This window comes from Accipiter gentilis, chromosome 2 (assembly GCF_929443795.1).
Source record: "Accipiter gentilis chromosome 2, bAccGen1.1, whole genome shotgun sequence".
In the NCBI taxonomy this organism is placed as follows: Eukaryota; Metazoa; Chordata; class Aves; order Accipitriformes; family Accipitridae; genus Astur; species Astur gentilis.
The window spans coordinates 31,988,809-32,097,538 of NC_064881.1; the positions used below are offsets into that span (position 1 = coordinate 31,988,809).

General features: G+C 43.6%; 1 protein-coding gene across 3 annotated transcripts; it reads left to right on the top strand.

Annotated features, from left to right (window-relative positions):
* The first annotated feature begins 33,279 nt into the window (after positions 1–33,279).
* On the top strand, positions 33,280–101,314 carry GRHL2 (grainyhead like transcription factor 2). 3 transcript variants are annotated; one of them, XM_049822327.1, is made up of 16 exons: positions 33,280–33,634; positions 46,700–46,889; positions 49,900–49,967; positions 51,530–51,914; positions 55,068–55,120; positions 58,678–58,834; positions 61,316–61,427; positions 66,845–66,939; positions 75,982–76,140; positions 81,728–81,815; positions 81,903–82,042; positions 84,234–84,265; positions 85,749–85,843; positions 92,083–92,168; positions 98,278–98,342; positions 99,580–101,314. In XM_049822327.1, the coding sequence occupies exons 1-16, from the start codon at positions 33,615–33,617 to the stop codon at positions 99,692–99,694; spliced, it is 1,860 nt and encodes a 619-aa protein (XP_049678284.1). In that variant the 5' UTR covers positions 33,280–33,614; the 3' UTR covers positions 99,695–101,314. The 3 variants fall into 3 exon arrangements, with proteins under 3 accessions (XP_049678284.1, XP_049678302.1, XP_049678293.1); XM_049822345.1 differs by having other exon boundaries at positions 81,906–82,042; XM_049822336.1 differs by having other exon boundaries at positions 58,681–58,834.
* Positions 101,315–108,730: the final 7,416 nt, after the last annotated feature.

A 108,730-nucleotide genomic window follows, 5' to 3' on the forward strand; every position in this document is an offset into this window, starting at 1 on the left:
CCCATAAGGGCCTCCAGAGCCACAGCTCCGGCATTCCCCTGGTCACTGTGGTCATGGATCTGTCCTCAGTGAGCTCCAAAGCTTACCCAGTTTCCATACGTACAGAAAGGAATATAAGAGGATGCCAGTGCAGAAGTGTTTGCTTGCTGCGTTTCATCTTAGCGTGTGTTGTGCAAACTAACAAAACTGTCAAGAGATTTTCCAGTACTGTCCCTGAAGGCTTTGGAAAGGTTTGCTTTTTATACGTTTCTGGATTCTCTTGAAAAATTAATCTGTCTTCCTGCATATTCAAAGCTCTTATAGATGATACAGATGTAGACATAAGTGTGGATGGTCATCCCGTTTTCCATTCACTTGCCAACTTACTTGCATGCAAGTCTCACGGTAGTTACTAGTACTGGAAGTCATTCGACCCCACTCCCTAAACATTGCACTTACATGATCGAAGCTGCCTGTCATTTTTCTCTCTGACTTCAGAGTCTGAGCTGGAGTGTTTTATGGGTTCTCTCATTACCTGCCCCATGTCCTGGCATCCCTGTGCTACAATTACAACCATACTGGCTGCACTTCTCCAAGCCTCGTGAAACGTTCCGCTTTCCAGGCTCCCTGTCAGCCCGATGGCTTTCGGTGTACACATCCCTCACTTTACAGCCACAGTTCAGCACCAGTCCCCACCAGTGCTGATTCACTGGCTGGACGTTTCTAGGATTCAGACATTCATTGCTGTTGTCTCCTTTTCTCCATGGAATTTCAAAACACTTTTCCGGTTACATTTGAGTTTTATCAGTTTCTAGGTCATTATACTTTTTTTTTTTTAGGTAAGCTCTTTGCTAGCGCTGATCTCTGGGCACCCACTGAAAGTGAAATCCCTCGCAGACTCCTCTGGCCACCCTGGCAGCGTCTGGGGCTCAGCCCCTGCTGCAGCTCCTCTCTTGCATTTCTACAGCTCTGATGCCTACAGATTTACTGGGCTTGTGTCCTGGCTGCGCCGGCCGATGTGCTTAGTGGTCGCATGGCTGCGTAGCTGCCCTTCCAACCCGAGGACGCTCTTGCTAAGGAGAAAGGTGACTTTGGGCAATGCCATTGCCACACACCCCTACAAGGTGCGCAGCACTGCTAACCCCCCCCCCCCGCCCCGGTCTTTTAAATGCAAACACAGATGTGGCACCTGCTGATACCTCCTCTTCATAGTCTTTTTCTCATCTGTCCTGGTGACATGGCTTTTGTGCCAGCTTTTATTTGAGTTAATGTTTAAAGCAGGGGACTGCCTGAGCAAACTGCAGGGATGCCTGGCCAGCCACAGGCACAGCAACTCTTTGGCTGGTGCAGCGGGACGGCATTGTTAGGAGGACACACAGACGAAGTCGCCACGCTGTTTTATAAGAAGCTGCTGCCTAATGAGAATTAATTATGACATTGATATTCGATTTTTTCCTCTAATTAGCTACTTTTGAAATGTTAGCACAGACAGAAGTAGTTACAAAGCATTATAGCAACACTGAGAATATAAGCGGCAGCACTTTGTTTTAAAGGAATTACAACTCAATAGAAAAAACGCTACACGGAGCATAGGAAATAAACCAGTAGAAAGTGGAGATACATTAACTTTGTGCCAGTTCCTGCAAATTGATCCTGGTGGGGCAGCTTGGGATAGAAATGGGATAGAAATGACAAAATAATATCATCTAGTTAAATATTTTACCAATATTAAAACTCCTCTGAAAAATTTTATCATCTAGGTTTTCATGTTTATGTTACCTTTATCTTTGTATATTTGTATGATCAGAATTTTCTAGCTTTATTTTTATTAGTTAATAAACCACATCTACCTTAATCAAAGCAATGCAAGCCTCTTGCTTCAGTATTGTTTGTGATACTGCAGTTGTATGACTCTTGCTGTCTTCTTTGCACCATCCCTGCTGTCATCCAAGCAAAGACCGTGGAGGTTTGTTTCCACATTTAGCTAAATCCAACAGGGAGTGCCAGCTTAATATTTCTGCATGTGACACAGGGCTGGACAGGTATGGTTGTCTTTGTAATATCGTATGCAGTGTTATAGTTTTTAACATAACTTAAAACTGCTTTACAAAACTCTCATGATAACACTTGGATTTGCCATATAATTTGTCCAGGGCTTGAAGCTGAAAGGACAATTGTGACAAATACGTCTTAGCGAGTTTTTCTTTTCTTGTGTAGGTCATCTGTTTTCTCCTCAGGTACCTGTCTCATTTTCTCTTTTTAAAAATAATTTTCAAGCCAGACATTGTTTCAGAAATTCTCACTGTGTACCACTACTTTGTTCTGCTTGCAAATAACAATGTCAGTGAATTCAAGCAACTTAGTGAGGTGCTCTTAGGCTCTTCTAAGTATTTCTCCAAAAGGATCTTTTAAAGAGCTTTAAGACTTTCCAGCAATGGATTGCAAACTGACTAGATGTAGCCTTGGTTTGCCCTCAGGCTGCTTTCCCCAGCATTTGCTTTTTGTTACATTTTCCAGTCCCAAGGGATTTCTCTTGAACTTCTGAAAAGGTTTGCTAAAGCGTCTCTAATTTCTTTCCCCATTTCCTTCAGCATGCCTGCGTATGGCCTTTCCCTTTTACTGGTTTTATGGATCCCAAGCTTTTTATTAACTATTCCTGATCTTATCTCCTGGTTTCTTAATTCCTCATCATCTGCTCTCAGAATCTTGCTTAAGAAAATATCTGTTCTCTAACAGCCAGAGATGCAAAGTAAGTGTTAATTTTCTTTGCCCTTTTCATTTCTCTCTGACTACTCTTTAACAGCCTTATGAAAGAAAATGCCTTCTCCTCTTCCTTTTTTTGCTTATGCTCTTTCAGATGATCCAGGCTGATCTAAATATAGTGAAATACATCAGTGTCTCCCCCATCAAGTGTGTTCAGCTGTGACTCAAGTGTGTTTTTGCTCCACTGCCTTCTAAATGTGCAAGTGCATTAGCAGGGACTGCTTGCACAAGTTTCTGTGCTCATACCCCTGAATGAAGTCAGCAACAGCTAAACACAAACCAGGCGCAAAGGCCTGGCTCTGTAGGTAATCTTGGCTCAGACTAAAAGTGGTTCCTTTGTGCCTTGCTACGTAGGAGCAATGCCTTCTGTGGAGTATGAGCACCTCCAACTCTACTTCTGAAAATAACTAGCACTGTCGCACAGTACCGGCAGAGTAAGGAGCTTTGATTTATTATTGTGAAAAATAACGTCCATGTGTGGATTCCGCATTTTTGTTGCAATGCTCACTTGCTTAAGCTGTTGCTTGATCCACATTTCAGATCTCGGCGGCCGATGATTGCTAGACTCTGCAATTAGAGGTCGACTGAGAGTAAAACCTAAAGTGTTTTGACTTGTTTCTCAACAGGCCGTGTTGAGATCAGCTCCTGGTTTAGCCCAGTGCAGACAGCTTTGGACACTTGTAGTTGCTCTGGCAGATGGTACCAGAGCTTTTTGATTCTCACGGAAAGAGGATGGACGCATTTTAATGAGATTTGCATAAACATTTCTTGGTGTATCTTGGTTGTGGGTCTTGGAGACCTATCAGCTGCTGACAATGACTGGTCCTCTCCCCTTTTGTACTTAAATCATTATTTCAAGCAGGAAAACAGCTGACAGAGATGCCTGCTCTGGCCCTGGCAGCCTGATGGGCTCAGTGAGAGAGGCACAAGGATGTGGCAAGGCTCTTCCAGGTCTCCAGCCAGCACGTGTGAAGCTAGCTGAGGTTCTTCTGCACAGTGCTTGTGAGACCAAACCAATCAAGAGCTCCTCAAAAACTCTTTGCCAGCCTTTAGTTTCCACCTTGCTCTTGCCAGCCATTTCATTTCTCTGGACTAAGAAACCTAGAAGTCTGCAGGGCTTTGGACACAGCCACGATCTCCGAATAGGCAGGCAGGCAGCCGCTGAGGACCAAGTCACCTCCTCTTGTACCTACAAACTGCAGGTTGTGCCACTATCTGTGCTCTCCCTTGGGTGCCAGACCATGGTTATTCCCTGCAATCAGTCCTATGGGAGCAAAAAGATCAAAATAAATCTGAATTGTATAACTGCTGTGTAGTGTCTTTGTGCTTCAAAGACTGCTGTGGTTAACCCCTGTGCCTTTGCTTTTCCTGAAGAGATTAAAGCTGTCATCTTTTGCACCAGGACTGGATGCCATAGCAGCAGATGGCCTGTTTGGAAGTACAACCTCTGCAGGCAGCGGACTCTTTTCTGCTATGCATGAGATTATCAGCATGGTAGAAAAATCAATTTTTCTTATTTATATGTCACCTCCTCCCAAAATGTAGGTGGCTGTAGAAGTCAGTTCCCCTGCTTCTCTCACTTGCATGCATTTGGGGTCCCTTTTTATTGACTCCTCCATATCCACTTTGCACAGAAACCCAGCCGAAGCCAGCAGAAAAGCAGAGGATGCCCACATATTGCCATTGATAACCCATCTATTGCTGGTGTGTAGCCCTGTGCTCGATTTATAACTCCCTAATTAAACCCTGCTCTGAACTCAGGATAACCCTTCCTCTGGGCTCTCCTGTGGTGCTCCAGCCCCGAGCACAGACATGCCCCAAAGAGATCAGATAAATTATTCTCCTAACCACTTGTGTCAAAAAACGAGTATTGCTATGGCTTGAGAAACAGAGGCGCAAAAAAGTGCATGTAAGCGAGGCAGTGGCTGGGGCCCAAGCATGGACATGCAGCAAGTGTTCACACAGTCTCGGCTCAAGCCAAAAGCACCCTCCCACGCAGTGCCTGGGCAGAGCCTGGGGGTGGGATGAGCTGGGGTCCCCGTGGCATGGGTGCCTCCTCCATTGAGCCAAATCGCTTCCCCACTTTCTTACTTCTGAGTAACGTTGCACTTTGTGTTGTCCCCCGAGTAGTCTTAGAGTAACAATTTCCAAGTTGTTGGGTTTTCTCTAAGGGCAAAAGGAAGAACTATCCCGATTTCCCTAGGGTGGCATCTTGCCAGCCTGACCAAGGGTCACTGCAGGATTCATCGCCTTGGACAAATGTCCACCGCTGGCCAAAACCATGGGTTATTATTGCTGTAGATCCAGATTTCTAAGACAAAAGGCTTATGCAGTCATGTGTTAGTGTGTGTGTGTGCACCCACATGTGCAAGGGCATGTGTGTCTGGTTGTTTATCTGCCTGTCATCCCCTGCTAAGCTGTGAAGCCACTGGCTGACTCAATCAGATGTCACACATATAATTAACTCCCTATTAGTTTCACAAAAATAAGGGAGCAGAGAGAGGAAAGAGACAACAAAAAATCCCGAACTGTGGAAAAAGTGGCCACAGGAGCTTGCAATTTATCACTCACCAGAGTATACATGGGATAGTGGTTTTCAAAATGTTGCTGCTGCAAAATAAGCCTCCAGTCGGCACTTACTTGTTCTTGGAAGCAAGAGCGGTCATTAACAACACAAAACCCCATAGGAAATCAGGGACGCTGTGTAGATGGGGACTGCTTTTAGATGGCTTATAACCTGGCCGGGTTTCGGTGGAATTTCAGAGGCATGGGCAGGGCCACGTCTCATGCCAAGCTGCAGCAGCAACGTGAGGACATCTCAAGGGAAAGGTCCTAAAACCATGTGCTCTTCCCAGGGTGAGCACTCCAGCGCCTGGCCCGAGACTCCTCTTGGAAACGGCTAACCCTTTCCACTAGTACTGGCTAAGTCTCAAATGCATACTAGAGGTAGATACCCAGAGGACAATTTCAGCTTAAAACGGTTGAAGTTTGGCAACGGTTATCAGCAGCAGTGGGTGACACTGGGGAGTATCAGATAACCTGAACATTAGCTGGTGCTGCGATGGGCTCCGGAGTGGTGGCTTGGAGGGAGCTTGGCACTGGGAAGGGGCAGACCTGCATGAGGCCCTGCATCTGCACTGGACGCGCAAGCAGGCATCAGATGGGAAGCTGGGGACACCTCTGTCACTACTAGTAAATAATATAAGCCCAGGTCTGCTTTCTGGCTTGGGGACGGGCGGTTCAGCACAGCTCCTCTCCATATGGTGAGGTTCCCTCCCATCTCCAAAAAGGGTGGCCTCATCGATCCCACTGTCCCCTGTGCGGCTCTGGGCCCTGGCAGGGAGAGCGCTGCTTGGCGCAGGACAGGTCCACGCCAGGGAGTACGCAGTATGAAATAATACCCCGTTGAAACTACGTGGCCAGCAGCTGAGTCCTTGCCCTGGCTCTCTTCAGCTTGCCAGCAGCTGTATGGTCCAGAGGGACACCCATGCCATGCTTCCTCCACATCGCAAACCCCAGCCGTGGCCATCTGAGGTCTTGTGCCAAAATTAATCCCTTTGGTGCAAAAGATCGGGAGGAAAAACGAGGAGAGCGAGTGCTGCAGAGGTGAGCAGGAAAGAAAGAGAGGGGGCTGCCATGCGTGCGTGCCTCTCTGCCCGGCTGTGGGGTCAGCTGCTCCATCAGGGGCATGGCAGCCCAAATGCCACCGCCACCGCTTGTGGGGGGAGCTGGGGAAAGGGAGAGGTCTCCTGGGGGTGGGAGGGAGCGAGTGCCATGCTGCATCACGTGAAATCCCGCTCTGCCTAACGAGGCCTGAGGAAAATTGGCAAGCAGGATGGGGCAGGAGTAAAAATGCGTGTAAGCGGTGGAGGGAGGGGGGCTTAAGCAATTATTTGGGGCATGAAGCAACCAAAAATATTTCCAGAGAAGCCCTGACACACTATGTGCTGCTGAGGTGCTTCCCAGGAAAGCACAGGCCGTGTCTCCGAGCAAGGGCTGCCTGCTGTGTTGTGCAGGGCAAAGCGGCCGGTGTGCCTGGAAAGAGGGGCAGGCAGCCGCTGCCCGCCACCAGCTTCCACCTGGAGATTGCCCTGCTGCCCGTGACGTTACGGGAACCCGCGGAGGTCTCACGCCTTGCTCACTAGAATCGGTTTCAGTAGTGGGATGCAAGATCTCGCCTTGCTTCCCGATGCTGAAAGTATGTCTGAAGACTTGAAATCCTGGCAGGCTTTGTGCTGGGCATGGTGGTGGTGGTGTGGGGTTGACGGTTGGACTCGATGATCTTAAAGGTCTTTTCCAACCTAAACGATTCTGTGATTCTATGATTCTATCTCTATATGCAAGTACCAGTGATTAATCTGAACAAAACGTGCCACGGTCCTGTGGTCTATCAGACTGCGCTCGCAGAAGAAGGGGTGGGGATATACCCAACAGCAGTTGGTTAGCTGACGCTCATCCAATTCACGTAACATGCTGCAGCCAAAGTCATCCTCCTCACCTCCGTCAGAGTCCAGAGGTGAAAAAAGTAACATATTTTTATTGTTGGGAGGCCCGTGTTATTTGGCAGCAACCGCAGGCTCCCTGTCCACTTGCCAAGAGGAGCTTTGCAAACAAACGCCAGCCCTCCCAGGATACTGCTAACAACTAACACCTCTGAAAATCAGACATGGATGTGGAACAGGCTGGTGTGTGAAGGAGCCTCCAGTGCCCCGGACAAATGGCTGGGGACCAAAGTCAGGAACTATGTTAGTGTATTTCAAACCAAATTAACCCAGGAACTCAGCATGTTCTGGACCATCAAGACCAGGTAGGAGTGTGTGAAAGCAAGGAAAAAAGGACATTTGAAAGACATGTTAGGACTGAAAAATCTGAGATAAATGGCAGTGGCATTTCTCAGCCTTGTACAGAAGCACTGGGGAAAGCAGTGACACTTGCAGCATGCACCTAAAATACAGGCAAAGCTAAGTGACAGAGCTCACGCTGGGAACAAGGGGAAATGAAGCTTCTGGAGCAAAGGCAGAGGCAGATCTGGGTGAGCCAGCTGGAAAAAACATCTAGTTGTTCTAGATGATTATTCACATGAGCATCATTCATGAGTTCACATATTCGGCATGACTGAAGAATACTGCAGCTAAAAAGGAGGCATGTGTACACAGTCCTCTTTAATCAGATGCAGCTACTTGACATATCATGTCTGATAACTGGCTGCAGAATGATGACCGCAAGTTTAGACATGTAACTGCTCATCCCTCAACTGCTGGGAAGGAGTGACCTGAGAGGGAAAATTCATGAAGCAAGATGCAGAGTAAAACTCTGATTTGAATTTATGACTAGATGGCACTGGCACAGCAAGAGCTGTCACCTGTGATGCTGCTGTTCACGAGAAAACTGAGAACAAGTCTGCTCAGCTTGCTGCAGGCTGAAGTTGCAGTCACTGGGGATTTACAGATTTGCAGAGGCAGACCCTCCGGGTCTTCCCTCTTGACTGCATGAAGTGGCCTCCCCATTACCATGCTAGTGGGAGACTCCCACTTCAACACCAAAAGCTCCCTGTGGCATCTCTAGGAGAGCTCAGCTGGGCTGGGAGCTGCTGAGATACAACTCGCGGTACTGTGACACTGCTGGGAAAAAGCCCTTCAAGGGTGAGGATGATATGGGCAGATATCCATAGAGAGAGAATAAAACCTTGGAAGTTGCGGGAAGGAACTGAGAGGTGCTTTTTATAATGTCTCATAAGGTGGTTTTTATGACTTGCATTGCTCCATGGGAGATAAGAACCCAACTGCAGACTGCATCCAGCCGTCTCTGGCTTGAGCTGAACCAGGGGAGAGGGCGGCTGGAGCGTCACATCCTCGTCACTCCCATCTCATGGAGGTCGAGAGCTGGATGGAGCGGGAGCTGTACTGGGTGCTGCTGGTGGCTCGGATGCGGGATCTTTCCACGACTGTGGGAGAAGTCTGTGATAAGTGCATTTTCGCAGTTGACAGCAACTCAAATCAAATTTCACCACCCTTTTACCTTGAGCGATTTAGTCATCCTGAAGCATTGTGCTAACAGAACCTGTTGCCAGCCGCCAGCTGCTCCTCCCCTTCTTAGTGGGGAGAAACATGTTCCAGCCATTGGTGTCTACCCTTACGTTCTCCTAAAAATGATAATTTCTCCACCATTGGCTAAATCTATTCAGAGATGCCCTTTTCATGATCATGAATGTAGCACTACAGCAGCGCAGGGATGGGAACGGATGAGGTTGGACCGAGGGGCTCCAGCAGAGACTTCAGGAGAGCAAGATGGGGCTGGGGACCAGCTCCAGGCAGGGCTGAAATGCCAGCCTGGCTGGCTGACAGAGCTCATGACAGCTCGGCCCCTTCTTCCAGCACCTCCGCTGGGGACGCAGGGCGGGGATTTGCCATATCAGGGGCAGGAGACTGGCGTGTCTGCAGCTCACGGAGGTTGCACCTGAGGTAAGAGCTCCCTGGGGCGGCACTGGTTGTGCAAGGACTCCAGAGAGCCCTCTGTGACCACAGATATGTTGGAGTAACTACAGAAGTTTGATTTACACCATCTGTGGATCTGACCCAACTTATTTAACAAGCTCTAAAATACTTGGTCTCTGCACTGCCAGTAATAAAAGTGACTAGTATCCATGACTTTCACAGGGTGAGCTTAAACGAGGCTGGTGAGGGATTTTACAGCTTTCAAATTGCTTCTGTGAACTTGTAAATAAGTATCAGGTACAACATTAATTGTTTGGCTTTTTTTTTTTTTATTTTTACACCATCATAAAGTTGTAACCTAGTGCACAACAGTCCTTTCTTCCAGGGTATCCCAGCATTCTGGCTATGCTCCTTGGGGAAGAGAAAGAAGGCTTGAAAAGATTTAGTTCCAGATTATTTACAAAACCTGTCTGAAAAGATATGACATGTACTAAAGATTTTTGAATCACTAGAACATGAAGTGAAATCTAATGGGAAATTTCTCACACTGGAATAACAACATTCCTTAAAAAAAAAAAATCCAGTCTGTGAATTTGGGAAAAAAAAATTTAAAATATTCTGGAAGTGACCTTCTTAGTTTATTTCAGTTCTTATCAGGACATTTCTCAGGGGTAGAAAGGTGAATTTCCTTTTGACTCCCTGCTTCATTCAGCCTTTCACAGAGAGCATTTGTAAAGACCACAAGAGTTTTCACAAGGTATTAGGGATAATTGGAATTGAAATCTTCTCTAGTTCATAGGTCCTAAGGCTAGATTTACAGAGCAACATCTGAGAAAGGGGAGGAGCGGACTACAGCGATGTTCAACAGCATCGCATTACCATTGGCTCTGGAGTGGAGATTGAACCTGATAATCCTGTATTGCATGTTTTGTGGGGTGTCTGGTGACATCAGATGCTCCTGGTTTATTTCCTAATAACTCTCATCACATAACTGTCCTTTGCAACCCCTGCCTTGGCATAGACATTGGGGCTTCGTGGGTGACAGAGAAGGAGCCTTAGAAGGGCTTGGAGGACAAGGCTCTGTAAATAAACATACTCGGATCTTCCTCCTCAAAGCGTTTGCCATCTCCTGCATGGGCTAACCTGTGCAAAACCCCTTGTCCTCAAAAGTTAGATGTCCTGGGCAAGTGTTCTCCTTCAAGTGAGTGTAATGAGATATTCCAAGACCAGATTAAACTACTTCCCAAACCCAAAGTGCTGCATAGGACCTCAAATATCAGTCCTACCTGTGAAGGCTGCCTATAGAGGCAATCAGCTCCCGCTGTAGTTTCAGAGATAATTGCACGTACGGAGGGAGATTTTATTTAAATGTCTGCCATGACTTCTTTTAGTCATTGAAGGAAACGGGCTGGGACATGTCAGTTGTCTGCTCAGGCTTCATAGGAAGCTTTCATCCTGCGCTGCTCAAATAAGAAAAACTATGAGATCACTGGTTGCTAAACACTTGACGTGATTTCCCAAGGTTTGCCTCTATGGTAAGTACTCTGGTAATTTGGGTAGTGTTGACAGAAGCCCTGAATATTACCCAAAGCACTTGGTGATTATTTTTTTCTGCTGGCTCCAAAAGCAAAGCACTAAGAAGTTCACCCCTCCTTCCGGATAGAGACACTGTTATGCTGCTAATGGTTCACAAAAAAATCCACCTTAACGTCCCAAGAGCCTTCCTGCAGGCCATGCTGCTCTATTGCTCCTCTCCCAACATTAAGGATGGGATGGGATGGGACAGAGACAGCCAGATTTCTGGACAGGGTCAGGTAGCTCTCTTGCTGCCAGCCCAAGCTTCATTGTGCTCAGTTTCTTTAGCAATCACAACTTCAGTAACCTAAGAATAGGACAAACTCACACTCCTAGTTCTTGGGTCAGGTCCACCTTTACATCTTTTTAGGTCAATATTCTTAGCTTAATATTTGAAACATAATTTCAGGTTGCATTTTAATGTCATATTCCAAGAGTAGAGTGGTGAGATCTTTTAAAATTGCACACGTAATTTATTTTTCCTTTGTGACAAGGACAAAGGGAGTCTTGTCTATAAAAAAACTATATGGCTGAGACTCTGCAGCATCTGGTATTTGCATTCAAAGACAGCACTGTATTAAACTTTCCTGTATGTCTTTTTATTTAGTAAATGATTGTAATTGTCTTCTCTTTATAAAGTCAAAAGCTGAAGGGAGGAAAATGATGTTACCTGTTGTTTTATGAGAATCACCTAGTCTCCTAACAGGGGGAAGCATTTCTACCATGGCTTCCATCCAGCACCATTTGCCAGCGAGCTCACACTGGCATGGGCCTGAAACAAGAGCAGTCTCCCCACTGTTCTTGGGGGCAGGGCTCCAAATCTTGCTGATAAATGCTGAAAGACTCCCATGGACTTCTGCACTTGTTGAGTAGAAAGCGTCACGGAAACTACTAGAGAGGCCACAGCAAAGAAGGCTTGGAAGACCCTGGAGAGGTGATAGGACGGAAAAGCAAAGCATAGGGTGCAAGTTATCAGAACTGTAAATACTTGTGAACTTGCCTTTCCATTTTGATGACCTGGAAGGTACAGGTATTAATCTGTGACATTTGTGATCCGAGTTTAAACTCTTATACAGTGTCACATACACTGCTCATAGAAGGAAAGCATTATTACTATGTTTAGCAATGACGTAATAAAAATTTGCAGTTACCTATCCACTTACAAAATATTGGATTGAATATTACTTTTGTGCAATGCAAAGTTGTGTTTGTCTGTGCTCTTTGTGTAAGGCTTGCAGTGGGGAGAGGAGGGCAGAAGTGCGTATGGTGACACTGCTAATCCCCAATACTTTCCCTTTATTCTTACAAAGAAAGAAACATCAACAGCAGTCCCAAGCAGCACAGCTATTATCATGACCTACACAAATCTCAAAATAAGATGCATCTCATTAGCTTCCCTTAGACAACATGGGATGCTAGTAAGCACGAATGCCTTTGAAGGAAAACCCAAGGACCTGCCACTTTAAAAGGAAGCTCAGGCTGAGGTTATGCTGAAGTGTTCTGGAGTGCATCTGTCCTGCGATTTTGTTTAAATTAAGTCATTGCGGAAATTGGCAAAAAGCAGCCACAGGGGGTGGAGTTGCGTAAGAACCTATCTGTGTATTTGCTTGGGTGTGAGGAGTCGTGTTTGCTCTTTATTTCACAGAATTGAAAAGATTTAATAAACTGTGTGTGTCACTCGAAGTAACAAATCCTTTACAATCTAAATTCTTCCATCATAAAATATTCCTTGGGAAGGTGTAACTCCTTCATGTTGATCTTTCCCCAGTCTGAAGGAGAGACTATATACTGCAGTGACTATCCAAGGGATGCTTCTTCTCATCCCTCTTAACTTTTGTTATCTCTGGCAGAGAAAGAATCCCCTGAGCTGTGATAGCTGCAGTTTATTTTCCACAAAGGCTTGCCATCACTAGCTGGGCTGCAGTGAAACAGCGCACTGTTTGCTTTGCCCCAGCCAGTCTTGGGTAAGTTAAGTTCTTTGTGTCAGGACTTAATCCCTGGTGGCATCAGATCAGCTTCGTTAAATACAGATAGTTTTTCTGTTTCTCTTTTTCTACCACTTGTACATAATTATGTCTATATGAGAGCTACCTTATTCAGTGAAATAAAACAGCTAAAGCTGCAGAAGACCCAGTATGATGCTCCCCGAGTGCCCTGGAAGAGCAGTGACAACTCAGAAGTTAGGAGGTGCCAAAATGAAGTTGCTCAAGCAAGTGGTCTGGAACAGCTCACGTGCCCCACTGAGCCCGGGCTTTGGGTGGTCCTGGCAGGGTCTCCCAACCAAACTGCATCCCCGAGCCCCCAGGGCCCTCGTTCTCACTGCTCCTCCTGGGGCATCTCTTCTAGTAACTCAATTCTCACCTGCTTAGATGCCACCCTTTCTTTACCACCTGAAATACGTCAAAGTCCGTCAAAGTCTGCCAAAGTCCGTTTGTACCCTATTGTCCTTGTGCCAACACTGCCCTTTAATTTAAATCATGTTTGTTTCCTGGTAGCTACTTCCTTGAGGTATTAGTACCTCCTTGCAGTCTTTGCCTTCTGTGCCGAACAAGTGTGGGACACCCCTCCTAGGGCAGAACGAGGCAGGTCATGCCTGTGGGGTCTCACCACTCCCTTCCACAATGGCCTCAGCACTGCTTTCGCTGGCTGGAGATGCCTTCCTGCAGCAGTACAGCAGCAGTTTGCTCATTGCTGTGCTGTCGGCAAGGAAAGCTAGCTGGCCTCTCTGCTCGTCTGCCTGCTCCAGCTGATGACCTCCCACATCTTGTATGAATAGAGCACTCAGACATCCACATACTGTTATTCCAATTCTCTGGTTTCTTGTCTTACCCAAAGCGTCTAGTTCTACAGCCTCCCCAGGGATGTGGTAGAGTCCCCATCACTAGAGGTTTTCAATATGTGACTGGACAGGGTGCTCGATAATCTCATCTAGGCTTGGTGTGGATGGAAACCCAGATACATTCAGCTGCTGACATTAGCAACGCTACTGCTGAGCAAACGTGAATTTCAAAGGGATTTTCAAAGCAGACTTCTGAAGCAGTTTTTTTTTTAGTTCTGCCTCTCCTGATGCCATGCTAACTTTCAGCAACTTTTTCTGAAGCATAGGAATGGCAGAACTGTTCATAAACGTGAAAAAACCAAAACTGGACAAAATAGCATATTTTTCTCTTACTGGCACACGCTGCAGAACCATTTTGACTAAAAATTTCTTAATATTAGGTTATCAGCCTCAAGCTGATAACTATTTCAGAAAACTTCCTCCCAAATAGATCAAGTCTGGTGATGGAGAGCTGAACCCAAGATCTCACAATGCAGTGTTTTGTGAATCCTTACCCTGGTAATAGCAGGTAATAGTCAGACCTGTGGTTGTATGCAATGATCCCCAGAGCTATCTGCTCTTTTCATCTGCCCAAAAAAAGCTCATAAAAAGCTGCTGGGTGTAGTAATCTGTTTGCAATGTGCTGGAAGGATGGAGAAGCCTGTAAATGTCCAGCATAGCTCCATTCAGCTATTACACACCAGGTAGCGCGAGAAGGTCTGCTAGAAACAGCAATGGCCACTGTGTTAAGAATCACGGGACGGACCTTCCTGTATTTGGTGACTCGGTACTATGGTGACAAAACCTCCACAAACACTTCACAGAGAGAGAGAATAAGGCTGCGTGTTTTCTCTTCCTCCTTACACAGTGTGGTGCTGCCTGGGAATAACCTTTGGTGGTGAATTCCTTTTCCTATGTTGCCCTCTTGCAATATCCCTTGCTGGGGTGAAAGACTACTTCAGATGCCATTTATGATCCACTTTATCTAGTGGACTCTTTATTGGTAGTTACAGAGCCCTTGTCGTACTCTCCAGAGTCCCCATGTTCAGCCTGAAGTACTGCCTGCCTTTTGTACAGAAACCAAATAGCAGGTGCAGTCATCCTGCTCTTAACACGCAATGGGTCATTCACTGTAAGCTTCATTCAGTGCTGGCTGGAAGCCTCTTCAAAAGTGTGTGCTTCGAAAAGGTATGTTTAATCACCATGACTGCACAGCTGAAGTGGGAAGGCTCCCTCCCAAACCATCCTCTCCATAGCTTCATCCCTCCAGCTGTCCATTTAGAAAAACATTTGGTAGAACAGCTATTCCTCCAGTCTTTCCAAGTTCTTCATGTCACATTTGTTCCCAAGTCACCTTTAATTGATGCCACTCTTTAAATGTTTACAACCGTTTTGGCTGAAGTGCTGATATAGTGGAAAGCAGCACCAAACTGAAAGGCTGAATTCCCTGCGTTCACAGAAAGCATTTAAGAAAGTGAAACTCTCTCGCAAGGCTGCCACTGGTACTGCACTTCATTCCTCTTCTACCTCAATGAGTCTGGTCTCCCCGTGAGCATGAAATTTCCCATTCCCTAGAACCAGAAGAGCACCTCACTCAGCACTAACCATGGCTCAGCTTCTCCATGCAGCTCCCCTTGACATAAACAAGAGATGCTCCCAGGACTTCCAGTCTTGCTGAAATCAGGGGAACTCTTTCCACTCACTTCAAGTGATGGGGCAATCAAGCCCCCACAGGGACACAAAACCTAGAGGTGGGAAGAAAGCTGCAGGAGGAAGGAGTGTTCTTCACTTGACTCTGAGGCATTTGTGCTTATGCAGCACAACCATGACGGTGCAGTCTGATGAAAGTGTTGCTTGGCATGCTCAGGTTGCTCCCATGCTCAGCAGGGCTGAAGCAACGTCAGGAACGTAAGGAACAGAAACCATTGTTACACCACTGGGCAAACTGAGAGTGCCCCGGATCTTGAACACTGCATGCAGTTCCTGTCCTCCGTGCCCAAAGGGGAGGCGATCGGAAATGTTACAAGGTCAAAATGGCCATGGTAGGAAGAAGACACACCAAAATGTGCAGGACTCTGCAAGTTGTAGAGGTCAGCAATAAATGGGAGACAGAAGGATCAGTTTGTCTGCTGTTTCACACAGTACCATAGATGTCAAATGCCACGACCAGAAATGTGGTTTATAACAAACAAAATTATTATTTGAAGTACCTCATAACTTGTGGGGCTCACGGCTGCATAACCTTATGGAGGTCAGAAGTATACAGGGATTCAAACAGTGGTCAGACAGATTCACAAACTGAAGCATTGACTCAGAGGTGCAAAACACAGAGATGTAGATCCAAGCTCCAGCTGAGGAAGTCAGAAGCAGAATGGAGGATTCTCGGAAGGGGAAGAGTGCTGCTCATTTCTTTCCAAAGTGCCCGGGACAGGGGTTCTCGAAGGTGCGCAGTGCAGCATATGAGCCTCTGATCCAACACAGGACAGGTAATTGCATCTTCTTACGCAGTGGCTGTGGGCTGGGGGAAGGCGCTTGTCATGTATTTCTCAGCACTTTCTGAGAAAGGGTTGTATTTTCGCTTCGCTTCAGTCCACAGTGCAGAGACGTCTCCGTGCTTCTGTAGTGCTTGCTTGTAGCTCGCGAGGCGTTTGTGAGAATAAATACAAACCTTGCTATTGTGTCAGCTAGTAGTCAGGCTTAATGACCATTTAGTGGCCCATACACTGTTGAGCAAAGAGACTCCCTCTTAATGAAGGTCATACTAAATAACAGTGTACAAATAATGCTTAATGACTCAGAGTGATGCTGGGTCCTTTAAGATCAAGGAAAATGGTCTCTAATTACACTTGGATTTCTTCTTCCTCAAATGACATCAACTAGTACACCAAGGATAAAGTCCTTTCAGCCAGGGAAGCTATTTATAGGTAAAAAAGACATGATTTTTATTAAGAATACAAAATACTTTGTCATCTTAGTGAAATAAGTTTAAAAAGAATTACTGTGTGATATAAGTAAATATATATCTACAATAGCATGTGTTTATACCTAGCAGTACTTATCATCCGTGTCTCTCATGGTTAATAACACAGGACTCGCTGCTCCAACTCCACAGGTGAGAATACAGAGACCAGGAAAGAGGATGTGGCTTCTCCAAAATAACACAATAGCTCAATTGTCAAGTGTGAAACACGTAAGTGGAAATACACAAACACAGAAACCTGTTCACAAATGGGAATAAAATGTGAAAAGAGGGAGCAAACCTTTCTGTTCCTAAAAGAGAAGGGTCACCTGCTGTGGTATAAAAAAAAAAAAAAAAAAAATCAAACATCTTAAAAACACCTGCATAGTCCCTGACTGTCTACATAATTTATACCAGATTCCCTCTAGGGACTTGAGGTTGGGAGGGGCTGATTGCAGGAATCTTCCCCAACTGCTGCAGGAGCTGGAAATGGGGCCATTTGCCACAGATAAAGTGGTTTTATTCGATAAACTCATGAGGCTTGGATTCTTGCTAATGGCAGAGTTGTGGGTAACTGTGCATAACCTGTTTAACTGTTTCTAAACCAATCGATACCGGGTTTCCCCATTTCACATTTACACCGTGTCAAGTGAGCTTCTCGGCTCTGCTGTATGCTGCTGTGCCTGTGCTGGGCTGCCACCGGGCAGCAGTGCACACGAAATCCTTACAGACCGTTCCTGAGCCACACCGGCCACCCGTCCAAATAACTTTCTGACAGACGCGCACTTCTCCTTGAATTGGCTCTACCCTGTCTCAGCTTTTCCCTTCTTTTTTATCTCCCGTGACACCGTAATCGCACTGAATTCTCAGTTATTGAGATTCTCAGGGAAGAATCAAACCTCTCCTCTCTCCGGGCAAGGAAAAAAAGGGGCAGCCACTTCTCACAGCCCTTTCTTCAGCTCCTCTTCCACTATTTACTTTACTTCTTTACCTTGCAAACAGCTCCAACGTCTTGGAGCCCGGGCTAAGCCCAGCCCTTTTGTGCCCTGCAGTCATCGCTGCATCTTTAAGGGAAAACTGATTCCCAGGAATGCTGTGCATGCACATACCTATCTGGGCGCTGCACCCACACCTGCCCACCAGGTAACCCAGCGCCCGCTGGCCCTCGCAGCCGCATTCCAGCCGGCAGAGCTATTACTCGCTAATTGTTACCTGTCAAACAGGTAAACGAAGCTCTTGGGCCAAGTCCAAACAAGCGTATATTCCCACGAAATCCTAAACCGGCAAACCTTTGACCTTTCTGCAGCCCCACTGACGATTTTCGCTGGGACCGATTTAAAAGTATGATGGTATCTTTGACAGACGGAAAAAAAGTGGCATGTTTGGCTATTGTTTATATTGTGACGAAGCTTTCTTGTACGTGTTAATACCTGCAGGAGAGCAGAGGATTATCAAAACAGGAGAGCAGAGCAGGCAGCCCAATAAACACAGCATAGCTCGCATCTCCTGAATCACAAGAGTGGGGTGGCTTTCCAAGATCTCGGCAGCGCAGCGCTGATCCAAAAGCAGTTCGTGGATGGTGAGGAATTAATATGCAAAACCTCCTGAGGCTGAAGAAGTTAGTGTACGAAGTAGCCCGGAGCCATCTGGGAGGGCTGGAACTGGCATTTCCTCTTCATTTCACCCCGTTCAGACTTGCTCTGCTGAGCGTAACAGGATCAGCTCCTGTGGAACAGGAGGGTCCATGCACACAGCCATAGGCAGCAGCCTGTTACTGTCGCCCGGTGAGGCTGTAAAGACAGCTGGCTTCGCCCCCCTTTGCGCTTTCTGAACAGGCCAGCGAGGGAAAGCAGCTCAGATGAAACTGCTCCATCATAAAGCTCAATCCTCCTGGCTAATAGCACAGAAAAGGCATTCCCCCGCAGAAGCATACACGGAAAGGCAGCCTGCTCTTCCTGTAACATCTGTAAGATTTCATACGCTTGTACATCAAAATGCAATAAAATAAAAAATGGGCTTTATTGAAAAAATACAGCTATAAATCACAACATTCAAAATAGCACCGATGTCCCTACTTTACTGTGATCCTCCCCCTTACAATCTCTCTGGCTTGGACTGTAAGTGCTTTGGGACAAGGACCGTGGTACCTACACATTCTCACAGTGCGTGATATGATCTGATGACACTTCTGATTCAGTAACATGATTCAGTCTCATCATAGCATCACCCTAGGTGTCGTGTTGAGTCTCCCAGCTGTCAGAGATGATAGCCTAAGAAAGAGGGGAGAGTAAATGGTATAAACCAGATTGTTATTGATAATAACAGAAACATGATCTCCTCAGCAAGATGATTATCTTTCCCCACAAAGGTTGCAGATAGCCTCCATGGTAAGCTTGATTTTGACCTGTCTCTCACCTTAGCTTTACCCCAGTTAAGCCAGACTTCTGCAGATCTCCCAGATGTCATCTCAGACACTGAATTTTACTTAGGAATAGATGATTTTTAAAAGGTGATTTTGGTTTTTTATTTTGGAATAGCTGAGTTTTATTTTGGAAGTTACCTGGAGAAAGCGGCTGTTAGACCATTTGCAAAGCAAACTAGCTTTTATACTTCATTTGAGGAAACATTTAAATTTTATACTTTATTTGAAGAAGCATTTCTGTTTTTAACTTAATGGAAGCTCCAGACTGAGGTTTGGTGCTTTTCTTTGGAACAGACTAGAGCTTTAAGCTGATTTTTAGGGTTTTTTAGCTGACATGAGATCATACATGCTTGCAGAACTTCAGCTCAGTCCGGTACCTTCTCTAAATGCTGAGGGACTGGCTCAGAAACCAGAAGAAATCCTGGGATTTACAGCTGAGCTACCAGGTTTCATGGAGCCGGGCACAGCTTTGGGCTCCTGCAGTCCCAACGCGCCATGCATAGATTCCTACAGGAATTGGAAACTCCTCTGCAGCTCCTTCTCTTTAGCTCCTTCACCCTTTTTCTTCTCTTTACTGTGCAGAAAACGTTAAAAGAGAAAGGATGTCCTACAAGGGGATGAAAGAAATAACTTTCTCCAGTGGGTTTCCAGGCCCTTCCAGATCCGCCTGTCTCCCAGCCTGTTGAGAAGCCTAAGTGGTAGGTGGTGGGACGATTGGCTGAGTTTCTTTATAGGAGGAACAAATACAGAAGAAGAGTCCTTTTCCTGTCGTCTTCTCTCGCACACAGCCTACCAGAACCCCACAAAACCCCTCAGCAGTACAGGAGCTGATCAGACACAGCATCTGGAGATCATTACATCGATGACTCCCTCTCCCAGAGCCTCCTCTGAACTCCAGGGAGATGGCTAGCCTGTTTGCGGTCTGCTAACACCCACCTGCATTATCCGAGATGCCCCTGTGACAGGGCCATTCCCCCAAGAGAAGAGGAGCCCATGGACCAACAACCATTATCAAGCCTTGACTTTACATGGATGCTGTGAAGAAGCAGTTGGTGTTAGCCCTGCTGCTCCCCGCCTGGCAGCAGGAGATACCCCAAGCTTGGCAGAAAGCGGGAGGGAAGGAGAAGGAGCTGTTTTGATTTGGCCAGGAGGAGGGCAAATGTTTTCTCTCATGGCTCCCAAGAGGAGGCAGCATCTTGGCAGAGGCAACCTGTCCACCAGGCCAGAGAGTCCTCTTAAGATTCCTCTCAAAAGCTGTTCAAGCAAACAGTGGTCCCTTCATAAGCTCCATTCAGATGAATATACTTTATTTGGTATTTATTTTGGGATTCTTCCCCCTTTTCTCCTCACAGTGAGATGAAACAGATGTCTTATCAGCTCCTAGCTCCTTGCCAGGCTGCAGCATGGAGTGTCTTTCAGCTTGTAGTACTGTCACCAAATTCCTACGCTGCATCAGTCGCCGCACTGACCAGCTTCCACTCGGTATCTTAATGTTACTGTCCAGTAACAGTACAGATACAGTAGTATCTGAAACCACCAGTAACAGTACCCACAGGTATTTTGCTTAAGATAAAAGGGAAGATATCTTAAAAGATGACTAATAAAAGGGTGTCTGTTTAAAAACCATCATGTGAAAACTGACAGCTGCACTACTAACACCACCTAGAACCAGCTGGAAATAATTTAGCCAGAAAATGCTGATTTTTCCTGTATCTCTCATTCCTGTTTTGACAAACATTTACTGAACGAAGAGCAAGGTTTCAGGAATTTGTTGCTCCACATAGGCTATTAAGATTCCTGGAGCACCTGGGCTCTCCGGGCTACCCTGCAAGCTGGCTTTGTCCATGGCAGAGCTGACTGTCTGGGGCTGTCGTGTCTGTCCTCTCCACAGGATTTTTGAGAATGGGCCAGAACAGCTCAAAGTTTGAGTTTTCTCTTTCAGACCTGTAGAAGAACTTCTGTGTCTGAAAGTCTGTTAACTTTTCCCAAATAGGTATGCGATCAAACAAGATATTAGCTCTGCCGGCAAACCTTACCTCTCCCCATAGCATCACTTTTACAACAACATGGCTGCTATATGAAGGATGTCCTCTTTGTAATTAGCTCTTACTGGGGAGATCATGGATGATTTAGCTTCTTCTCAACAGCTGGAGAAGAGGGTTGATTGACTGGAGGGTTAAGGAAACTGGCCTAGAAGTGCCCATGCACTGATCGCCAGAAAAGCTGATTACAGCCACCAGCTCACACAATCCCAGGCCACTGCCTGTGACCACAGGCTTCTTACGTTATCCCACTTCTGACTCCAGCCTGAGCAAAAGTGTGTTACTCAGAGAGCTAGTGACATGGAAGGAAAGTTTTCTTGTAATGTTCAGAAGTGAACCATCCCAGTATTGCTATTTGATGCCTGCGTGAAGTTTAATACCAGTCAGTTTAATTGAGAGGGTGTGGAATAGTTTAAAGCTGTGTTTACACTTGTTTCAGATTTGGAAAAGCAAATGTAGGGAAAAGAAGAAAACATGTAACTCTTCAGTTACAAAACAACCTTCTTAAATGAAGAAATAAATAAGGGATCCTCACAAATGAATGCAAAACAACTGAGAAAAATAGATGTGTGCCTAATCAAAGTCCTGATTAGTTCAGTGGTGTCAGTGATGCATCAGCAACACCAATTCCTACAATTCTGCATGTCTCTTTCTAAAGGCCAAACTCTTAGAATCATTTGATAGAAGTATATTATTTAAATCTCTGATTCTTATATTTCATTTGTACACCAGGGAAAAGCTTGAGAGAGAAATACTGGGACACTGACAGACAGATGAAACCTCTCCTTTTTAAATGTCATGATTCTAAAACACGATGCAAGGAAGGGGGTGCCACCACCTGTACGCATTCACTTCAGAGTATAAAGCAGGGTTTGAAGCTCAGGGCCTCCAGAGTGTGTTCTGTCATCTGCTGCAAACATGGCATGAAAGAGGCAGAAAGTAAGATAACGAGACTTGTGCATTTGTTAAAAAGAAAAAAGAAAAGAGCTCAGTTCTCAAATGCCTGTATCTTTGCTGTGGCTCAGGACACAGCAAGCCACCTAGACAGCAGTATCTCTGACAGTGCTTCTGTGCATGTTAGGAGAGGCTGCTACAGTCCTGACACTATTTGTATCTTCCCATCATCACATTGTCTGTTGTCAACAATAGCTGCTTCATTGCCGGTATCAGGGGCAAGAATTGATTGCATGGGCCAAGCTGCCTGTTCTCAGTGTGAGATAGCTGGGAGGAGTGCACACCAACTCCCAGCCACTAATTAGCCACTAATCTCATGCACTAAGATTCCCACACACCATTCAGGCTTCCTTTGGTGACTTTTCAATTAGCATCATAACACCCCAAGCTTTGAATGCTTTGTGTATATTTATCTTTTCTTCCAATTGTCAGGGCCAGCAGACATAAATTAAACCAATTTAAAGAGTATCTGCATGTCTATTATTTGGCAGCTATTACCCTAAACTGACATAATCCTCTCCCAGCTGAGAGTCAGACACATTTATGTTAACCTGGGTATGACTTGTATTCTTTCACGGAAAATGTTAGAAGTAGGTGCTGCTACAAAACTGGAATTTACTTCTGCACATGCAGAAGTGGTGTCTGCCTTTATTGCATAGATATGTCATGTCTAGAGGTAGATGACACAGGGCTGCTGAACACAGGAGGGCAAAACCAGCATGTTGATCCCAGCCTGAACAGGGGCTGTATGTGGTGAATGTTAAGGGAACTTTGGAGAGGAGCAGGCATGTGGCATGGGGAGAAGAGCCTGCAAAGAACCCACTGTGTTTGATTCCTCTTCTAGAACCAGAGACCAGGGCTGAGGAACCTGCTGCAGCCCTCAGCATTACATAGGTAGCAGCATTCACCTGCAAACAGACTGAATTCAACCCTATAGGGCCTGATCAGCAGTTCATAAAATTAGAAAAATCATCACTGGACTCCATAAAATTAGAAAAATCATCAGTGGACTCCATCCACCACTGGATCAGGCCTTCTGAACAAGCAGTATAGTGCTTCAAAGGAGAAAATAACACTTGGGGCTTAGACAGACCTAAAGCCAGAGGAGGCTGCAGACTTACTGGGAAAGTGACCAGTCAGTAAAGTGCAGGTCAAGCAGTTTCCTGGACACAAAGGCAATGACTACACCTACATGTAACAAAAAATTCCAATTCCTTCACACTGCCATCAGTGATATGTTGGCTGATACAGGAAAGCCTACAGCCAAGTTGCCACTGGCTACTGCCTCATTGCTGTTAGAATTTTAACTACTGTATTGTCGTATCAGGGCATCCAACTCCCAACATACCCGGCTCCATTCTCATTGCCACCAAACTGTACTCACCTGAGCCAGGAGCCGGTGCAATTCTCTGCATTAACAGGCAATCTGTGAGCAGAGGCACTTCAAAGTGCCCTCAGGCTCAAAAGGTTCTCCCCATTATAGTGTGATTGGTTGTTTACACTGAGGTAATTGGTGTGTGTATAATTGGCCTTGTTTACACTGAAGATTTGCAGATATCCTTGGTCTCCCTTCCTTTTCCCTGCCCTGATGGAAGATGTGGAACCCAAAGGGAACAGCACAGATCAAGGCAAAATCCCCACCCCCCATCTTGCAAGGCAGAGTTTGGAAGGCCAAAGCATCGAATTTAACTCCAGGCACCTACTGTCTAAAGCTAACAGAATCTGAGCACTAGCCAGCTGTGAAGTCACTTCTAAAGCAAAGAATGGAGATGCAGTGCAAATGACAACTTGAATGATTGACATTCTTCGTAATACTGTCTACAAAAACCAGGCACACCACCTTTTAGACAAACATCTTTTGAAGAAAAGATGGCCATTTCACCTGCGACTTATCAAGTGCCTTCTTGATCAGATAGCTGTACTCATCCATACACTTCTATGAATTCAGAAGCTTCACTGGGTCTACAGTGATGCTGATGCTGGCAGAAATTCACCACCGCTCCAGCCACAGGAGGTGGCTGAAAGGTTCAAGAAACAGATACTGTCAGAGCTGCCGGTGATGCCGTGTCCCTCTAATGCTGAGAGACATCATGTGCACCAGCCATGTGTGAGACTCCAGCAGAACTGGGCTGTGCAAATGTTGTAATTAACTCCCCATGCTTACACCTGGAAGGCTTTCATTCACCCCAAAAAGACTGCTTTGCATGCACTTTCACAATCACTTTTAAGTTAAAGCTAAAATCAGGCTGCTGCCAAAAGAGGTGGGCCTGCCCTACAACTACCATCCCTTTCCTTTTATTGGCTCCAGCACTCCTGCAGTTTGGGAATGGAGTTTTAGGGGGTCAACCAGCCTACTTACCTGCCTGAAAACTAACCCTATTAAAAAAACCAAACCAAACCAGTTTTCAGGAAGATGAAAGAGCAAGGCTGCTGCTGTGACACAAGAGCGCAGAAATGCATGACCTAGGGTAAGAAAGAGACAAAGCCCCTTTGGGCAGCCACAGGCTCTTCTACTGGGCTAAGCCAACCAGTGGTGACTCTAATGTATTTATCTGTTAGGAATCTCAACAAAATATGCTTTATTCAACTTCACTGTAAGAAGGAGGGTTGAAGCATGCAGTTATCCCCCCTTGCCTTACAAACAAGATTCCAAGAGAGCCAGGGTGACAGGACCTTCTGATATTCTCTTGTCCTGCTTTTTACTCAAGTTGCTGCCTGCTCATTGCTGTGACCTTGGGGATACCATGGGAATCCCTGTTACAGATTACTTCCTGCTCCACTGTGTTGTGGTACCAAGCTCAGTGTCCACCACCTGCACTTCATAAGACTGAGAAAGATTTTATCAAGAGTTATAAAACTCTGGTGAGAATGAACTCCATTCCACCCAAGATAAGACATGCCCCTCAAGCCAACTATGATACCACATCATCCGTTGTCTTGTGTAGATACTGATGTAAGCTTAGAGTTATCAGTGCAACATTTGCAATTCAACCTATGCTGCACATAGGCTGAACCAATTACCTCTGATAAAACGAGATAGACATTTGCGTTTAAAATCCTACATCTCAAATGCAGTTTGTCTATTTTGTGAGTGCAATTCACCCTGAATTGTCTTCCTCTTTCACCTTTGCTAGTAATTTAAACAAAAAAGGGGCAAAGCTAGACTGAGAAAGGCATCTTGCACTCTCTCAGGCACTGCCTGGGAGCCCAGGGATTCTGCTAGGCAGCAGGTTTAACAAGCACTTAGGCATGATGATGTTTCAGGGGCTAAGAATCCACAAGGCAGTCAACACTCCAGCATGAGTTTGCCAAAACATGCAATCCCTGCCTGTGCAGTTTAAAAATAAATGTATTCTAAACTGGGGAACTCACTGGTTTCACTGGGAATGCAAGAGTACTTTCAAGGAGTCAGGCTGGAGCATTCAGCAAACTACCTGTCTGCATCTGGCACCAGCCTGAGATTTGGGCAAGGGGTAATAAATTCCTGGCTCTGCACATATTCCCCACATAACCTTTGGCAAGTCTGTTGCTCAAAAACCTCACGTATAAAATGGAGAGGTGCTGCACCTACCTCCACGTCTGCCTCGTGCACCTCCTTTGAAAGCTTCACAGGTCAGGAACTGTCTCTGGCAGTTGGTGCCCACGCTGTAAGAGCTTGAGCAACTCCTCCGTGATACCAAATGTCTTTGCCTTGGGGCTAGGAGACTCCAGCGTGTCAGTTTGGCGTCCCTCTCACACAGGTTTTCTGAACCTTTGAATGTGTCCTCCTGCACCTAGTTTACTCTGGAATGACACAGCCCAAGCACATGATTTTGCCTCTCTCCCCAAGCATCTTAACTGTGGTATTGATTATGCAGAGGAGTGATTTATACCCCCAGTGATGGCAAAGCAGCGTTTGCTTTCCCCTGAGAAGTCCTAGTACTCACAGCAAAGTTTGTGGTGGAATAAGAAGCAACATACACATCTCGCCCCCACCCTTCCCCGCAGGGCTATTGCTCATGTGTGGGAGCTAGAGAAAAAAGCAGTACAGAAATGTAAATGTAAATCTGCCTGCTTTGCCCCTCACACCCAAACACTCCATATAAACAAACAGCCATCTCCAGGTACTGTTTTCAACTCAGAGACAAGCAAATACTCAGTATCTCTGTCCTAGAGCCACATAAAACTTCTTCACTGCAGAATGCTTTCACCTTGCTTCTTCCTGAAGCCAAGATTTGCACTTACTTGGGAAAAGGCAAAAGAAACAAAAATGTAAGGGAAAAGCACAGACATAAATCTGTTTATTTTAACAGATTTGCTTTCTGTACTGAAACAAACAAAGCAAAATCTGCAGTGCAGCTCCTATTTACACACAGTGTCCAGGGCATGAGACAGTAAGAAGTTTCTGCATCCTGAATGAATTGAGAAAACACGGATGTTTTGTCTGATCCTTCTCTTAAACAAAGGACTCGGAGAACCAAAGGTAAGGTTATAAAGAAGCATATGTCACAGCCATGGAACCCAGCTAAAGGATTAGGAATTACATAGCAACTCCAATCTGCATTAAAAAACAATTTTAAAAAATTAATACTGGATTAGGCAGTATAATAATGCACACGGGTAACAGAGATACTGCAAAAGAAAAATGAGGTGTAAAGGAACTTGGAACCAGCACATTAAAGTGACACACTGAGAGCCCAATTCCCGTGTCTGGCTATCCCACAACACATGGGCAGAATGAGAGAGAGTAGTTACCACATCTCCCTGGGTGTCAGGGAAGTCCTTCCAACAGCAGAGGAATAGCAAAACCTACTCTCACAGCAGTCTGAGTAGAGATAAAGCAGGCTTGTAGGTGCATGCAGGGCATGTGCATTGTATAAACATGGTATCACTGAGATGGTGAACCTGATAGGACAGGGTGATGAAGCAGCTGCAGGGGATCTAGAACTGGGGTCTTCCCCAAGCCATGGACTAAATTATCTTGAAGGTCCTGAGCACTGAAGAACCAAACCCTGGCAGTAAGAAAGGCCAAAGATTATGTCAACAAGCTCTGATCCTCCACTGCCCAAAAAGCCTGATGGAGTAATATTATATACTGCCTTTATGTTTATGAACGAAACGAGTTGGAGTCTTCTGAAATACTCCTCTATTTCAAAAGAGAATAACAACAAATAGTAGAAAGTGACACTGCTACACCTGTCTGTAAAGGTACTAAAAGCAGAGCTGACAAAGCTTAAACAGAAACACAGAGACACAGGGTCTAGTGACCTTTCCATAGAACAAGGCACTGCAGAGATCTCCTGGCTCCAACACTGGTTCCTTTTGTGCCACCAGACAATCCTCTTTATCCTCTGCCCTTCAAATAAAATAACATTTCCCTGCTCCTGAGGGCAGCCACATGGATAAATGAGCAACAGCCCAGGGGCTATCAACCCCACCTCTTATTCAGCAGATTCTGAAAGCAGCTTTTTCCATTTGCTGTGATTTCTTAAGTACCTTGCTATTTGATTATAGTATTGACCTATTTTGAGGGAAAACCGCATTGTTTTTAAGCAAACAGGATGATACGTCCACAGCTTTGTTTCCCAACTCCTGCTGCTCCCATTGGAAAGTATTTCTGTGGATTCTTTGGGCTGCATTTACTCTAGTTCTGAGTGTGGGAAAAGTAAACAAGTAATTGTTTATATGCCATCTTTCACCTTCTGCATGCTGGAACACTTACACCTATTTTAGGACAGACTGTTAGAGCAAAAAGAGACACATTCGTCATGGTTTTAGAATCCTTATTATTGCAGTATAATATTTTAGACCTGTGGAGCTTCTACATTTTTTTAAATTCTCTACATGGTTATAACCAACACAAAGACATTTGAAGCTCTTAGGTTTTCCCCATGTTGATCACATCCCTATCTCAGATTCCTTTAAAATGATGCTCTGGTTCAAGAACTGACTGACGAGAGCTGGGAGCAGCAGCCTCAGTGGCAAACACAGACTTGGCCATTTCTACTCCCCACTGAGAACCCTTCAGTCCAGGCTTCCATGGAACTTAAAGAAGGTCAGTCCACCTCCCCTCAGGCACCCACTGCAGTGCCAGGAACAACTGTGGGCTCATTTTGTACAACTGAAGGAATTCTGTGTTAGAAAGATGGAAGAGCAAAAGAAAGAAGGAAGAGCAAAAGAAAGAAGAGCAAAACCTTTGATTTTGAGAAAAAGTTTTAAACTACTACTGGCAAGTAAAAAAAAATGTTCTAGTAATTAAAGAAAAAAGGATATATAGGTATTAGGACAATTTTCTTCTCGCATTCCCCAGGAACTGTTCACAACCTAAACAAACTAATAGCATTTTACCTTCATCCCAAAATAGTTCAAGTTAGGATTACTCAAAATGTATCTATGAATTTGCACTTTTGTTCTGTGCTGATGCAAAGATCCCATTGATTAACACAGGAAGCTGGGAAAAGCTTCAGGAAGATGCACTCTTAACATTTTTTCACAGGTCAGGTTATTTAGGTTCTCTAGCTCTGCCCCATAATGACATCACCCAATGTTAATGTCATCTTAAAATTAACGTATTTCCAGAGTCCCAGATCCCACATCACATTAAATTGTCTTTCAGAGATGCCTTCTTATTCTTTTTCACGCTACGGTTTTACACTAAAAGCAAAATTACTGTCATTAGGTGACCTAACTGTATTTTCCAAATGTTTCAAAATGCTTGAGTGAATCACTAAAAAACGCTATCAGGTAGATCAAAGCATCTGCAGAAAAGCTATCATTCTATATTAAATTCTGTTGAATTGGTTCCAAAACTGTGAGTAATCTTTATGAAATGGATTGGTACTTTTAATGTCTGCTAATCAAGTACGAACCTAATATTCCAATCTATTGTCAGACTTTGCCACCTTCTTGGCTGTCTCAACGTCTCGATCTTGAAAGGATTTCCATGCTGTGAGCTATTTTCATCACTAAAAATGAATTCTCTTGTTTTAAGCCGAAACAAGACTGTGTGCTGTACTACCTAAGCTCAGCGTTGCAGATATACAGGATAGTCATGTTATAACTTTTAGACATCTTTCAGAACCATGAATTCTACACTCATAATGAGCAAAACAAAAATAAATAAAGCCCCTCCTTTTTTTCTTACATGTTTCCATACTGCTTTGATGAATCTAAAAGAAATGCAAATCAGCATTTCAAATAGAAAGTGCCATGCTCAGCTCCACACCTTACCCTGTGGCCAGGAAATGCTTGATATTCCATGGTCCTCCACACTGCTGAACTGCTGCCGTTATACATGATGTGGAGGCACCCGACAGCTCGAGGTTGCTGAAGGGCTCCCCACAGACCTGTTTGGGGAGCACAAATTGCAGTTTCCAGGCAGCATGACAGAAATCCACGAGTACTTGCCATTAATCACAAAATCTTCTATTCTGATAGGACTTTTATAGTTTCATTGTGAAGCTTTAGAAGTAAACTGTTATCAGGATCTTGATTACTTAGAATTACTTTCTTTAACAGTGCAGCATAATTCATTCTTAGAGCGTAAGAATGATCTGTTTGGGGTATAAGAGGGGTGCAGCGAAATCTTTTAAGCTCATTTTGATGTACATGATGGTTTCATTGAAGTCACTTGAGGATCAAGGTCTGCACAAATTCCAATAAATATAGTTTCATGCAGAAGATGACTACAAAGGAAAGGCTATAAGGAGGATTACCAGTAAATGTTGCATATCACAAAATTAGTAGGTAGGTGGTTGTCTTTGAACTTACTGTGAGAGTACATTTTATATCAACAGCCATCAATGACATAGACAGACACAAATAAAAATATGTGGTAATTGTTGCCTACTGAAAACAGTTGTTTTCAAACATCGGCTCTCTCACTGAACTGCTTTACAACATTGTTTTGACATAAATATCTCCCTAATATCTTTTATCTCATAGGCTTCTTTTAATAGTTTTCTGAAAGATATTTTAAGCACTTAGTGCAATTAGTAAGCCTAGTTAAGCCTTATTTGTACACTCTATTTCCTTTACCCAGTGTTGGCAAGTCCAAACAACATTGACGCTAGCTGCTATGGAGTAAATAGCGTAAATGTGAGGTAAAGCTTTAGACATTTGAATTCGACACTGAATCCTTACAATGCCAAAAAACTATCAGCTCCTGCGCAAAATAAAGAAGCAAGCACAGTACAAAACCCAGCAGTTTACTATTTTAAATTCTTCCTGTACATACCAAACACAAGTCCTAGATTTTCAATAATGTACTGCACGATTATTTCACTTTTGCTCTACACAGCCTTTATTCCACAGGAAGCGAGACTGGTCTAGCCAGAAATAACATTAGCTGATTTTTCAATGACTAACAGATTAGTTTATAATAATCTTGTAGATCATGAAGAATGAGCATCAGGCTGGATTAGGTAGGACTTGTTTGACCTGCTCTGCCAGAAGTGGACTCCAACACTTTCAATTTGATTGTAGTCTGCAGTCTGAAGCAAAAGGTTCATCCAGAAAACGATGAGCCCTATGCCTACCTACCTATTTAAAATAATTTTCAGGGTATATTCTTCCATCTAAGCAAGTCCCAGCTAAACAACAGCTGTCATCTCCAACAACCTCAAATCAAAGAGTTCATTTCTGCATTTCCACTTATATTCCTAACTTTGACCTTGGAACACCACGTAAGACGGCGAGCAGTAATTCAGTCTCCCGGCTACCTCATTATAAGAGAATCTCTCCTGAGAGCAGGCTGCTAAAGGCAGTTTTGTATTTGACCCAGTACTAGAACAACAAACTCCATTTCAGTCTGAGTTACAGTTTGGGTTTGGTCCAGGACTGCAGATGGCATCAAATGCAGTTTTCTTTCTTGTAAAATCACACATCAGCAGCGTTTCTACCTTGGGGAAGGTGGCATTTTCAAAAGTGCTCTTCACTGATCTTCCTCTCCTTCTTCCTATACATTTCATGCAGGAAAAAACAGGGTGGAAAAAACAACATCCAAATGTTTCTCATAATTGAAAAATTAAAAAAGAGAAAGAGGATACCCGAATTGGCGTTAATCCTATTGATGGTGCTCAAACAGGTAACCTTTTCAGGTCTCAAAGTTTCTTTCACCATAACAAATATTTGGAGAAGAAACCTTATCATTTCTGCAGTTAACAGAGGGGCTTCACTAACTTAAACTGTTACAGCATTCTACCACTATTTCTCCACAACAACTCACAGTATCTCACAGTAATGTGTCTGAGAGGCTCAACTTGTTTTAAGATTACATAGTAATTCTGTATGCAAAATGACTGCATTTTTTGTTATGAATAAATTACTCTGTTTCTCTTCTGTGTTTTATGAAGCCTTATGGCTTCCTCAAAATGTATTATACAAAATAATTCATACAAGTGTTGTTATGAATAACAGCCCACAAGTTCAATACCAGTATTTGTTATTCAAAATTCAGGCCACATTAACAACTTCTGATTGGATTTACAGATTGTATAATAATGTTTCTTTCCTGTGACTGGTGAATGGAGAAAGTCTAACTAATATCTTGTGCTCAACCAAAGTATTATTAATCTAGCTAAAGTATTTTTCTAATTCCATTTAGTTAAAGTGACGGAAATCTTCATGGGGCTATGTTTAAATTGACTTGGAACTCATTTATACTAAATTAGCTTGATTTGGTTAGTTACTTTGAATACAGATAAGGCCTGAGACCCAGTCTTAGATATTTGTGCCTGATGGCGATCCCATAATACCAAAGACTTCACAAGATCAAGTTTGATTTCAACTGCAGGAGTAGGTGAAAGACGATCAGGCCCCAGATCGCAATACTACATGTTTTATATATGTATGTATAAGTATATATTTGGTTATACAAATACATATTTCTGTGAATATCCTTTCTACTACATTCCCCTGTCAGGTAAAAACAAAGGTAAAAAATAGAAAATGCCTTCATCTAAGACAGTATAAATTTGATGGTTTTGGCATCATTCAGCTAATTGTCTTCAAAGATCAGCAAGTAATATAATGGCCTACCCCACATAATGGTGCATTCTTTAAAAATACAGCACTAATTGTACAGCAGAGGTTATCAGCAGTCAAGTCGGGTGCCTAGTACAGGAAGGCATCTCCAGGAGGACAGGTGGTAGCAGGAAGAATTAGCAGGGTCCTGACCTGTCTCTGGTGGAGGAATGGGGACTGAGAACAGGTGGGAGCAGATGGAAGTCTCTCTGCTACCCTTCCACTCCCTCTTCTCAAACTGACTCAAGGGGGGGAGAGGCCCTCTTCCTCACCTTCCCCATCCGGGGCAAAGCTGCTGCCCACGACAGCCCGATCCTGTCCCTTGTAAGCCCACTTAGGTCTTCAGGCAAAGTACGCAGCAGAGTATACTGGACTGAAGGCTGACCAACAGACAGACGGCACGGTCCGCTCTATCCACTTCACCCCTGCATAACAGAGCCTTCTTCAATAAACACCCCGTTCCAGCTTTCCCATTGTCTCTCCAGCTTTCCCCTGACGACAAGACAGACCCTTCAACCCCCCCAGCTCAACTGTTAGCTCTCAGACCCACGCAGTGGGTGTCACCTCCCGGCACCACTTCATCCCTCTGCCGTGAGATGCCTTCTGCACCAAGACATTCACCAACGTCAAACCCAGCTAGTCCCGACCATAGGTAAGGTCAAAAACACCCAACAAAAAAAAAAAAAAAAAACCCAAACTGAAAGTAAAAAAACCCCAACCCCGAAACCCAACAAAAAACACCTATCTACGCAACTGCCTTGCGAAGGCCGACGCCTCCCTGGGCGCCATGCAACGACAGCCACGGGCCAGCGGCGGCCGGGACATTTTGGGCACGGCTACCCCTTTCCGCCGCCGGCCCGGCGCACGAAGCAGGCAGACCGCGGCGCGGCCGGCTCGCCGGGGGGCAGGCTCGCCGGCCCGCCCGGGTGTCCCGCTCCATCGCGCCCCGCCACACGCGAGGGGCCTCTCCTCAGCGACCGGCCGGCCACCCGCCGCCACGCGAGGCGCCGACGGCCCTGCGCCTCGCCTCACCGCCTCAGCGCGGCCGGCCCGCTCCGTCCGCGGCGGGGGAAGGGAGGGGTCGTTTGACGGCGGAGCTGCCCGCCGCCTCAGCGCCAGCTCCCCCTTCCTTCCTTCCTTCCCTCCCTCCCTCCCTCCCTTCCTTCCCCTCGGCGGCGGCGGCGGCCCCCGCGGCTGCCTCCCGGCGCGGCGCGGGCGCGAGGTGCGTTACCTGGAGCTCGGCGGCAGCCTTACCTGTGCGCGCCTCTTCCAATGGCAGCGCACCTGCCGGCCCGCGCCGCCCAATCAGCTGGCGGCTCGTCCCTCTGCCCCGCTCCTTTAGTGAAAGAATCCAGCGCCGCTCGGGAAAGTTACCTGTGCGCGCCCGGCCCGGCCGCTCTCCGCGCCGAGCCGAGCTTTGCCGAGCCTCGCCGGCGCCCCAGCCCCGCCGCTCCCCACATGCGAGGGGGAGGGGGCTCTACCTGTCCTACCTCAGCGGCTGGCTGCGGAGCCGGGAGAGGGGGGGAAGGAAAGCAGAATTACCAGTAGCTCTGGTTCTGCCGTCCCGGGCGTTCACACACACCTTCACCTGCACAGACCTGAAAGTCCAGTTCCGCCAGGGAGACGGAGGCACCGGGAAAAGGGGAGAGAGTTCATTGGATCAAACATGTCACAAGAGACGGACAAGTAAGTGATCGCAGGCACGCCGCTGCTCCCGCTGCGCGGGGCTGGCCGGCCCGTCTGGCTGGTTGTGTTTCCCCCTCTCCGGTGGCGGACGCGGACCTGCCGGGACGGCGTCTCTCCCTCCCTACAGCGACGCCGGACCGGGCGGCACAGCAACTCCCGGAGCGCCCGAGGACAAGGCTGCGGCTCGCCGCCCCCCGCCTCGCTTTCCAGCGGGCTGTGGGGGCTTCGCGACTTTTTTTATATTCCCCTTTTAGCTTATCGTTTTTTCTTCTTTTTTTTTTTTTTTCTTTTTTTTTTTGCCCTCACCTCGAGGGTCGCTTTTCGGGAAGGAGCTCTCCTTGCCCTAGAAGAGCGGAGCGGCCTCCGCCCGCCGAAGGCCCCGGACGAAAAGTGCTTCTTGGCTTTTGTGTTAGCGCAACAAAGGGCTTTTATCCCGGGCAGGACACGGCCATCTTCCTCCCCTCGGCCGGTGCCGGGCGGGCAGGGCGAGGGCCCCGCGGCGCTCTGTGCCCGTCCCGCGGGAGGAAGGGCCCCGGCCCGGCCGTGCCCTGCCCGGGTGCTGCCCAGCCTCGGCCGGCCCAGCCGCTGCGTGCGCCGCTTTCAGCCTCGGCGCCCTGACCTTGTTTTCCCGGCGGGACGCCCCGGCGGGCCCGCGGCTGCCCGGAGAGACCGGCGCCTCCGCCCGGGGTTAAAAAGTAACTTTCCCAGTACTGGCGCCGGAGGAGGAGGAGGAGGTGGAAGCCGCCCGCTCCCGCCGGCCCCGGGCCCGCCGCAGCCCTTCTCCCGCCCGGGCGGGCGCACGGCGGCGGGGGCCGCGGGCCGTGGCGGCCGGACCCGGGCCTGGCGGCGGCGAGGCGTGCGGAGCAGCCCGCCCAGAGGCGGGCGAGGCCGGGGGAAGTGGGAAGACACCCCCCTCCGCCGCCGTCTTGCCTCCCGGGGTCGCCGGCCGTGGTGCCGGACCACCCCGGGGCAGGCAGCAGGACCGAGACGGAGCCAGCGAAGGGCTCGGCGGGAGAGGGGCCTGTGCCGGGGTGGGGAGAGGCGGCGGGAGCTGTCGTTGGGCGCGCAGGCCGCGGCTTGCTCTTCTCCTGCCACCCCAGCGCGTGTCCGGTTCCATCATGGCTTCGTGCCGATCGGCCTAAAACCAGGGGCTGTTTTTATTTACCCCCTTCCCCGCCCGCCCCGGTACGCTGCGGGGTAGAGCCGGTGTCCGTGTTGCCGCGATGGCGGCGAGGTGGCTTGGTGCGAGGGCCGGGGCCTGGCTGGGAGCGTGGCGGCGGCCTGCTGCTGTGCGGCGCCGAGGAGCCGCCGTGAGGCAGCCAGGCGGGAAGGCCATTTTACCTGCTCGGGTTATTAAGTGTTTCTGCAGGAGGCGGCCGGGGAGAGTAACGGGGCAAGGAAGATGGAGGGCGGGAGACTGCAGAGGCCAAGGAGGAGGTGGCAGTTTTGTTTTACTGCTGTCCCGGTGGAGGTAGGAGCGCCCCAGTCATGGCTGTAACCTCGGCTACGCTTGGTGCTGCGGAGGTGCAAGCCCTCGTTGGGCGCCCCAGGGCCTTTGTGGCAAAGGGGGCAGAGAGGAGGGGCCTGGTGTTGGAGAGGTGGGACTGAGAGAGGCCCGGTGACAGCCTGCCTGTCAAGGAGTGAAAGAAAGGGATTATCCGACAAAGGAAGACAGCAGGGTTGGCTGCCCTGGTAGGGAAGAGACGGGACGGTTCAGGGGAGGAAGATTAAAAAAATAATTTTAGTCCCGGCCTTTTCAAACATCAGCTGACAGTGGAGTAGTGCAAAGGTAGTTTCTGACATGACCTTAAACTGATGGTGGTTGAAGTTGGTAACAAAGAGGAATTTGGGAGTTCATCGCAGAGGGGATGGGAGCTAATGCCTTAGGTGGCCAGATAAGAACAGTCAACGATTGAAGTGCCAGGAAGGGAATAAGGACAGAGCCCTGAGGGATGCTGGTGAGGCAGGGAGGAGCAGCTGAAAGAGCAGTCATCAAGTTGGGAGGGGAACCAGATTAACTGCCCAGGGCATCCCAAAGCAATGGGCAGTTCCAGAACTGCTCAAAGGTGAAAAGGGCCTGCAAGTTACTCCCTGGCTGAGCCTAGTTGCCAGTAGTTTCAGCAAAGGGTCAGAAACTAGGCTGCAGCCGATCAAGGGCAGTTAACGGTAGTGGGAGGGGAATATGGGGGTAGTGGGAAGAGCAACTTCATACCACAGTCAGCTTTGAAACAGAAAAACGGTGCAGTGGAAATGTAACTCATGTAAGAAAGTAGAGCAAAAGTCGTTCCTCTCTGGGTGTAGGATGCTCCTAAGCTACAGGACTATCCTTCCTTCCCAACAGGGAACAGTATGGCATAGGTGTAAGCTACTGAGACTGGAGCATTAATGCCCTTCATCCCCTGCTCTCTGTAGCACTGCTGCTGTTACCACTGTGAGGAATGTAAGAGCACTTGCAGAGCACATACCCTCAAGTAACAGCAGTTGCCCTGTTGCAGGTATGCCTGTGATCTGTTTCTGGTTAAGGTGTTTGGAAAATTCATAGGTGGCAGGTAAGAGTTTGAAAAGGAAATAGAAAGTAAAGAAATCCCTTGGGCTCCATACATGAGTGTAACATGAAAAGACAAATATGTTTGTTTTCAGGAAAGATGACCAGGTGGAATGAGATACTAGACTGGTGGGGGGAGTTTGCATGGGAAGGTTTGTTTTGTTGGTTGTATTTTTTTTTTTGGGGGGGGGTGTGGGGGGGGGGTTAGGCTCTAATTATATCCAATTAAAACCTAATCCAGAGAGTACAACGTTATTCTCCTCCACATGGCCTTTCTTTTACTTAAAAACAGATCTTCCCTACAGGCAAGACTGGAGAGGGAAGCTCATTATTTTGAGGTCAGTTAATTTGTCAGTGTCATTGGACCTGTTTTTGTGGGGTTTGTGCTAGTGAAATGCTGATGTAGAGGACTAAGTGGCTGAGGGGATGTGGAAGGCCTGGAAAAATATGTTCCTGTGTCGTCCTTCAGAGGGATTTGCCAGGTTTTCTGGAGAGGTGGTACACCCCCTGCAGCACAATGGTTCTGCAGGGCTGCCTGCAGTGTCCCTCTTTGGAGGGAGGAGCAGGGACAGGGGTGCTGTAGTGCTACCTGCACCGTCAGCTTTAAGGGAGGAAGGTGGACAGTCAGGTGAAAATGCTAAAGAACAAGTCCTTTGATTCTAATGCTAACTGAGGAGCTTGGAAAGGGAGATTATCCTTAAGATAGTGTGCATATCTCCCTGTCTTTCCCCTTAAGTCTTTCTGCCTAAGCTGGGTCTTGCCTGCTTGCTTGCACAAACTCCTACTGGTCAGAAGAGATAAGGCATGATTTCATATGCATTTTTCAGAGGTAGTACCGACTTAAGCAGGCTGTGGCCACTTGTTCCTGCCTCCATTCCACCCTCTCAGCTGTGTCAGTAGAGCTGTTTGTGCAGCTAGAGAACTGGCTCAGGGGAGTGTTGGATTGAGAGTAGCCTGATCTCCTCTTGGAGGTTATTTTTAATATCCATTTTTCATCGGTCTGGTTTCTTCATATGCAGAGGGGGTGCAAGGAAACGTCAGGTGTTAAAGACGGAACTGTTCAAACTAGAATGTCTGCAGAAGGAAATGCGTGTCCCTGCCTCTCTATGAACATTTTGGAGGTCCATGCAGCTGCTTCCGTTACTGAGTTCCCAGAGCCATCACGAGGGGACCCTGGGGATTGAATGGAGGCCAGGGCACATAGGGCTGGGAGGAGGGAGCATCCCCTTTGCAGCATGTAAAGATGATTCCAGGGTTCACTTCTGCATTTATAGGCTGAAAAGTTGTTCTTGCTGTACTATACAGAAAAACAATTATCACCACAGAACTCCAGATTAATGGCTCTGCTGCATTATACTGCAGCATAAATGCATAATTACTGCATTAGTGAAGCTAATTGGTGACCTCAATACTTGTGAAACTTAACAGGGTTTTGGAGATTGCCAGTACCCCTGTGAATGAGGAGCAGCAATTGTACAACCACTTGGGATCTGCCTGGTAAATGCCACAGTTGTGTCCCTGCTGTTCCTGGAGTTGTGTAAAGTCGTGAGTCCTGTGTAGGCTGGGACTGCAGTTGCACAAAGAGCAGGCTTGGTAGCAGGCCTGAGCGTGCTGGTCGCTGTGGCTCTCTTGCTAGCTGGCCAGCTGCATGGCTGCCTGTCAGTCAGGCTTGTCAGGCTCCCAACACCCCCAGTATGTGCAAGAGCTACTTGGGACACCAGGTAGACGGGGCTGGGGCATGCTCAGACTGACCACATTAAGGAGGACTTGGGGCAGCCTGGGTCTGCAGCTGAGCATGTGCTTGTGGGTAAATAACTGAGGGGAGAGCGAGCCTGGAGGTGGGAATGGGTTCAGACCTGCTCCCATGTGTCAGTGGAGGCATGTTCACGTATAGCTTGCTGCTTCATAGTGTCTGTGGCAGAAGTTGATCTTGGACTCTTCACGGAGTGATTTTGCCCTGGTTTCCTATGTCTTCCTCAGTGGGTAAATGTAGATGCTGCCTTCATAATATTTAACGTAAACATCTAGTACTATAACAACAAAGGGCGTTTATGGTTTACAATGTGATTCTGTGAATTGTTCTTAATTTTTTCTTTGGGGGCCAAAGTTTCCTATCAGCAGATGTTGAGTGGCAATTAGGTCACAGACTACTCAATTATTTTTTTTTCCCCCTCCGCTGCTGAGTGTCTAGATAGGCCATCCATTGAGATGAATTTTCCAAAGTGTCACTCATCTGGAAGTGAATGGAGAAACAGGAATTAGAGGTGTTTAGTGCTTGCACTTTTCAAATGTCAGACAGGCTGTCACGGATGTTCCCCAGAAAACCATCTCTGTGCAAGGAAGGTGGTGTGCAGAACTTTGTAGAACTTGCAATCATAAGCTTAACTGAGAGGAGTAAGGATAGCTGTTAACACTGCTGTGTCTCTGGTGCTGAAGTCTGAGACCAGACTGAAGATCAAAGCAGAACAGGAGGGAGGGGATTTTCCCAGGTCACTTACTTGATTGTAATGATGGAATAACCCCTTTCCTGTGGAAGGGCCAGCAGGGACATCATCATTCTCGTTCTGGCAGGGACATCTGAAGGGGAAATGATATTGCACTGGTTGACATTTGTTGTCAGATATTTTCGCAAATATTAATCCAGTGCAGACCATTGATGGTTACCTTAAATTTTTTTTCCCCATGATTATGGAGGAGCCAATTAAGCTGCCCTTTTTTGTAGATGCATACACACAAAATTGCACTTTCAAAATGCTGATCTAGGAATTCATCCTGGGATGAATCTTCATGAGCTTTTTAATCAGTGATTGGGACAGTAGTAGCAAATTAAAAGATAAGTAATTGTTTCAGACATCCTAGTATACCACGACACTGTCCTATTCTTTGATAGTACTAACTTCATAAAGAGGAGAACTGTTGCTTGTGAAATATTTTACCAAGGAAACCTTATTTAGTGCATGTGAACTGTGGAGAAGTCAAATATTGCAACATGCCTGTAGCTTGAGAATATGTCTCCAACCTCGAAGATTACGTGTATGTGTAGATTTGTTAATTTTACTAATAGTGGGAGATAATGGCGTCTTCCATAATTCTGTATTTTAGTTGTTCTGTAAAGTATATTTTTGGTTTTGTGTTCTTATTTTAAATATTTGTGGGAAATCTTGACTCCCAGGATTTCTCAGTTGTTGAATTCATGTTTTCCTTCTGACCATGTAAAAAATTCCATATTCTAAAAAAAAAAAGCAATCAGTGCTATCAGTTCAGTAACTATTGCATTTCCATTAACTCGGTGGAAGCAGTGAATGAACAAGGGCCAAGGGTCAGATTAAACTGCAGCAGGTCTGGGAAGCCTTGTCATGACCTGTTTTAATTTTAAAGCCTACTGCTGGCTGCTTCCAGTCAGCTAAAACAACCTTGGGTGCTCTGCACGCTGGAAGTACGCTTCTTGGCAAAAGAGAGCATGGCCTGATATGAAGCTGCTAAGTAATTGATGATTCTGATCAACTCTGTTAGCTACTGCAGTAATGCTGTGAGCTCCGGATTTTTTGACATGTCAGTGGTTTTTTTACAAATATGCTGAAACCTGCCCTTTTCTGAGACTGTTTTCTGATTGGTTTAAAAAAAAAAAAAAAAAGGCAACAGGCTACTTAGTGCACTAATAACAAACTACTGTCTGGTAGAAATAATATTTAATTAAAAGTGAAACAAAAAAAGTCTCTGAAATCATAGGTATAAAAGTCTCTCAGGGTAATTGCCTACTTGAACTAGTCCTCAGTACACATTTGTATGTATTTAATCCTTGTGTCAGATTTCTTTTTCGTACTTCCACTTTGACATACTTAATAATAGTTTTTTTTGTCGATGTTAATGAATCACCTATTTGTTTTAATCTTTTTAATCACTATTACATGCTCAAGTTATTTTGGTTCTGAGTAAAAACAAATAAAACTTCTAGTAGGCATCTAATTGTTGAACTAGTCTGTTTTGCCATTCGCTGTTTCTGCTCTCAGTGTATTACTTTACTTCCTCTCGGAGTGTTTTGTAAAGGTAAAATAATTTCTTTTAATAATTTAACATGTGCAATCTTGTTCAGATTTGTCTTGTGCTCAAAAAGAATAATTGTCCCAAATTGCAAGAGTCCCAAACCTGTGTTCAGTAGTAGGCAAAATTACTCAGCCTCTTTAATGGGAGTTTTTTCCTCGGTATGGACTGCTGGCTGGGCCAGAGGGCATCTTATCTTCTGGTTTCCTGGTGGTCTACATGTTTTGATTTTCCTTCACTCAAGTTATTTGTCTATTTATATGCTTACTGGATTGGGCTAAGTGCAGTTTGGAGACCTGTTTGTGCTTCTGGGAATGATGTGATTGTCGGCTATGAAAGACAAAATACCAAGACACATGGGCCATAATTTTCCTGTTCGTTAAACATTTATGCTCCTTTGTAGTTTTAACGGGACACTATTATCTAATTGAAACAACAATGTTGCTGACTTTTTAATTATACTTTTGGCAATAAATACTGAGGAGTCTAAACTTTTTTTTAACTAAATAAATCAAAACTTGCAGTGAGTCGCCCATGTCGGTGGTGTGTTTTGGGGTTTTTTTTTGGTTTTTTTTTTTTTTTAATTGTGATGTCTAGGCAAAGGAGTATGCTGAGAGTAGTAGATTTGGGCTAATGTTAGAATCTTTAAAGGAATAGTTTCAAGCACTAGGAATAGCTTTGATTTATACTTCTTTGTATAATGAGCACAGAAAGAAATTTATGATCTGGAATCTAAAGTTGGTTAACTTATCTGGCTTCTGTGGCATCTGTCCTTAGCAGCCTTTTAAATGGTCATAGTAGTGCAGCGTGAGCCTGTGAATTCATATTAGTTGTAAGACAAATTGTATGAACATCTGTTCTAAATCTGTTTTATAGTAGCCTTGTAGCTGAACTGAGATTTATGTGAGTGTAAAGTAAACTTAGAGGGCTTTAGAGCTACTGAAATGCTTGTAAATGATCACACTCTGCCCTCCTTAGCTATGTCAAAACTGAAGTGGGAGCTTCAGCTCTTTTTCCAGCTCTTGGATGTGGCTGGAGCATGCTCCTGTACCTTTTGTCATACCAAATGAAACGCAGGCATTCTTGAAGTTCCCCATGTCTTACTTTGCACTGGAGGAAAGACTAAGCAGGCAGGTGTTTTTCCTGTAGCACACTGAGTCATAGCATACTTCAGCCAGGTCTCTGATCTGGACAATCGAGGGATCGGAAACCCAGCATGCAACATGGTGTGTGGTGCATGCCTGCATGCAACATAGAAGTGGTCCCTTTGGCTAGCATCTCGTTTTAGAATTTGTGTTTCTCCCAGGGTTTCCCGATTGGCGGCAATATCCCTGTGCACCTTCTTAACATCCAGCTAAAAAGGAGCTTATGATAAATATCCTATGGCCTTGACATGCTGGGCTGGGAGCTATGATGACATGAGTCTGTCTTCCCTTTTCCAGTTATTTGACCAGTGCTAAAATTTCTGTGTGCTTTATAACAGCTGTATGGGCCAAAGCCTCCTATCTTGTCTCCTGAAGGGACAGTTTGCAGAGCATGTGCGCAGATGTGCTCGGTGCTTTTGTCTCGTAGGCTTAAGAACAGGCAGGCTCAGACCTGGGCTGAAACCTGGGAATGAGAATTCCTCCCATTCTGCTGCCTCACACACACTGCTTGCTGTGTTCCCATCTGGCACCTAGCCTTTGCAGGGAGGGGGAAGTCCTAAGGCATTATTGGAAGCAAAGGAGGCTGCAGGGATATGCATGGAGTAGCTCGATTCTTACTTTTTTAAAGTTTGTTGAAAGAACAAATGCAATATCCAAAAAAGCAATACGCCCCCCCCCCGGAAACGCCTCAACTGGATGCCCACCTTTGTGCTTTTAACAGTCTGCTTTGGATTTCAGGGGTGAATTTCCTGGGCAAGGCAAAAGTTGGCGGGCAGGCAGGATGAGACTTTATTCCCCACTAGCACCACCTGGATCAGGATGTAATGCTGAGCATACGATGGAGGAAGGTAGGATACAGCTGTACTTAGTGGCAAATTTAGCAGAGAGGTTGAGGGCTGCATGAACTTTGCAAATTCAACAAAAAGCTCTTGAGCATCAAAATTGGCTGAGAGAGACTGGCAGGTAGGGCATCTTGTTTCTGAATGGAAAGCAAGCTCTGATCACAAAGCTGCAGCCTTTCACCATGGTTCATGAATGTGTTAATGGGCATTTCTGATTCTGTGTAAGCTAATTCACTAATTGTGTCAAGCTGGGTGAGAATTTGCCCTTAGTAGGAATTTGGAGCCCCAAGTGCTAGCTGTTGAAAGTTTATTATCTCTAATCTGAAGAAGAGCTTGAAAGGCCAGCCCTTTCCATTCAGCTAATTTATTGACATTAAGTACAATGTACCTCTCCAATTTATGTTGTCGTACTGCAGTAACTGAAATGAAACAAAGTGAGCACAGACTTGGGCATGTCTATTTATACATTACACTTGTATAGTGTTTTATAAAATTCCATAATCTTAATTTTAAATAAGTTCAAAAATATCAGTTTACCAGATGCAGAAATCACCATAACTGGTATAAATCTGGAAAACTTACGTACATCTTTTCTTAAGAGGAAAGCACACAAATCATGTAAGATGGTACAAAGAAGAAAATCTCTACTAAACAGTTGGGGGAAAAAGAAAAGATTTTGCAAAATAAAGGCCATCTGAAGTTTAGTCTTGACGTACACACTCAAGTGTCAGGGCAATCTAGCTCCTAAGCTAGACCATTCCTCAGAAAATACCTTTCATCCTCACACACCTATAAATTAAGATATGTAAGCACCTACTACTGTTTAACATAAAACAACTGAAACGTTTTGCATTCATTAGGGAGTCAACTGATAGCCTGAAAGGAAACGTGCTTTTTAGGCACAAAGTATCCTCAATTGTTCAGGTCTATCTCCATGGTAAGATAATGGTATGCTTTCTGCTTGTACAGGCACGGTCCTCCTGGCTGTGTTCTGGTTAGCATGCATCCTGACCACCAGCTAGAGGGGCAGTGGGCTAGCCCGGGTAAGGAACGGGCGCAGTCAGAGTTGGGCTTGTTTTCTGCTCTTTGGCAGGCTATGCAGGCTATTTTAGAAGATGTGCCTGGGGCTACAGTGGATATTTGTCGATATGGCTGATGAGGTCTTCCACTTGCAATCTTGGCCCATCTTCCTTCCTTAAGTGAGTGGTTCTCTGTGAATGTGGTCACTGATGGATTTGCAGCTTTTGATAAGATTTGTAGATGTGTTGCTAATTGCAGGCTCCAACTGATGCTTTTCTCACGGGTGGGACATTCAGAGCAGGGCTTTCCTGTGGGAATACTCTTAACGTTTCTTGTAGGTGTCACCCTTTGTCTTCCCCATGGTCCAGGTGCCACCAGAGTCAGTCTCCAAGCAGCTGCCTGCTGTCATCAGTTACACATCTGGGTGTGCCTTGGCATGGAAGGGTTCCTGATGGGACCAGGGGAGCTTACTTGTGCAGAGCCTTGCTCAGGAGGTTGGGTTTTCTTAGCATATATTAATATATAAAGTATTTATCTCCTCTGGTTACGGGAGACTTTGCTACTTCTCTGTCGCATTTGGCTGAAATTGTCCGGGAGGTTCAGCAGTGGTGGAAAAGGAAAAGGAATGTGTGTGCACACATAAGTCTCATTTCTTAAAGAGAAACCCTCCCTCCCATCCAGAGGACCTTAATAGAGAAGTTTTCTTAAAGTGAGCACAGTTGTTTTTGGCTGACTGCTTTGGATACAATCTTTGAAATGATTGACTATGTTAAATCATGATAATTAGGTCTGACCATTAACCTCCCACAGAGCTGATTACAGGGATGGGGGTGATGAGGAAGTTTTTTATTTTTCTTAGTGCTATTGTTTCAGTCTGTTTGCAGAGTAAACACAATGAGTGTGTCGGTTGATTATGGTGCAGACCATCTCTCAAAGCAGAGGACATGGCTGTTTAGTTTTTTAGAGGTGAAAACCTGGGTTTTAGAGAAAATGTGCTCTGGGAAGGTGTTGGGGAGGCTCTAGGTCTATGCACCTGTGCCTTTCCAGCCATCCCAACTGTTTACTCACTGAGTGGCTGTTCCTAGAGCATTTATCCTGTTTACTTTAGCTTCTCCCCTATACAATCGTATGTAACACCTCTGAGGGACAGCACTCTCTTCATTGCTTTAAGATTGTCTTGACTAAGTTAGAGCAGCACAGATTGACTCCTCCCCTCCAGCATTTGTGCAGACAAGCACAGCCCAACTCTTACAAAGTGTGTTTTTAAAGGGCAGCTCACCGTCTGCCTGTAGTGCTCATAAATCAATTATGACTATCGCACGGCTGTGAGCACTCCGAGTAACAAAAGGCAGTTATTGATTGTAAGGGAAGATTGCTACAGGAAGGAGAGCGAGCGGTATTTTGTGTGTTGCAATGGGCAGCTGCCCATGCGGTGAAACAGCCTGGGTTTAGCTGAAGGGGAGCTTTGTTGAGGAAAGGAGAATCCTTGCCTGGAATAATTGCCTCTGAGCCAGGGAGAATTGGCTACTCCAGAGTGGGAACAGGCCCTCAGCTACCTCTGGCACAAACAGCGGGGCTGTTGCAAATCTGATTTGAGTCATTAACAATAAGGCATTGAAAAGGCAAGCAGACCTAGCAGTTCTCTCTCTCTCTTTCTTTGGGCTCCTAATTTATGCTTCAGCTTCACTTGCTGAAGCAAACCTGTAACAACACAAATGTATCTGTGGAAACAAGAAGGACAAAAATCTTTAGAAGAGACAGCAAAAGGCCAGGCAGAAAGGCCCTTGGAAAAGAAAGGAAGCTTCTAAAAATCCAGATATTTTAGATGAAAGGAAAATATAATCTAAACTGTAATTGTTGGCTGTATTCTGTGATATGAAGCTATGAAATGCTCTCTTCCCCCATAGAGCTCATAAAACTGTGCTTTGTGTACCAGATGGATTATTTTGTTTTTCATTAAATAAAGAAACTTGTAAACAGTGCTCTGTACCACAGCGATGATAATCTCCACCATCCCCCTCTTCTTCCTTAAACACCTGAGCATGCACTTTGCAGGTAACCTGCACTCAGGCAGCAGCGGAGCGCTGGGCGAAGCCCCAGCTTGCCGGTCACTGCGGCTTGGGGGCCAAGCAAGACATGCTCCCGGCACCCGGGAGCATTTACTGTGTGGGTTCAGTTGTGCTTTTATCAAATCGTATTTCTGAAATCAAATAGAAGGCTCAGTTGCACAGTGTTTGAATGCCGCTCTCTGTGCAGTAGCGGCAGTTGGTTGGATTAGGTCTGTGGAGCTGGCACCGCCACAGGTATGGGAGAGCAAAAAGAGGAGGCTGAATAATGAACAGTTTTTATGTAGAAGATGGCAAGAAATGTTTTATGAAGGTCACTAGGAATAACTGCTGGTTTCGCTAGTTAAGTCAGTATATTTGGTTATTCTGCCATCTTTGCAGCTTTCAAATATGTAAGATGTAACGTGTTAAAAGTTTAATCGTGATCCTTGTAATTTGAGCCACAATTCTTGACAGTGCTCTTGCAACATGGGCTAAGCAGTACACCCCTCACTCCACTATTTCCCTGCCTAATCTGTTTGCCTACTGTCTTGTGTAATAGGAATGCAACTTTAAAAAAAAAATTTTTTTTGCATAGCTCTTTTATCCATAAGTTTATTGAACATTTTACAAAGGCAGGTACTATTATCTTCATTTATGTTTCCGTTGTACTGTAAATTTCAGCCATAGCTGCAGTGCAACAGCTTCTCTCGCGATGCACACAGGCAGTGGTCAGTTTGTACCACTTTCAGGCTGCTGGAAACTGCTCTGCTGCAAACCCCACTTACTAATGGTCTTGTGTGTATTGCCATGGGTCTGTAACTAGATGTGGTGGGTGATAAACTGTGAATTGAGACCGAATATGTTGACTACTCCATCCACTGGACCCATTGCTCATGTCCTGTTACAGAAAACCTCTCTGAAATCACAGACAAATTGCATTCCAAAAGCAGAGAATAGCTCAATTATAAGGTGTACCCAGTTATTAAATACCGAACTATACTCTGTTTAGGTAAACACTAGATTACTATTGGATACTTTTTTTTCCATTCATACCTTATTATAACTGATTTCAGTTAAATGTATTTTTTCCTAATCACGTGTACATCTAGCAAAAGTACTGGGGCAAAATGTTCTTATGTTGTTACTTCCTTTTTTTCCAAATAGTTTTAAAATATTTTGATAACACTATCTGTATATTAGTAAAAATACATTTGAATTATTATCACAAGGTCTGCACACATTTAATTTTTTTTTAAATACTGAAGATACCTAATACTGATGAATATTTGTCACCAAGTTTAATGCAGAGATGCTTGCTTGATGTAGTCATATCACTTTCATTGAGCTATGTGATGTTCTTTAACATGCCTTGTGAATAAAATAATCCTTTCTGGATCACCATTTTATTCTTCCTGTCTATGCAGTAACAAGCGACTTGTGGCCTTAGTGCCAAATGACACTTCATTCAACACCAGACGAGCCTACACCAGCGAAGATGAAGCCTGGAAGTCGTATTTGGAGAATCCCCTAACAGCAGCTACCAAGGCTATGATGAGCATAAATGGTGATGAGGACAGTGCTGCTGCTCTTGGCCTATTGTATGACTATTATAAAGTAGGTAACTCCATTGTTATTCATCCCTGCTGCACTTGCAGGGGACCGCTCTAAGAGGCATCAAAAGAGCCAGTTTTCAAAGACAGAAGTCCCAGCATCTTGTTTTTTCTCCGATACTTGCATCAAGCACCCTTTCCGTTTTACAAAGCCTGTCTGAGGCTGTTGTGATGTGTTTAGTTCTGGAGATAAAAAACAAAATCAGAATTCCTGTATTAAATCTGCCACTATGATTTTTTTTTTTGAGCATAGCATTCTTCCTCTTCCCTTGCAAGAGCATTGGATGAATTGGCCCCCTTTTTATTTGTGCTCGGATACTTGCATTATTCTTTAAAAAGCGGAAAAGGGGAGGCCTTGTCCATCTGTAGGTTTGTCTGCTTTTCTGGTTCATTCCATACATGTTTTAGTTCGCTCTTTAACTGAAGTATCTCTCATCTGACAGTTTCCCATGTTATTTTTATTTGTATAATGATTGCAGTAGGCTGTATACAAACATACAGTGAGGTCTAGCCCTTGCACTGGCAGTTTGCAGTCTAAATAGAAAGGTGGAGGACAGAAATGGAGCTGGACACAGAGACAGAGATCTAAGTCAATTTGCAGGGGAAGCACTCACACACAGTTTAAGTTTATGTCAGGTTCTAAGCCCAGAGCTTTACCTACCATTTTGATACCACCTTTCTTTTTTGTATATTTCATAGTGTTTAAGTAGAGGTATGTTTGAGATTTCTGCTGGAATCAGAGGAGAGTCCTACAGGGTGCATCACTGTGTAATGCAGAAATTTCACCCTGAAATCCGGGCTGACCCCTTTGTACTCTGCAAATGGAAGCAGTGTTGCCTATGAAGCACTTAAGTATGAAATTGTTCATTTAAAACTGTCTCAGTACTCCTGAAGCCACCTGTGCCTGCATTGGACATGATCTTCTGTGAAAGCCAGCAGAACAATGCCAGCTCCCCTTGTAATTCATGATGAAGTAGCAGGAATGTAAATTTAAAATTAAAACCCTTTGCTTTTAGTATTTATTAGTATAAATGCTTTTAGAGAATGGGCTGCTCTTTAGTCTCTGCTACGGTCATTAAATGAGTGTTCGGGAGAAGGGGTTGTAGGCAAGATGCCATATACCAACCTTACGGTTAAATATTGTTTTAATTTCTTTACTGATTATATTTCAAGAGATGTTCCTTGCTTTTGTGTGTTATTGTTAGTAGAGAAAAGCGTTTCCCACTGAGAAAGAAGAAAGGTCCTTTTCTCTACTTGTCAGAGCTACCACAGTGCCAGACTCTGTGAAGTTAATGTAGATTTGTAAAATTCAGGATGTGTATGAACATCTGCAGTGTTGGCTTCTGTCTTAGTAATACCTTTGTATGTAGCAGGTCATTAATCTGCTGGATTTTTTAAATAAAACTAGAGAACAACCCTTTTCCTTCTCAAAACGATGTTCTGAGAGACATGTCTGTTCCTTGTTCCAGGCAGTTGCAAAAGACTTGGGGATCAGGTGGAATAAGCCATGTTGCTCTCAAAGCCATTTCCAGCATTCAGTCATAACTATTTCTGTCTTAAACTAGGAGAAGAGGATAACTCTTGTTGATGCTCTCAAACAGGAACTTAAAACCAAACTTCAACCTCTATGCTGTAATGTGGAAATTTAGAGGAGGACTTCAGTCCACTATACTCTCTTGAATTGCCCTTATTTACCATCTGGCTTATTTATTCTGACATGCTGGGTTATATTCTTGAAATACTTTTTCCAGTCAATAGGAATTATTTGAACTTAACTGTTTGGGTTTTTTCTTTTTCTTCTCCTTTTTCTTCTAGTGATATTTACCTAAACATAGACCCTCCTTCAGGGATAAAGATATGATCTTAACAGGGGAATCAACATGTGCAAACTGTGGCTTAGATTCCACTTCTAAAATATATGAAAGAGTATTTTTAACCAGCAGGATGCTTAATAGGGAGGGAGGATGTCCGTAAGAGAAGGAAAGGCTCTGGCTAGCACTCTCTGACTGTGCTGCTGTCTTGCAGATACAGCAGATATTAACCTTGGCTACTGTAGTGCACCGTAGTATTTTTCCTCTAAATTTAGATATTTTCCTGATATTTCTTTAAAGTATTTAAAGATAAAATGCATAGCTTTAGCCCATTCTTAGGTCTATTCTTGCTCTTTAAGCCTGAGTTAACTGCTGTGATGGAGTGGATATACCTTCTTTTGGAAAAGATAGAAGTTTTAGCTCCCAAATTGCTGGTTCAGCAAGAAAAGAAAAAAAACCGGTCATGGCAGCAACTTTGCCCTTGGTGATACCGTATCTATGCTGGTGTCAGGAAACTGGTATGTGGGAAGACAGATCTTTTAAGTCACTTGCTGTCAATTCTAAGTCTGTCAAGGGGCCAGATTTGACTGGATTTTTACTTCTCATGGCTGTTGATGCACTCAGCAAAGCACAAGTCAGTGTTCTCTGATGACATGCCAGTGTGCCCTGACCTGTCCCCATGCTAGGAAAGGGAAGGATCCATAAACTTGCCCTAGGTAGGAGTCCTGCACCCTCCAGACTGCTCTATAACAGGAGGACTTAGCTGGTGCTTGTGGTTTAATTGAAAACCCTTTTTCATCTGAGCTGAAAGGGTCTCCATGCAGAGCTCATCAAAGCATTGTGTCTTCCTTCTCATCTTTTATTATTCAGTGAAAAGTGTGTGTGTCTGTGTGTTTGGGAATATAGCTTTGATTTTGAGATAGCTTGGCCTAGCGTGATATTCCAAAGATAAGGACACATAGAAGAGTGCTTTGCTCCAGACTGGTGTGCCCAAGAACTAGAAAAGAAAACAATCCCTACATTTTTTTCTCTTTGGAAATTATCTTTCGGTTCACAATCGGTCTCCCAAAGAAAAACAGCTCCTGGCATCTGTGAACTAGACAACACTGGTTACGTTTTTCTAGTTGTTGCAGTAGAGCAGTCTGAAGCTGCAAATACCTGACAGTTGCATTTACCTGACCCCATGCCTGGTGTTGTTCTCAGGTTCCCAGAGATAAAAGGCTGTTGTCTGTTAACAAAGTGAGCGATAATCAAGAAGACCAAGATAAAAGGTACAGTATTATTCAAAATCATACACCCAGCTACTAAGTGTTGATCAGTTGTGAACTGAAGGAACTGTGATAGCCTGAAGGTTTATGGTTTTCTTCAAAAAGATAAAAGAATGAAGACTGTTTGGGGAAGCAAACTTTACTCCTTTTTACTTTTAATTTATTAGAAAAAATTGAACAGTATTATTAAACATGCAATTTGCAAAGTAGCAGAAAGTTTCATGATTTGTGTTTTGTTTGGTTGGTTTTGCTGCTGCTGAGATTAGTAAAATCAGATTATATTGACAGTTGGCTATTGGCTGCTTTTCTTTCAATTTTCTTCTAGAGCAAAAAGTGAGTAGTTTGGCCTCAGTAGCCTGATTTATACAGTTTTATTTAACATTACTTAGGGTCTGCCCAGAAGCAAATAAAGTAACTCTTAAAAGCATTCGCTCAAAATGTTTTTCTCACTCCTCAGATTTCAGCCTTCCTCTGTAGGCTAAAAGTGACTTGAAGAGTCAGAGGAAGCTGACTCCTGCCTTTATTAAGACTTGTGGACAAAAGAGTGTATATTTATGTAGAAAGAACTAAGTTTTTTACATATAGGAAGCTATATTCATGTGAAATGACAGTAGAGAGAAGCTACGCAAGGTATATTTCAATGTAGCTAATTCGGAACAGCCTTAGATGGCCTCCACTAGCTATGTAAGGTGAAAGTTTAAATAGGTAGTAGTATAAATTCACTGTTTCAAAACAGAGTATGAAACTTTTTTTGAGGGAGAGTTTTTTTCTTTTGCAAATGCGACAGAAATTCTTAATTTGAGTGTGATTGACAAAACTGGCCTTCGGTAGAAAGCCAAGAGAGAAACTGTAGTGTCACAACATATCTCCTGGGTTGAAAACAAAGCAGTGTATTACACCTACTAAAAGTTTTATGAGTTAACAATTCTATGTCAGTGCAACTACTATCAGCAATCAGATTGCTTTCAAGAGCAGCCGTGAGTAGACATGAGAATGCTGCTGGAGGTTACTTTGCAGCCACTATAGTTACTGATCTACTCTGATACAATGGGATTCCTGGGCTTGCTCTTTCAGAAGAGCATTGGTACCAGTTATACAAACAGTAGTGGCCTGTCAACAGCCTGAAAGAGCCTGCATCAGTGTATGAATTTTGCTGTTGATATTCTGCCTATTTCATATGCAAATTATCTACTGTGAGTAATCCATACCTTGCCTTACTCTTTATGCTTATTTTGTGCCTAAAGGTGGTTGTACCGGTGGATTGATTTTGCATCCAAATTATAAGCCAAGGCAAAAGAAACCCTGGATTCCTAGAATTTATTGTAACAAGTCATACCGGTTATAGGTCAAATCAAATGTATTATGCTTCCCTAGGTGTCAAAGAGCTCTGGACCTCTCTGCTTGCCTCAGAATGTCTTGCCTAGTATTTGTTAATGTACTACTTCTTACGGCAATGGCCTGTCAGAGTTGAAAGATCTCCTTCCCTGGCATCTTAGAATATTAAGCTATTTAAGGAGATTTACTCTGTCAAGACAGTTCATAACATATTTGGTTTTGTCTCACAGAAATTGTCTTAATACCACGGAAGCTCAGAGTAATTTAAGTGGGGGAGAGAACCGTGTGCAAGTCCTGAAGACAGTGCCGGTTAACCTTTCCTTGAACCAAGATCCTCTGGAGTCGTCCAAAAGGGAATACAACACAAATGTTTCTGGGAGCTCGACACCCATCACAGGGACTGGAGTGACTGTGGTTAAAGCAGAGGAGTTCACCCCTGTTTTTATGACCCCACAAGCACACTATGCAAGAGGAGAGAATGAGGAGCACCGAGGGGTTATCTTTGAACCGTACGAAGTGTCCAGCATTGCTCCCCACACAAATTATCTGAAAGATGACCAGCGCAGTACTCCTGACAGTACTTACAGCGACACCTTCAAAGATGGAGGAACAGAAGTAAGTTTTTCACCTCAAATTAGAATCCAAGAACTCAATAAAAAGCTATAAACAAGATAAAGAGATTTTAGCTGGTAAACAAGATAAGGAGATTTGAGCTGTCCACAAGAGCCATTAGAACAGTGATGCTTGTTTCAACAAATTAATTTCTGCTCCTTGCAGTGTTCCTGTCAGCCTGTGCTCTGATTACAGAGGAGCATCATGAGGCATTTCAGAAGACAGTTTTGAAGCTGTTTATTGGAAACTCTGAGAGTAATAGATACTTATCTTTGTCTTCTGGGATATTGTGTCCAAGTAGAGGATAGCTGCCATTTTGAAGGATTTGTTTTCTGTGAGCAAGATCTACCTTCAGACCTATTCATAACAGTAAGAAATATCAGCCACTTTGTAACTGGGAAATTCTTAATGTCTTCTGAAAGTGCGAATGAGCAGTGGCAGCCTCTGCTGCTAGGTGAACCCAGTATTTTATTCAGAAGCTGTGTGTTGGACTAAGCTTTACTCTGCAATATGGGCAAGTGAGAAAAAGTAGTGGAATTAGGTGACTAGAGGGGAATGGAAAAGTTAACAGGCAGGGAAAGACGCGGGTGCATGTATATGTAGGGGAATGAGGAGGAGAAGAGAGACAAGAGAGGCAAAGTAATTATACAGTCAGCTTTAATATGGTGAGTACCCTCTGGCTGCTTTTGCCTGCTGCAGAATAATACAAACAAGCCAGAAATGTAGAAAGGTAAAAATTATTTAAAGCTGACAGTACCTCTGCAAATAATTAGAGATATTAGGTGGTAAAACTCTCCTTGGATTTTTCTCCTCCAGCTCTACGAAATTGTAAATGTAACAAAAGTACAAGGCAAGCTATGTTAAGGCTGAATTACTCTGACTGAATATATAAGAAATTTACTGTGTGTTTGTGTATGAGTAATATAAAAAAGTAAATTGTCTCCATGCAAGCATCGTATATCAGGATGGCTGGAGGTGAAATCCCATTTTCAGCTATAGAACGGATGTAGATCAACTAAATGAATAATTAATGAAGAAATCTAGCTTGCCATTGAAAAAATCAGTAAGATCAAACCTTGGATTAGAAACACTGCTCTGCATTATCAAATCACATTTCAGCTATTTTTCGTTGTTACTGGTAAATGGCTTTTTATGGGAGTCCAGTGGTACCATAGCTGTGGCTTTCCCTGGGGTGCTGTAGCTGAGTGATTCCATTACGCTGGTTTGTTCTGGGACGCGCTGTTGAGAGCTCCCCAGTCAGTTAGTCTGCGCTGTGCAAAGTGCTGTTGAATGTGCAAAGTTGTTTAACTTGGAGGTAGAAAGGGATTTTACCTGGATAGGGTGGCCTTGCATCCCAAACTCCATGTTACAGTAATTTTGTTACAATGGTAATACTTTGTTACATGTTTTTAAAATGATTGGTTAATAACAGCATATGATACTTGTCATTTAGACTTTCTCTGCAGTCTATGGAGAAAGAGGCAGGTCAAATCCGGTTTCCAGAAGTGAGTGGAATGGTTTGCCAGGTGCGCTCATTCCTCTCCATCTTCACCTCCCCTAGTAACTGTATAGGGAGGCTGAACAACAGTAACTAGGTCCCTGTCTGTGACCTGGGTGAAGTGTGTGTGTGCCACCGCTAGTGGCCTTCCAGTCCCCAAACGCTCACGTGCGTGTGGCACGGGAGCAGGGGGACCTTCCCGACCCTGCTGCATGCAGCCTCGCTCAACACTTAGCCTGTCCCTTTGTTTTTTCTCCACTACCCAAATCCCAGGGTGTGCTTCGCCCCTGTGGCACTCTGCCTGCTTCTCCAGCCATGTGCTGTTGCGTAGGGACAGCTGTGTGAAGCAGGTGTGAGGAGAGCGTAAGGTAAAATGTCAAAAAATACCAAAAGAGGAGCTGGTGCTAAATTAGTGTTTGAAGTAGGGATACAGTTGTTCTTACTAGTTTTCCTATTCTGTTGGTGAGAATGGCTGGGTTTGGCTGCAGTAGATTTGCTCTGATACCTGCTCAGTTTTTAAACACATTATGAATATGTATTTAGAAATTGTTTCAGGATGTTTCTTGAGTGATGTAGCTCTGTTATACTGAAGGAGTGCTGAGTTCTTATAGATCCTTGTGGTAATAGACACTTCAGTCAATCACTTGCTATGTTCTTTGGATACAATCTTAACAATTATATAAATATACCTTTCTCATCTTTCATATTCTCATTTAGCTGTGATTAATTTATTAGTCCTTTATAGTATTGACAAAATTTTCGAGGATAGGTAAGTAAATTGAATGTTTTTGACAATGTCAACCTCTAGCCTTTATATAAAATGTGCCTTGCATGTCAATATGAGACCATCTTTATTGTAATACCCCTCAGATGTTAGATTTCTTAGGTATTTAGCTTATCTATTCTACTGCTTGTGGATCCTTGACTTTTGATCTTCAGGAAATATTCCTAACCAGTAGGTAATACCTTTGCACTTAACTGGATATTTGTTGTGCCACAATTGTGCATAAAGTAAAATTAAAAACTGTTTTCAAAATTGCCCGAATTGACACTTCTGGAAACAAAACATCTTTTAATTGCTAACTGGTGATCACAAAAGAAATCCTGGAGATTAAATGTAATGATACATCAGTGAATCAGAGACATCAGCAAAAACATGTTTCAGGCAAAAGGCAAGCCAAGAAGAAGCAGCAAGGCTTACATAGTACAGTATGAATGGGCTTGTTTGCTCAGGGAGACAGAGTACAAATCCTTGCTTAGTCTGTGCAAAAAGATTTCATTTTTTCAGAATTCTACCTCTTGATGTAATTTTTTTTTTTTTTTTTTTTTTAATAGATGAGCGTTCATTTTTTAAAGAGTCATTGTAGGTCTCCTTTCATCTGGTAAAGTGTGTGTTTTGCTTACACAGAATCTTGCTTTGAAGGTAAAATACTTTCTTAGTCTGTGTCACCACTCCTGTTCAAAATAAGCAGTACAGCAATCTAATTTTTTGTCAGCATTTCATTGTAGGCCTTAAGGACAGCCGACCACACATATTTTTAAGTAAAGCAAAACAAAACAAAAAGTGAGGGGTCCTTAAATAAACATAATTCTACTTCTGTTGGCATTTGCATTTTGATTGTATCAAACTATATTTAATTGTTGTTTTTATTTTTCAGAAGTATCGCAGTGTGTCAGTGGGGGCTGAAGAATATATTTATGAACAAACAAGGTATGGCATAAGCTTTGAAATGTGTTGACTGGCATCACGTAGGAATGTATGGAGGAGAGGCTGCCTGTTTCCACTTCCCACCCTCTCTTTCATCACCCTGGGACACCTACAGGGCTCCCTTGATGCTTCCCAGCATCACTTTCCCCTTTGTCTCCTGCATATGTTAGCTTTCTATCTGACCAGTTTATATCTTCATCTGTTATCTTCCTTCAGCATTGTTTTAAGTTAGTAACTCCTCTGAAGCCCCCCCGGAGATATGTGAGATTAAAACTGTTAAGAGAGGTCCCCCAGGTAGCAGGGCACAGCTTTGACTGCCAGGTCATGGAAAAATCTTCTCCACCTTTCAGGATGGCAGGGTGCACAAGTCAGATGTCGGGGATGGTTGAACTGGCTCCACCAGCCTTATGGAATTCCCATCTTCATTTTTGCCTTCTGTTTTCTAGTTGCTCCTGGCACGTTTTCTGGGATACCCTCTGTCTTTTTACACTGCTTGTTGTGGTACTTCATGTTTACCTATAAAATAATACAAACGAAGTATCTATTACAAACCATGTAAAAAACCCCTAAGAATCCCAAAAAGCTTTTTAGAATGTTTCAAAAATTGAAGTTTGAAATTAATAGTGTCCTCCCTAAGCACAGAAAAATGCATGCGTAGAATGGGCAAACACTGCAGAGTCACTTCAACTAATAAGGACTATGATCAGTTAAGTTTATAAGCTGACACTTCATTTCATGCTTGTGAATAGCTCTGTTTGTATCTGAGAGATTGCTCTCACTTTGGAAATAGGAACATGCCTACATATCATATTTTTCCTGGAGTAGGCATATGACTGCTTCTGTAGTGGAGGTTCCTTACAGCTTGATCTTTTTTCTGAGGAATATTAAAACAATCATTAACTGCAGTGAGCTCCGAAGTGAGTCATCATATAGGCAGTATATATGAAACAGATATTTAGCAAAGACTGCTCACTTGCTACTCCGGTTATTTATAAAATTGAATCCTGAAGCATCAGTATTGTTAAGAATTCTCAAACATTCTTTCATACTATGGCCCAGGTCCATGTTAGAACAAAACGTTCAAATGCACACTAAGAAAAATGAAATACATCTTTCCTGGGAGTTACCTGGAAGTGATAGGTGTTCAGAAATAAGAACTTCAGATTGAAAAAAAAGAAGCGGTGAATATGAAAGTAATTTGAAGCCTGATAGAAGATCCCTTAATGACTACACAGGGCTTTAGTTAAGACTCCTGGTGAGATTCAGAATAGTATAATCATTTGAGTGACTGCAATAAGTTTTAAGGGTAATAGTAATCCTCCTGCTATAGGGCACACTTTGATTGCCAGCTGGGATCAAGAAGAAAATTCCCAGGTGGTACCACACAGAGACTGCAAAATTGGCCAGGTGCAGTGTGTCTGGGATTTACATTTTTTGATGTCTTTCTGAAACATACAAAATGCCAGGAAACAGAAGACCAGACCGTGGCAGAGTGTAGGCAGCTCTGTTAAGACACTGTGTGCCTGACTTTGGTTCATCCTAAGCCCTTCTCAGCACACATCCTCATTAGAGTTTCTGTCTGGTGGGAGGTTTTGAGGTGCATCTCCCAGGGCACTCAGTGTGCTTTGGTGTGTGTCACACAGCTGTCTTGCAGCATGCAACCTGCAGTCCCTTTGTGTGACACTAAGCCACAGGATGTGCCCCCACCACTAATGATTGGCACTCAATCCATAGGACAAGCATATACAACAGGATGAGTGCTGGGTCTGCAGCACCGGTGGTTTTTGCTCTTCCAGTCTGCTTGAACAGGGATGTACAGCTTGCCAGTGTCAACAGAGCCTCTGTTCCCCTTGCACAGAGGACAGAGGGACTGCAGCAGTGCACACCATGGTGGGCATCAGCGGAGGGGATCACAGTCCCCTTCATGCCGCCTTCCCACTGTGCTCAAGAGCCTTCGTGTGTCAGCAGCTGTGTTGTTGGGAGGTGCTGGTACTGCCATCTGTGGTTTGGATAGGTATAGGTTAGTGTTTTCTTTTTACCTTAGTTTGCTTTGATTTGTAACTTTTAAGCAACTAGAAAAATGACTGGATTTCCATTTATAAGCTAAGAAACACTTAGAAATTGTCTTCATTTGACTGAATGATTGATACTAAGCTAAATAATTGGTACTCAACTGTCTGAAACTTCTTCCTTTGGATGGAAAGACAGTGGGTCAGGTTATTTTTTTTCTTCTACCTTCTTTTCAAGTGGGGATTTAAATGTTATTATTATTAATGCATTTTAGTGATTCCCCCCCCCCCCCCGCCCCCATTGGATAGTTAAAATGTTTTTGTATTCCCCTTATTTCCATATTGCTGTGACAGTGTTATGATGATCCAGAGTATTTGCTTGAACTAGAAATTTTAGGGTACACTGGTGTTTTGGACCAACATATTCATCCTTTTGGTTCTAATTCAGCACTGCTTGAATACTTAGCTGAATTAGGACCTTTGTGAAAATGCTTCCCCTGTATCTCCAATGTGAGGACATCCTGCAAGTGACTCCTTGCATTAAGCTTCCTGTCGTGACCAAATGCAGTTTGACGAGAAGGTTTATTCTGCAAGGTTAACATTATTTTTCATTTAAGAGAATGTGAGGAGCTGCAGGCATATTTTTATTGGATTATTGTTCAAGCCCGTTGTTGGAAGAGGCAGCTGGAAGAGGCTCTGTGAGAACTGTGTTCAGCTAACAGTTCACTAGTTAATGGAGCTTTAACTTTTCATGGTTTGAGAACTGCTATACTACTAGTAGTAGTAGTAGTAGTATACTACTTAGGTGGAAAGTTCTCCTGTGAAGGGGAGGGTCTTTTCTAAAATCTAACTTCCAACACAAGAGCAAACTATCTTTTTGTCTAATTTTTGTCTTTTTCTAAAGGGAGGTTACTCAATTGCAGATACAACTAAATGTAGGTACTTTGTTCTGTCTGATTAATTTTGAAAAGAAGGCTTGTAAAAACCTTGGCTGCATATTGTCTTTAAACAAAAGAACCTACTGTCCCTTCTAGTTGTATTGCTTTTTTCCAGTGTGCTGAAAGTAGCAGTTGGACTTTCTGGTCTGTGTCCATCTTTTGCAACCAGTTTTATTCTGGGTTTCGGCTTTTGTTGTGTTTTTTTTTTTTTTTTTTTTTTTAATTTCTCTTTCTGTTACACTTCTAAGTTTAAATGTCTGTGGAGGTAGCTGATTTTCTGCAAATCATACTGAAGTCCCCCTTGGTGTTTGACACTCTCACTGTGGGGTACATAGTCTTGTACTTCATGATGGTTCTTTTCAGAGAAAGTAGAGATGTAGCCTTTGATGGAAGAGACTTACAGTCCAGATAGTTTTATGCTTGATTGTCAGATCTGATGAACTTGAAAGAAGAAAATGCATTTTTAAATACCTGTGTGATGTTTTCCTGGAATTTTACTATTAGTGTCTTATGCCTTGCTTATACAATGCATGAAATACATAATAAATGGGGACAAAGAGAAAAGGAGAAAGTTATATGGATTTTGTTGGTGTTTTTCTCCCTGTCTTTTCAGCAGCACTTTTCAGTATACGCTAGAAGCTACCAAATCTCTGCGTCAAAAGCAAGGAGAGGGGCCCATGACCTACTTGAACAAAGGACAGTTCTACGCCATCACCCTGAGTGAGACGGGTGACAACAAATGTTTCCGGCATCCCATCAGCAAAGTCAGGGTATAGTCCAATTTCTTTCCTAGACGGGAAAGGAGTTCTGCAGATAAATGTAGCTGTGGTTCGTTGGTTTTTGATAATTTTTTTTCTTGTGAGAGAAGACAGAGCAAGCTTACCCTTATGCCCAATGTAAAGGTGGGAGATCTCAAATATTTATGGGTCCATTTTTTTTCAAAGTGTGACCTTACAAGTTAATTATATACGTATCTGCTGCAGTTTATGGTTTGGCAGAATGGTAATTGCCCAGATATTGCACTTGACATTGGTGAACTTATCATTGCCATAATTAAAGAAAAAAATAAGAGAACTGCTACATCTACTATATAAGTCCATCTTCACTCACTCTTGCACTTCAGGGGCTGCTTTCTAGTGGATTTCAGATAAAATGTGAAGAGTTGAAGCCATCCTTTGTGGCATAAATTTTAAACCACTCACATCATATAAGTGTGAGCTTTCACTTGATATTCACCCAGAAGTATGACTAAATGGATGATTTCCATCTTAGATTCCATGGGTAGAAATGGAGCTTGGGTATTCAGCAACATCTGCCTGGTGAACAGGCCTCCTGATTTTCCTGGTAACATTTTTGAGTAAGCAAATCCTAACCTAATAACCTTGGAATGAACAACAAGCTTCAAAGTTGCTGCCCTGGAAATTTCACCCTGAAGCTGGAAGGGCTGCATATGTATGAGGTTGCAAAAGTGTTTCCATCCAAATAAATGTACTCTAAAAATGTAGTGACTTTAGTCGTAGGAACCAATGAAAGTCAACATGAGCAGTGAAGCAGACAACTACTATATGTTTCTATCATACGTGAAGTTTAGGGAGACTCTTCGGAAAGAGAGGCAATGATTTGTAAACCTGAATAGCGGTTAATTTTTAGCCTGGTTTCCTAAGGACATGAGGCTGATGATGGCGTTTTGTTGTTGGCTGAAGCTGATGTAAGACTTCTATGCTGCTGAAAAGTCTCTCCCTGCCACCCACCCATTCCTTCCCCCTTTGTGCTACCAGCTCTAGCACTTATACTGCTGAAACAGGAGTCAGGAGCTCACTGGTCTCGCTGAAAACCAGTCCTCCTAAGTCTGATTCACTGCACAGCCAAATGAGTTTTGAAGCTGTGGCAGTGGAAGGGTGGACATTGTAAAGGAGAGATGAGACCATTTCTTTTGGAGGACCTACAGTTTACAGAAGATTGTGAAACCGAATGCAACCTTCACGATCATGTTCTGTTTGCCAGGTCCCCAGCCAAACAACTGTTGAATTTATTGCCAATTCCATCCAAACCTGACAGAGGGGCAAGAGGTTTTGAAGGTATTAAACCTCTACAAGTTCCATGTAAATGCTTCATAGAGGAAAAAGATTAATGCTGTCCTTGGTGGAAAAGCTACAGTCTGCGCTGCCAGTTCTGGTTAGTGCATCAGCTGGCCAGCTAGCACATACCTGATGGCCATCCAGTATGCATATGCATAACTCAGGACTCATCCACAGCATGTGCTGCCTTGTGCTCATGCAGTAGCTAGACATGGAAGAAGCAGTGATGACATTCGGCTTTTATAGGTGGAATGGAGAAGGTCAGAGAGCATGTGAAGGGTTATGGTGGTGAGCATGAATCAGTCGTGATCCAGCTCCTCGGCTTCTGAAACAGCTTGTTGGTGTTTTATGAGCTTGGTGACTCAGGCTTAAAGGAAGAATGGAAACAAAAGAGGATATTTAAAAGTGAATTTTTTTCCTCTGTGATTTCTATTCACTTTAGTTTACCTAGTATGAGCATTTTTCATTGTTTTGTGTTTTTGTTTTGCTTGCCTACAGCAGGCCTTTTTTAAAAAGCCTTTTTTACTTATGTGAAGTTTTGCATAAAGTTTCACTCTGTTTCCTTTGAATCACACAGTTTAACAAAAGGAATTCAGAACTTGAACTGAAAAGCTCAGCAAATCCCAGTAAATAGTCACACTGAGTTTGTCATTAAATACACGTATGCAAGAGTCCTGCTCCTGAGAAAGCATACATAGTCCAGATACCCTAAAACTGAAAATGTCCTGCCTCTAGCTAGTAAGCCTAAGCTTCGTAACAACATATCCCTTTACAGTGTAATGTCATCTTCCAGAGTGACAAGGAATCTGAACTCCAACACTTGGACTGGACTTGGATCAGTATTGGAATTGGGGATCCTCTGACTTTGAAACGACCACTTTTTACTTAAGCCAAATTAGACTTCTTAAATCTAAGAATATGACTAAATTTTATATGGACTATCAAGAATATAATCCCAGGCCTTGCATTATTTAGAACTACTTTTTTTCTGCCCTGAGATTTTAAATGCATTGCAATATTGGACTGGAATAAAAAACAACAATCTTCTGCAACCCAAGTACTGGGGGAGGGTGGTGACTGGATCAGCATTAGAGGCGTATGGGAGATTTTAATTTTTGTGTTTCTGACTGTTAATTACATGTTAACTAATGCAAGTTCTGTTGATTTTCTTAGAGCGTGGTCATGGTTGTTTTCAGTGAGGATAAAAACAGAGATGAACAGCTGAAATACTGGAAATACTGGCATTCTCGGCAGCACACAGCTAAGCAGAGGGTCCTTGACATTGGTGAGTGTAAGAGGATTTCCCCATGTTTCAGGGAAGATTGCAGAATGTTGAAATCTCTGGTACCTTGCATAGGGATGTGGTGGGATACATTGTCAATGGCTGCAAGGCTTGTACCACAGTTTTTAGCAATGGCTTATCCTGCTAGGACTGGGCTATTGGGGTCTATGAAGCATGATGGAGATCATGCAGAAGGAATGGTCAAAGAAGAGCTGCCCCTTGCATGTGTACTTAATGGTGTTCCACCTTCTGCTGCTGGGAAGTCAAGGTCTGCACCTCCTCAGGAGTGGTAGAGTGTTTGTTTCCTTTAGTTTTTCAAAGGCTGATCCACTCTTTGATCCAGTAACAGTAGCAGCCCACATAACAGTTATGTTAGCTGATCTGATGTGTAAGTGCAGCCTGAGAGTGAAGATGCCATCATTATGGTGACTGCAAAGGAGCACACAGGACTCCTACGCCCCTAGTTTTTGAGTCTTGTCGGTGTCAGAGAGAAGTGAGGGAGAAGAGAGCTCTGGTGTGCTATCCTGAGAGACCTGTTTACCGTTCGTCCCATCTAAGGTATTTACAAGCCCATTTCGGCCACAACTGCCCTATCCACATGCTTGGGAGATTTTAGCGGAGGAAGAACACGTACCTGCTGCCAAGGAGCCTGAAGTTGAAATCTGTGGGAGTGTCTAGACATCAAGCGCTTCTCCCCTCCCACGTGCAGTTTACATATGCAGCCATCTGCAGCAGATTCATTCCAGTCAAAGGAGTCGGCGAGACCAAAGCAGACAAAGTCTATCTTGTTTTGACCGCCTGAGGGAACCAAACCATTGAATGGCAGGAATGAGAGGGGGCAGAGAGAAGGGAGAAAAAAAAAAGCAGGGTTACTTGGAGAGAGTACTGCAAGACTTCAGGGGTGATTGAACAGGGTGGTCAGGGAATCGGTTCCTAAGTGGTCTTACTCATGCCTTTTGACTTTCAAATGCTGCAGCGTCCACTGAGGCTGGCATTAGTTAAAGTCAAGCGTATTTGGTCAAAGCAGCTCTTTCTGAATCTCCTCTCTGCCTCTTGTCTTATCCTGATAGCTCTGACTGAACTGAACTGTTTTCCCAGCTTCTTTTTTTTTTTTTTTTTTTTTTTTTTGGCCTTTGGGGTAGCTAAGGCAGTAAAACCTCCACCCCAGACCAAATGACTCCTATCATGACACGTTAAAAGAGCAAGTATGCAACATCACAGATATTTCTGAAGGCTGCCTGTTTTTTTGTGCTAGTCCCTACAAGCTTGCAGTGCTAATGCTCATGCCTCCGAAGGTATGTGCTGAGGAGCTTGTTCCATTGCAGTGCCAACACCCTCCAACTCCACCACACTTGTGGTGTACTGGCACATTTCAGTCCCCTTACCCGAACGAGTCAGCTTATGATGCATATTCTGTAAAATGGCGCTCTGCAAAACAAGTACTGTGCATGAGCTGTGTGTTTATCTGTGTTAAAGTGAATGTCTTTTGTGTTTCCATTAGTTTGAGATTAAATAGGTCTGTGCTGACTTTTGAGGCACTCTGGCACTTATTTTTTATTTGGACTGCAAACATGAGCAAAGCCTGGCGTAGTAAGACTTCCTGATATAGCACTCCCTGTCAGATGTAAGAACTGTAAGGGCACAGTTCACCTTAGTGTTTTCAGAAGAAAGACCTAGATGTTGCTCAGTAGTGTTTTCTTGAGAACAGCTGAAATACAGCCTTAGCTCTTACCAAGTACCATAGTTCTGAAGTACATTTCATTTTCTTTGGGACTTACATTGTGGATATTGGGCTTATTATGGCAGAATGGCTCCCAGCTACATTTCCCATACAAGCATCAAGCTGTGTTTAGCAAAATCTTCCAGTTTTATCATCAGATGATCTAACTGAGCAACTTCATCCAAATTTGAAGTTGGCCCTGCTTTGAGTAGGAGTAGGGTAGGAGTTGAACCAGGTAACCTCCAGGGGCCCCTTCCAAGCTAAATTATTGTGTGGCTCTATGAAGATTTCCCTTTACATTGAAAATTCACATCCTTGAAGGGCTTCTGTAAAGGAATGCTGAGTTAGCATCCAGGTCCTGTGTAGTTAACAGAGAGAATTAGGTGTCTCTGAGGGAGATTAGCAAATGCCAGGATACACCATGGAGAACCATTTAAACAGGCAGTGAGAGAAGCTTGCCAAGGACAGGGGTGTGTATCAGATTTGTCCCATCTTCAGGGCATGGTCTGCCAATCTGCTGCTGGTAACCCCACTTTTATTTTGGATTTCACTCCCAACTATCAACAGTATTTAGAGGGTTAATGATGTATTAGGCTCCTTTAAAACTATCTGTGAATAGCCATAAATCTGTGTAACCTGTTCCATAGATGTTTATGGTGATAAATATTATTTTACGTTAATGTTTGTAGCATATGTTTAACATCTGTGAAACCTTTTGAATTGTTTATGAATGCACTTTTAATCTAGAGCATGACTTGGTCCACAGCAGGCAGAAAATCAAATTAATTTGGGATGTTCCAATTCTGGGGTCCAGTTATTCAGCCCTGACATAGGGGTGACTGCTCTGCTTGTGCTGCTTTCCGTGGTGGCACGGGTCTGTCTGCCTGCCTTCTGGCCTGCAGTTGTATTCTGGAGGTCAGAGGAAATAGAGTGACTGGTTGCTGCACTCCAGACATGCAGGGGTCACTGCTTTAATTTGTTTTGTGTACTGGCTGGTGTACCTCCTGGGAGGAAGGATGGTTGAATGTATTAGATGCAGTACTGAGTCTGAAGATGTATTGATATTAATAGGACAAGCATGTATTTACATGTAAGCAAGTCCTCAGTGCTTCAGGAATAAACTTGAGGACTTGACACTTATTAAGCAAGAAGGAAAGGTGTTTTCCAGAATTTAGGCTATGTGCTGTTATAGATTTTTCTGAAGGAGAGAGTCACTTTCACTGTTTTTAGCAGGAGTGAGTTAAAAAAAAGCTGACTTTTCCACAATGCTGTGCAGTGACATTGGATCACTGGCTTTTTCTTTTAAAATATTGTCAAATAAAGAATACAATACTAGATTGCAGCAGATATTTAGAATCAGTACCATAATTTGACAAATACTGGAACAGGTTCAAACATAGACATAAAGAGTGGGTGTGGAAGCTTTAGATTGGGCTTATTTGTGCTCCAGAGTCTTGCCCATATTTTTTTGCAGGATAGTTTGTATTATTTATGTGCACAATACAAAAACTACTACAATAATATGTAATGCATGCAAACGACTAGTGTTTAGTGTTGAAATTTGCCATTGTTTAATATGCAGTTTACCCAACAAAAGAGGAAATAATTCCTATAGAACCATTTTCTTGCATATCGAAACCCCCCTAATTTTCTATTTCTGGTAACTCACAGCAGCAGAAGAGGAAAAATAGTAGTCAGACTAACAACTTTCAAATATCCTTGGATGTAAATGCTTTCTTAATCAACTGAGGATCCTTCTTTAATTATCTGTACATTGAGGGGAATAGGATGTACTTCTGCTTTTAAACAGCATGTCACATAGACGTTCCATGAGATTTGTGTATGGCAATTAAGGAAGCGGAGGCATGTGTTGGGGGAAGGGAAGGGTTGGTGGGATACAAGGTTCTGACAGCCTTTTGGGAGAAAACATGTGTCTTTACAAGACATCTTGTTCATATCTTTCCAAAGTGCACCTACACAGCACGCCCATATGCAGCAGTCAGTTGCACTTTCTGGTGAATCATAAATTTAAGGGGTGGGTGGATGTGTGCACATGCATATTAAACTACTTATGTGTCTTCTAATTCTTCTCATTTGCATTCCCACACTGAATTTAGATAGTGAAGCCAATGACTACAGTTAGAAAGGAGATCTGAGTTCATGATGGGAACGAAAAGCCTGCCAGCCCTCTCAAACACCATATTCACTTGCTGCATCACCAAATATCTTGTGCTGTTCCTATGGTCAGAACAATCAATTTTTACTGTATCCAAAGTCATTCATGTATCCAAGGCACACAGTTTCACTTCCCCAGTGAAATGCCAATATCCCTGCATTTCAGATGAGAGAAAAGTATACTGATTGCACATCTCAAATGTTAAATAAATCTTACAGCAGTGGTTTTGTTAGAAATTATTTTAAACCAATTATTACCTATAAATTATTTCTTTGGGACCAATAGTTTATTTTCAGAAGGGCAAAGGAAATGAATATTGAAACCATTTGAGGGACTTATTTATAGAATACAAACCCATCCTTTTTCTGTAAGTGATTACAAAGCTAAGAATCAGCATGCTTCTGAAGCGCAGATTTGGGCATATTTAGATCAAGATTGCTGCATGACGTAATCTCAGCCCTCTGGCACTGAGTCCAATTACAGCCATTACAGCCCTGGAGGGATTCTAAGGAAATGTATATGTCCCAGAGAGAGTTGATACATTTGCGTGAAGAATTTGGAAGTTCCTTTAATCAAGCAAATATTACCTTGTTACAAGCCTGGTCTTTCTCTTAATCTGTCATCAAAAAGAAGAAACTGGGTTAATCTTGCTGGCAAAGGGAGAGAAAAACTGGGCTTGTTCCTTTCTTCAATTATAAAGAAGACCTGAAAGTTGTCTGTCTGACGTGGTTTGCCCTTGCTGTTTTTGGGGGGGGGAGGGATGGTGGGGACTGGGGGCTGGGTCATCTTTGAAATTTATACTTCCTCTTGCTTTGCATTCCTTCTAAAGTGCTAGTTTATTGATAGTATTAACAGCCCTTTGGAAAGAAGTGAGAAGAGGGTGCAGATTTTGTAGTCGGACAATTTAAAAATACTTTATGTTTGTTTGTTTGCTGTTTTAGTATCATACACACTTTGAAGAAAGGATCTTCGTGTTTTTGGTTCTTTGTTCTGTGTTTTTTTTGCTGTTTTTTTTGGTTTGGTTTGGTTTTTTGTTTTTTTTAATAGAGATCCAGCATCCAGTGCAGTAATTCCTGGGAAAGTTGAAACAGCTGGGCAAGGAATGTACACTACTGATTATTTCCTCCAATGATAGCTCTTAGGTTTTTAGAAAGCTTCTTTAGGATTTACCATAATGTTATTTATTTATGTTTCAATAGCTTTTCGTTAATTTTCCAGTTTTGGCCATTCTTTGGCCAAGCTAATGAATACACCTGCTCATTCCCACTACGGTCACACTGATTCCTTTTTGAGAGCAAGCATTAATTTGCAAGAATATTCGCTAGTGATGTACTATGCATAAGACTCAAGTTGCAATATATTACCTCTTTGCAATTAAGCTTATTAATAATTCAACATAAACAATACAAGAGGTAGTTTTGATGCATTAGAGAACCCCGCTGAAAAAGCAAAGATGTATTATGAATTGTAAAGGAGAAAATTCAAACCTTTTTTCATGAGTCTTTTGTTTGTTATTTCTTACAGCTGATTACAAGGAGAGTTTTAATACCATTGGGAATATTGAAGAAATTGCATTCAATGCTGTGTCCTTTACTTGGGATGTCAATGAGGAGGCAAAGGTGAGGAAAAGCTGTGCAGATGGTATCCCTTTATAAGTACTATCCATCCTTAGTCACTGTTCCACTTCTCTGCTTTTTAACAAATAATAAGAAGGCTAGGTGGAGGTGAGAAAGCTCAGTCTCTGCAAAGCCAGGCAAACTGTGGTCTTTCACTGACCCCAGGGATTCTGGCCATCCGTAAAAGGCAAGATGGTATGTAACAGCTGTTGGGATGATACTGCATTCACACCTGTATCACTGACAAATAGAGATGTACTTCTGAGGAAGGCCTGCAGGGCTCTCACAGTGTAATTTCTTAGTTGTGGCCTCTCAGTGATGCTCCATTTAAAATATGCCCAGCCTGAGAAACAGTGAAAGTTTTTTTTCCTACTTGCAAAGTCAGTGTAGGACACAAGATGAATGTTTTCTTTCTCTAAATTATCAGCTTCCTTTCTACACTATTAACATCTCCAATAATCAATATTCTGTAAAGTAGACTATGCCTTCCCTTGTGTTGGTGCCGTTATTTTTTATAGTGTTACACAGACTGTCCTTGCAATTGGGAATGAACATATTTTTGAGGACTGTTTTTGAGGTGTGATGCATTCATTCTTTCTTTCCTTTCTTGTGTTTTTTGGTGTTTGTTGTTTGGTGGTTTTTTTTTTTTTCAGCAGTCAAGTACTCTCAGACATGGGGTTTTGCATTTGGGGATGTGACTGCTACAGTGGACCTATAAACCAGGACAGCAGTGCATCTTAACAAGTTTCTTATAGATAAGTTTATCCAAAGGGTGGCAGAGTGTTTCAGCTGCGCAGACTTGCGTAGGGGAAATTAAAAGCTGCCGGTAACTGTAAGAAGAAGTTGGCCCCTGGAAAGCAAACAACAAGGGAAATAGGCTGTGTAAAATGAGCAGGGGGTATTGCAGGACTCTTGGGGATGTAGAAATAATAAACAGCAAACGCTGTTGAGCTTAGCAAATCCTGATACTGTTTTCAGGTTGAATACAAAACGCTCAATGTTCAAGTAACACTAAGGATCTTGCAAATACAGAGACATCTTCATGCACAATTCCCCACTGCCTTTCTAACCACATTAGAGAGATTGTATCGAGTGAGTGAGTCCTGTGAGAGATTGCATTGAGCATGGAGTGGTAGCGTTAACACTTGCTGTCCTTACTTCCTGACTGAAGGTGCTGAGGATTGTAGTAACAGGGATTTTCATCTCTGCACATTTTAAAAGAAGAGAGCGGTAAAGAAAAGACAATAGTTCTCAAAACCGCCTAGCTCTTTCAAAAGCTGGCCTCGGTAAACAGTTGTACTTGGCCCAGTTGCTAATGGTGCTACATTTACTCATGTAATGATTACATTCTCACTGCCCCAGATATTCCCCTATTACATCATTCCATTCCATAATACAGCAGTGTGTTGTCGTCTCTAGTCACAACAGATGACCACACAACAGTTGTGTGCATGTGATCATTATGCAAGCAAATACAGGTTTGGGATCTCCAGCACGATGGACTTTCCCAAGGACCTTTACAGAAGCACTACCAGGGCTATAGAGCGTGACAGTCTTGTCCCACTGGCAGCTGCCAGCCCCTTTGCCAGGGCTGGCAGTTCTTCAACACATTTGCATTTGCAGCTGCAAGCCAGACTTAGCAAGACACCATGTTGATCTAGCAGCAAGAGAGTCACATTCACTAATGTCAGGTGTTATCCTCGGCCATTTTGTTCTAATCTCGCACCATTCGCATTGTTCTTGCCTTGGGTACCAGAACATTAACAACACAGGTCTCTCAATGATCACTGGAAATAAAACATAGTAAGATTTTAGAATAATGACTCTCTTATTGTTGCTGGATTAAAAAAGCGTCAGGAGTGAAATTTAAGAAAGCCGCTTGTATTTCTGCAGGACGTAGTCATTAAAATGCAAATTGGCATATTTATTTGGGGGAGTAGTTATCAAATATTTGATCGTTTAGGAGCTTGAACTGCAAATGTATTGATAAAAGTAAGAGGATTCATAACATGCTTTGGTATTGGGTTATCAAGCATAAATCAGGTTGTACCTGAAAGCTTATCACCATGCTCTAAAGTGTTTTCCCTCCCCGCACACGTGTACGTGTACCCACATGCTTGCTCTTGTTGGAGAGTCTAATACAATAACCAGCTGCGCTGGATCTGGGGATTCCCATAGGATGTCCCTGCAGTGTTTGAAAGCTGTGGACTCTGAGGCACGTCACTGAAGGCTGTGTTTTTTTCTCCAGCAATTACCTCATCCAAGAGAGATGAAGAATTTCAAGGCCTAATTACAGACTGTCATTTCTTAAGCTTTTTGAACGATGATCTTTCAACTGGCTCCATTGTTTCTGCTCAGTGTTGTTTTCCCTTTTCACCACAATTTCAAGATTAAAACTTAACCTCACAGGCACAAAGACCTTTCTCTTCCGAGTCAGACAAAAGCGGCACAGAGCAGTTCTTTCCAGGGCCTCTGAGATATGATGTGATGAAGCGCTCTACTGGCCCGGGGAGAAATAAAGAAAACAGACTGGGTGTTGGAAGTGCATGGTGGAGCAATCTTGAAAAATCAAACAGAAGCAGCAGAAATCACCTAACCAAAAATCACCTAATCAAATTTCCCTGTCTCTCCTGGGAGACTAAATCCCACATCTAGGAAGACTTATCTGGAGCATCAGATTTCTCACTTTCCTGCTCCACCTGGAGGGCAGCTGATTTAAAGCCAGATTTCTCCTCCCACACGCAAGCAGAGCAGTACCCTCCTCCTGGAAGCCCTTCAGGGTGAGGGTATAACAGCGTGGGTGTGACAGCCAGGATCTGCCTGCTAACAGTGAGCCTGCTAAGGGTTTGTCAGGCAGCATCTCGGTTGGATCTTACGTGGAAGAAACGGGCGTTCAGAGAGTACAGGCAGAGGCCTCTCTTTATCGCCTCAGTAACGTAAAGGAACTGGGGTGCAGGCCCTAGCTCCCCATGCTCAGTCCCTCGTCTTCCAACTGCTGCTTGGCAGAACAAGCCAATGGAAGAGGGAATCTTGTACAGCTTGTGTTGAGCTGTGGAATAATCTCGCCGTTGCTGTCCGTGGCCTAAGGGAACAGCACCAATGTCAGAAACACCACGCCGCTAGCGTTTCCGCTGCTGTGTCTGGTTGACAACAGCAGTCCCCTTGCCTTCTGGCAGAGCAGAGTTGGGCCTGGCACATCCTTACTTTTTTCCAGAACGACATCCTTTTCTGCTGGGGTCACTGTCTAGAGGTCACCATGGGGCTTGTGGTTCAGCGCAGGATACAGGGAAATGAGAGGAAGGGTCTACAGCCATGTCAAACTCTTCCTTATGCTTCCTTGGGACAAAAATACTGTGCAGTATTTAAGCAGAGGTGGGAAGTGAGGGACACTTTTTGTACAATCCATCTTAATTTCACTCCCATAGTTACTTCTATGTATAAATATGCAACATTTATGGGCAAGGTGATTTGTTGGCTCCCTTTGGTTGAACCTGAATGCTATGTTTGCTATTTTTAAAGGAGCTCTTTAAAAAAAAGGTGAGGAAACAAACAACAATTAACAAGAACTGGCTGACTTTTTAACGATCTTTTAAAAGTCTTTTTATGATATGCTAGGAGGTGGGTAGTTGCCTTGCTGTTGCCCCACAGAAGATTTTTTCTGCAGCCTCTGGCTGGTTGACAGGAGTTCTAATGAAGGCTTCTGAACAGAGAGCTTAGTTTCATTTTTGATAGATGTACATCTGCCTGCTTACAGTCTTATTGCTGAGAGAAGTTAGTTTGCAAGAAAGACAATTAAGAAGCAGAACTCTTCTGGTTAAAGGAGAATATCTTTGTCATAAATCATACCAACTGTTTGAGATATGCCTTCTGTTGGATTAACACTTTGCTAATTTAAAATGGTTAGGATGATGTTACTTCTGAAATAATACATTAGTTGTATATTTTTATGGAAAGTACTTTTTAACCTTAAATTTGAAGGTGTGACTTCAGTGAACAGTTGCTAAAGAAAAATGCCCCCTTAAAGCAGACAAAAACTACTTTTCAGTGGTATCAAGAAATTAGTGATTTCTGCTAAGCACTGCAACTTGGGCATGTGGTAAACAGACTTGTTGGCGGATATGTTATTCAGGCAGGTGCTGGCACATGCTTTTTGGTGTGTACAGTAGTTGTGTGCTGTGCAGTTGTTGTGTATACTTGCGTGCAATCATTGTCCTGCTATATTTAACTGAAATGTAGATCTTTAATCCAAAGCATGCTGAAGCTTCTGGGAACCTTTCCAGTTATTTAATGAGTTTTGGCATAGCCCATACAGTAATAAGCTTTTTTCAATGAGTGAGTGATTTGCAGGATTAGGTTCTTAGATATTGTGGGCTGAAGTGAGCTATGATTCCAGTAGGTACAATGATAAAATCAAGCTTATAGAGCAGCACAGTCTCTATCAGTGGTTTGTTTTGTGACAATCCATATTTCTTTAACATTGCTAGTGATACTTCGGACAGGCTTTGACTAGTATAAGAATTATTTTGTTCTTAATTATTAATTTCCTTCCTAAGTTACATCAAATTTCATTTAATTAGGGAGGAAATTAATATTTTCTCTACTTTCAAAATTTAAAGGTTGGAGGAAAAGATACTTCATTTGGGGGAGTTAGTACCAGAAACGATGTAGGATTAAACTTGACAGCTGCTTTAAACCATGTTTGTGTGTGCAGGCATGCATATATGTATATGCCAGGCATGCACACGCACATGTATATATTAAAGAAGAGTTAACCTGTGGTTGCAATTAATGTTGAAATTTCAGTCTATACAAATGGCTTGGTAAGTATGTATCTGGGATTCAAGGCAAATGGCATTTTTATGTAGTTGCTGGGGTGTGGTATGGTTTGAGGAAGCTTCAAAAGAGTAGTGTAAACATTTGGTGGAGACATTTGTATTGAAATAAAACAAAGGTCTTACCTTTGTAAGGGATTTATAAGGTAAATGGCTGGCAGGAGAAACTATAAAACTATACTTTTTGTGTATACGAGGAATGATGGGATTGATGTTAGTCATTTGAGAGACAAGCCATTTAACTCTTTGTTGCTACAGTCTGGAGGGACGAACCCTTTTAAAACAGGATTTTGTAAAGGCCTGTCACCCAGGCATAGATTCTATGTATTGTCAGTAGAGAAATTGCTTTAAGTTTCTGATTTTGTGCTGTAACACACTCTTCCCTCCCTTCTGCCCTTGGCTCTTTCTGAGACGATGGGAGCCAGAAATGTAAATAGTAATAAAAGGCTTCTATTAGAAGTTTCGTAACTGTAGACCTTTAAAGTGTATAAGCTGAGAGACCGCAGCAGGAGTCATGTTGGCTGGATTAAATGATAAAAGGGGAAATGCATTTCTGAGCCTTGCTTTCTCCTAAGGCAGGTTGCTGTGTTTGTGTCTTGTACATCACTAATTATGCTGCAGTATTTAACAAACAGTCAGTAATTCACATAATAACAGCTACACTGTAGAGCAGCGCCTTCCCTGAAAGAGAGTGATTTTTCTAGACATGCGCTATAACAAACAGAAGAGTTGTCGTTATCTTAGGCCACTTTTGAAAGTTTCTCGGGCACCAAATGTTTCTTCAAATTAGTTTTGCATTGCCAATGGCATGCCTGAGCTGGAGACTAGATGGGTGGAACTCTGTCATTAATTGTTCTAATCTAAGATATGCTGACATTAAAAAAAAAAAAAGACATCACTATAACGACAACCCAAATGTGTTCCTGATAGCAAAACATTGCTAAAATCCAGTTTGCACATACACACACAAAAGTTTGTAAATGAATTCAGGTACAGCCATAGTCACATCCATTAAAATAGTTCTAAGTCAAGTGTAGACAGGGGCCTGGAGACAAAAAAGCGGTGATGTCTACTCCTGCTGCTCTCATTTCTACTTAACTCTACATTTTCTAACTGTGTAACTCTACTATGCAAGAGACCAGAGCAAGGAGGATCTTAAACCTGCGTGTCTTTCAAGAGAGGTAGAGCAGGAGTTCATCTTTTTGTGGCTGCCTGTGGGGTGGTTTTGCTCGTTGTCTCATTGAGAGTGGGAGTACCTGCATTACGGACAGCAGCTGCAAAGGAGGGAAAGATGAAGGTTGTAAAGGGCAAAGCAGGCTGTGCTTGGATAGGTGGGTGAAATCATTGCTGCTCAGAGCAGGCTGCATTCCTCGGCCACTGCTTCAGGGAGGCAAAGGATTCTGGTCAGAGCAGGGGCAGAGAGATGGGGACTGTGCAAAGGGTTCCCCAGGTCCTGTTCACTACAGCAGCCTCCTGCACCACAGTGTTAAAACTGGTGCAAATCTTGAGTCATGCAAAGACACCCCCCCCACACAATCAACTCAAGTACAGGACTTATGCCCTCTTCTCCTTCCTTCTGCACACCCCCCGTGTTTTCCAAATCCAAAGTCAGTGTTGTGCTTTACAGGAAAGCTAATAGAAGATTGTGTGGAGACAGAAAGTTTTCCCAAAAATGAATGATCTGTGTTAATTTGAATCCATCTGTCTGTCCGTGAGGTGCAAATGGTATGACTGAAAGTATAGTATACTTCATGCACATGAACGTACAGTCATTGCTCCTCAGAGAGCTCCTGATGTACTACAGTGTCAGGACAAGGATATTGAATCTTACAGCATCAATCTATTATTCATGCTGAATAATCTGTTATTGCTGTATGGGGACTCTTGAAATGATAAAGTCTGTCTTCCCCAGCATCTCCTACTCTGCTTTGTGTTTCTGGAGGCAGTGGAAGAGATGACACACAGTGTGTGTAGCTGATTAAGGTGGAAGAAGATCTTTTTTTACTTCTCAGCAGAGTGTGCAGCAAAGGTGGTAGATGCATAAACTGCTGGTTAGGTGCAAAGCCTGCACATACTCTTTCACATTTTAACGTACAATTTGGAAAACTCCTGTGCAGAAGTATGGGCTAAAATATAGCAAGACCAGATTCTGGTTTATGCCAGACCTGATTCCACTGCTCTGTATTCACACACACTTTAAAGCATTGCCCTGACACTGTTAAAGGAGTCTCAAGGCAAATGAAACTTCAGGCTGTCATATTTCAAAGGCATATGCACCCAAATCCACACTTACCTTTAGAGCTGGAGAGACCAAGTTGTAATTTGAAACAGAAATAACACTATCAGCTTCAAAATCAGAGTTTCACCTAGGGCCCTTCCCCGCCTCCCTCCTCTGCCCGCAGTTAAAGTTCAACTATTTCATTTGTAAATGCAGCTCTGTGATACAATCAGAAGCAGAAATGCGGAGGGGCCATTAGCTCAGTCAGGCAAACAAGCTGCTCTAGGTCCATCGTAAAAAAAAAGACGACTGTAATGTTAACTTCTGCTATTAGGGTAAAGTATCCCCCCAGCAGCCCTACCAGAGCCTGTCTTTATTCTCAGCTGCCTTTCTCTTAGGGATGTTACATTCTGGTCACTCAAACTGATTTTTTCCCCTGCTTGTGGATGGAGGGAGGGGTTCCTTCATGCTCTCCCTTCCTGAACCCTTCCAGACCCCAGGGAGTGAGTGAGGACCCAGGGGTGAGGTATGCATCAGGTCTGTTTGAGATCTCTTCCTTCCCGTGTGTGCTTTTTCTGCTGGAGCAGGTTTCACATCCTCCTGGTTCAGGAAATACGTACTGACGGTTTTCTCTGTCCTTTTCCTTAGTTCACAGTTTTGGGGTTTTTTTTGTTTGTTTGTTTTTTTGTTGTTGCTCTTTAAACTGGGGAAAAGTGAAAAGTAGAATCAGGTTAATACATAATTGGCCCAAATTACTATGTAATGCACATATTCCTCACTGGGAAGAAAATTGGATTTTTAATCTAGTTTCATCTCTCAAGTTTCATGCACTCTATCCTGACTGAAAGATATCAGTGATATTTCAGTTCACAATGCTTGCTTTCTATTAGAATAGTCCTCGGGAGACTTGGTGGTGGGCAGTCCTTATCCCGGGTCCTGTACAAACACATGGCAGCTGAGACACACCTTGTCCCATGGTACCGGGATTAGACGGCAGGAGATGACTAGTGGCTATCAACAGATGTAAGTGGGTGTAGAAGGAAAGAAAGCACTGAGATGGATTTCTGAAGCAAAGGCAGGCAGGGGGCTTGCCAGGAACTGAAGGCAAAGTCAAGTTGTGTGGATGCTACATGGCAAAGGGGACTTTTGACAAGAGTTAGGGAGTAGTTTTGTAAATGTTTGAGAAACTCCTTCCCAGTTTGAAAGACAGGGTGAGATGCAGTTTTGAAATTGAAGAAAGACAGTGAAGGACCCTTAAAGTGAAGATCAGGAGTATGTGTTGATGGGATGGAGGAAGGGTTACTGCTGATCAGAATGTGAAGAGAATTTGTAAAATGAAAAAAAGGGTAGGATTTATCTTTGGCCACACTGAATTTAAATTGTTAGCTGTCAGAAGAACAAGCCAGACCAAAAGACAGCTGGAAAGGACGACGCAGGATCATCTTGCTATGTCTATATTAACAAATAGTACAAACATACAGAGCAGGTTTGTAGAGTGAAACAAGTCAGGGCTAAAGACCTGACATCCATGTGAGGCACATTTTAGACGGTTTTATCTCAGATGATCTTTAGTCATTTCACATGGACAGAGCAACCATTAGCAGCTGGAGGATGGGAGGTGTGCTCCTAGGACACGTCTTCTGGTCCAAAAAGAATCCAACTCTGAGCTCTCTGGTATGAACCAAAGCACAGTAAGTTGGGACAATCAAATGATTCGCCTCAAATGTGAGCTCTGATCCAAGCTGAAGCAGTGATACACAATTTAAAGGTTTGTCCTTCTTCCCAGCATGAGAGCATCTTTGCTGGACCTAGGACAGAAGTGGAGAATAAATGTGTGACTTGCCAGAGTGTGGATCATATCTGTATTTTTTTTTTTTTTTTGGGGGGGGGGGGGGGGAAGGTATCTGCTTTTATTTTCCCATTTGTTGTCATGTGTTTCTGGAATTTTAGTAGTTATTTGCACCACATTTTAAAAGTAATCTTTCTGGCACACAGATTTTCATAACAGTGAATTGCTTGAGCACAGACTTCTCCTCACAAAAAGGAGTAAAAGGGCTTCCTTTGATGATTCAGATTGATACATACAGCTACAACAACCGCAGCAATAAACCCATCCACCGAGCCTACTGCCAGATCAAGGTGTTTTGTGACAAGGTAAGTGGAAAGCACAGTTACCACGGATAGAGGAGGAAACTTGTTAGACAGTTTTATTGCTGTATTTTAGACATAATTAAATGTTTTTTCTTTCCCTAAAGAATTGTGTTTCATGGTAGAATTTGGACCAGCTATGTCATAAATTTAACAGATTATCATGTAATTATTTTACTGCTTTGCAGCCTTTTTGGCCCTGCTTCCTCAGCTTGAGAGCAATAGTTGGACTGTTTAAGGACAGCATGTTATAGGTCACGATACACGAATATCAAAAAAAAGTCACAGGAAGTACAAACGTAAAGATCTCTACTTGGAAGGGCAGTGCTGACTATAGGCTCACACAAGTGCCAGTCTGATGATGTTATCCCTTCTTGCTCTAACAGCCAGGATAGGTAAAGTGTAAACTTTGTGGAGAGGTCTTTGACAGGAAATGCACCTTTCAGTAAAGGCCTGCTAAGCGTTCTTTCGTGATACTGGAAAACCCAGAGTCCCAATGATGCAGCTCATGTTTTTTCTCCTCCCATTTGATTACAAGCTGTTATTCTGGAAGCTTCAATGAGAACTTCTATGTTGCTAGGATTTTCTTATTAAAAGTTAAGTAAACTACAAAAATATATTAGCCATTAGTTCAGTAACTACTTTTTTTGTGTGCTCACTCCCTCTTTTGCAAAATTTTGTTATTTTACAATGCATTTCCCTACTCCTTTGTGGGAACTGGTAAGATTATTCAGCACCAAAACATAGATCATGCCTTAGTGAGTCTGATAGTGTCATGGTGAGCTGTATATATCACCAAGTAGAAACAGTTGCTCAGAAATGTTACGTCAGTGATGCTTTTTAGATGTGAGCATGACCATGTTTCAGTTGTGTTAAACACCTGCCAGCTGATGACTTTATTCCTGTTGGGAAAGATATTCCAGGGGGGAGCTGATGCCTGGATTCTAGTCAAGGTTCAGGGATTCAGGAGCCTACATCTATTTTAAGTGACTCAGAAATTTATCCAAATTAGTCTTGCCATCTTACAGGTGGGAATAGAAAAGCAAAAGGCCATGCCCCAGGCAATACGTAGCATTAACTTTTTAATGGAAAGGGTAAGAGTTCAACTGTTCCAGGTCTCTGTGCTGCTGCTCCTTCCCCTTTTTCAGTTCTTTCCCTTGTTGCTGTCTTGACAACGGGATCTTGAGGGCTAATCAGTCAGTTGTGTTAGTGGAGCTAAAACTTTGAAAGTAATTAATGTAAATGTATGCACTGAGGTCTTCTTGCAAGTCAAAATGTTATGCTTTTAATTTTAACTTTGAATGTCAAATATTTAGAGACTGGAAGCTACAGCTGGATGTTAAAAGCTCTGTAAATATCAAAGTAACAAGTCGTTTTCATCTACCTGTTTTTGAAAAGCTATTAGAAAACTCTGAATTATTTTTAAAAAGGAAGGAAACTCAGAGCACAAACTCATCAAGAGTGACCTGTAGACACAACTGGTGGAGATTTTTAATAATACATGTTCATTGCATCTATTGGATTAATTGGCACTTCAGATATCCAGACTAGAAAGTAGGAAATGACTGTTGAATCTTTCAATCAAAACCATCTCAAAGTAGAAGAAAAGATCACAGGGGTAGTTAAAGCATTATTCACATCAAAACTATATTGCAAGTGGGAACTGGAGGGCTCAAGGGTATTAATAATGGGGTTTATATCTGTATAATATAAATGTATACACACATACATGCACACAGAGCTTTTTAACTTAATGCAGGGATGTAAATGAGTTGAATGAATGAAAACGAATGAAAATTATCGAGGTCAATTCACACGACAGTTTGTGCTAATTGGCACTTGGAAAGAGACTGAGGCCTGCTTCTCCCCTCACTTAATGCTGCTATATCTTTACCGACATCCGTTTGTCATGGTGCTTTTGTAAGTAAATAAATGGTTGGAGAATTTCCACTTGCTGGTGGCACTGAGAGAATTCGTTGTGCTCAGAGGAAAGTAGCTGGTGGGGCTGGGTACCCTCATGTTCCCAAGATGCCAAAATAAAACCCTGGCACTGGTTGAGGCGGTGCTGAATGGAGGGTCCTAGCTCAGTCTCTCTTGGGACTCTGAGACTCGCCCTCTAGTGACAAAGGCAGGGTTTGCTGCCTGTTTGGGGAAAGGCCGTGAAGCTGAGACAATTAACTGCCCACTTTTTTGTCAGGATCAATTAAAGAAGTATTATGGGGCCATTTTAAAAAATCAGCAAACAATAATTTTTATACATTTTAAAAGTGAATTGCACCATTATGCCCCAATCTGACAACCCCAAAGAGAAGCTGATGAGAAAAGTGCCTGATTTATTAACAGTCATCTGGATTAGAGGAACTGCACAGTAAATTCCTCCCGCCTAAATACTGGAATGTATCTTAGTTTGAAACGTGGAAGAAAGAATGTTTCTGTGCCTGTCAGCGGTCCTATAAATGTTTTTTTCTGCAGTGATGGTGCTTCTTTAGGGCCAGTAAATGTGTTTGTATATTAACTTAGATAATAAATCAGAGGTAGAGGTGCCCAGTCTTTAACAAAAACATTTGCTGATATATTATTGTACTCCAGCTGAATATAGCATAGATGTTGTGGAAAGAGTATCCCTGAAGAAATAAAACTGCATTTAGCTAAGTGGTACATATTATATATATTTTGGTATTTACTCAGGCAGTTGCTTAAATTTAGTTGTCATTTACATATAAACTAGAGAGCAACACCAGCTTGGATCCAATGTGTGCTTTTTGACATAAATGTATGGAGATAAAGGCTGCAAAGGTTGTAATTGTGTACTTGCTCCCTATTCATTTTCCAATCTTTTGTCCGTGTTTATCTTCCAGTAGGCAATCTTCAAAGCAACTGTTACAGTGCACATCTTGTTTTCTTAGTGCTAATTCTCTCTGCCCTTGCAGTCTTTTTATCATGTGCAGATCACTGATGCTGCATTATGATAAGAGAATATAATTTTTATTCCTTAAGTAGGTTGTCAGGGAAACTTGCTACCAGGCCTATTTATATTTATATATTGCAAGATGCTTTAGCCACTGTGGATGAAGGAACTGGGGATTCAGAGATATTTTGATTTTCTGTATGTGCTTAGCTTTGTTGAAAAGAAGCAGAAGCATTTGACTTGGCAAATACCATAACATTGTTCCAAAATCAAGTAAATTAATCCCATTTTCCTTACTCTGAAAAATGACATGTTGTTTGGAATGTATGCAGTTCCTGTCTTCTTGTCTTCAGTATGGATCATCATAGAGAAAATGGATTATCATAGGGTATTGAGCAACTGTAATTGCCTATTAATCTTCAGCTTTAGAGAGAAGGCTGAAGTCTATGGGCCTGTCCTACCTGATGTGGAACGGTTTGGTCTTGAACCAGAAACAGGTGTACAGATGAGCTTTGTAATGGTGATGGGAGTGGTCCTTATGATGGTAAGGGCTTTGCTAGGCTGGAGCTAGAACATAAGACCTAAGCTTAAATGAGTTGAAGTCTTGGGGAAAAAAAAATGGAATCAGCTATGTGTTCATAGGCTGTGTTTTGCTAATGGTTAATAGCCAAAGTACTTGTTGCATTTATACAAAGTCCAGACATCAGTGAAAAAATTAAAAACTCATTTAGTTATTTGACTGGTCAGAGCCCAATTTATAGTCCCCTATGAGAGGGTTATTTTTTCTTCTGTCCTGAAGAGATATGCAAACTCCTATTTATTAGATATGTGTCAGATGGCTCAGCTGTGAAAACTGTCCAGTAGAAATGCTCTGGTATGCACAAATCTTATTGTGGTCCATTGCCTCAGCACCTACAACAATGACATACATCACGTAGGCTTGGCTGGCCCCTGCACTGTGCCATGTGGGATGCTCCTAGCTCAGAAGGGCTGGTAGATGTGTGGGTATTGCAGTTGCCGCAGCTGTAAAATAGCTGTGGCAAAAATAAGCACTGGCAGATGGGAATGGCTGCCCTGCTCAGAGATTGCCCGCACCCCAGAGGACTTAGGGGGGGTGTCTTGCCTTGAATGAATGAAGACAAAGCTGTGAAGCTTTACCAAGTTCGTAGTTACAGAGAATATAAAATTAAAATCAGCAAAACATAGGTTCTTTATTGTGTGTAAAAGGCTGAGTCCTCAGTTTCTGCTTTCCTGAGAGGAAACTTGCACTTGCTGCCGTGTATGAAACTACTTTCATGGTTCATCCTGCCACCTGTGAGCAGGAGAGCGGCAGCACCGAGCGGTAGGTAGGGCTGTGGCCGGCTGGCAGAGCCGCTTTGTGCGGCGCAGGGCTCTCGGGGATGTGCCTGTTGCCAGAGAGTGGCTGTGAGGCGTGTTTTTGCTCCTTTCTGCTAAAGAACAGGTGGCCTTTAAGGATACAAATGTACCTCTAGAAACAATTTTGATAAGGGCACGACTCTGAATCCCTTGGCTTCTGTGGTTGAGGCCAGTGACAGCTTGACTGGGACCTGGGCCTGGAGGCAATGTTTTTTAAAGAGCTGTTTCTTTCTCCACTTCCTTCAACCTCTGGAAATCTATTAATAGATGACAGCCAGGAGCACATCTTTCCTTGCATTCTTTACAAGCATGGTTCATTGGCTCATGTGTGAATTTTGCCATCTTGAGTGGATATTTTTGCCTTTCCTTACCTCCCTTCTCCTACCCCCTTTCTTTTAAAGAACCTTCTAAGTTTAATTTGGATAAAATCTTCAATTTTGCATGCGGACTGTCTGGGAGCATATGGATCTTTAATACCCTTCACAACATGACTATTCATATTTATAAAGTAAATTAGGAGAACTTCAAAGGAGGTGTTGCTGCTTTTTCTGTCAATAACAAGTTTTATTTTCTAAACTTGTTGAGAGTGTATTTACATAATAGAAGCCTGCAACTTCCCAGGAGTTCCTGGGGCCTAATCGGGCAGTGCTACATTGCTTTCCAGTTTCTGGAGGGCTTCTCCCTGTTTGAAATGCCTTTATTTTTCTGTAAGAGCCCTTGCTCTGTTGGCAAGCTGTCAGCGTAGCCTTCTTGCACTGGCAAATCTCAAAGGCCTTTACAAAGCTGGCCACAGTGGAGCAATGCCACCACCCCCCAGACAAGGTGGGTGGAGGAGAGTTTAGGGAAAAGCTTAGCACAGACATGATCTAAGACGATAGCAATCCTGCAGGTGTTTTACGTCAGTACATACGCAAAGTATTTGGCCTGAGCGCTCTGTCTGCTGCAGAGGCACTGGGCTCAGGATGCCCTTTGTGCAAGTTGTGGTGGCAACAGCCCCTCTACAGACTGCGTGCAGCCTGAGCTATCCGTCCTGTGACCTCCAAGCTAGCATGTGGATGTGTTCCTCTTAGTGTCTCCAGCCCTGGGGGCTGCTGGGTGTGCCAGCCTGAGTTTCGGTCACAGGTGATTGATCAGTCTGAAGCTGGCACGTTCCCAACAATCTGGACAGATTTGTCTGCAATGGGATAACCAGTCTCTGTTTCAACATTTCTGATGTGTCTGTCGCTGTAGTTCCAGGCATTGCAGGGTACAATGCTCACGGTGGTTCCTCACTGGATAATATCTGTGGGTTGTTTTTTTTCTCATCAGGGAGCAGAAAGGAAAATCCGAGACGAAGAGAGGAAACAGAACAGGAAGAAAGGCAAAGGCCAGGCATCCCAAGCCTCGTGTAACAACTGTGAGTAAGATGGGCCTTTCTGGTTTGGGGCTAAGTCACGCTTAACATGCCTCCTCTCATAACCATGTTTCTTTGTGATCCTCCTAGCAGCTGAAGGGAAGTTGAGTGCACTCCCTCCGCAAAAAAAGAGCGATATCACCTTCTTCAAAACAATGGCTGACCTGGATTCCCAGCCAGTTCTCTTTATACCAGATGTTCACTTTGGAAACCTACAAAGAACTGGACAGGTAGGAAAGGCTAATGAGACAAGATGGTGCCCACCTGCTGTCTGGCTGCCTGTGCTCTGAGGCAGTTTTTAGAAAAATAAATCACTGTTCCTGGGGGCCGCTTGTTTCAGGTCTCGTTTTGGTAAATGCAGCTCTTGGTGAGGAACTTAAAAAAGACCTTACAAGAGACAAGTGCCTGCCCGAGTTCTGGGTGTGAAAAAGGAGTTTATACTTCATTAAAAACTGACTAGTTTGTGTTTGTTATGGGTTTGCCATTCCTTTGCTAGGAAGAAAGTCTGGAACAAATAGTCAAGAATTCTAAAATAGCAGGTTGGTTTGTGACTGCAAGAAAGCTTAGTTTTGAATGTGCTATTTGGCTTGATGAAATGAAGTGCCACCTTGTGGTAACAGAGATCCCCCTCCCTGTGACAACTGAAAACAAAGACCAAGCTCTTACATGTATAAGGAGGTCGAGAGTAGGCTCACCACTGCCTGTTTTCTGTTGGCATCACCTAGAGGTCTGGGAATTCCTTGGAAGAAAATATTTTCACTCTACAAAGTGAAAATCTATCATGCTAATGTTAATATTCAATATTGGCAGTCATTATCACCAGTAAATGTGAGGAAGTCGTTGCTGACTTGACTCTTTTAAGACCTATTTTATTGCTTGCTGGGAAATTGCAAATCTGAACTGGAGGGTCAGCTCTGACATTTTTTTCAGTATGAACCTGTTACTTGTTAACATCTCAGGGAGTAGAATGAGACCTTTATGCAGTGTTTATATAAAGACAAATAATAGATGAGGAAATTTTATATGCATCTTGCTGCCAAATATTAAAATAATGGATTAAATGATACTGAGTGTTGGAATTGTCGTTTATTTTAAAGCAGTGAGAATTGTGGTAGAGCAAAGCACAAAGAGCGCAGACATTGCAATCACAGCTGTCGCTGACTTACCCTCCAAAATTGGAAAGACGCCCACTCACATATCAGTGCTGGGTACCTTCTGTCCTCATGGCTTTCAAACCAGAATGTGGATTTGTCTCAAAACAGGAGAAGATGGAAGCATTCCTTAGTATATGTAATCCTGTAAATAATTTTCTAAACTAACTGGAAGATCGCCCAGTTTGCTAGCTCTTAGGCAACGTTCAGCCCTGTCTTTTACTGCTGTATAGGTTGCAGTATCAGCATTCTTGCTGTCCTGAACTTTTCAATTGTTTTGTGTATTACTTAATATAAGAATGATTTATTATGACAATAATTTATTAGTTATGACTGTTTTATTAGGAGAGTGTAGCCGCTTTCAGGTCCTGGTCATAGAATGAGTTACAGACCTCAGCTTTGCACACATACACCTCTGAGCTATTTTCATTGTAGAGGTTCAGAAGTGAAGGCTCCCAGTGAGAGCCAAGTGTGCTCTGAGTCTTGCCAGCACAAGTGCTGGAAACCTGCCCGAGATGCTTTGCTCTGCCCCAGCAGAATGCAGGGCTCTGGTGCGCTGCCTTCCCCCCACTCTTGCACAGTAACACAGCAGCTGAATACTGGTACGCTTGTTGGTGTGGACCCGTGGTGCAGGCATGTTGTGAGGAATTTGGCTGACTGTTCTGTAAAGTCTTTGACAACAGACGGTGATTTTATACCTCCCCTGCTACTGTTAGCTGCATTTGCTGCTGTTGTAAATTTGGTCCCAGTGACTCTGAGCTATACTGATTCACAAAAACAATGGTCTGGACTTGAGCTTCTGCCCACAGCCTGTGCAGAAAAGTTCAGCTGTACTATTAGTAATTGTATTTACTTCAGGCCTGTAGTTTAATGTTGGTCTTTATAGTTTAATCAGATTTTCAGACAGTATTAAATACATACAAAAGCTTGTGAGTGTTGTGGCTTAAATCGTATTGGGGTAATTTAAGTGAGTAGTGATCTGATTTAGAGGATTGTAAAATAATTGGGAAAATGATATAAACCAGGGGAGAGGGCAATGTCTGTCAAAATGCTTTGATATATTTCCACTAGCTGACATTCAACAGCAGTTTTTCTAAGCCACGCTTTTTCCAGATCACAATTAGAACCAGGGATGTTTGTGTTGTATAGAAGGAAAAGGATTTTTAACAGATGAGAAACTGCAAACCACTTGTCTTTTTTCCCTTTTGAAGTTATTCTGTTAAGCAGGTGTCTGAGTTTTGGGAATAATTGTTTTTTTCCACCCTTCTAGGTTTACTATAATACAGATGATGAGAGAGAAGGGTAAGACATTTATTGTTTTACAAGCTTTGCATTTAGCAGTTCAGACTCATAGAAAGCAGGCACAAAACATGAAATCAGTTAAGACTGATCCCCTTTCTCCCTCTTCCCTCATGTTCTCCCATTGCTAACAGTAGGTGAATAATATGTAGAACTGGTAGAGGGAGGTTTATTTTATGGTAACTTTCTTTTCCTTCATGTGAACTGTCTGCTTTTTATATCTATTCTTTATTACATTTCCAAGTAAAATAGTTTAAAGAGCCATGAGGTTCCATACAGGGACAGGACAATATATTTGATGATAAAGTGCTTTTTACGTTTACATAAGGGTTCTCAAATAATTTAAAAAACCAGGAATTTTTTAATGAAGCATTGAACTTCACTGCATTCCTGAAAGCTGTTTAGCAGTACACATGTGTGCATGTGACAAATACTGGAACTGCAGAGAGAGTGCCCAAGCGCTAGAAGGGAAAGGCAGAAAGAGAAGGGGAGATCCTGGGAAGGGGGAAGGTGGGAAATGGGAGCACCCCCTATCTGGCTTTGGAGGGACTGGAAGAATTGCAGAAAGTCCCTAAAATATTTAGAGATGTAAGAGTTTTAATATGTGTGGCTGAAGTTTAGCCAGTATTAACTGTAATGTGTGCAAGCCCCATACTTTTGTAAGTTGCTTGAATCTCAAGTGAGCACTCTCAAATCTGAGAGTTTGGAGTAAGGCAACTGCACTCGTAAGCCTGCAAAAAGTGGCCTGTGGTAGGGAGTGGCTGGGCACTGGCAGCTAACATTGACTTGAAAACATGAGGCTCTTTTTGTTTCTTTTATGAAGCTAATGTTCTTCATAAGGCTCACGGTAGAATTCGAGAAACAAAGGGGTTTATTGCACCAAGCACATTGGCTTCAGTTCTCTCCTCCAAGACTAAAAGGAGACACCAAGTCCTGCCAGAGCTATGCCGAGGGGAGGGGGCAGCCGCAGTGCCTGCAGCCCTCAGCTTCCCCAGTGGAGTGTGCTGCAGCTTTGGCTGGATCTGGCGCAGCGTGTCACTTCTTTTGAACTTGCTGGCTTGTATGGTCTCAGATTTTAGAGATACTGGTGGTGTTTCCTGAGGCTGTCTCCTTGACCCCAAGATGAGGAATCAATGTGTAAATGTGGGTTCAGCTCCTTACTTAGCTGTTTCTTCTTCCCCACCCCACTTCCCTTATTATTTAAATAGTTAAGGGCCTTTGGGGTTTTCAAAATGGTACGTAACATTGGAGCATGTTTTCCTGTCACCTGTCTCAGCCAATCAGTCTGGGCAGTTTGAAAGGCCCGGAGAGTTCAGATAAGCATCAAAAGCTAAATCCTTGCAGTTTCTGGTCTGGTGCTACTTGAGTAGCTAGTGGGGTTTTTGCCAGAGTACGAAGTGAGTCATGACTGCTGCTGTTGTCTCCTCTCTCCTCTCCTGCTGGGAGTAGTTTTACTGTGACATGGTCCCTGTTGTGTGTTTTTTAGTAGCAGTGTCCTGGTCAAAAGGATGTTCCGGCCTGTGGAGGAGGAGTTTGGTCCATCCCCTTTGAAACAAATGAAAGAAGAAGGCCTGAAAAGAGGTAACAGTCAATTCTTAGCAGTTAAAAATAATGCTGCAGGACTCATGCCCTCAAGCTGGGAAGGACAGGTGCGGCTTGGACCAAGTCGTTTGTTTGATGCTGGTGCAAATGTGGCGTAGATGGGAGAAGAGATCGTTACACCTGCCAGTATACAAGGAGGCATTTTAACAAATACTAGTAGTGACTTAAAAGCAGAAAAGAAAAAAAAAAGACTGTGCTATCTCAAGAAGGGATCAGGACACAAGTGTATATAAAATATAAAAAAGCTAGAAAGTTTCTTGGTCTTTGGCCAAGCTACATAGTTCATAAATGTTCCAGTGGCAAATCTGTGATTGCCTATTTTTAACTTTTGCTCATCTTTTCTGTTCTGGCTGGGATCACAAGCAAATATGCAAGATGCACTGGGTCAGATACAGAGACCTTACACAGGCAAGCTCCTGCTGGCTGCAGACTTAGGTTAGCCTGAATAAAATGTCAGAAATTTCCTAACCAGTTAGAAATACAAGGCATGGAGAGACATCTTCCAGCAGACCCAAGTTGTTTAAAAGTTTGTTTCCTCTAACTGTTTTTACTTCTGTGAGTGAATATTACTACAGTTGTGTTACGTATGCTATACCAGTCCAACTCCTGTTTTCCAGTCTGCTACAGTGAAGCTTCAGTTGAGTGACATTGAAGCAATGGTTTAGGTAGAGCTGTTAAGCTTTGCACTGAAGGTAAGGATGAGCAGATGGTGTTTTTGTCCACAAAATCTGCTTTGCGTACAGTCAATTCCAGTGCAGTTCCATAGGTGATAACTTCCTATGCTGCCACAGTTAGACACCCTGGAGAATATTTGCCATTCCTTCAGACTCAAGAGTTGTGTCATGTAAGTTTATTGGAGGCTCCAGGGGTTTGACCAACCTATATAACTCAAACTCACAGATGTTTTGAGGATCACCCATCCGTTTGTGAGACAGCAAAGCGATAAGGTACATAAGTGAGCTCAATTGTTCTTAGCGGCACTATTTGTAAAACTCATTTGAGCTTTATAGGAACAACCTCCCATGAGCCTGCATTTGCAAAGTTTCTCTGTTGGTTAGGGTGGTGTGCTTGAACCAGGTGAAGCATATAAGATTACAGGATGGAGACTGATATCTTGCTGGAATAAATGTGAGCATATTCTTCTTTTAATTAAATCTTCTATTAATTATGTGAGGTCAGCACTGACCACAGACTTGCATCTGGTTGACTCAAGGCCTTGACCAAATTCACGTTATCAGGGCTCCATCAAGCAGAAGGAGACAGCCACAAGGGCTACATAAAGAACTGCAATTTCCTGCAATTTCACCTGGGTTTCCCAGCTGGAAGCCTGCAGAGTTGCCTGCAAGGTGGTATTGGTTTGCTTTGATTATTCCTGTCCTTTGCTGTGGTAAGTTGTTTTAATATTGTCCAGGACTTGCAACCATTTCAAGGGAAAGATTTGAAAGAAAAAAAAAAAAAGTTTTTCAACTGGTGGCAAAACTATGTTAAATAATTAAATCCAGGAGAGGCACGGAACCAGAGAAGCTGGAGGATGCTCTCTTCACATCCCCTTCCTGTTCAGTGTTTCTTGCAACTTGGACTATGTTGGCTGGAGGCCAAGCCTCTTCCAGTGTGGCCTTTGCTCTGGTGAACTTCCTGCCATCAGGAACCCTGCATCTGGGATTGTGCTGATGGAGCGCAGCTCAGCTGAATCTGCCCAATTGACAATACTGTCTTTGCCACAGGAGTCACCGAGTATTAAAACGTTCTGCTGTTTTTCCCAGGCTTAGCCATACTAGAAGCTTTTTTTCTCCCAGATTTATTTGGTGCAGCAGAATCAATAACTCCTAGAGTGCAGGTATAGGTGGGGCACTGGTGTAATGTTTGAGAGAGAGCAGGTCTGATGTGTGAAAATATGCATTGAAAGCAATGTAATCCCAAGGTGGCTCATTATCAGAGCAGTGCAGATAAGTAGCACTGAGTGAGGGGTCCAAGCTCAGCTGAAGAACTGAAGTGATAGTGTGTGACCTCTGCCTGATGGACCTAACTGTATTACTGTCCAGTGGAAGCAAAAGTATTAAGGGGCAGCTTTCCAGAGAACAGGTCTGAAGGGGTTTCAAACTGTTGGTAAAACAAGGTTCATATTCTCACACAGGTAGCTGCATCTTTGTGAATTATTCTTTCATCTCCTTGACCTCTAAGGAAGGTACAAGTGCCCAACACAGAAGTGTAAAGTATGTTAATCTGTACTAAGTGTGCAGCGCAGCTAGTTGTTACTTGGCTAGACTTGCAGCCTTTTCCTGGTTTGAGTTCTCAGTAAGAGTTTTCAAATCACTTTCCCTTTCAGATTTCATAGGGAGTTTCGCATTAATTATAAATCCAGCACCTGTGTTACAGATCAGGGAGATTTCCAGTCCTGTAGTTCTCAGCTTGAAGAAAATCATATTTTTGTCTAGCTTTTGTCTCTCAGGAAAGTAGTGTTAAACTACTCCGAAACATTTTGGATTCATAACAGTCAGGGTTTTGTGAACCAGCTCTGTGGAGGACAGCATTCGCTCTGTCACCTAGGGAATTTGTGCCTGGGGAATTAGTGAAAACTCCAAATGTGGCAAAGCCAGGTCACAGCTACCAGCCCTGCTTTCTTTTCCTTGACTAAAATGTGCCACATCTCATCTCTATCCAGAGACCACTTTACAAAGACTATAGTCATTGCTCATAGGGTGTCAGTCGGAGCATCAGTAATGCCTGGGCTCAGACCTTCATAGTGGCCTAAGTCTTAGTGTCTCATCACGTCCTTAGTTTGATTTTTGCCACGTGTCTGTTGCTTGTCTTCTGCCTTGGCAGATTTGCCATTGGAGAGCCCAGCTGTTACCACTTTTAAAAGAGGTATCTAACATTGTTCTTCTGCATTCACGCTTACATCCTCAGTTCAGTGGCCTGGCTTTCAAAAATCTCCAAGGTGCAACAACCTCCCTTGCCTTCAGCAAAGTCTGGTTGCCACTCCACAATTTTGTGAATCAGGGCTATTTCTTAACTAAAGATAAATTTATCACCCCCATCTTTTGCAATTCTTTTTAACATCTAAAGACCATTAGGGACTACTGTGGCTTTCAGTGCTGGTAAGGAGGTTAAGAACTGAGGCCAGGTAGTGTAGAGGTCAGACAAATTTAAATTTATCTTTTAACTTTCAGTCAAAAATAGCTCATTGTCTGGTACAAGATTTCCCGTCCCCCCCAAATATTGCAGTCTTTACTATTAAAGTGAGCCCATCCTGATGCTACGAACATGGTGACAGTAGGATCAGAGGGCATAAGTACGAGTTGTGTCACGTCATCACAGTCATGGTTTGGCATTCAGTGGCAAAGCTGCTGAGCCCAATGGAGCCTTTGCAGCCCCTTTCCCTCCCTGGCTGTGCCTCCTGCTGCAGGCCAGCCAGCCTTCTCTCTGCGGTTATGCCAGCAGGAAGGCTTGTGGGGCTGCATTGTATGCTGAAGCAGGGACCTGATTTGTCTGAAGAACAACTCAGAAAAAAGGGTTGTTTTTTCACTCACATCTGCTGTTTGAGAGAGTTCATCGTCCAGGAAAATTCACTGAGATGGGCCAGAGTAAGAGAGCATAAGGGCAGGGATGAGACAGGGGCTTCTTAAGACATCACTGTCACCAGAAGTCATTTATGGAAAAGTGCCCTAGTGAATTAAAGCCAGGATTTTCACACCTGTCAGGGGAAAGAAAAAACCAACAACCCTCCATATGTTTACTAATCCTGGCTCTCTGTGTGTATAATAGCGATTCAAATTCCCAGTTATCCTTGTAATGGATCCTTCATTCAGCACAACGTTGCCTGACATGTCAAGCACAACAGAGAGATTTAAAGCCTAGCACTTGGATAGTATAATGTCCCCAACTTTAACTTTGGATGGAGTGATTTTTCCTCCTTTCGGATACGTTTGTAATTATTAAGGCTGGCAGAGGTCCAGATGTTTGAAAAGCCAGGAGCTACAGGACAGCCCTCTAGTCACAAGAAAAGAATTACTGAATTAATAAAAGCATTAGTACAGGTAAAATTAGCACTTTGAGTGAGTGCTTGCTCATACAAGTAAATATATCAAACTCAAAGTTTAACTACTGATGTGGCTTGGGTTTTTTTTTTTCTCTCTTATATTCTGATGGTTATTTAGGTTGTGACCCAAAGTTATCTCAGCTTCTAAGTCCTTTAAAATGACACTGTCAGGCAGGTCCCAAAGAATTACCAAAACGTAGGTGAAAAGGATGTGGCTCTGCGTGCTTGTGGTAGCAGTTTTGTGGCTCATACTTCTAAATTAAAGATGCAAAACCCCAGCATTGTCCTGCACATCTGGTTTGTAGACTGTCCTGGTTTCAGCTGGGATAGAGTTAATTGTCTTCCTAGTAGCTGGTACAGTGCTATGTTTTGAGTTCAGTATGCCAAAAATGTTGATAACACACTGATGTTTTCAGTTGTTGTTCAGTAATGTTTAGTCTAAAGTCAAGGATTTTTCAGCTTCTCAAGCCCAGCCAGCGAGAAGCTGGAGGGGCACAAGAAGCTGGGAGAGGACACAGCCAGGGCAGCTGACCCAAACTGGCCAAAGTGGTATTCCATACCATGTGAGGTCACATCTAGTATAGAAAGAGGGGGAAGCAGGGGTGGGGGGAATCGCCGCTCGGGGACTAACCGGATGTCAATCAGCGAGTGGTGAGCAATTGCCCTGCGCATCATTTGTACATTCCAATCCTTTTATTATTACTGTTATCATTATCATTATTAGTTTCTTCTTTTCTGTTCTATTAAACTGTTCTTATCTCAACCCACAAGTTTTACTACTTTTACCGATTTTCTCCCCCATCCCACTGGGGGGGGGGGGAGTGAGTGAGCGGCTGCGTGGTGCTTAGTCGCTGGCTGGGGCTAAACCACGACATAGACCAAGACAGGGGACTGATCTGCCCGTGTTTTAAATCTTTTTTTTCAATCATTTCAACACCTGGGCAAAGAATTCTCTGCAAATGGGCTTGAGTCCACCCTGCTACAGTCTTGACCTGAGAATTAGCTTCCAAACAATTGCTTCTGTATGAAAAATACCATCATCTCTGTTGATTCATCTGCAAGTCATCTGTTGAGTTAGCTGGTGAAGATATCTTTTGGACCACAAGGATTAGTAGTTTCGAAAGATATCTTTTTACCAGTAAAAAGAAAAAGATGATTACCAATGTAATTTGTCACACAGACATAAAATACATAACAGTGCATGTGTATTTGTACCTAACGTACAGCACTGCTATTTGAAAAGGCATTTTATTTAGGGAACAAAATAAATTGCGGAACATCTTATTTAACTTGCTATTTTATCAGAGTCGTGTGAGATTACACCTAAACCACTTCTCTACTGGGTTTTTTTTTCCACTTAGTAGCTGTCTCCTTTGCGTTTGCCATGTAGCAGCAAGTTTCCTGCTTTTACCTGTGCAAGTCAGAGAGGAGAGAGCAAGAGCTAAAGAGGGCAGGGCACTGCACCTGTGAACCACTAAGACCAGGCAGGATATCTGAGGGAGAAAGGAGATTTTCAGGAGTTCAAATGGCATTTGGGTACCTGAGCAGGGGTGGGCACTCAGGTAAATGCCTGCCTGCCAGCTCTGCTTTTGAATGTCTCCCCTCTGAAGTCTCAAATGACTTTGGATTCATTCTTTCCAGTGTTTATTTTCAGACTGGCCAGGCCCATTTGCAGTCATCTGCGTGGTAATGTCAGAGAACTATTTCTTTTCCTTTTTGTTGATTTTGCTCTCAAAGTCTCAGCTAAAGGCAAACCAGACTTGCCTCTACTGAATGTCTTTTCGCAGCCTTTTGTATGAAGCCATGAGGGGTGCAAGTGGAGACACAGGTTTAGGAAGACCTAGCTTGTGTGTTTTGTCCTGTGACCCAGGGACAGGGCCCCAGTGCTTTTTAGCATCTTTTATTTCAGTAAATGGAGGTTTAAATTCTTGAAGATACGGATTCCTCACATTAAATTAAATTTGCTGGGTTTAATTTGTATGTTTTCAAAGCAACTATGATGTGTCTTCCATGTTTAGATCGCTGACGATATGAGAGTACTTTTTTTTTAAAGTGCAAACCATCTTCAGCACTTCATTTTATCTGTCAGGGATTAATATTTGTTTTTCTACTCAGTGTGGGGTGTTTCATCTGTTCAGTTGACTGAACCTGCTCCAAGTTTGACTTTTTTCTGTTTCAGTGCTTTTGTATGTGAGGAAGGAGACAGATGAGGTGTTTGATGCTTTGATGCTGAAATCACCCACAGTAAAGGGGCTAATGGAAGCGGTAAGTATCTGATGTCTTCACATGGTTTGTCTTTCTTGGCAAGAAAATCTTGAGGCTTTCAATGTATTATTGAGATAAAACATAACATAAAGATGAAGTTATTCTCAAATACATTCAAAGCATTTCATAAAGGCTTTCTGGAGCACACCTCTGAAATATAGCATGTTCCAAATTCAGTACCATCAGCAGCTTGCTGGGATTAAATAGTGTCGCAGAGCTGATTTATTGGAGACCTGAACCTTGAGGAATGGTGGTAATTGACCAGTGTCAGGGAAGCAGAGTGGTGCAGGCTCCATCTTCTGAAATGCTTCTTTCTGAACTGACGATTCAGAGCCTGTTGAATCTTCTCCTCTAACGCCCATCAGTGAGTTCACAGCTATCTTTTAAAGAAGAGGCGCAAGGATGCACTGTTTCTGTGTGAATTTCATATGGCTTTTGTGCAATTGCTGTTCCAGCATATAAGAGGCAGTTGCTGAGCCAATGCAGACTAGTCATTTGTACCTTCTGTCTCAGATTCCTTCTCTAGCCCTTACTGCCAGAGTGAGCTACCTACCACCCTGCCTCTTTGCTGCTTCTTTAACTTGAGTTTTTGCTTGCTACCCATTAGCTGTGATCATGAGTGGCTATTTCTGCATTTAATCCTGTTTACAGAGCTGATGGCTAGTAGAAGTGTGAAATTTGGTGAGGGAAGAGTTAAGAAGCAACCACATGTCTCACTGCTTCCGTGGGGGGACTAATGTGAGATTGACATGTGGGATGCTGAGTTGATTTCCAGCCTTGGTTACATGTAAAAGAGAAGATGGGAATGGATGAAAGTGTCCCTAGAGAGCTCAGCTGAGTGCTAGAAGTGTGTATATTCATATTCTCATAAAACTGTCACAGTGTCTTCTTGCATGTACCAGACACTTCAAATGCAGTAAAGATTGAGTTATTTGGTCAATATTTGGCCAGCAGCAGAAGGCAAAAGAAGATTTGTGGGTTAGTGAAGTTGTTTAAAGTACCGATTCAGATCAAGGTATCTCTGAGGAGAGTCAGCTGCATTCTAAGGATGTCCTAACTGTGCTTGTGCTGATGCTGTTTGTTAGCTGCTCAGTTGTTAGGCAGAACACACATGTATAATAAAAGCCAGGCTTCACTTAAAGAGCCTGCAGTCTGATTCATGATAAGCTGTAACACGATCTCATCTTGTCTTTGTATGGAAGTTAAAAGTGTGTTATAGTCTGTGCCTCTCCATGCCTGTTTTCCAGCCACTGTGTAACATAAAAACAAAGCTGGTGCAGAAGCAAGAAGGGTTTCTGCATACCTTTCTCAGCACAGCTGCTGACTCAGTGGCATGTTTTCGGCACCAGAGAAATCTGATCTGTTGTAAAATGTCCCAGTTCACTGGAAGGAACACATTCAAAAAATTTTAATTCTCTTTGGTAGGATATTGGGGATAAATCAATGCCAAAAAGCTGTCAAACTGCATTTTCTTAAATACTCTCTCTACAGTCATTTTAGCAAATCATGTAATTTTGTAATTGTACTCATCCTAAATGCTCAATTCTAAACTCAGTACTAAGAACTTAGAAACAGGCTCTGAATATTATAGAGCCCCAGATCTGAAAGACAGTGCCAATGATCTTGAATCATACCCTCCTTCTCTGTTTATGGATTTTAATTTTTTTTTTTGTTAATCACTATTCCTGGTCTGTGGCTTTCTCCAAATTTTCCATGATTAATGATACTGTTTTCTCAGATACTATGTTTATTTTTTTCTCTTGTATACACCCATTCCAAATGAACAATTAGATTCCTTCTCAGATTTCTTTCTTCTGGCAAATATCTAGAGGTCTCAGGTTTCAGAGGTACAGTAGATCTCAGAAAGTGATGCAAATATTTGGTTTTTAAAGTGTTTGTTTAAGATGACTACAGTAGTCAGTCTTGATCAACAGAAAATAGTGAGACATTTGCCCATCACAAAACATCGCACATGTGGTGACTGACCAGCTCTAAATCCTGCTCTCAGCCTGATCCAAAGTCAGGTTAACCCTGTGGATCTCAGTAGGTACTCCAGTCTTACATTGTGCAGAATCACATATTTAATCAAATTACAGAGGGCAATCTAAATTGGGAAATTGAAGCATCTCCCTAAATTCTAAAATTAAAAGCTAATAGCTGAGCTCAATAGAGCTTGCTTAGACCAAAGTTTATTCAATACCTGTCTATGTATGTGTCCTTCCAGCCAATGTAGGGTAACAGACTGGACCATTCCATAGAAATAAGTCAGCAAAGATTTTTTTTCCCCACGTGCTTTGACAAGCCCAGATGTTACCCTTTCTCTCTTCCTGACTCCAGCGGAGGAAGCATTTCTGGTGGCTTGTGCAATCAGATATGTGCTACAGACAAACTTGCCATGCCAGGGAACTGCAGCCCAAAGGGAATGCAGACTGTTATTTCAGTGCCACTCTGAAGGCTGTCCCACTGGAAAGAATTTGCTGCTCAGAAGACTGAAAAATGGACAATGGAGATGATGAAGGAAAATATTGCTCCAAATAAAGATATATTTTAAAAATTTATTGTAGCCTGCTTGGGGTCAGGTGAGAAATTGTGTTGTTTTATAAGGAAGTTGGCAGTAGTGGTGTTCCCCCTGAGCTGGCAACAAATGTGTTTCAGAAGAGGGTGTGAAGTGAGATGCCCTAACAGATGCTAACTCTCTGCTTTCTCAGATTTTGCAGCAGGACTTAGCACATTTGCACTGGAGACCTGTTTTCTGTGTCTGTGAGGGGGAGGCTTTCCCATATCCCCATTTTGAGCCTTGCTTCCACAGCTCGCTGTTCAGCATAATTGGTTGAATCTTTAGGGGTTCCTGAGAAATGCGCTTATTCAGTCAGCTGGAAGTCTTTCGCAAAGCTCACTAATCCCTGCATGTTATATAAATCCTACACCTGTCATAGGCAGTGTGACAGGCAAGGCTTTCTCAACCCTATCTCTCATAGCTTCTGTAGGAAGTGGTGTCCCAGAGTCCCAAACCACTTTGAGCAATGTTTGGAATGCATGAATGTTAGGTATCCCAAATATCCTAGGGAAGTTTATGCTGGAATGTGCAGAATGCTGTATATTAGCTGCTGTTAAGCCTCCTTGGCACAGAAATGTTTCTCCCTGCATGTTTATTTGCATGGAGTCAGTGAAAAGTGTCTTCATGTACTGCTCTTTACAATATCACTAGGCTTCAGAGTTAACAACCCAGAGAGGAGGATACATAGTTTCCTTATGTTCACGCAGTTTTGACATTTTCTGCAGTTTCAGATTGCATTTTTTCTCTGATGCCTGTTACAAAGGATTTTTTCAACAATCTGATGAAATGGAGCCATTTTCATTATTGCTTTACATGAAAGCTTAAATGTAGGGGTACAACAAAACCACAGATAGAAAAGTTCAGCACCAGATTGCTTATCTGACATCATTCTATTCATGGTAAGCAAAGCTAGAGGGTAAGAAAGAATAAAAGGAGAACATGAAAGTTTCTCTGAGAGCTTCTCTGAGGCAGTCAAGATTTGCCCTCGCAGTGTGGCACCTGGGTACCCCGGAGGTGTCACCAGCCTCAGGTTAAGCAGCTGTCCTCCAGCACAGGATGAGGCATTGAAGGAAGGGAGACTTGGAAAGATGGTGGTAGACAGGGGTGGAGTGTGAGTGAGGAGCAAGGTGTGGGTACCCATACAAATGCTTCTGGCCAGAGGCAGGTGATTCCTTCTACTGGGGATCCTGCCCATGGATCCTCCCTTGGATTTATGTGCGTAGGCTAGGTCAGGCATTCACAAAGGCTAGGTGGGGCAGCGTGTCCTGTCTGTGATAGAGGGTAGCTGTAATAGATTAGGATATAGCACACAAGGCACACAAGGATATGGCAAAACCTGGGTTCGAATCACCCTTATTTGCCCTGTTTGGAGCAAAGACTTGAACTTGCTCCAGATAAGCTGAGTATGTTATGGAACTTCTTTGTAGGATGGGTTTCCACCCTGTGTATGTGGTTAGGTAGCTTTTCCATAGGCTACACAGAGCCTTTTGCATAGGCTACATAGAGCTCAGAGTGAAAAAGATTGGTTTTATAGTCTGATAGTGAGGATGCTTGTGTGAGATGCAAGACAAGCGGGGTGAAGCCCCTCTTCTCATAATTGTACAAAGCAGACCGTTCCCCACAGCAGGGAGAATGTGACTGTACAGCATGTGAGCTTGTGTAGCCTTGATGCTGAATTAGGTCTCTCCCAAGGCAGGTGAGAACATGGAACCATGACTACCATCGGTATCTCCAGCACCATATCCAACAGGGCAGTGAAACATGCTGGTGCAAGTAAAACTGAAATAGCAAATACAACCCACAATTTAATTTGTATTTTATTCTCTGCTAGGTGCAAAACTTAAGGAGTGGATGGGTCCAGTGTACCTTATCAGTTACTCCTTATTTACACCCTCTCCTTTCGGTTAGCCACAGATGTGATGTATGCTGTAGTCAGAGGAAATTGTTTGCAGTGTAAAAGAAGCTTTATAGTTCTTAAAAAACTCGGAGTTATGCTATACTTTTTAAGTACAAAATTGTATCTTAGGTAAGATGACAATTATACAAGTGTAGGTGATGTAGGCAAGTATAGGCTAATTCTCTGTCTTAGAGAATCCTGGCTTTTTGGACAGGAGCAGTGCTTGGGGTTCAACCTGTGGCTGTCTGAATCTGTCCTTGGTGCTGAGTTTATCCACTGTTCTCTTTCTTTTTTCTATTTCATGATAATTGCTTTAATTTGCTTCTCTGAAATACCACTTTTTCAGAATTATGTTGAGAATGCAAGCACAAAGAAAGGATTTTACAGTGACTGATGTTTGGCAGTCTTTAAACAGATTTTTAATTGTGCATTTCAGTTCTCTAATGCAGAAGATAAATAGTCAGCTATTTAGCTGCAACTTCATTTCACCTGGAAAGAGCAGGAAACTTACTTTGGTTGGCAGTAAAGTACCACAGGACATTAATCACTGACAAAAAGTCATTTTTTCCATAATTATTTTGCCTTTTGGGACAATCTTCTTCTAAAGTATGAGCTGTGAGACCTGTTCTCTCAAAGAAGAGTCATAATTTGGAAAAGAAACTCGGCTCAGATGGAGGGCTCAGGGACACCATCTCTACAAGCACACCACAGGCTCACTGCAGAATGGACGTCTAAAACAGTTACTAATATACTGCTGCAAAGCAATGCCAAAGCATCCCAGTAAAGTGCTTGTTAGTGTTGGTAATTCGTCAGCTAAGTAGTTCTTCCTTCGAAAGTTTTCCTATATTTTCTGCTTTTATCATTTGAGTAGCTGGCAAGAGGTTTATTTTAGAAGTCCTTTACCTTCTTAACACGCTTCTCTGCAGCATTTAATTATCTGTACACTCAGATGATGTTTTGTGAGCCAAATGGTGTTCTCAATTTGCCACCCTGGTAACTAGACTGAGTCACCTCCCCAACAATACAGAAGCTTCCTAATCCTGTGTGTAGCATGTTTGTAGCCCACCCACAATAAAAGATACCTTGAAGATACTTTTCAGACAAAAGAAGTACCATGGAGGGTCCTGTTAGCTTAATAAACCTTGAAGTGCCATTGAGAAATAGAAATGTGCGCTTTTTTTTGCTGATCCATCAATCCATTAGCTCCTGTTGTGTTTCCACTCATCTGCCTTCTGCCTGGTGGAAGAAGCCTTTGCTTCTATGAGCCCAGAAAATCAGAATAAGAAACAGCAGAAAGGCAGCTGATCAGATTGAAATTCCCTGGTAAAATCTGAAGCTGGGAAGGTGTTGACTCCTTGAGCAGAGCAATAGGAGATGCTGAGGCAGTTTTGATGACTCACACCCTATGAAAACTCCAAGTCTCCAAGTTTCTGGATGGAAAAGATTGTGTTTCTTTTGACCAAGATGTTTACGATCATTCCTCCCCAAGTCATCCTTAAATGAAGCTATGTTATGGTTGTGAGTGACTTTTCTGTATAGCTATCCTGTCAAAGTTTGCAGAGATAGTGTTTTAATGCCTTTTGTAAAATGAGAGGTGATAATTTTGTATTTCTCATTAGTCTTTGATGATATTTTTTTCCTTTTTATGATTTCAGATCTCTGAGAAATATGGCCTGCCAGCTGAAAAGATTGCAAAACTTTATAAGAAGAGCAAAAAGGGGTAAGTAAACTATCTAGGGGCTATTGCAGGATCCTTTAGAAGTACTCAGAGATCCCAAATATGCTTGGGGCCTCGTGCTGCTGGGCAGTATAAACACTTCCAGGGGATTATGCTTGAAATTTTTCATATGCTTGAAATCTTAATGTCTATGAAGACAGCAAGGAGTGGCACGGGAGGAAACGTGAATCTCCAGTCTGTGTCTGACCAGTATTCAGAGGCTTACTGTGAAGAAACAGTTGGTGTGTGGAAAATGTATTTGGGTAAAGCCCGTTTTGTAGACTGTATGCTTAATAACATCATAGAGTGCTAGCGTGGGAGAGGTGCAGCCTTTGCTGTGAATGCAGTGTGGTGTTTCCCTGCAGTGTTAGGAAGAAGTATGCCACTGTCCGAATCTGAAAGGCAGGCAGGCAATGTTTGCTGCAGGGGTTTCAGCTGAGTAAATTTAGACATGAGCATCACAGCTGCTATTTTAGAATAGCTAGGCTACTACTCCTTGCCATAAATCTAAATCTCTCCACTTCCACTTTCTTTTACTTCTAAATAATCACAATATGTAGTGATATAATTTTAAGTCAATCATTTATTTTCAGCTGTAACTCTAGCTTAGGGCATTGTTTTGTCTGGGGATTTCTTTAGCTTTTGAGAAGACAGGTGAAACTTCTCATGTTTTGCTTCTTTCTAACAAGTGATATGTTTGTTGGAAGAAACACTTTGCGGTAAAGAGTGAGGAAAACACTCATATACACTTCTAATAGTTGTTGTCAATATTGTCGCATCCAAGCTCAGTTCTAGGCCTGTGAGCTGTGTGCAAAGCACAAATTACACTGCTTCCCCATGTTAGCAACTTCCACCACAGAGGTGCAGCAGCTCACGCAGCGTGGCTGAGGAGTAGCATGGAGGTGTACCAGGGGGAGCCAACACCAGGCATGGGAAATGCAGCTGGGTCTGCCAGGGGTCTGGAGTGCAGTTCATCTTGTAGGCAGCTTAAGTGGGTTAACATCTCAGCACTGGCATGTCACTTACCTTAACTATTTTGGCAAGGAGCTGCCTCTAATCCAAAGATTATAAGGGATTGTTGGGCAGATCTTGATGATGATTCCCACTATTGTCCCTGTACTGGCATGTGCTGGAGTCTGTTTCTGCATTGTAGTGAAGTGAGCACATGCAGTGGAGTGCATGGCTTTTGCTTTACAGTGTCCTGGTACATAAAAATACTGGTTTTTGCCTTTGTCACCAGTATATTGGTAAACATGGATGACAACATTATTGAGCACTACTCCAATGAGGACACATTCATCCTGCACATGGAGAGCATGGTCGAAGGATTCAAGATCACACTGACAGAGATCTAGCCTCAGGCAGACCTTTTTCGTAAGGAACCACAGCATTTCATCCTTCTTGGAAAGCAGAAGATTCCCTGGGAACTTGACAGACATTGATCAGAGAAACTGTTACAAGACTGCTTTGAAAATAGTGTCCATTCTGCACGTGTGCACCCACTGCATATAGACTTGGGTTTGTCAAGCACAAGGCCACTCATGTTAACCTGGTCCCTTATTTATTGTTCCCCACTCTCTAGTGTATAAGCAGTTACCAGCCCCCAGATTTGTAACCAGATGACCCACTGTAAATGTGAAATGCAGCATTTTAATCCATACTTTAGTGTGGATAAGCTCATTCTAAAATGTGTTAAGGAACCATACTGGTCTAGTTTCAGAAATCTGGTGTAAATCACTTTACCAGTAGTTCTCTCCGTCATTGCTAAAAAAGTGGTGCAGTGCTAAAGATGGGGAAAGTGGCTGACAGAGTTCACTTGCTCAGACTGATTCATATCTCTCTATAGTGTATAGTCTTGCCAAATACCTCTGGTAGTTCTCAGCACGTAGCAATGAGGACTTGTAAGTAAGGCATTCAGCTACAAATGTCACTTGTAAGTAAATGGTAAAGAAACCATTTTAACCTTGTATATAATGTTTATAATATGCAATAATATATTTTAACTACTGTATGTGGGCATGTTTACTGCCACTATGTTTTTGTATGTATTGGGTTTAGGGTTTAACAGAATCTTTCCTAGAGGATTAGATTGTTGCAATCTGTTAAGGAGTGTGTACTGAGAAGCTGATAACTGCATCTGCACTCATATGCTCCACCCTTGCCCACATGTTTTATACTGAAATGTTGGAGCAAACCGTGCTACAGGGTCTGGAGTGCTCTAGCACAATGGGACCCACCGTAGGTGCCCAAGTCCCAGCTGTAGATACGCGAGTGTCCCATCCAGCTGTCACCAGATCCAAGAGGCACCATGTGTCTGCTGCCTGGTGTGCCTAGAGGTATGGATGGGACTTCTGCCTGGTCGTTGATGAAGTGGAGGCTCTCAAAGTGGGCTTTTCCCAAGCCTGTGGAGGGAAAGGAAAGGTGCTTTCTGCAGCAGCCAGCTCATTAAAGCATTCCTCTAGACTGTAAGAAACAGGACTTCAAGCTCTTCTTCTTAAGGGTACTTGCTCTTGTATCTCCAATGAATTATTCTGTTTTGATTCCTAGAACAGTTGGGTGAGGTATAAACCTGGGCTTGATGTAAATATTTTATTGAAACTGGAACAATTTTACGAGTGGCGATTAATTATCCCACAACTGAGGTGTGGAGATAGGTCTCTCTCACAAGGGCTGGATCTGAACCCAAGTTGAACTACAAGGTTATCCCATCAAATTCCACCCCTATCTCATTAATTCAGTGAAGAGAGAAAGTTGCAAGCTAAAATCATACCAGGAAAGGGCTTCAAGGCCTGAATGTCCCTAGTACATCCAAACCCAGCACTTCTTTCTCTCCTTTCCAGCTCCTCTGACTATTGTAGAAAGCTTCTCACTCAGTATACAATCCTGTGAGTTTCAGCTGCAAGCATTTTATTCTCTATGCACTGTATGTGGATCCTGTGCAACAGACAGAAATGTGGGTCCTTTCCTACAGGCAGCCTTTAGAGTTTCTTCCCCCCCCCCCCCCCCCCCCGTCAGAAATCTTTTTTTCATTTAATCACAGAGTCTTTTTTATTAAGGTGGTTAATGGTGTAAAGAAACACTGTAGGCTCATTCTGTAGTGTTTTGAGCTGTATGGACCTATTTACATTCAGGTAAAGTAGCTGGGATAGCTGACCAGTCTGATTCAGTCATGTTTTTGCATGAATTGTCCTGCAAGCTCTTGCACGCTTTCTTAACTTCATTAGCAATAGCATCCCATTAGAATCTGTACTTCAAATGGAAATGTTAGGTACCTGTCAAAGTTTTTGTGGGACCAGAACCTATAAAACGTTCAGGCTGTTAGTATCGGGGCTAACTTACTCGGAATCCACATATGTCTGCAAAGCAAAGTGTCTGTTCTGCCTTCTTCCCTCCCTCCCTTCCTCTTCCTTTGTCATGTGCTCTTTCTCCTTCTGATGCAGAGTTTTGTAGTAATTCCATTATCTTTTTATAAATATACTCCAGCAAAGATGCTCTTGCTACCTTGCTCAGGAGCAGACAGCCTGGGAATACAGGGGTTTTATGGTGGTTCAGTTTGTTTCTACTTGGCTCAGGCCCAGATAAAAAGTCCATGCTGACTTAGCCCAGATACTTTTTTTCTAAAGGAAAAGAGAGGACAGTTTTGGCAGGTGGCGTTAGGAACTGGGACCTAGGAACATAGGACTAGTGAACAGTGGTGTTAGTTCTTGAATTTCTCTGTTGTTGGATGGTGTTTAGGATCCTAAGGATATTAGCTGAGATCTCTCAGTTGGTCATGATGTCTGGGCAGAAGCTACAGGTAAAGCATATGAGTAAATGTATACAGGAGTTGAGCCCTCATTCTGCCCCCAACAAACTTGCCATCCCAGCTCTCTTACTTATAGGGAATGCCTGTAGTGCCTGAGGCTGGGCTGGGTTGGGATGTGCTGCATTAAGAGAGGGCAGTGAGAATTTGGGGTTCACTCAGAGAAGGACAGGGCTGTCCTGGCAGCACCAGCACTCAGGTTAATGGCACATTCTTGTCTTACATATGGGTGGAGATGAGCTGGGATCTGTTGGATGCTACAGCATCCTGTGCCAAGGAGCAGTGCAGGATCAGTGAGAAGTGCAGTGCTCCAGGGAATACTGGGGCTTAAGGAGCTATCTTTCCATTGCCATTTTAGGAGCTTTTGGTCAGGCACTGTCCAGAGAAGGAAAGTTGCTTCCAAGATTAACTGAAAGCTTTTCTAAATACATCTTAAAGTGTGCGAATTCCTGATACAAGAGAGCTCATATGCCTGCATTTAGTTCCTTCTTACAGTCTCAATTAAGGTAGCAGGGTTGAGGAAGATGAGTAGGATTTACCCTGATGGAAATACTATTTTAAAACAACAGCTAGAGCTAGTTAAGGATGATCTCCCTTAACTTTAGCTGCCAGGGTCTGAGGGCTTTGTTTCTCTGCTCCAGATGCAGATGCATCACAAGCACCTAAGACATTACAAAGACCACATCGCCCTGCACCCCTCAGTTGTAGTTACAGCATCAGCTGCTGGAGGAACACTGAACCTTGGATCCTGGTTCTGGCAAGCTACAAGCTCTCAGGGTTCACCTTGTTGGTCAAAAACAGGCTATCAAAGTGATGGAGAAGGGCCAGTACAAGTAATACAAACTTCTGAAGCAGTGCCCTGCCTCATGCCCTGCTTGATTCAAAGGTCTTGAGGCATACAAAGTGCTCACATGTATATTGTTTAAAATATACGTGTTGCTTTTGTTTAATGAAAAATATTGATTAATGCTGGATCTTCTGAATATTATGAGTTAAATGGAAGTAACTTTTTCCTACTGTTCAGCAGGGCACAGGGATATCTGCCTTGCCTCCTTTTGTCTCTTTGTGGCACTGTTGTGGTGGTTTATTTAAAGGAACAAAACTCTCATTTCCTTTCCTTCTGCAAGATAGCAGTCTTGAATGTTAACTAGTGCAGCCTGAAGGGTGGCTTGCTGCTCAACTCCTTTTCCCTATGAAGAATTAGAGCAGTGCATTGTCTGTAGATGTTGTGTTTTGAAAGACTCTGGTAGAGATGTGCAAAAGAATAGTCTTCTAAGCTTAGTTTTTGGTTCCCGCTACAGATTTGGCACTATGTCTGTCCATTAGATGTTTTATTATGAAAATCCCAAATCTAAAATTTTAGTTACTTTCTACAGTCAGGTGCTGCTATCCCCAAAATAAAGTGCATCCTTTCAGTGAAGCTTTGTTGATGTACAGTGATACCCCCATTGAGACATTTTGGAGGATTTTTACCACTGAATTTAAACTACAAAGAAAATAACTTTTTTTTTTTTCCTATGCATCCTCTCTCATGAAGTTTTTGGTCAATGGAATTCAGAGATCAAGTGTCTTTCTTGTATATTTTCCTCTTTCAGTCTATGGATTGTTTAAATGTTGTAAATTAATTCAAACAATTAGTAAAAACTGAAATCTCCAGCCATCAGAGATGCTGTATATCGATCAATATGGAACTGGAAAGGAGTATCTTATGACTTTTAAAATGTAAAGCTTATGAAATGTTTATATGTTCTTCCATTTTCTATGAATTGAGACAACATACAAACAAGAATGTTTGTGCCAAAGTTTCTGACAAGCCCTCTTTCTGGCAAACAAGGAACTTTATGTATAAATAGTGTGCTTTTATATTAAGAAAATAGCTCATGTAACTTAATAGCGTTGCAACTGGGAGAGGGGTTTGATAAACTGTAAATACAGTTATTTTATTTTTTGTACATTTTTAAGAAGGAAAAAAAATAAATATTCCTATGTATGAGATAATATTTCTGTTGCTGTGGTGTGTGTTACTACATACTGGGGATTGAATTCCTACTTCTGAGCCCAGAAGGCTCTTCAAAAAGAAGAAAATAGAAATTCATTCTACCGAGAAAACAAGAACAGAAACTGAAAAAATAATCACCAAAACATAGGTTCAGTGACTGGCCTGGTAGACGGGGAGAGGGAAGTGGATATTGTCTACCTGGACTTCAGTAAGGCCTTTGACACTGTCTCCCGTAAGACCTCCACAGAGAAGCTGTTGATGTATGGCCTGGATGAGCAGACAGTGAGGTGGACTGAAGACTGTCTGAACGGCTGGGCCCAGAGAGTGGTGGCCAGTGGCATGCAGTCTAGTTGGAGGCCAGGGACTAGCAGTGTACCCTAGAGGTCAATACCAGGTTCAGTCCTGTTCAGTATCTTCATTAATGACCTGGATGATGGAATGGAATAGAACAGAATGGAATAGAATCGTTTGGGTTGGAAGGGACCTTAAAGTTCCTCTAGTTCCAACCCCCCTGCCATGGGCAGGGACACCTTCCACCAGACCAGGTTGCTCAAAGCCCCATCCAACCTGGCCTTGAACACTTCCAGGGATGGGGCATCCACAACTTCTCTGGGCAACCTGTTCCAGTGCCTCACCACCCTCACAGCAAAGAACTTGTTCCTCACATCTAATCTCAATCTACCCTCTTTCAATTTAAAGCCATCACCCCTTGTCCTATCACTACATGCCCTTGTAAAAAGACCCTCTCCATCTTTCCTGTAGGCGCCCTTTAGGTACTGGAAGGCTGCAATAAGGTCTTCCCGGAGCCTTCTCTTCTCTAGGCTGTACAACCCCAACTCTCTGGGAGCCTCCCTACATAGGAGAGGTGCTCCAGCAGTGTGTACCCTCAGCAAGTTTGTTGATGACACAAAACTGGGAGGAGTGGCTGATACACCAGAGGGTTGTGCTGCCCTCAACAGGCTGGAGAAATGCGCTGACAGGAACCTTACAAAGTTCAACAAGGGGAAGTGCGAAGTCCTGAATCTGGGAAGGAATAACCCCAGGCACCGGTATATGCTGGGGGCTGCCCAGCTGGAAAGCAGCTTGGTAGAAAAGGACCTGGGAGTCCTGGTGGGCACCAGGTTGAACCTATGTGCCCTTGCAGCAGAGGCAGCTGATGGTATCCTGGGCTGCATTAGACAAAACATTGCCAGCAGGCCGAGGGAGGTGATCTTTATTCAGTGCTGGTGAGGCCACACCTGGAGTCCTGTGCCCAGTTCCGGGCTCTGCAATACAAGAGAGATATGGACATGCTAGAGAGAGTCCAACAAAGGGCCACTAACCTAATGAAGGGATGGGACCACCTCTTCTATGAGGACAGGCTGAGACAGCTGGCACTGTTCAACCAGGAGAAGAGAAGGCTCTGGAGAGATATTATCAGTGTGTACAGATACCTGAAGGGAGGGTGCAAAGGGGACAGAGCCAGGCTCTATTCAGCAGTGCCCAGTGACAGGACACGAGGCAGTGAGTACACACGGAAACACAAGAGACTCTGTCTGAACATCAAGAAACACTTTTTTCTCTGTGAGGGTGGCGGAGCACTCGCACAGGTTGCCCGGAGAGGTTGTGGAGTCTCCATCCTTGAAGATACTTAAAAGCTGCCTGGACACAATCCTGGACAACTGGCTCTAGGTGGCCCTGCCTGAGCAGGGTGGTTGGACCGGATGACCTCCAGAGGTCCCTTCCAACCTCGACCATTCTGTGATTCTGTGACACATTGGAGCGTCCTGGGAACCTGGCTGGAAGCGCTGGCACTAACATCTTTGTGAGTCCAGGGCACCTGGGCTGAGATCCTTACCCGCATCTGCTCCTGCTGTGCCCTGCATGCCCAAAGCACTGAAGCATACCTGGCCATGCATCTTGCAGTAAAACATTTTCATCAACCATTTTATTGTCCACCAGTTGACTTTGTCTTTTCCAACAAGAATCCAGGAGGTGAGAACATCTCAGTAACTGGGACATTGCTTGGGAAAGCATTTGTCTTGGCAAAGGGATGCTGCCCAAGCAGTGTCAGGGCAGCCCTGTCTTACTGTGGGGTGAAGTTCAGCGCTGCTGCCGAGGGCAAGTCCTGAGTGGGACAAGGTGCCATGTGAGAGCCAGCCACTGAGATCTCTTCTCGTGTCAGGCAGAGACCACACCTGGGCAGTGAGGAAAGAAGTATTCACCTGAAATGTCTCGGCCAGCAGAGCATTGGCTCCAAGAACCCAGCTTCCTCCAGCCCCTCCCCATCCATGCAAAACTCATCCAGTTGTATCCAGCTCTAAGAGCCTTTTCACAGTTGCCAAAGGCTTTAAAGAAAGGCCTTCCCTGTGTTCTTGGCATTTTTCTAATAGAAAAGTATTTGTCAGCTGTTTGTTTGTGATACAGCAGGAGAACTAGGCACTAAGTGCTCTGTAGCTTGGCAAGTGACCAACTAACCATGAGTGGAAGAGGTCTGGAAACCAGAGACCCCTTCCCCTCCCACCACATGCTCTTTGCCCTGATGATGGTCTCCAGTGCAGCCTGTGTTCCCCCACCAGCCCATCTGTAGTCAGAACCTGAGCTAGGGCAGAAACCAAAAGCTGTATGTATAAAATTCTCTCTGTGTGTGTGTGTGTGTGTGTATATATAAAATCTATATATGTTGGCTCACAGCCCAAGGTTTTGGGGAGTTTCTCGGGGGCTTTGCCAGTCCCTGGGGATGCTATCTGGATGAGCAGCGTGGGGTGAGCCAGGACCAGCTCCTGTGGCTCTTTGAAGTGATCGTGTTTCCTGGGTGCTGCCTGCGGTAGATGTTTAATCGTGTTTCACAGGAAATAATTTTACTGAGTGGCTTTTAAAATGTGAATGCTTTAGCAGCCGAGTGGTTGGAAGTGGTCCGTCTGCGAGGCCGTGGAGGAGCGAGGAGAAGTGTGTCAGCTGATAGGAACTGCTGCGCTCACGGCGTGCTCAAAGGCCAGGCTGTTTCTGGCATGGCTGAGCAAGGGTTTAGCAAGGTGACTCACAAGGTCTTTAAGAAAAACTGACCCTCCTAGGAGAGCGGAGCAAAACACCCCTCCTCTAGCTCTTGACCTAATCTTTAGGGGCAAAGTGGGGCAGCAAAGCTGTGTTTTTCAGCACCTTCCCAAGCTCTCGGCTCGATTCGTGCTGCCGAAAACAGTGACTGACTCCAGAGCATGTGCTTTGCCAGACGGGGCCAGATCCAGGGCTCACAAGCGAATGAGCCGCAGGGTCTCAGGTCCCGTCCTCCCCAAGGCAGCGGGAGAGACAGTCCCAGGCTGCCGGGGTGCAAGATGTGCTCGAGTGCCTGGTGGTGGCCATCACCCAAAGGCAGGCTCTGCGCTGGGAGCCCGTCACATCCCTGTCGTGGGACAGAAGCCTTGGTCTTTGCACAGGGAGATGCACAGGCCAGCAAAGGTGATCAGTGGAGGATTTTAGCACCCCTATGCAAATAAACACCTCCTTACACCCCTGCCTTTTTAACGCTTTAATGCTAAATCATATTATGGCCCTAACGGGAGGGTGAGGAGAACGTGTATCACAGGGAGCCTGGCGCACTGGAAGCTCATGTAATAAAGCCGGTTTGGAGGTGCCCTGAGCACACAGGGTACCTGGATGACGTAACTTGCTCCGTCCGGGCTCCAGCCTGTGTCAGGCCCACATTAATGTGCAGTTCCACAAATAACCCGTCTTATTTTTTTTTTAATCTGAAGGGGAAATAGGCACTGGTTTCAGTTACCTTCTAGAGGGATTTAAACTACTTTTAGCACCCTGGTGCTAATCCCACCTCCAAATTTAAGCTAGGTAAAAGTTTGAAGAGCTTAGGGAGCATGCACAGGAGCACGAGCCAGCCCCCTCCAGAGCCCGGCTGAGGCTGGCAGGAGCCTCTGCCACGACGGGCTCTCCTGCTGCCCCACAAGCCACGTCTCAGAGCAGCTAACCACAGCTACCACCCCACCGACCCGCGCTCCCTCCCTACCTCCTGCCCTTGGGGATAAAAAAATGCCCTAAACCTGGAGAGGGATTTATCTACGGCAGGGAAAGCTTCCATCAGCCAGCTAAGCTGGCCTTTCCAGCTCTGGAGGACCAGGGCGCTCAGCCTTGTGCTGCCCTTCCTTTGCTTTTATAAACCGCTCCACATTCTCTCTCCCCGTGCCTGGCTGCCGGCTTTAGCTGCTGGGGGAAAAACTGTATTAGCAGCAGAGAGCCCAGCCGGCTGCAACGTGCTGGCACAGCGCCTGTGCACGGCTTAAGCCCTCGCTAAGCCCTCCAAATTGGCTTGCCCGGCTGCTGCCCCTTTGCCCGCGACGGTGAGCAGGCTGGGGGCTGTGAGGACAGCAGGCAAAGGCTTCTCTGAGGTTTGCTCACCAGACCATGGGGCTACGTGATGAGGCTATAAGGCTCCAGTGCGAGGGGAGTAACAATGCACGGCACATCATAGCTAGCTGCAGCAGAATGTTTATTAGTAGGAAAGAACAGTTAGGGGATTTCAGTAGGACAATTTGTCTGGACCATTGGTATCCACCATACATTGGTTTTCATCAAGATTATTCAAGGTTACATATTTATATA

Excerpts from the sequence above, each read along its gene's own strand:
- GRHL2 (XM_049822327.1), top strand. The coding sequence starts at position 33,615 with ATGTCACAAGAGACGGACAA. Across the intron at positions 33,635-46,699 it reads ATGTCACAAGAGACGGACAA|TAACAAGCGACTTGTGGCCT; the intron begins GTAAGTGATCGC and ends CTGTCTATGCAG. Across the intron at positions 85,844-92,082 it reads AGAAGAAGGCCTGAAAAGAG|TGCTTTTGTATGTGAGGAAG; the intron begins GTAACAGTCAAT and ends TTTCTGTTTCAG.